The 144179-nt window shown below is 42.0% G+C and overlaps 2 protein-coding genes across 14 annotated transcripts in view; one reads left to right on the top strand and one right to left on the bottom strand.

Moving 5' to 3' along the window:
- Positions 1 to 2921: 2921 nt before the first annotated feature.
- TSC22D3 (TSC22 domain family member 3) lies at positions 2922 to 69377 on the bottom strand. 8 transcript variants are annotated; one of them, XM_081277372.1, is made up of 4 exons: positions 69216 to 69377; positions 68236 to 68647; positions 5539 to 5590; positions 2922 to 4453 (listed from the first exon to the last, which is right to left on the bottom strand). In XM_081277372.1, exons 2-4 carry the CDS (start codon positions 68553 to 68555, stop codon positions 4223 to 4225), a joined length of 603 nt encoding a protein of 200 aa, XP_081133498.1. In that variant the 5' UTR covers positions 68556 to 68647; positions 69216 to 69377; the 3' UTR covers positions 2922 to 4222. The 8 variants fall into 8 exon arrangements, with proteins under 8 accessions (XP_081133498.1, XP_081133497.1, XP_081133500.1 ...); XM_081277371.1 differs by having other exon boundaries at positions 68236 to 68661; XM_081277374.1 differs by lacking the exon at positions 69216 to 69377 and adding an exon at positions 68908 to 69141.
- A 48692-nt stretch (positions 69378 to 118069) lies between these two features.
- The window catches only part of MID2 (midline 2), a 92570-nt gene continuing 66460 nt past the window's right edge, over positions 118070 to 144179 (top strand). For 3 of the 6 annotated variants that reach the window (XM_081278382.1, XM_081278385.1, XM_081278386.1), the window contains exons 1-2: positions 118445 to 118926; positions 131244 to 131959. In XM_081278382.1, the coding sequence (XP_081134508.1) occupies positions 118923 to 118926; positions 131244 to 131959 (720 nt within the window). In that variant the 5' untranslated portion in view covers positions 118445 to 118922. The other 3 variants (XM_081278387.1, XM_081278384.1, XM_081278383.1) reach the window with 3 other exon arrangements.

Here is a 144179-nt window from a genome sequence, read left to right on the forward strand (position 1 = left end):
TTAAGTATTGTTTGTATTCCAACAAGCTTCTCTGTATGAGAAAACCTGAGGACCTGAGCTGTCTACAAAGCTCTAATTAGTCCATTAACTTCTAACCAACTAGGAGGAGAAATGAGATTTAAAACCAATATTTTCCAGATTAAGTAGGATGATGTTAAGATAACTTCCAAATACCAGAGGGTCATGCATCTTCCTTCCTATGGTCTTTCCAGAGGTCCTTCTCCTTTCACTCCTGGCCCCAATGGCCCTGTCTCTTCATCTGCTCTCTCCATGACTTCTCTCTCAGGAGCATCTTCCCCTGTGGTTGTCTCCAGCCTAAAAGTTCTTTTTTTTAAAATATTTTTTAGTTGTAGATGAACACATAACTTTATTTAGTTTATTTTTATGTGGTGCTGAGCATGGAACCCAGTGCCTCACACATGCTAGGCAAGTGCCCTGCCACTGAGCCCAGCCCTGGTCCTTTTTTTTTTTTTTTTTTTTTTTTTTACACAAGTATTCTATCCCCGGATTTCTGTTCTAGCTTTGTCTTTAAAAAAAAAAAAAAAAAAAAAACAACTATTAAAATTGTATGTATTTATTTAAAACATCATGTAATTTAAAATATCATGTATACAACATGATGTTTTGAAATTGTGTGTGTACACACACATATAGCTAATGAACGTATGCATTACTGTTTTAGTTTTCAAACCCATGTCTATATTTTTGTGACAAATGCAATCAATTCTTTTAAAAGTCCGACTGAATTCAGTCACTTTTTGTCATGATGTTCTCTCTCTCTCTCAAAAAACACTAAAAGTTCTACTATCATGGAGTTGGGGGAAGTCTGAGGATATTTTTGACATTCAAAAGAGGAACCATTGCCCCATGGGATCTGTGGGAACGATGGGATCTGGCTCTCAGTTTTCTTGTCTGTCAAATGGAAGTAAATCATAACTGCCTCATTCGAAGGGCAAGAAACAGAATGTTCCACATTGGGGGTGGGCTGCAAAGAGGTGCTCTTTCCATCCTTGTCGCTATGCTTGGAGGGCTGCCTTTGAGATCCTATGAGGCAGTAGATTAGAGGGCACAAGGTGAGGTGGCATGCCCAATGAGGGGATGATTACTGCTATAGGTCTCATTGTTCTTTTTCTTGTTCTGCGTCCAGCAGAACCAGCTGAGCCCAGAACCCCAAAGGCCACAAAAGTCCAAGAACAATATGTGTTTTTGGCCTTTCTCCATGCCTAGTCATTTTGTGTGGAAAAACAACAAGGACTTGCTTCTATACATGAACAACAAACATCTGAAGTTCCTCTTATCTAGTCATGCAACCGCTGTGGCCTCAGAAGTCACAGTGTTTGTCTCTGTTTGGTCGGGGTTGCCTAGGAAACAAAATTGTTCTCTTTACCACTATGTGACTATGGGACATGTTTTTTCCCCTTTCTTGTACAGAAAGGACTTGATGTCCAGAGAGGTTTGGAGTATCGCTGAGTTATTTTCTGGGTTTCCTTTTTTCATCTGTTCATTGTTGTTCAGCTGGAAACCAGGTGTAAACAGTGCACAGATCCCTGATCTTAGTTGGGGGGGTGGGTACTGGGAGAACCTGGGCAGATTGGGCGTGGCTGCCTGGGGGATTCCAGTGCACTAGACCAAAGTTGGTGAACTTTCAGTAGCTGTGCAATCTGCATGCCGTGATCAAATTTGCAGGTGTAGATGACAAACTTGGCATCATGAGTAGCAGCATTGGAAATGGGTAGGGAAACTGGGATTTGATAGGCCAGCAACCAAGGGTTTGCAAAATTATAAAGAAGGGTCTTGGTGATTGGAAAAGAAAAGGCCATGTGGATGAACCTGACAGGAAAAAAAAGTGCCATTTTGATTACATTTAGGCAATGACTGGTGAAAGGGAGGAGGCCAAGAAATCTTGGTTACCTTGAGGTTTATGCTTGAGGAAAATCAAGGAGTGCTGATCAGTCACAAGTGGCCAAGGGTTAGGTAGCAGGCTCATGCTACAGGAAGCTCAGATTGAAGGGAATCACTAATAGGGGTGATGGTCTCCCCTGGGAACACAGTGGACTTACAAAGCTCAGGGACCAGGGTGGGTCCATTTTGGGGCATGATAGAGGAAACACTAAATGCTCATCCATAGCCAATCATAGAAACAGCAAGAAATGGTAGAGAAGTAGGGCCAGGAAATGGTGGTGGGTGATCATGAACCCCAAAAAGAGGTGAAAGAGGGAAGCTGGGGTCAGAAGCTACTCTTCCAACACTGCCTGTGCGTTTGGTGAATGAACTTTCACAGTGGAGAATCGGGGATTGAAGGCTTCTTTCTTTGGGCAGGGTGGGAGGAGCAGGGAACAGTGATGTGGCTTTGTCACCTCCCAATTCCCTGTCTTTTTCTAAGACCCTCTAGCCAAGATCAAATGTCATGTGTGGATTGATATTAAGGAGAATGCACTGTGGTATGGTGATTTTAGAAGGAAATCCAGTCATTATTTATTTGGTTCCTCTCTCCTTGCTCTTTCACACATATATCCTGCTCTTTTCTTTGGGTCCTTCTTGGGGGATATCCTTCCTCCCAAATCACTCCCTGAAGCCGAGTTTGGGCATCAGTAGACACCTGAACACTCACTCCGAAGCTCTAATATGAAAGCTAGACCAGGACAGAGGGACAGCTGGGAGTTTGAGATAAATTTGCATAGCAGCTGTGTTAGTTAACTTTGGGCAAGTCACTTCAACTCACCAAGTCTTAGCTTGCTTACCAACAGTGAGAACATGTCCTTTATATGGAGGCTAGGTGGATGACACATGACCATGAACGTAGCATAGGCCTGGCCCTTAGGGGTGCTCAAGAAATATTTGCTTGATCAGAAAAACAGCCTCCCCCACCCCCACTGGATGAGGGCCTCCATTGCCTCGTCTCTTTATACTCAGACACCAAGTTTATTTTTAGAAAAAAAAGAGCAAAGTTTATTGAAACTTCAAGCTACATTTGAAAAATCAAAATCCAAATCCTGGAGACATACATCAGGATAAGGTGTCAGAAAGTGGAAAGTTCACTGTCACAGAACCCCCTTGGAAACAAATTTCCTGGGCACATCCCTCAGGCCCCAATGGGATCAAAGTCATTCCCTCATCCACCCCTCATCCACATCAGGATGCCATCTATCTGTTCAATTGAAAATGTTCCACCAAAATTAAAAAAAAAAAAAGTTCTCAAATGACAATGTGAAGTCCAAGCTGATCTTCTCTCAACCCCATTCTATGTAGTCAGCACCAGTGAATGGTGGGTTTGGCATTCGAAAAAGGATTTCACATGTCTTCAGTGGAGAGTTGGGGAAAGAAAGGGTACAGCAGCAAGGCATCTGTGGCCACATTCTGAGGGCTGGCCCTCCTCTCCCTGCCTTTACTCTTGAGTTTTACTTAATCTAAAGGACAAACTGGATCGACGTGGTAAATGAGCACAGTCAAAGAATTAGCTTTTAAGAGATAAGGGACCAGTCAATACTCCCAAAGCTGGTCAGGCCCTTCAACATGTAGGTGTATGTATATATGGATACATCGCTACACTAAGATATAGATCTAGCCCTATAGGTATATATACGCATTTATGGCTATATAGAAAAACTATGCCAATACTAACCAAACAGAACTTTGTAAGTGCTCATCCCAAAGCTGTAATCCCACACAGGGCTGTGCACAAAGCCATGCATTAGACCATATTAACCGACAGAAGGCTGACTTGGCTCAATCTCTCCCATCTGTGCCCCCTGCCTTGGCGAGGCAGGGGAGAAGGGAGAGGTTGCCTCTGCTTAAAACACAAGTGGCTTCTTCATAGAACAGTCATCAGGTGAAGCTGTTGAAGATGTCCATGGAAATGAAAAACAGACCCCTTTATACATTCTGGAGCAAACTGGCATCACATGTCAAACTACCTTTCTCCTTTGCCAGTTGCAGCTAAGTTGCCCAGGCCCTGGGAGCCCCCAGGGCGCAGTGGCATTAGAGGCTCACTGGCTTGGGGTTTTGAAGCCCCATGCAACTCAGCCTCCAGAGACCTGCTCTTTGTCAGGGGTCTGTCACTGGAGTGGACCCAGGTGGCCATGTCCTTGGGACATCTCTTGGCACCAGCTATGCTAGGTGTAAAGTTCTCCACGTGAGATGATGCTTGGGGAGCCAAAAACAAACCGGAAAGAACTAGGTAGAACAGGTTTCGTGGCTCTGCCCACCCTAAGGACAGAGCCACTTACACCGCAGAACCACCGGGGGCTTCAGGTGCTTGTGGGGATTGGGCAGCTGGCTCTTCAGGACTCAGCCGAGACTGGAACTTCTCCAGCTGTTCGGGGCTCGCCAGGGTCTTCAGGAGGGTATTCTCACGCTCCAGCTGGGAGTTCTTCTCCACCAGCTCTCGGATCTGCTCCTTCAGTATCTCCACCTCCTCTCTCACAGCATACATCAGGTGATTCTTCACCAGATCCTGCCAAGGAGGAACCCACACAAAGAGATTCTTAAGCTATTGAGGCCCCTCTGCAGCACCTTCACCCTGCCATGGGGCTGCCTGCCTGCCCTAGCTTTCATGTTACTGCCTTGAAGCCTTCCCTCAGCATGCCGCTCCTGAAGCCCAATTCCTCATAGCTCCTCTCTGAAGCACTTAAACCTTCACACAGGAGTACTGTAGAATTTGGGCCTTGCCAGAGTTGGGAGCCAGGTTTTGAACAAGAAAGGTCTACCTTCCTGCAAGTTCCTAAAGATTTTCAAGACTGGCTGTTGTAGGGACTTTTGGAGTGAGAATTCTACTGGTTGCTGGTTTGCCCAGCTGCTGGTCTAAATCAGGGGTCCACGGGGACCTGCAGCACACCCCATCTTGTTGGTCTCCTTTACAAATCTTCACCAAAGAAATAAAAATGGCTATTTGGGAGTCTTTTCCCCTTCACACTAGAGTCGCAGCTGGCCTGCAGCCTGGTTGGACAGGCATTTGCTGGTGGGGGGTGTAGAGATTGCTCCATCCTCTCTGAATTTGATGACTGATTACACTAGGGGTGGGGAAGTGTGTCGTTTAGGCTTCAGAGCACAATTAAGGGGCTTCTAATTGTGAGAAGCCCCGAGCCCCTATAGCCATTTTGCTTGCTCAGTGAAGTCTGACCTCTACCTGGTAAGCAGAGGGAGATGGTGTGGGGTGCTTGGCTTTCTATTTCCTCCCAACTTCTGACCCCAGCCCAGTCTCTGCAGAGGCACTGCAGTGCAGTTGCATCCAATGAGCTCTGGCCCCTGCCAACTGCAGGATACAAATACAAGAGTCTCAGCTCCCTGCCCAGGAGGGAGCCAGAGGCTGCAGCAAAGCCCTGGGATGGGGGGGGGGGGAGAGAAAGGGAGCCCAGCAAGGGTAGACTGCTGTCACTCTAACCAGACTTTACTAAATGTCTCCAGGGAGGATAGGAATCTGGCTTTGGCTTTCTCAGGCCTTTGGCTAACAGCTTTTGTGCCCACCCCCTCAGTTCTGCCCAGAGTTACATAAGCAGCAGCTAAGTCTGGGGATGGGAATGACGCAGTGATGCCACTCACCATTGCCTGCTCAATCTTGTTGTCTATGGCCACCACGCTGGCTCCGGAGGCACTGTCAAGACAAAAGCAAAGCGACCCGTTACCCTCTCGGTTCCACTCTGAGTACCTGGCAGTTGTGACCAAAGTCTTCCATCTGCCCTGGGTCTTCCTCTCCCCTGCCTCCCCGGCCTGGAGTTCCAGGCAGTTTGGCAGCGGGTCCTTCTCTGGCCCCTGCAGGAAGCTGCACCTCCCCACCCAGGCTAGCTCAGCGCTGCCGCCCTGAGCAGCCCGAGTCCTGGGGCGCATGGGCCAGCGTGGCCCAGGGATACACAAACAATGAGGGCGCCAGGTCTAGGAAGGCCCCCGCCGCAGGCCCAAAAGGTCACAGGCAAACCTACCAGGCTGAGAATCTAGCTAAGAATTTCTTCTCTGCTCAGACACTTCCGGCCTTCTCCCCGGTGGTGCACCCCTGCCCGCTGGGGATCCCTCTGCCTCTGGCTGCCTCTGCGGCTGCAGCAGCTGGTTCTCAGGGCGCAGCAGCCGCAGGGACGCTCAGACGGCGGATCCCAGCGCGGTGGTGGTGACCCCCCTTCCTGCGTCCCCTACCCCCGCCCCTTCCCAGGATGCTGCACCACAGGGAACTGGGGCCGGCAGCGCAGGGCTCGCTCAGAGATCCAGCTCCCAGCCCAGCCCCCGCCAGCGCCAGGCTGGAGCTGGGGCCAGTCGTTACCTGTTATCCAGCTTAACGGAAACCACATCCCCTCCAAGCAGGGAAGAGAAGAAGGAGATGGAGAAATTGTGCAGCTGATAGACCGCCACCTCCATGGGGGTCTGATACATTTCGGTGTTCATGGCTCGGATTGCCGGGGAGCTCGCTCGGGCAGTGCTTCGGGCCTGCCTGGGCGGGCTGGGCAGCCGCTGGCTGCTGGCAAGCTGTACGGGGCTGGGCTCCGCGCTGGAGTCTGGCCCCGGAGCTAGGAGGGGGGTGAAGGCAGCGGAGCGGACCCAAAGCCAGACAGGCGCTCCAGCTGGAGTTGAAGGGAAGTGCCTCGGGGTGTCACCTAGTGTGTCACAAACTCCACTGCCTCCAGTCCAACCCAGACTCAGAGATATTTCGGCTCCTGCTTCTTTATATAGGAGGAGCTGGCTGCGTCACATGGCGTCAGGGGCCATGCAAATAAGTCCTGTACCGGGCTTTGTGGCCCAGTAAAACCACATCCCCTTCCTGAACCTTAGACTGGGACTGTAAACAGTTCAGCACTTTCTTGTGCCAACTGGCATCTCCAAAGAGGACTCTGGAGATTGGTAAAAACCAAACTGGAGCTGTTTTGCAAAGAAATGAGAAACAACAGCCTAACAGGAGGCAGAAAGCACTCAGTAGAGGGCGGTGCTGCTTTTAAAAGCACTTCTCCAAGGTGTCAGCCAGAGTACCCTGATGGTTTTGCAATGCTCTCATTGTCACACTCCACACATGCCCACCCTCACCATCAGAAGCCTTACTTTCTCCTTCTGACTGCTCTTTCAGTCTCCCCCCAGTACATATACTGTGTCACCTGCACACTCACTCTTACTAATGCAGCTGTCCCCTGACTTGGCTACCAGCCTGCTCCAAACTCCAAAACCCATCCGTCCATTTCTTAGAATTTACAGGTGTGGGAGTATCTACCTGTGTACCGACAGGTTCACAGATTGGTGACATGCAAGGAATGTACACAGAGGTCTGCATTAATCTGTTTATGCATGTGTATGGAGGAGAGGGTGTACAAGAGTGGATGAACATGTATGGGGGAGCAGCTAGGTTGGCAATAGAGGAGGTGGAGAAGAGATAGGGTATGAGGGTGGGCACAGGAATGACCACAGATACTACCCCTTTTCTCTTCGGTTTCCCCACCTTACTCTGTAAATAAAATACATTCAACATAACCCGGGATCTCATGTCCCTATTTTTAAAAAGTAAATCTCACCATTATGTTCATCTACAAGGCACTAATTTTAAAAATTAAGTAAAGGGAACAGGGTGAGTGCATAAGGAAGGGAACAGAGAGAGGGTATAAGGGAGGGAAAAGGGAAGTACTAGGGATTGAATTGGAGCAAATTATATTCCATGCTTGTATAATTATGTCAAAATGAATCCTAATGTTATGTATAACTAAAAGGAAACAATTTTTTGTTACTTTCCTCCACCATATATCAGAATGAACCTCAATATTATGTATAACTATAATGCACAATAAAAACATAAGAAAATTTGTTACTTTCCTATGAAGAGCAAAGGATAAGAAAACTACTATATAAACCACCCAGGAAAACACCTGCTATGTGATGGATCCAGCCATGCATATAGCAGTAGAAGGTATTTCATGGAAAGAGGACTCTGGGCCACAAGGAAAATGATATGATTGTTGCCTAATAAGAGTTATATATGTTTCCATCAAAACATATTTTCATTCTTTTCAGCTTCAAACTTAAAAAAAAAAAAAAAAGGCATGGGAGACTTGAGGTGTTTCTAGCTCCTTTCGCTCCTACCTAAGTGAGGCCACCTGGTGGACAGAAGCAGAATTACATCTACAAGGGCAACCTAGGCAGGAAAAGGGATAGGTGATGCAACAGCACATGTTATTTATACAAACAGGGGACCACAAGGAGAACACTGGGTTCCACCAAATATACAATAGTTTGGATAAAGTTAAGGCCAGTACCCATAAATCAGTGTTCCACAGGCTGTGATCCAAAGAAATATCCTAATGCAATCACGCTACTGGAAAAGTACTGGGCCCTCTTATCAGCAAAGAAGGTAATTATTATTTGCTTCAGGATATTTCTCTTAACCAGGTACCTGGCACCAACACCCTAGCCAAAGCTCCAGCCAAACCCAGTCTGAAGGCCTTGATTGCATCTGGGTTTCCAGTACAGTTATGCCACCAAATAGCCAACATCTTTGGCTATTGCGTGGGGCTCCACTGGTGGATTTCAGTGGTGGTAACATGTATACAATGCCCATTATTATTTTCAAAGGGCTAGCCAATAAAACTATCCTATCCAAGCAAACCCACTCCCTTAGCCCACTTCTTCCTACTTTAGGTGGGAGATGATCCTCATCAAAGTATATTGTTAACTTTATGACACAGGCTCTCTGAACCTGGTGTTTGCACTAAGCTGTGTGCAGGAGACTGAAAAAAGGGGCTATATTTATAGGACATCAGAAAAGTTATCTGAGAAAAAAATACTTGAATAGCTTAATTGATATTGGAATTCCCTGACATATTAATCTGCTCTTTGTGCCACCCAGAGCTTTCTTGGTCCAGGAAGAGTCTGGGTTGATCTTTCATTGCCTTGTTAATTTTTCCTAAACTATTGTTACCCATCCCAAGATTCCAAGGGAGGATGAGGTAAAAAGGGGAGAGAAATAAGCTGGGTTGGCCAGGATTGGGAGGACACTGCCAGGAAAACAAGGTACAGGGCAGAAGTAAAACAGCTCTTTTGATGGGTGAGTCCCTTAGGTGAAAACAGAGGCAGAGAAATCCAGGCAGTTTGAAGAGAGATGGGGAAAAAGGGTTAAGATTACTATCAGAGCTGTGTTTGAATTGTTCACTTATTATACTTCAATTAAAAAACAAGCTGAAGCTGGGCATGATGGTACACGCCTGTAATCCCAGCAGCTTCAGAGGTTGATGCAGGAGGATCTCGAGTTCAAAACCAGCCTCAGCAACGTAGTGAGGCACTCAACTGAGCAAGATCCTGTCGCTAAATAAAATATTAAAAAGAGGCTAGGGATGTGTCCCAGTGGCTAAGTACCTCTGGGTTCAATCCCTGGTACCAAAAAAACAGAAAAAGCTGAAGCTGGGTGAAGTGGTGCAGGCCTGCAATCCCAGGGACTTGGGGAGGCTGAGGCAGGAGGATTGTAAGTTTGGGGCCAGCCTCAGCAACTTACTGAGATCCTAAGAAACTTAGAAAGACCTTGTCTCAAAATTAAAAAAAAAAATAAAAATGACTGGGGGTATAGCTTAGTAGTAAAGTACCCTTTGATTCAATCCCCAATACCAAATAAATAAGAAAAAGAAAAAAAACAAGCTTAATTTGAGACACACTGACCATAATTGCTACAATTAATGGAGCATCAGTTGTAGGCAGACACTGTGCTGGCTGTGTCATCATTTCACTTATGAAGAAACAGGGTCTGAGAGGCTACCTTGCCCAAGGTGGCAGAGCTAATAAATTGCAGACAGGTGTAGTGGTGCATGCCTATAATCTCAGTGACTCAGGAAGCTGAGACAGAAGGATCACAAGTTTGAGAATAGCCTGGGAAGCTTACCAAGACCCTATCTGAAAATAAAAAATTAAAAAAAGCTGGGATATAGCTCTCTGGTAGAGTATCTCTAGGTTCAATCCTCAGTATCTATTTCTCTCTGTCTCTCACTGTCTCTGTCTCTCTCTCTCTCTCTCTCTCTCTCTCTCTCTCTCTCTCTCTCTCTGTCTCACACACACACACACACACACACACACAGCTAATAAATTGCAGATGTGGGACTTCAGTTCAAGTCTTCCTGATCATAGTACACTGTTCATAGTACACCCACTTGTGTAGTATTTTAAACCCACTTGTGTAGTATTTTAAACATGGAATCATGCTAAGAAGCATCAAGAATTTCCCATATGGAACATCTTAAGTCAAAACATAAATTATCAGCACAGTGGAGCGGGGAATTGATTTTTTGAATGAGGGGAGACTTGAATGAATGAGTAGAGGCAGTTGGGGGATGGGTTGAGGTGTCAAAGAGTGGCATGGAGGAAGAAAGGGTGAGGGGCAGGGGAAGTGTCCCTAGGATGCTGGCTGCACTAGTATTTGAGAGGCCAGAGGTTGACTTTGAATTCTGTAAGCACAGATAGTTTTCTGACCAGTTGGGGACTGAAGAATATCTAAACTGTCCCAATGGGCTTTAGAAAAGGCACAAGTTCACTCACATTCATTCAAAAGGCAGTCAAATAGTCCTCAAAGAAAGCTCTCTCTCTAGAAAATATTCACCCAAATTCCAGAATGGATATATAGTCTTGGGGAATACCCAGTATTCCAAATAAGGTGTGCAGTCTTGGAATAACAACCACAGTGCAGTCAAACCTCAATTTCCTTAGGCCCTACTCACTGGAACCCTTAACTAATTCGTCCCTGCCTTTTTTTCTTTTTCTTTTTTTTTTTTGGTAGCAGGGATTGAACCCAGGAGCATTTTACACTGAGCCACATCCCCAGCCATTTTGATTTTTGATTTCCAGACAGAGTCTCACTAAGTTGCTTAGGGCCTCTCTAAGTCGCTGAGGCTGGCTTTGAACTTGCAATTTTCCTGCCTCAAACTCCAAATCTTCTGGGATTACAGGCATGTGTTACTGCTCCCAGATCCCACCCTCTCTTCTTGCTATGCTCAGCTTTTGGGAGAAGATCAACAAGAAAATAAGTTCATATCTGGGATTTAGTTTAAAAAAAAAAAAACTTCAAAAAGATGCCTGGTCCCAGTCCAATTAGGGCCAATCTCTAATCCACATATCTACCTTTAATTCTGTTATGTGAGAAATGATCACCCTGAGGCCTTATGATCCTCTATTACTAAAATGACTAGATCCCAGAATCCAATAGAAGATGACAATGGACTTAAATGTCTCTGTACAAAGATTTTCTAACAACAAGGACAAGGGAGATAGAGATAGTTAGTAGGGGTAGGAGGAGGAAGAGGAACCCAAAGTTTTTTTAATTTTTTTAATTTTTTTAACCCTTGGCACATCAGAAAATTCCTCTGCCCTTGGCTGTGGTGCACACCTGTAATCCTAGTGGCTGGGGAGGCTGAGGCGGGAGGATCATGGGTTCAAACCTAGCCTCAGCAAAGGCGAGGCACTAAGCAACTCAGTGAGACCCTGACTCTAAATGAAATACAAAAATAGGGCTGGGGACGTGGCTCAATGGTTGAGCACCCCCGAGTTCAATCCCCAGTACCAAAAAAAAAAAAAAAAAATTCCTCTGCCCAGAAGGATGATTCGAAGTTCAAAGCCAGCCTCAGTAGCTTAGTGAGGCCCTAAGCAACTTTGTGAGACCATGTTTCAAAATAAAAATAAAATAAAAAAGGGCTGGGGATGTGGCTCAGTGGTTAAGTGCCCTTCAGTTCAATATCTGGAACTAAAAAAAAAAAAAAAAAAAAAAAAGAAAGAAAATTCCTCTGCCCAGAACAGCTGCACTAAACCTTAGAGAGTACAGAAGTTTGTGCTATACATGATATCCATTATCCAATCTAATATTTCTGAATAATGTGCTGATCCTTGAAACTTTAAGTGTCCTTGTCCTATGAAGGTGGGCCACATACAGGAAGCAGTGGCCTAGCTTCAATAGCCCTGCAACAGCCAGGCATGGTGGTGCATGCCTGTAATCCCAACAGCTCTGGCGGCTGAGGCAGGAGGATTGCAAGTTCAAATCCAGCCTCAGCAATTTAGTGAAGCTCTAAGCAACTCGGCGAGACCCTGTTTCTAAATAAAATATAAAATAGGGCTGGAGAGGTGGCTCAGTAGTCAAATGCCCCTGAATTCAATCCCTGGTACCCTCCTGAAAAAAAGGCTCGGGATATTGCTCAGTGGTTAAATACCCCTGGGTTTAATGGCTGGTACACTCCCCCACCTGCAAAAAAAATCCAAAAATAAACAAACAAAAAATAGCTCTGCAACAGTAACATTCATAAATATTTTCAAACTCTCCTTCTTACATCCCAGAATTTACAACACAGGCTAAATCCAGAGTCAGTGCAGCAAAAAGCACCTAACTGATGAGCGAGGCCCTTCACTGTCTCTCGGTTCTAGCTTTAATGCCATGGGACTTTGTGACAAAACAGACATTGCTGACTCTCTCTCAGGGGCAACCTTCTAGCAGAGGAGAACATAATGAGGATGGAGCCAACTCCCCCCATTTCAGGAGATTCTAGAAGCCAACTTATTCTCTTTGAGCTGGAAGAAGAGTCTAAGCATCCCCGCTGGTCTCTTCTACTTCAAAAGCCACCCTCTTCAGGACAAGATCTCTTCTAACTCCCGGTTCCCACGGGACAGGGAAAGGGTGATTGGGCAAAGTCTGAGCAGCAGAAGCCTCAGGAAGACTCTCAACATGCTGACAAGGGGTGACGAGCAGGCTCAGGGAGGGTGCGGTTGGATGGGGGAGGCAGTGAGGAGGAACATCTCACTTCCCCCTTTGTCACATTTGAAGCATTGTGTACCACATAGCCAAAAGTAAATTATTTATAGGCAAGTCTTCCTTATTTTCTAGAGGGAATGTTCCACCCAAGGTTTCAGCAACATTGCCAGCAAAACACAGGGTCCTATGTCGGGAGAAGTGGAAAAAGACACCATGCAAGAGGTGTGGGACAAGCCACAAAGCAAACACTGGGTTAGGAGCTGGAAAAGGAAATACAAAAAGGATATTGAGCCCTAGAGCGCACAGTGCTGATGAGACAGGTTGAAAAACACCCCCCACACATCCTGCGGCCCCCTTCCAACTGAGGCTCTGTCTAGTTCTCATTACTTACTTGTCCCTTTTTCTGAAGAGGCTTGGGGAATAAGGAGGCTGAAATGCCATGGTTTAATTTTTCCTTCCTTCTCTCTTATCTTCTCTCTTCCCCTCTGGTTCCACTCCAATGTGGGAGACTACAGACAGGAAGGCCACTGCCACTTACATAGTTATTTTGTCTTCATGGAAAATCCCCAAAGTCCAGAAGGAGGGAAGCAAGAAGGAAAGACGATGACAGAGAAAGTGCCTTGTTCTCTGTGGATCATGTGAAGTGCCCTGCATGGACACGGCTGGGAGTCCCGACTTTGTAGGGGGCAAGAAAATGGGGAGGAGGGTATATAGAAAGTGATGGGGGATGGGAGGGAGCCCAAGGAGAATCCTCATAGAGAGATGGATACTCTCTTGGAGAAGCAGCTCTAGCAAATGATTTTGGGCACACCCTGGTACTAGATGATGGCAAGAGCAATGAATTGTGCCTTTCAGCTTCCTCCTGGACAGGGTCCCGTGTGAGCTTCACAAACAAACTCTGAGTGACACTAGGATGGCAGGCGGCAGAGCCATACCCTGTTTTAGCAAGGGATTCTATCCCCACCCGCCCGTATTCAGAGAAGCCCAAAACTACTCTTCAAATCATCTTTATCACCCCAACTTTGATGACTTACCATGGTGGGGGGCTGTCCAGGCATCTCATCTGGACTAGAAGTATTAGTGATTTATCCAAGAATTTAGTCAAAAGCTTAGTGGATCTTAAATTTCATGAACCTGTGTCAATTTTTATGCCTGTCTCCTTTCCTCTTATGCATTTCAGCTGGGAAAATTTACCTCCATAATTTTTTTAAACCTTCTCATTTTATACCCTCCCCATTATCCAGCTACAAGTACAAAACAGATATTACTAAAAAAGAGGTTTGTAAAATTAACCCTGGTAAATGGAATCACATTCCTTTCTCTTCTCCATACTCGCTGTCATTAATATTCAATTCAATTCAGTTAAGTTGACTGAATACGTATTCAAAGCCCAAGGCACATTTCAGAAAAGCATTAAAAAGCAAACCAGGAATACAAGCCCCGAATTGTGCATCCTTCCAAAATATCCTGAGTTTGTGGTGAGTTCAGAAAGATTTCCCTACTTGTTAGACCTCAGTGAAAGGCTTGCTTCAGGAAAAAAATCTGGGGCTTCGAGGTGCACAGTACAGTAGCTTGGAGTTCAGGAGGATTACACCACTCCCATCCCTGAACACTACTTCACTCCAAAAGATGGGGTGTGTTTTTCTTCTTCCCACTGTGCCCTTCGGCCAATGCCTTCCTGACTGAGAGTAAAGCAGCGGTCCTGAAGCTTAGGGTTTCTATAGGACCTACAGCCCCTCTGACACTGTGGCCTGTAGTGCCAGGAAGCGTCCCTTACCCTGATTCCCTTCCTTAACACCAAAAGTTTGTTTTAATTTTTTTTTTTTTTTTTTGGTGCTGGGGATTGAACCCAGGGGTGCTTAACCACGGAGCCATATACTCAGTCCTTTTTATTTTTATTTAGAGATAGGGTATCACTGACTTGCTTAGAGCCTTGCTAAATTGCTATGGCTGGCTTTGAACTTTTGACCCCCTACCTCAGCCTCGGAGTTACTGTGATTACAGGCATGTGCCACTGCACCTGACTCAACACCAACGGTTTGTAAAGCAAGGGAATAAGGTACAGGTGTTTGTTTTCTGAGTTGCCAGCCTGTCCTTCTGAGAAGGGGCTCTTGGCTTTCCTCCTTTGGTCAGCTATCTTACCCTTGTGCCATCTCCTTGTCCTTCCTTACAGACCAGTAAGCATTGTCAGGTATGCAAAAAGCCCCCTTCTATGGGCTGGGGGATATAGCTCAGTTGGTAGAGTGCTTGCCTCACATGCACAAGGCCCTGGGTTCAATCCCTAGCGCCACCACACACACAAAAAAAGCCCCCTTCTCACAGACCACCCTCTGCAAATCCTGGTACACTGCCTTTCTGGGGCTGGGAAAGAAAGCAGCAAAAACATGGCCACTATCCACATTAACTGTTCTGCAGAAGCCCTCAGCCAGCCTATCCCCACCAACAGGACACTGGCAGGGCCTCTTCCCATCCCCTCTGCTCTGTAGAGCCATCCCACTGGCCAAAATTCTAAGTAATTTTCTCCGGCAGTTGCCAAGGTTACTTTGAGGAAAGACTTAGGGCTATGGGCAGTGCTTGGAAAAAGCCAGGAGTCTTGTCAGGGAGGCAGAGCCAGAAGACAAGGGGCCTGTGGAGAGAGCAGGGGCCCTGAGGTGGAGCACCTGGCTCTCCACTATGGGCCCCACTGTAGAATGTGTGACCTTTGAAGTGGTACAGGTTCACTAAGGAACAAAAGGATGGTTAATAATGCTGGGCCTCTTCAGGGGCTCCAGCTCCTCAGCCACTACGGGTAAGCATTATGAGCATCCCAGGGCCCTCATATTGTGCTCTTGAGGCCTTGCTTACCTCACAGTAATGCTCTTCATTGTGGGCTCACTTGAGGTGGCTCCTTGATCCTGTGTTGCAGTACTCTATGACTTGTGAAGAGCAGCTCTGCTGATTGCAAAGGGCCTCTGGCTCTGCAGATACCTCTCCCCGCTCCCCCCCCCCCCCCCCCCCCCCCCCCGTCCCCTGGGCTTCCTTGATGAGAGAAGACCGCCCAAAACAGAAAAAAAAGGAGAGAAACAGGGTGAGCTTCTCTTTGGGCAGGGCCCTCCAACCATGGGAACAGCGCCAGGGAACTCAAAAGAGTAGTGGGCGGGGTTAAGGAAAGCCTCCCGCCTGGTTTAAGAATTGCTGACAAGGAATTACATACACCTTATCAGGAAGAAAGGGAAGCACAAAGCACTCACACATTTAGGCAAACACCTTCTCCAGCCTTTTGCACAGTCTGATTCTCAGAGATAGATAGTGAGACAGATAGGCCATCATATCTCTTTCTCTCTCTTTTTGCTGTTGCCAGCTTCCCCGTGACCCCAAAGGGGCAGTAATGCCACAAGGTGTGGCAAGATGGCAAGGCAGGATACTTTAATTTAAGCTAGAGTGTCGAAAGTCATGGCCTCTGCTTTCTCTAACATCCAGAGTTGGCTGCATGTTGTACAGGGGTCATAGGTGGCAAGGTCTTAAAGAGAAACGTGGGGGTGGCAATCAGGTGGGCACAAGGAGAACCAGCTTGAACAGTCACACTGCACCCTGTGAACAGGAAGTCCCGGAACTGCAGTTTTCAAAGATGTCAATCATACATTATAATGGACTCTTTTAAATGAGGGAGAATAAAAGACAAGCACCATTTGTACACAATCAATCACATGGATGCCTAAGGCAACCCAGAGACTCCTCCTAAGGACAGTTCTAACTAGAGCCAGTCCTGGAAAAGGTGCCCTCTGTGTCTGGCTACCTCAGAAGTATGATCTCAAGGGCAATGAGAAAAAAAAAAATCCCTCTCAGTCAGAGCTGTTTCCCAGACTTGCTACTGAGGTACCTAGAAAGGTCACCACCAGAGTCATGACTATGAGTTCCAGTGATCTGTCCTGCAATTCTATACACTAAGAGGAAGAAAAGTTTCTTTTTCAATGCAAAAGCCTTGAGAAGGTGCCACCTTCAGTCACTAACAGTTCAAGCACTTCAGTATGAACTAAATTATCATATTACTTTCAACAGGGTAGTGAGTGATGAATCAGAGTCAGAAGATAACTGGACACACAGCAAGTAAACCTTGAGAGTGGATTGGGGAGAGAAAGAAATGGATCTGGATGAGATTCTTAAAACTAGAATCACCTGAGAAGGTTTGTACAGGGCTCTAGCTCTAGCAAGTCATGCGGGATGGGTCTGGAGCTGGGGGAGGGTATTTTTCAGGTGATTTCAATATAGCTCTTTTTGCACCAGTCTACAGAACTCCTTTTAAGAATTGCTGACACGAGGGGGTGGGATATAGCTCAGTGGTAAAGCACTTGCTTAGCGTGCACAAGGGCTCAGGTTCAATATCCAACAAACCCACCCCCATCCCCTGCAAAGAAGGCCGGGCATGGCAGTGCACACCTGTAATCTCAGCAATTTGGCAGGCTGAGGTAGGATGATTGCAAGTTCGAGGCCAGCCTCAGCAACTTAGTGTAGCCCCTAACTCAAAATAAGAAAAAGGGCTGGAGATGTAGATCAGTGGTAAAGTGCCCCTGGGTTCAATTCCCAGCAGCACCCCCCCACACACACACACACACAAAGGAACTGCTGACAACAAATACACACTCCTCTTCAGGAAGAAAGAGAAGCACAGGGCACAGGGCATGGTCTTTTCATTGAACCTACTCTGATTTATATCCAAATCTTTGGCAAAATTTGTCTCTCTCTTATGAGAAACAAATTTCTTCTAAGACACTTCACAGTTATCAGTGGGAACTCTCCACCTGGGAGGTTGGGGTTTGGGGGCACATCACAGTGGGGAAGAGAAAAGAACCCAGGCCAGAGAACAGAAAGAGGCTAATATTTTTCTTGTGTTTAGTCAATGAACCAGCCCTACCTCCCTTCTACAGAAGCCAGCTTTCCTGTAGCCCAGTGACTGTCACCACCCAGTCAAATATGGGTTGATTCCCAGGTTAACTGGAGGGGTGTGACTCATTCCCCACCAGGAACCTGCTGAGGCTGACTACAAACATACCTATCACCACCCTGATCCAAGCTTGGAGCTCACCTGCCCCTGAGATCACCCCATTCCATGGCTTGTGAGCTTCTCCCTGGCAATGAGGCTGCCTCTACTGCTCACAACTCCCTTCTGCCAAGGGGGATTGAGAAGGGAATTCACTGTTCTTTGTGGTACCATCCGGCCTGTGCTTGGGTATTTTATTTTTATGTTTAAATTACACTGCCTGCTAGGTTTGGGGCTTATAAATAAACAAAGGCTATGCTTCCCTCCAAGGTGTGGACTGCCTAGCTCCCTACCAGCAGCACAGTGACACTTTTAACCTCTTCTCTCACTCCTTGAGTCAGTTCATGTTGTGGGTAGGGTTGGAAAAAAAAAAGATATTTTGAGTTGGGTCAAAAGCCTGGAAATTCTTACTACCAGCCTAAACTATCATCGCCGAACCATTCCTGATGACATGAATACTAAGCACTGAAGTAACCTTACCAAGTACAAACTTCTTTGAAAAGCCATACATGACTATGAAGATAAAGCACAAAAATGGAAAATTCCAAGTATCAGAGTTGATTATTTTTGAAAAATCTACTTACAGATGTCTTTATGCCACCAAGTAAAGACCGAAGTGCCCAGGTCTTTGTGGGTGGAAACTTTGTGGGCATGAGAGGCATTAAAGACCTATGGACAGCAGAGCATGGTGGGCCTGACCAGGAAAAGCTTCTTGCCAATGCTCATACACCTTAAAAAATAAGAGGAACACTAGCCCCTATGTCCTGGGATAGGACTCTAACAGCAAACTACCGAATCCTGGTCAACAGTTCTGACATCCTGTTATTTGCTAAAACTAATAATACTGTGGAGTTTGTTGACAGAGTTGCAAAAGAGCTAAAGTAAATATGGAAACTGAGGAACAGCCAACTGTAGACAGTTACTAGCTCAGCAGTTGGGAAGAAAGGAGTCTTAGAAATCTTCCTTGGACATCTTGGGGAACCAAGGCCTGAGCACAGTTGGGAGATAACCTAGAGGCATCTGTCATGTCACCAGGTGAGTTCTCTCCAACAATAGGCTGCTGCAATGATGAGTTTGATTCATGTGGCTGATACTGATCCTTCAGACAAATAGTTGTGATAAGGAGAACTGAGAGGGATGCTCCTGATGCATATGTGAAGGGAGGGACTCCCTGAGGACTGCCCTAGCACCATTCTAGATGAATTTGATCAAGTGAGAATTAAATTAAGTCAGGAGGCCAGAATTCTTTTTCCACATTGGCCATTAACTAGTTGGAGGACTGCACAGAAGCTTCAAAACATCCTACAGGGTTTGATCCTCATCCCTGAAATGAAAATCTTGCTCTTTCTCTCCTATAACATATACATACATGCATGGTATACATGTTTATAGATGCTCTAAGGTTTGGAAACATAGGTAATTGCATTTTACGTTTTTAACAGATTAAAGATTATTTTTATGGACCTAGTACCTTTACTTTATTTATTTATTTATTTTTATGTGACGCTGAGGATGGAACCCAGTGCCTCAAACATGCACACAAGTGCTTTACCACTGAGTCACAATCCCAGCACAGATAAAAGATGTTCTTGATGGCATTATATATATTTGGTTTATGTTTCCAAACTTATGGATATCCTGTAGGCAGCATTCTTGAGTTCTTCGGAGAGTGAAAAAGGGCCATATTAATATGATAAACTCTGTGATGAGTAAGGGTCCTGATCCCCAAATCACCCCTGGTAAAATGGCTCTCCAAATGTGTAGCACTTTCAAAGCTGTTTGAAAGTCTAACACTTCTAAACTTTTGTCCAGTTGTGATTTTTGTTCCCATAGTTTCACAAATTACCCATACTACCTATGGGGAAGGGTGGTTTGTGGAATTATTGTTAAAATGAATCAGTATTTAAATTATTCTTTTGGAGTTCATAGCAATCTTTCCAGTACAAAGGACTTCTAACTTGCACATTATTTTTCTGTACTTGGGATTGAACCCATGAGTACTCTACCCCTAAGCTATTTCCCCAGCCCTTTTTATATTTTGAGACAAGGCCTCACTAAGTTGCTGAGGCTAGCCTCAAACTTTGAGATCCTCTTGCCTCAGCCTCCTGAGTTGCTAGGATTACAGCAACTCAGGTGTGTGCCACCATTGCCTGTCCTGACTTATACAACTTTTTGACCTTGAGAGCCTCTTTGATGGCAAAGTCAGTCATCAGCAGGACCTCTATTGCTTCAGGCACAGCCAGAGAGGCCCATGATTAAAAGTGGGCAACAGTCAACAAAAAGACTCAAGTAAGCATCCATTGGCTTCCTAGATTAGAATGTATGTTCTGTGAGGGCAGGGGCTTGTCTTATCTATCATTGTACCCCCATGGCATGGACACAGGGCAAATGTGGTTAATAAATAAATAAAAGAACTGGCTAAGTGTTAGAATTTTGCTAAGGGCCCCAGTGGAGAAGAACTAGGCAAATTCATGTATTAGCGTTTTGTTAACACTTGAATTTGGGAACAGTCATTGTTTGAGAGAAATTCTGCAGTTAAAATATGAAAGACCTGTGAAAATCAAACATACTTGGAAAACCCAAACACAGTTTAATTGAATAAATGGTCACTAATGACCTGAAAGCAAGGTCCTACCTCTTAAATAAAAGGGATAATTTACCCAGCTATGTGCTCCTGATTCTCCAGTAATGCTGTGACTTTGGTCACTTTCCATCTTTAGCTAAAGGGGCTGGGTCACTTACGAACAGGTCACACACAGGGAGCAGTAGAGGGTGATAAAGCCCAGGAGCAGGGCAGCCAAGTCTCAGCTGGCACCAATATCAAAGAGGGATTTAGGGCTAGCAGGCCTGATTCTCTGAGTGACAGCCATGTAACTAGAATGATGGGACAGGGGTGGGGAATGACAAAATAATCCCAAATAAAAATATCCTGATGCTTACCAAGAGAAAGGAAATCCTAATCATTAATGTCATCCTTGGGTTTGAAATTTTGAGGTGCCCTATTAAAATGAAAGGTCTTTCTCAGAGGGGGAACTACTTAGTTTTTCTCAGGGAAGGAACATGATGACCTCTTCAGCTTGGTCTGAACAGTAGGGGGCTCCTGGGAGAAGTGACTCAGACTTGCTAAATATAAATTGGTGGTGTGCTGGGGGCTTATCACAATGGGTACTTGTTACCTGGCGGCCTTGGGCTTTCTGGTGACATGCAAATGCTCCCAAACAGCTGTCAAAAAAACCAAATTGCTTGTGAATGGGCAGCTTTAAGAGTAATAGAGTTTATGGGGCTGTGGTTGTAGCTCAGTGGTAGAGCGCTTGCCTAGCATGTGTGAAGCACTGGGTTCGATTCTCAGCACCACATAAAAATAAATAAATAAATAAATAAATAAAAGGTATTAAAAAAGAGTAATAGAGTTTATGGCTCCTGAGCACAGTTGGGAGATAACCTAGAGACATCTGTCATGTCACCAGGTGAGTTCTCTCCAACAATAGGCTGCTGCAATGATGGGTCTCACCCATGTGGCTGATGTTGATCCTTCAGACAAATAGTTGTGATAAGGAGAATTGAGAGGGACTCTCCTGATGCATATGTGAAGGGAGGGACTCCCTGAGGACTGCCCTAGCACCATTCTAGATGAACTTGATCAAGTGAGAATTAAATTAAGTCAGGAGGCCAGAATTCTTTTTCCACATTGGCCATTAGCTAGCTGGAAGACTGCATAGAAGGCTTCCAGATCCTCATGACTGAAATGGCAATCATACTATTCCTCTCCTATAACATATACACCATGCAAGGTGATTGCTTTTTTCTTCTCTTCTTGGTAAATAAAAACAAACTGTTATTGCTGGGCACAGAGATGGGCAACTATAATCCTGGTAACTTGGGAGGCTGAGGCAGGAGGATCATTTAAGTTTGAGGCTACCCTCAGCAACTTAATGAGACACTATCTCAAATATTCAAAAGGACTCAGGGTCTGAGGTTGTGCTCAGTGGTAAAGTGCTTGTCTACCATGTGTGAGGCACTGGGTTTGAGCCTCAGCACCACATAAAAAATAAATACCTAAAATAAATTTTAAAAAAAGGGCTCAGGATGTAGCTCAGTGGTAAAGCACCCCTGAGTTCAAACTCAAGTACTAAAAAAGATTAAAATAAAAAGAGCAAGTTGTTATGAAGATGCTGTGCAAAGCAGCAATGCTGCCTTGGCCACGTTGGGGACATTTATCTGCCTGGGAGACCCCATTTGCTTGCTCACCAAAACATCCTTCCTGGATGAGTCCTCCTCAAACTCTACTACCTCATTTATAAGGTGGCATAGCTGAGAAATTGACCCTGGGAAAGTCTGTGGCTGAGAGGTTAGATGGATTCTCCTTCCCTGGGGCAATTTCCTTCTACCAAGAGCCTCAGGATAACCTAAAGGAATGAGTCCAGTGAGGGAAATTCCAAGCAGAAGGGCAGGGGAGCTTTGTTTGGCCATTTTCTGCCATTCTCTGTTAGCTGTGGTCTTCTATACCTGTGCACCAGGTGGCCCTGGAAGGAGACATACTCACAATACAGCTGGTGAGGGCAGCCCTTGTCCCTCATTATCTCTCCTTCTTGCTCTTGTAAAACTCTGGAAAATCCTCAGCCCTGGGGCTCCCTCTAGCTTGACCAGGTGACAGCCAACTGCCTGACACCAGGCAGAGCCTGCCTCAAGAGGGTGAGGGGAGTAGGACTGGGCATCCCCCCACCCCTGTGGCCCTGTTGTGAGGTGCTGACAGCTGGGAGAGGACCTGAAACCAGTTAGCCTGGGGCTTCCAGCCAGCAGTGTATTTTCATCTTGTTTTGACTGGGACTGACCTCCCCTGTGTAAACACATCCACATCAGGAGGGAGAAAATGTAGAACAGCTTAAAATAGGTGCGTGGAATGAATCCCACCCATGAATCACCAGAGCAGGGAATGCCCGGCAGGTGGGCCTCGCTTTAAGGAAAACTGACATATGAAAATCTCCATTTAACAAGAGGGCAAGGATGGATAACTGTGAGGTCTTGACCTTCCACTGGGAGATCTCAAAGCCTCATCTGGTACAAATAACAGCAGCAGCTCCCGAGTACTGAATGTTTAGAGGGCACTTGGCTAAGAATAATATATACATTAGCTTTTTAAATTTTGTCCACAGTCTTAGGAATTAGATATTGGGTTTGAAAGGAAAGTGACCACAACACTCGGAGCAACCAAAAGATCTTTATTGCAACAGTGCAACAAAGAGAAAGGAAAGAGGGAGAGGGAGAGGGAGAGAAAAGGGAAGAGGGGAGATGAAGAGGGAGAGAGCAAGAGCAAGAGAGAGAGCGCACGCAAGAAAGATAAAGAGCAAGAGAGAGAGCAAGAGAGAGAGCAAGAGAGAGGGGGGCCTGGCAGGAGGGAGTTTTTATAGCCCAAATCTAATGGGGCCTCTGGGTCTGCAAGCTGCCTTGTTGGCCCAAGGGGGGGGGGGGTTAAGTGTTCAGCCTTGAGCGGGGTTGAATGTTCAGATTTGAGGCAAACAGGTGATAAAGGACTAGATAGAGGGGGGTTTGAGTGTGTGGGCTATCTGCAGCCAACATCTGTTCAGCCTGCCCTGCAGACAACACAGTTCAGCCTGCTCTGCACCCAACAGGGTTATCATCAGGCCATAGTATGGATGAGGAAACTGAGGCACAGAGATGTTCAATGACTTACCTGGGGCTGCACAACTAGTAAGGAGCAGAGGCCAGATGAGAATCCCTGGTCTATGACTCCAAAGTGCTGGGCTGTCTCTAGCTGGGTATTGCACTTTGTTTTGAGTTCCAGGCACAACTGCATTCTAGGCAATGACTGGAACTTGCATCATTGTGACTTCTCACTGAATGCCCCTTCACAGCAGCTGCAGCTGAATCTGATGAGTCCTTAAAGGAGCAGGGTCATGGTAGGGAAGACCTTGGTTGGAAGCTGGCCCTTTCCATTGACTAAAGCAACAACAAGTCAGATAATTTCCCTGAAGAGTGAGCACCCTCTAGAATTCTAAGATGGGATGAATCTGCATTTCAATTTAGGGATTGGCAGATTTTTGAAGGGCAGCTTCTTGCCCATTCTTAGGGATGGGCCCTTCAGAAAGGGCAAATAGGTACAAACTACCCAGACATCAGGCTGGAGAAGGGACAAAAGACTCAGTATAATCCAGTATAAGGAAAGACCAAATGTAAACATGTATTTTGAAACAAAATGTCACCCATCACTGTGTCTGTGCAGGACAGGCCCCCAGGCTAAACTGTGAAGTAGGAGCCTGTCTTCAGAACCTTCCTGCTTCCGTTTGGTGCCTTCCTCCTACCTGTCCCCTTAGGCAACCAGTGCCCTCCTGTTGTCTGGAGTTTCGGGGGCCCACCAATGCAGAGGTAGGGGGGTTACTTGCCTCTCCAGCAATGCCCTCTTTAAGTGACACTCCCAGCTTCCCTCCCACAAATCAAATGTATCTGGGCCAGCCCTGAAGCACAGATGGAAGAAATTTGTGTAAATGGCAGGTAATGGCTTAACAGGTTTTCCTTAGTCAGATTACAGGGGCTTTAATCTAAAGGATTCAGTCAATGATATAATTTTAGTCATAGGTGGGGGGTGGCAATTGTTGGGGGAGATTGCTTATCAATGCTCTTCAAAGCTTGCCAAGAAGATCACCCTCTACTCTATTGGTATGTCTGATTCTATGTATGGGGTAAATACTACCCTCTTTCACCCATGCTGTATTCTTTTAAGAACACAGAGGAGCCTGGAGTGGTGGTGCACACCTGTAATCCTAGTGGCTCAGGAAGCTGAGGCAGGAGGATCGTGAGTTTAAAGCCAGCTTCAGCAACTTAATGAATCCCTAAGCAACTCAGTGAGACCCTGTCTCTAAGTAAAATATAAAAAAGGGCTGGGGATGTGGCTTAGTGGTTAAGTGCTCCTGGGTTCAATTCCCTGTACCAAAACCAAAAACAAAAATACAGTCAAGCCAGGTACAGTGGCACATGCCTGTAATCTCAGCTACTTAGGAAGCTGAGGCAGAAGGATTACAAGATCAAGGCCAGTCTGGGCAACTTAGTAAGACCCTGCCTCAAAATAAAAAATAAAAAGGGCTGGGGTGTCACTTAGTAGTAGAGTGCTTGCCTAGCATGTGTGAAGCCCTGGGGTTCAATCCCCAGAACTAAAATAAAGGAAAAAAAGAACACAGTGGAAAGAACACTGGAATAGTAATTAGGAAGCCTGGGTTCTGGCCTGCTTTTGTCACTGGCTACCAGAACAACCTTGAAAAGCCCCATAAGCATTCTGTCCCCAGTTCCCCCTAATTGTGAGATGAGAAGATTGTGGATGGAAATATATATTTATTTGGGTGCTTCTTTGAAGAAAGATACAGTTATTCAAACTGAGAGCTTCATGAAGCCAGGAACATGTCTCAAGTGTCTGGCACAGGTATGTTGAATAGCTGAATTGAATGAATGGACAGCAAAAGTGACTTCTAAAGTTGATGCCAGTTTTAATAGGCTCTGCCATGATCTTCTGAGACCCAGCTATTTGCAGCTCTATCTCAGAGTCAAGAGGCCTAGGCCAAGGGATAAGTGAGAACTTCAGGCCCTTGTCCTCAGGTCCAGGATGCATCTGCACCACCAGGTGCAGGGGCACCCTGCAATGGGGAGGGGCAGATTTGAGACCAAAGGCAGAAAGCAAGCTTCCATGAGACCCAGGAGGTTTGCAGGATGCTGGATTGGGGTGGGGGCAAGAGGTTTGTAGGAAGGGCAGGATTGGTCAGGAGGAGGAGCCAGTAACGTTTACACAGTTTTCTGTAAAACGGGAAGCCCAGATAACAGAGACCTGATGGGTGTCTGGGCTGAGGTAGGAAAAGTGCCGAGTTGCATGGTGACTCAAGGTCAGGAGCTGGAATGGGGCCCAGAGCTCTCAAGCCTCCCCTCACCCCCTTGGGACTGGCCCCTGGCTCCAGGCCAGCTCCATGAATAGCTTCCCCCACCCCCACTCCACCCCTCCACAAGTCCAGCTTCCTTCTCCAGCCACCACCATGGCCCTCCCCCTCCCTGTTCTTCCAAGGCTACATGGAATTCCTTCCCTAACCTCCCTCCAAGGACTTAGCTGGTGTAGTCACCCATTAGAGTTGTCCAACTTCACTTCTGGGTAGAGCCGCCCCCCTTACCAGGGTTGCCCACATTCGCCCTGACATCACTCCTTTCCTCCTTATGCAAAAGGGTGGAGGTTTGCCAGCTTTGGGTCCCTCCCCCTCTTACATACCCCCTGCCCTGCTCCATTGCCCAGGCCTTCTCCTAGGAACACTCCCAGATTGTATTCTGAGTTACTGAGACATTCTCTCCTGCCCTCTCTACTCTTGCCTTAAGTAGCACCTTTTGTTTGTTTGGTACCAGGGATTGAACCCAGGGGTACTTAACCACTGAGCCACATCCCCAGCCCTTGTTTTATATATATATGAATTTTGAGACAGGGTCTCTATAAGTTGCTTAGAGCCTTGCTAAGTTGCTGAGGCTGGTTTTGAATTTGAGATCCTCCTGCCTCAACTTCCTTGGGTTTCTGGGCAGCAGCACCCTTTCACATTATAAGAGGGGCCACAGTTTCAGTCCCCCCCCCCCCGCCAAAAAATGTCTTAAGAGTAAAAGTTGTAGACATTAGTGAGTAGGGAGAGAGAGATTTTTGAGGGCAATGGGCTTTCTTAGCATTCCTGAAATAATGCCATGGAGGAGGTTACCTACTCTGGACATTCATTAGGCCAATTCAGGCCTTCATCTGACCAAAATTCTGGTCCCATCTCAGCCATTAAAACAGTCTGTAAAACTCTGGGTAAATTAATCTCTCTGTGTCTAAGTTTCTTCATCAGTCAAATGGAGGTAATTATACCTCCCCTACCATGCCAGGGCTGTTAGGAAAATTAGAGACTCTGTGTGTGTGTGTGTGTGTGTGTGTGTGTGTGTGTGAGAGAGAGAGAGAGAGAGAGAGAGAGAGAGAGAGAGAGAGAGAGATGTGGGTGCTTTCCAAATGGCAGAGAGGAGGCTTTCCAAATGGCAATCAGGAATTATGATGCCTCTCCCTGCCCTGCTGTACTTGAAGGACTCATTCAGGTTCTATGGCAGTATATTTACCAAAAATGTCCACATACCCTAGGCCTGCCCCTTTCCTCTCCCCTAACTTGTCTCTTCTCCAGGGCTTGGCCATTAGCCACATTCGATCTCCTGTGCATCTCCACCCTTCTTTAAGAACATCCCCACCCTTGTCCCCCCACCACCGCCCATCCTGCCACCCTCAGGCCTTCCTTCACCATGCAAGGGCCTCCTGCCATGCTCTCTCCCTCTCCAGCTTGTCCATGACCCTCTCCCAGCCCTGACTTCATTCAGGCTCTCCCCATCAAAGCAGTAAAGAGGAAGGGACTCCGGAGGTAATACTGGACTTGACAATTTTCTCCAAAGGCTAAAAGACATTGCAGAATACTCAACATGTGTTCAAGAGACACACCATTGTTTGGTTACATGTTCTGGAGGAGATGTTTGGGGTGGAGTCTGCTTTGGGGGCCCTGAACTCTTGCCAGGTAGACAATTGCCTGCTTCACCTCTAGGTTCTGCAGGCCCTGCCTGTCTATTCTTCCTTCCCATCTTCTCCTTCACCTCTCAACCCAGAAAATGGGCTAGGCCATTTGATCTCTAGGACCTGCATGCTACAGTGTGATTTCAATTCTCCCTGGCCTAGTGCCATTGAGTTTCTCTGATGCCCCCACTTTTCCCTCAGGGAAGAGAGGCTGGGAAGCAGTTTGGGAAACCTTCTAAATATCCCAGCACTGACAATCAGCTCCCTCTGCAGGGCCACACCTGAGTATTCACATCTGAAGAAACCTGGTATTCTACCCCAGAATTAAGAGCACTGGGGCTTTGGCCTAGGGGTGGGAGAATGAGGCCCACCATAGCATAGCATGGACCTTTTAGTTCCGCCCTCTGTGCAAGGTGACACCATTCCTCTTGTCTGGAACATCTCTTGGTCTAGAAAATATTAGAGAGGGAGTTTCTCCCAAATTGTGAAGACAAAGCTCTTGCTTTTATCTAAATGCTCCCTCCAGGGCTAGGGATGTAACTCAGTGGTAAAGCATTTGCCTAGCATGCACAAGGCCCTGGGTTTAATCCCCAATACCACAAAAAATAAAAATGTTCCCTCGTGTTGTGTCTCAACCCTCCTCTCTCCAAAGGAGGAAATTAGAAGCAAAAGGTGACCTTGGGTAGGCCTTGCCAGGGAACTGGTGACAAAGTGGTAATGCATGGCTTCGTTTTGTTGGCCCCTGCCACCTGTCTCCCTCTTTCTGCCTGCTGCTGGGGCCCTTTATTGGCAGACAGATTGGGGAAAGCTGGGACTTCATGGAGAGGCCATCTTAGAAAGCTGTTCTTATAATGGAGCTAAGGAAGGTGATCTTGGAGGTTCAAGGCTCCACAGATGTACTTTTGGCATGGCAGGACTCTGAAGTCAAAGAGGGAACAGGGAAATGGGAAGCTGGCAAGAAAAGTGGCAAACTGTCATATTTATTACCAGTAGTGGTAATAGTAATAACAATCACAATAATAATGATAGCTACCATTTACTGAGAGTTTATTATGTACCAGGAACTGTGCCAAGTATTCTTCATGCATTATTTCACTTATTCTTCATAACAATGTTATGTTTTTAAAAAATGACATGCCAGATGCCAGACAAGGAAGGAGAAACCCAGGGAAGTTGTGATCAGTTCAAGGTCACACAGTAGAAACTGGGATTTGAGGATTCAGATGACTCTCAGATCATACTCTTCCCCCCTCACCCAGCCCGCACTGCCTGTGCCTTAAGCATGGGCCCTACCATCAAAGGTCCCATAAGATACCAGAAAGTAGGGTTTGGCCTCCTAAGCCCTTAGAGCTCAGTTATATGGGATTGTTTTTCCCCTCTAAGGGGCCAATATTACAACTAGGGATTTGTTTAAGATCATCCAGAGGCAGAGGTCACGTAGCAGACAGACCAACCTTTGCTCTTGGCCCTGACAAGAAATTGTCATGTCACTTCTGGCAAGATGACTCTACGCCTGCATGGACTCTATCTCTGGTCCTGGGCAAGGATCAATAATGTGTCAAATCCAAGAGTATCAAACACTTAGTGGTGGGCCCTTGACCACACTTCCCAATGGAAGAATATCTGATAGTTTGAAGGTGTTCTAGTGGGGGCCATTGTTTGGCCAGTCTGTTGGAGCTCTCACCACCTTCCTCAAAATCTTATTTTGAAACCTGCTTAAGATCTCCATGCTGCAGGGTGCAGTAATGCACACCTGTAATTCCAGTGACTTGGGGAGGTTAAGGCAGGAGGATCACAAGTTCAAGACCGAACTTGGCAAGACTCTGTCTCAAAATAAAAAAATAAAAAAGGACTGGGAGCCAGGCATGGTGGCACATGGCTGTAATCCCAGCGGCTCAGGAGGCTGAGGCAGGAGGACGGCAAGTTCAAAGCCAGCCTCAGCAATGGTGAGTGATCCTGTCTCAAAAATAAAAAAAAAAACAACCCACAAAATAGGGGTGGGGGTGGGGATATAGCTCATTAGTTGAGTGCCCCTGAGTTCAATCCCTGGTATCCCCCCCTAAAATAAAAGGACCGGGGATGTGGCTCAGTGGCAAAATACAAAAATTTCCATTCCATGGTGGCTCCTCACCAGCATGCCCTCCAGCCAAGCCTTCTCTCACCAAATATTCATGAATGCCCTTTCTAATCACTCCTTTGAAATGACCTTGCCTTGCCTTTTCCTTTTCCTCCTTCCTCGATGTCCCCATAATTGCTCTGAGCATGCCATCCTTCTTTGCTTCTGTCATAAATGCCCGATCCACACTGACTGGCTTCTTCCCTGAACACATAGTTCTCCCCTTTGGTTGATTTAGCATCTTCTAACTTCTTTTTCATTGTGCTTTGTTTTCTCACATATTCAAAGAGATGAAAGGAACCTTAACCTGCCAACCACCATTACCTTCCCCATCTCCAGATGTATCTATTATCCATGTCACACCACTACTTGTTTGCCATGTTTATATCTAGTTTCTCCAAATACAAAGTAGTCCAGGTGGCAGGGGGCTAAATCCTTCCTCCCACTTGAATGACGTACACAGGGGAGAAGTTACCTGCCTTTTGTCATATAGCTTATTAGTGATAGAATTGGGAATAAGATCTAGGCCACAAAGTCTCCAATCAAGGCCTCACTTGACCAAGATGCAACACACTTCTTTCCCAGTATTCCTCTTCTGTACTGCCTGTAATTTTTCATTTTTGTCCCTTCTTCTCTTTTTCATATTCTTCTCCTTCCTAATGTCTGCATTTTCATAAGTCTGATGGATTTTATTTATTTATTTATTTATTTAGGTACCAGGGATTGAACCCAGGTGCACTTAACTACTTAGTCACATCCCTAGTCCTTCTTTTAAATATTTTAGAGATAGGGTCTCACTGAGTTGCTTAGGGTCTTGCTAAATTGCTGAGGCTTGGTTTGAACTTATGATCCTCCTGCCTCAGCCTCCTGAGCCACTGGGAATATAGGTGTGCACCACCTTTCCTGGTCATAGGTCTGCTGGATTTTCAAACCTCTCTACCTATCATTTAACAGATGAGAAAACTGAGGCCCAGAGAGGAGAAATTGATGGCCTGAATTCAGATGATGTCAGAGCTGGGATGCAAGCCCAAAGTCACCAACTCCTAGTTCAGTGCTCTTTCCACCACTTTCTTCCTACCTGTGTTTTATTTCTCTGGTCATTCTTGATTGAAAAGCCTCCTTCCTCTAACAACTAGGTCCTGGAAAACCTGAGAGTGTATGAGCTCAGGGTCATATAATGTCCCTGGGGAAAGGTAGAAGTTGCTGAGAGGCCTGGAACCACCCACATCCTCCTGCATCCCACATCGGGAGGCCCAGCTTGGCCTTCCAGAGAGTGGTGACTATCAAGTATGTGTTGAGATAAAGCCATAGCCTCTCAGATTCTCAGTTCATGGCCTAGACAGTGGCGTCAGAGTCCAAGCCTGCTGCAAAACGAGGTCAGTTCACTGTCCTCTTGGTGGAAATATTTTGTACAATCAATAGCACTTATAACGTCAACAGACCCTGGGACCTTTCCTCTGTTTGTTTTTCCCTCCTGGGCCACTCTTTCTTACCCACCCTGCTGTGAAGGCACAGACAACACAGTAATCCAGCAAGGGAAGCTGCAAAGTCCAGACTTTTAGAGTTCCTGAACCAACCGGAGACAGGAGGCATACTGAAGTGAGTGATTTGTGAAGACCCTGGCCAAGGCCCTCCCAGTTCCCTCTGGCAATGCTCTTCAGATTCAAGGTGCTCCCTGGCAACTGGCACCTAGCTGGTAATAACCAGGAGCTGCCCAAAGTTCACTAGACATTCTAGAAGCTCAGTCCTGACCCTGCTTTGCCACACAGGTTCTTTTCATTCAGAGAGCAACCCAAAAGCCAATTAGACACCACCATGGGGCCTTCCTGTGCTAGGAAGTGTCTGAGGCTCTCAGACTGGAGTGGATATTGGCCCTTTGCCCAGACATTCTCCCCCTTTACACATCATGGGTGTATCCCACCTTCCCTCCATGCACACAGAGGGTGACTACCCCCATGCTGTTTCTTGGATGGTCTCAAACAGGCTTCTTCTTCCTGCCCCTGAACTGGTCCTACCACAGACCTTGGAATCCGCTGTTAAATGTAGTCCTTTATATAAGAATATTATGAGTTCAGTCAAGCCTGGATTCATTTGACAAATATATATTGAGCATCAACTCAGAGTCAGACACTGGTGGCTTCTATTAACGGTGTTTTGTGTGATTGAATGCTACTATGCCCCATGAGTTCCCATTGAGCACACAGGGCCAGATAAATAGGAGATTTGTTGCTACCAGGCAGAGGAAGTCCAGGGATGATAAGTGAGATGGGTCCTGAGAGTAAGCATGTGTCATAGTGTGGATCCCTGAACATCAGGGTATTGAGGCATGGGTACCTCATGTTGTAAGCCTAGAGAGGTTTCTTCTATAAAAACTCCTAGGACTAGGGACAAACTTCACATTCCCAGAGAAGTTGTGCTGGGTGGCTGCAAGGGGCATAAGTGAGAACAATCCCATAGACTTTTATAGCTAATGGTCAACTTTGCTCTCTGCTCTCAGTCTTGGCAGCAGGGATTCCCTGCCTGTTGGTCTCCCAAGCAAATCAAAGGAAAGGCATTTTGGAAGAGGCCACCTTCTTTCTTCTCATATGTCCTCTGGGCACCTAAGCTTGGTTCCATTACTGGTCAAAATGCATACAAGGCATTTAAAGGCAGTGAGGTGGGTGTTTGGTGAAAAGTTTCCTGGTTAAACACCCCACCCCCAACTCCCAAGTGTATGAGCAAGATTTTGCAGCTCATCTTCTAGGCAAGGTCTTGGCCCTGTGCCTGCTCCCCCAACCCTGCCCTCTGGGTGATCTTGCTCAAGGACGCCAAGGGAGTTGGTGGCAGAGGCTGGGAGCAGAGCCCAGGTTTCCTGGATCCTGGCCTGGCACTCTTGCCACCAGACCCTGCTGCCACTCCCTCTGTTTCCTTGCCCTTTGTGCTCAGTCTGCACCCCCTGGAGGCACACGTCCCATACCCCACTAACATTCACTGGGCTAGATGTTTCTGTCCAACACCCGTCAGAGGTCTAGCCATATGGGACATAGGGAGTCTGGCTGGCTGCTGCCCATGGGGCCAGGACTAGGGCAGGAGAGGAGGATAGCCAGCAGCTTTGCTGGGCTGAGACCAGCAAATCTGGATCCCTGAGGCTGTCATTTTACCCAGGGGTCCTAAGGGTGGCCCTTGAGCTTGGCTTACCGGAGCTAGGACTGGGTCACTGTGGGGGCCCCCACCCCCAGTCTTGTTGCTATGACACATGGCTCTACAAGTGCTGAGCGGCATTGTCGGGGCCGGATGCAAACGGCACGCAGCAGGGTCTAGCTGTGAGCCAGTTGGCCGGCTGACATTTCAGGGCCCAAAGAGCTTGTGTGTACTGGACAAGCTGTTTATTGTGGTGTTGGCACTGCCCAGCCCTTCAAACAGCAACAAATGCTCCCAAACTGGGAAAGGAGAGGAAATAAGGAATCAGTCATAGCCAAAGAAGACCTGGAATCTCTTCCCTCTCACCATTTGCTCCCTGCAGCTGACGTGCTGCTGGTGCCAACCATCGGAAGTACCCCTGTGAGGGAACTGAAGGGGGCAAACCCTACAAACCTCCATTCGTGAAGACCTAAATCACAGATCGTGTCGATACCCATGTCAGCCTCCTTCTGACTGCCAGTGTTCAGAGGCCACTGCTGATGGCAGGTTGAACAATCTGTATTTGGACTAGGAATGAGAAATCTTGATGCCACAAAGTTTAACATACAGAGGAACTGGCACCCTAAGGCTGCAGGTTCTACATTAACACACACACACACACACACACATCCTCAGGGAGAAGAAGATCATAAACAGGCCATGATAGAAGCAGTCCTTTCAAGTTCTAGCCTGGTCTTTTAAGATACACTGAGGGTTGACCACACACTAAGAAAAATGTGGCAAGAACATGTGTGTTAGAGCATGGGATAGGGAAGAGAGGTGGGACAAAGAAGACCCCAAATAAGGGAAGTCAGAAAATCAGAGTCCAGAGAAGTTGGGGAAGGTGGAACTTTCCAGAAGACATTTGGCCTATGCCCAGGAGCCAGTCTGGTGTGTACTATGGTCTGAGAGGAAGCTCTGCTTGGGAAGGATAGATGTAGGAATAAAGGGTTGAGTTGTGCCTGTCTCTTGACTTCTACACCTTGTTCTACTCAGCATTGTGGCTGTTAGGGCTAGACAACCAGAATTACTAAGAGGTTTTCTGAGAGTCCCGGTCAGGATCTCTAGTCTTTCTATGGTTTATCACATAGTCACTCTTATCAGCTCAGTTGTATGTGACAGATACCCTTAATTATCACACAGACACAGGGCTACAGTAATGGACACTAGCATCTAACAGTCATTGTGTGCCTACTTTGTGCCAAACAGTGCTCAAAGCACTTCACATACAATAGGTATGTTATCTCAACTAACCTTCCTCAAATCATGGGATTCATATTATCCGTATCATTATCAAGTTTACAGAGGGGAAATCTGAGGCTCAGAGAAGTGGAACAATTTAAGTATACCATCAGTGATAGGAAGAGGCTGACTAGGGATTCAAATTGAGGTCTCTCTGGCTCCAAAGCCTGTACTCATTATACTTCAGTGCCACCCACGCGTGACAAAGTGCATGAGTGCACCCATTTGTACAAGAAGCCTCAGGGAAGGAAGGAAGAGAGTGCTAAGTGGGAAGATCCAAGAGCTCAGCAAGGAGAGAAGAACCACCTGGTAAGAGAGTGGGAGTGAAAGAGAATGAGGGTGGGTAGCAGGGTGCCCACCAGATGCCAGAAGCTAAGATAGATCTAAGTTTTTGGTCTCACCCCTCTTGGAAATCCCCATAGCAACCAGCATGGTGCCTGCCATCTCATCAGTAGAACTCTGTTAAAGAAGAAATAAGTACTGGGCATGGTGGCACACACCTATAATCCCAGTGACTCAGGAGGCACCATAGTGACAGGAGGACCACAAGTTTGAGGCCAGCCTTGGCAACTTAGTGAGACCCTATCACAAAATAAAAAAATTAAAAAGTGGTAAAGCACCCTGGGTTCAATCTCCAGTACACAAAACAAACAAACAAAAGCAAAATAAGCTCAACATGGCAACTTTGGGGAATACACATGGCCAAATTTTGCCTCCCATTCATTGAGACCCAAAGTTCAAAGTTTCTCCAAGTCCAGATCAGCAGATAATACTTAAGCCCCTGGAACAAGGCAACCCTTGGGGATATAGAGATGAACATAGTAAGGATCCTGCCCTTGACATATGGCCAGGCTCTTAAGGGAAATGTTAGCTTTGCCTAGGCCATCCCCAGGGGCTGGCTGAGGCAAGGGGCTAAGGTTATTTGTTCAGGGGATAGAAAGAAGCCCTTGGATCTCTTCAGGGATGGGACTGTTGCCTTCAGCTCCTTGAGTCCAGTCCACTGACCTGGGCAGCCTCTGCTGGCCCCATTCTCCATTCCATTGGGTTGCTTCTACAAACACGGCTCAGGGCAGCCTTACAGGGCTGTGCTGGCCACTTTAGCTGGAAAACCAGGAGTCTTAAGTGGATGCAGGCTGGAAGAAGGAATGAAGCCACAGGAGGTCCCCCTTGCCCTTTCTCTCCTCAGTGTCTGGCGGTAGACCTGCCATCCCCAGGAAAGAGAGAACACTTTTCTTCAGAGCTCTCCACTGTCCCCACATTGTCTCCTCCCCCATTGGGAAGCCCAAGGCTTAGGGAAATGAATCCAAGTAATTAACTAATTAATGAATATGGATGGCAAAGTTGCTGAGGTTGCTGGAAAACACCCTGCTGCTGCCAACACACTGCCCAGCCAGGTACCCGCCTCCCATGGTGGGTGACAGGGAGGCTAAGGAGAGACTCTTGGACTGTATCTCCCCAATGATCCAATTGCAGCAGAAGTGCCTGAGACCCAGCACCCCTCACTCAATGCCTAGAGCCCAGATTTTGGGCAACATATCCCCTCACAAGGCAGCCTCCCCCAACCAGCTGGGACAGCAATTGACTCAACTTATTTAGCATCAAGGGTATTCTCTGTGGTCCAAGGAAGTCTGTCTGTGGGCTCAAGAGATGGATGGATAGAGATAGGAGAAGGGGAGAGAAAAGGAGAAGGAGAGACTGAGAGGCACACACAGCTGGCAAGAGCCCATCTCCAGCTGTTGGGCGGGCTGTTTCCTTTGATAAAGCACTTGGCAGTACTCCCAGTTCTGTAGTTTCTGGCCTGCGAAAGCACACCCGGAGCACGAGCCTGCCTGTGGGAGGACTTCAGCCTGTCTTTTCTTTTCTTTTCTTTTCTTTTCTTTTCTTTTTTCTTTTCTTTTTTCTTTTCTTTTCTTTCTTTCTCTCTTTCTTTCTCTCTTTCTTTTTCTTTTTCTTTCTCTCCTTCCTTCCTTCCTTCCTTCCTTCCTTCCTTCCTTCCTTCCTTCCTTCCTTCCAGCTTTCAAAAATGCTCCTCCCCTTCTAAGGAACCCTGTCCCTCCCCCACACCTGAACAAAGTGAAGTTGTACCTGCAGGTGGTATGGGCTGGGCCACTGGCATCGCCACAGAAAGTCAGTGTCACAGAGCTATGTTTGAGGGCCTGGGATGAGTATGCAGTGAGGCCTCTGTGTTTGTGAGGCCTCTGTGTTTGAGAGCACATGTATGTAAGTGTGTGTGTGTGTGTGTGTGTGTGTGTGTGTATGTGCATGTGCACATGCACACATGCATGCACATACACACGGATGGGAGAGAGAAAGACAGAATGCGTTCTCAATACTGTGTTCATTTGTCTGAGGTTGTGCTTGTTTGTTGTAGCCGACACTGCCTTCTGTGTGGCACATCATCACTGTTCTGCCTGCTTAGGCTGTTTCCAACTCACTAATGCTTCCCTGGAAAAGGCTGGAAATAGGGGGAGTCCCAGGATCACATAATCAGATAGAACAACAAGCTCTCCCTTCTTCTAACCCCTTGTCCCATGTATTTATGAAGGCCTTTCTCCCCTCCTTTACTCCCCACCCCCAGAAAAAGAAGAGTCAGGCCTGTGGAAGAACCTGAGTGTATAATGTCTGGGGTCCCCTGCCCAGTCCTATTTACAGTTTAATGAAAAGACCCTCCAATCCCACAGTTTGACCAGCTCCCACGGGGCCTCCATGTGAGTTTCCCAGATTCCTGAGGAGAACCTGATCCTACCCTGGGATCAACACTGGCTCTTCGCATCATCCCCGAGAAATCCCCACTCATCAGGAGCCCCAAGAACAGTGTCTGTTCCCACATGGAATCAGCCCCACAACACTGTCTGCCTGCCTGCGAGGGGCTCCACATGACCTCTTGGGGTCAGTGGCAATGTTATTGAAGTAGGGGGCTCCAGCAGCTGAGCTGAGCTAAAGCAATAGTATTCCCCTGCTAGCCCAGGCTTCCAGGGCCTTGAACCACTGACCCAATGGACATTCTGCCCTGCCACACCCACCCACAGCCCAAACCAGAGTGGCCCTTAGCCCTAAGCAATGCAAGAAGCCAGTTGGGAAGAAGCAGACACGACGGAAAAACAAACACAGCCTGGGAACTTTGCCCCAGCTTCCAAACTGGAAGTCCTCAAATGTCCCTTACTCCCCCCAAAATGTTTACCTCATAAAAAAGGGAGGGCACTTAGACCCAGAACAGACATCGGAGCCAGAAGAACACCTTAGGGATTATCTAGTCCAACCCTTTTATCTTACAGATGACAAAACTGAGGCTCATGGTGAAGAAGAGATTTCTAGATAGCAGAAGAATTGACACTAGAAGTCAGGGCCCTGCCTCAAACACTTCTACGTCCTGACCATGGTTGGAAGAAGAAATGCTGACCCAAGGCCCAAGCCAGAATTTCAGGAACCAGAAGCAGTAGACCCAGCTCCAGAGTTGAGGTGCATGGCATATCCTGGCAAGCTGAGACTGACCAAGATGTCAGGGTGGGGCTGGGGATACTCTAGACCACTTCATTTGTAAACCAACATGTCTGTTGACACTACTAGGCCAGGTGAGCAGCACACTCTGGGCTTGACGTCAAGCCTGAGTGGAAATGTGGACCCTTGCCCTTTCTTGCCTTGACCCTTTCTAGACAATTCCTACTCAGGGGTCAAGCTCTGGAATAAGGGAGAAGCTCAGCCCTAGTTTTCCACTGGATGGCAGTGGGAGCAATGTGGGGGCAAACCCAGGAATGCAGCCCTTAGCACTCCTTTGGGATTCAGAGCCCACCTTTCTCCTTCCCATGTATTGCTCCAGTTGACGACTATATATGTAGCTGAAAATTACACAGAAAAGGAAGTGGGTGGGTGGGAGTGTCTACCAGCTTTGAAAAGGTGGTAAGCCATAGAGAACTTCTTCAACTTTGAGCAAACTCTGGAGTCAGATTATAGGCAGATGGCAAAGTCCACAAGGCTGACCCCAGTATTCCCAGGCCAAAATTAAATCAATTAGGTTTGTGCTCAAGTCAGGGACTGGGCTGCATCAGAGGTCAATGGTACCATTGCCCTGCTCTCTCTGATATGGCCAACCTTCCATTATTGTAAGCTGCCAACCCTTCACTTTCGCCAGTGGGGAAATTTTGCATACTGTTTTCTGAGATATGGTGACCTGGATATCTGGGAGACATTCCATTGAAATAAAGAGCTCAGCATGAAAGAAAACCATGCCAACTTCATGACTATTTCAGTTTAAACACATGCTATGGAACCCACCCTAGCCACTTCCATTCTCCTTGTTCTTGCTTGGGACTGTGGTGCACACATAAGAGTTAGAACAAGGTCTTCCTTAACCTTCCACTAATGAAGTTCTGTACTGGGATCCTAGACAGCTGTAACTAGCACCTAATTTCACCTAACACAAAAGCCCATCATTTTGGCTCGTACTATTTTGCATCTGCAGACATATAACTTTGTAATTGTCCTTGAGTGACTTTTCTGCATGTATCCCATCTCCCCAACATGACCCACAGCTTCAGAAAGGTGGGGAGCAGGCCTTTGCATTTTTTTCTCCCCCCTCCTCCTGTAGCAACCAGTACAGTGGTGCGGGCAAGAGGATGGTTTCAATAGTGCTTGTTCAACTCACTAACAACAATTGGGGAGGCCAGTATAATTTCTGAATTCATCTGCAAGTGTGGCCAGTGATGACGGAAATCTGCAGCTGGATGTATCCGTTGCAGCAAAGAAAGAGCTATTCTTGCAGGGAGGGCCACCCAAAGCCAGCATGTCAGTTGACTTAACCAACTCCTCCCTGTCCCATCTTGATGAAATAACAAATAAGCAGTTGGGACAAGGATGGGTGCCTCACACCAAGCAATGATTAAGCCCAGGAGCTGGACATTCCATTTTCCAGCACTCTGCTTTATTCATCTCTTTGGCAATAGAGCTTTAGGTCGCTCTTTAGGTTTCTTTCCAGAAGTGGCAGTCTATCTGAATTTAGTCATGTGACTACACTGGATCCACAGTGTATTTTTGATAAGAAATAATTTGAAATTAGATGCCTAGTCATTAAAGTGCATTAACATATACCTTGTTTGTGAGTTTACCTATGAGAGGTTATAAAGGGACTGTTTTGTTTTAGTATGGGGGATTGAACCTAGAGGTACTTTAGCATTGAGCCACATCCCTAGCCCTTTATTTTTATTCTACTTTTTAAAATTTTGAGACAGGGTCTCACTAAGTTGCTATGGCTGGCCTCAAGTTTGTGATCCTCCTGTCTCATCCTCCTGAGTCATTGGGATTACAGGTGTGCACCACTGTGCCTAGCAAGGGACTGGTTTTGATAATGGCATACATTTATGGATAGGGACCCTGAGTATTTAGGAATCCTTTTCCTAAAATATACTTCAAATCAGAACTGTCTCTAGGTTTTACTTCTTGCCTGCTTCTCCAGCTAATCACAGACTGAATAGCTAAAATTTTTAAATTTCTTAACAGAATCCAAAGGTAGCCTGGAGACACAAATAATAGCTAAAGGCTGAGAATTTAGCTAATATCTCTAAAGGCTGAACAACTTATTATTAACCAAGACATTAATTAAGGGTCATGTTTGCACTTCAATTGTCAGTTCCAAACATCTGTTTGTTTAAACGAGGTCACTCTAGTTTATTACAGTTATAGCCACTGGTGAGATAATCTGCTTAGATTTCACAAGTACATGTGAATTGCCTACCTCAGCTCTTATTTTCACAGAATAAAAGTTCCTTGAAGGCACAGGGTCAGACTAAAGATAACAAATGATTTTCCTTCTGAACAGAACTAAAAACAAGGCTTTAATTAATTCACCAAAATTCAAGGATTGAATATCTATATTACATTTCTTGATGATGTTAATCTGTCCAAGGGTGACCCGCAGGATTCCCACTGATCCAAGAACAATCTTTAAGCAGACATTTCATTGGCTTGGAGATTGTTTCCCCATTGTTGAGTGCCGCCTTTCCCCCTGGTGTAGCTACCCCCACTTTGTTGGAAGACTGCGAAGAGGCCTGGAAGAAAGGGTGCTAAGGGGGATGATAGAGATCATGAAACAGAGAAATGGGGAAACGTGGTAGAAAATATCTCCCTAAGAAGGAGAAAGAAGAAGCAAAGAACTAAGAGGTCTGGGAGTGCAGAAAAGACAAGATGGTTCTCTCAGGTAGGCCTATAATTTGAAGATAGTCCAGACACATACACCCTCATAGATGGACAGGCAGGCAGGCAGGCAGGCAGACAGACAGACACATGCTCACACATAGACTCAGGCAGGCAAGCACATATACCTCCTTCACATATACCCTCGCCATCCTGGCTGTCAAGTCTCATACAGGAGTAGACTCAGATGGAGTTACATGCATATGTCACTCACACGAGAACACCAACCCTCCCAGATGCTGTCCTTCTAGCTGTCCCTTCATGAATACAGGTAACCTCCAACATAAATATGTTTACCATACATTTTTCTAACCTTTTGCATATAATATAAACAGATGTTGCTTTTTACATCCATCCTTATTCCTCAAGTCCTGACACAGTATATAGTTACAAATACATTCTTTCCCCAAAAAGGCAAAAATAGTCCATGCTTAATAAAATTCTTAGTGCTTTCTTCTTTGATAGACTAGATTTGAAGAAACAACGGGATAGCTAGGTGAATTGGATAAGTACTTTTACTAATGTTACTTAGCATGGCGGAAAAGTCCATCAAGGACATTTGAAATCCCTTGCAGAGTTCACTCCCTTGGCCTATAGACAAGACACCAGTGGTAACCTTTAGTGGCTGCCAAAAGCTTCTACAATTCTCTTAGTCTTGCTATGTTAGCTGACCTTTGCAAGGAATCCTGGGTATTTTGAACTAGGAACATTTAGTATAAGAAACAAAGCAAAACAAAAACAAAAATCTTTCCCTGACATTTAAGAACAATATGAAAGTGCCTATCCAAATGAACCTGGCAGGTGTGTGCTCTGGCAAGATGGTGAAGAAGAAAAAATTGATTTTAAAGCCCACTTTCCCCCCAAAAAGCCACTAGAACTGGAAAAAAAGGCTTTTAGATTCAACTATGGAAGTCATGGGCAAGCTCAGAGGGAGCAGTGAGTCTCCTCCACCCAAGCAGAAAGTAATGCAACATCTAAGCAGTGGGTGCTGTGATCTGCACAGTGTAGTCTGCATAGGAAATCTAGACTCTGGTGAGTTTTTCCCTATGTCCCGCCAGCCTGCCCATTAAAAAGTTCAAATGTGGCTCAGCTGAAAAGCAATCAGATCTGTTATTGACACTGTTTCATTCTGAATAGCACAGAGGACTAAAGGCTTTCTTTACTTAGTTCATTAGTTAGCTAACAAGCATTTTTCAAGCACCTACTGTGCATGAAGCACTGTCCCAGACACTCGGCTCTTGCCGTTGCTGCTCCTGCTATTGAATTTCTGAATACAGACTGTTGCCAGACATCCAATTTTCTGAGTGCTTGCTCTGACAGGGAACAATGACTAATGAACCAAACATCAGGGAGGGCCCTCTGATCTCCAGCACAGAACATGCCCATAAAGGCAGAGTCTAATTTGTTCAGCAAGCAGCTGCCAATTCTTCTGGGATCTTAATTACCTGGAGCAGTTTATATGGGTGAATCCCCTTGGGAGAGAAACCCTGAACCCTGTCTTTCTCACACCCTATCATACCCCAGGCCCTATAAATGGCTTTAACCCCTAGTCACTGCATATGTATGCAAGGTCCAGGCCACATCAGCTTACCAGACAGGCATCCTGGGCACTGCCCATGGGTCTTCTTCACACCCCTCCCTGCACATATAGCGCCCCCCCCCACACACACATGCACACATACAAACACAAACACAGAGCAGTGTGTTATAGAGGAAAACTCTCTAGAATGCCAAGTTAGGAGTTGCCTCTGCTTTTCTATGTGACATTGGGCAAGCTTTTTTTGATGTCTCTGGCTTTCTGTTTCCTCTCCTAAAAAGTGAAGGGCTAGACTAGATGGTCTCTGTTGGCCTTTCCAGTTCTAGAACTTGAAATTCTGCCCCACAAGCTGCTAGAGAGCTATGTGACAAGATCAGGTTTGTGGAGTGGGGATGAGACAAGGTGGGTTAGTGGCCTGTTCCAGAGCCCCATCAACCACTGTCATGAAGAAGAAATTTTTGCCTCCTCCAGTTGGTTCCTTACTGCTTCTGAAATGATTTGCAAATAGGATTGATGGATCCAGGGCACTGTAGGCTCTTCCTCCCTTCTGCCTCATCTCCCCCCTTGTCATTCCTTTCATAACCCTTGTTCCAACTCTTGTTCCTTTTAACCAGCCCTTTAGCTCCCCCAACTAGTCCCCTTTAGCGAGCTCTTCAGAGAAGCCAATGATTAAATGGTCTCAAGAGTCTCTGTGTCTGTAAAATGTAAATAACAGTCCCTGCCCTGGCGGCCTTCACAGGCTTTCCAGAGGATCAAATATGATAAAGTCTGTGAAAGTGCTTTGGAAATTGTCAAGTGCTATGCAAATGTGAGGAATTATTATTAATGATGGGTGGGGAGGCAGCCACATGATGTGAGAAGCAGAGTGCCAATCTGCCTGCTCTCCTCACCATCTTAACTGGATGAAAGTATTGGCATTGTCAGCCAACCTCAGCCAGAGAGCCCATTGGCGGAGATTGTTATTTGATTAGCATTACCCCCACTGTCTGCTAGCAGAGTTCAAAGCCAGAGGGGAAACAAGAGGTAGGTTAATTTTGATAAGGAGGGAGAAAGGCCAAGAGTAGTGGCTTTAGAAAATTAAGAGACACCTTCTTTTGAACAGAATCTCACATGGAAAATTAAAATTATAAGAGACCAAAGCAGGGCTACTTAGGTTGACATTGGGGGAAAGGGCCTAGGTCCCTCTGGCTAGGCTCTCTACTTGCCCTTGAGATCAATCCAGTGGCTCCCTAAGGCTCCAAAGGAGCATACCTGTCAATTGGGAGTACAGAGCAGAGCCCTTGCTTAGTACCTGATGCTCTTGGGCATCCAGGGGCAGCCTCAGCCTAGGCACTGGAGGAGGTGGAAGACAGGGCATGGAGAAGAGGGGTGAGAGAATGTTGCAGAAGACAAAAGAGTTGGGTACAACACTTTTTGTCTACTCAGATGCTTTGTAGCTTTGTATGGAGTACAGTCCTGCATTCTCAGTCACTGTAGAATGGGGCTGCAGCTTTGGCAATTCAAGTCAGAGGCTTATTAGAAATGTAGACCCAGGTCTGGTGCTGTGGCGCACACCTGTAATCCCAGTGGCTCAGGAGGCTGAGGCAAGAGGATAATGAGTTCAAAGTCAGCCTCAGCAAATTATTGCGGCCCTAAGCAACTTAGCAAGACCTCTTATTAAATAAAATATTTTTTAAAAGGCTGGGGATGTGGCTCAGTGGTTAAGCACCTCTGGGTTCAATCCCTGGTATAAATAAATAACAGATAAATAAACAATTACATAAATAAAAAGAAAGAAAAAAAAGAAATATAGGCCCAGAAATGGGTTTTAAAAAGCTGTGGACCAAGTGAATGTGAGCAGTATCACTGATTTTACACGTATATTTCAGAAGGAAGCAATTATTCCCTAAGGTCTCCTAAAGCAATGCCTTCCAACCATGGTCCCACCATGAATGAACATCCCTGTCATGGTGAGGAGAAAAAGCCAAGAGGAACTGGCCAAACATCTTTAGGTGGGCTCAGTGGCCAGGCAGGCAGAAACCTGCTACCAGCCCAGAGGCTAAGCCAAGTGGTGAAAGTGGCGGAGGAGATGGCAGACTGAGTATGGCAAGGAAAACTGCAAACCCAGCATTACAGGCAAGGGGGATTGGGCCTGACCAGGATGGAAGCCCAGAAACAGGAGACACATAACAAGAAGAAAGAGCTGGACAATCAGGGGTGGGGAAACAGAATCTCTCTCTCCTGGAGTACCTGCCCCATTTTCCCATCCTCCCCAACCAAACAGGCTCAGCAACAGGGCACATCTGACTGACTAGGCATAAACTGATCAGATACTGCAGGGACAAGCTGGAGGCTCCAAGACAGATAGGGGTATGTGTGCCCAAAGACTTTCACGAAGCCAAGAGATGGGTGGTAGCTGACTCTTTGAGGCAGATGGAATAGTGTCAGGGATTTTGTTAAAATCCCTAAAACTGGGAGAATATAATAATCATTTAAAAATCACCTTAGAGTAAATTATGCTGGCATCCTAGAAACATCCGGTGCTGGTATTTCTATATTATTAGAGCTACTGACAAAAGCCCAGCATCTTTCTCTAGGAGATTCTTATTCCACATGTGTCTTCCCCTGATTCCTTTTCCACATGTGGTAGCCTAGAACTGCTTCTCAAATTACCCCGAGGTAGCTGCTACAGAGACATGTTTGCTGTGCCAGGGCTGAGCAGGAAATGGGTAACCCAGAGCAGAGGATCAGCAGCAAAAGTCATTTGTGCTAGAAGGAAACAAGAGCATTTGGAATTCCGGTGTGCTTGGGCGGAGGGGAAGAGGTCGTTATGTCGGCCCAGACAGTCTTTGTCCCTGCTCTTCTGGAAGGAGCAGTGGGACCATCTCGGAAAATGTGTTGGATGAGAGAATCACTTGGCTAGGGGTTACTTCCCCTGCGTAAGCTGTGTGAGCACAGACACTGGGAAGGAGGTGGAGAGAGAGGCTCCTGAGGGGCCTAGAAGGGAACAGAACTCAAGGAGGAAAGAAGAGCAAATGAGCCAAAAATAGATTCAGAGCAGACCCTTCAGAAGGAGTGTAACCCTTGCTCTCTGTATGTGGTCAGAGCTCCTCCCTACAAGCAAGAATGTTTTTGCTATCACAAGTAATTGACTTACTCTTGTGTTTTCAGATATTTAAAAAGTCAACGGAGTCAGGTATGCATGAGGGAGAATTTCTGGTCTCTTTCCTGTGTCTTCTAAAAGTGTCTACCTGGCTGGCCAGAGGAGCGACCAGAGGCCTAAGCAAGATCCAGCTACCCCCTTCACTGGTTAAACTGGGAACTTCACCTAGTCAGGTTTTCCCAGTTCCTTCTATTAAGGTCAACTGCAATATCTCTGTTTAAGCCCATCAGGGATGGCCTTATGCACAGATGGTAAAGGTGGCTGCCCACATGGTCTGATTTGAGGAGACAAAGGTCGGAGAGACTATGACCCAAAAGCTCAATTCACTTGCCCTCCACTGAACATATGACTCACTCTGCTTACTCTTTCTGAAGGTCCACACTTAAGCAGAATTGTGATCTGGGAGGGAAAGCATATTCAGCTACTGTCAGCTGTTCACACCTTACCTGGTGTCATTGTGTCAAGTAGCATTAGCAGAAAGCAAGCCGGGAAGGCCCTGGTTAACAGGACAGGGGATGAGGGAATTTTGGTACCATCAGCTATATTTCATTCCAGAGTTGACAGCTCTGAGTAGCATAGGGTTGTTTGAGTGAAGGTAGAACAGAGCAGAAGGGAGAATGGGGGTAGAAGGGAGAAAAGACAGTATCAAAAACAAATACTATGCAGTTCAATGTTTTCTGAGGGATGGGCCTGCTTCTTCTACCTGGGCTGGAAATGATTGTAATTTAGCAACCAAGTTTATAGTAAGGGAGATAAAATCTCTTCTCGACACTGAGACATTTCTCCAGTATTTACACTCAAATCTTCCCATGTCATATAGGGGCCATGTGCTGGTAAGGAGAAACTAAATCTGGAGCCTGGGTAGCATTGACTTTCTCTACTGAGCTTCAAGGCCTGGAATGGCCCACCCCTTGCTTCTGTGAAGAGGAGAGGTAAAAATAGTCATTAGAATAAAGAATAGGCAAGGATTGCACAAAAGCTGTGCCTGAAATCCTGGGCTTTTTCTTGTCTATCTCTATCAGTACAGGTCACAGACCTAAACAGAGTGGGTGCTCCCCAAGACAGCTGGATGCAACTTTTCAGGTGGGGGTACCTTTGCATTAAAGAGATTAGAAGCCACCAAAGAATGATAAAGTCCTGAAGATGAGTGCTGCTGCCCAGCTTAGATTCCCAGAGACACCACTGGAGTCTAATGAGGTTGCCAAAAGGGCAGGTCCGGTAACCTCACAACAGGGGGAAAGGAACTGGAGCAAAGATTCAGTTCCTGGCACAGCAGAGGGCCCATAGCCATGATATGCATGGCAGGCAGAAATGCAAAAATCAATTCACAAAGAGGGCAAGAATTAAGACTAGATAGAGCCCAACTAAGTGAGCTGAATGGTCGCTGTGGACTCTAGGAATGTAGGAACCCCATCCACTCAAGATGCCATTAGTGCCAGCCCTGGTGACATGGCATCAGCCACAAGCCTGCTGTGGCTGGCTCAAGGGTCTGGGGTCTGTTCCCTTGGACTCTAACTGCCAGGCAAAAAGCAGCAAAAGCCCTTGCTGTCCTTTCTTCACTGTCCTTCCTTCACCTACTGCTTGGCTGCTGGCAGAATACACCTGGCCAATTCTGCTGTTTTTTTTTTTTTTTTTTTTTTAAGTGAGTGCTGAGCCAGAGAGGAGAGATGGAGGGAGGAAGGGAAAGAGAAGGGAGCAAGGACTCAAGGAAGGGAGGAAGGGCCAGGATGCTGGTCTCCTGAGGTACCATGGATTCCCAATGAATACACCACTGACTGTGAAAGGTAGCAGTGCTGCCTCTTCCAATTCTAGCACTTCTGGGAGTCATTTCTCAGCTCACACTTCCCTCCTGTGACAGATACATAAATCCTTGGCTGAAGAGGCTTCCTTGCCCCTTCCTGTCTCAGACATGATTTTCCTCAGACAAATTGCACCACCTCCTGCAGACTCACACAAGCCAGTTGATCAGACCAGGCATAGTGATACAGCCATTGGGCTGTGGTGAGGAGGGCAAAGGGAACTACTGATTTCCTGGGAACTCCTTGGCTCTGCCTCCTCAAGTCAAACTAGGTCCCAGTGGGCAGGCCCCTTAGACTTTTGTGTACAAATCCATGGTGTAAACAACCATATGACACATTCCAAAGATGCACAGAAATGGCTTCTTGGTGTTGGAAAATCAACTCCCAAGTGTTTCTGGGTGGCTTTTCTACTTTGCGAAATACCCTTGGCAATGCTTGATGTCAGTTTAGCTTCTCCTCACATCCAGTTTCTCCTCCTAGTTTCTCTATACTCCAGGTATAAAAGCTCATTTTTCTATCAGCCAAAAAAGGAGGAAGGCAAAACTGCTGAAAGAAATAGGTAGCTATACATGATATCCCCCATATTAATCTTATACTTTGGATTATCTATGACATATATCCTACATTACTGCAGCCACATGAAACTCAAACATACTTGGGTTTGGAATCCATATGTGAGTGGGTAATTGAATTTCACCAGATCTTTCTTTATTTGTGTTTTGCTTAGACTGGTGTTAAAGTGATCTTGTACCCCTGAGTTCCAAGAAACTAGCTAGAAAGTATGGGGGGATTTTGTGATTGCCATGGATGATCCACAAAGTAGATAATGAATATAGGGATAATCCAAATGTGATTCTACTCAGATATAAGAAGGGAATCTGAAATCTGACATAACTTTCCTATATTTATATATGAATACACAACCAGTGAAACTCCACAGCATGTACAACCACAAGAATGGGATCCTGATTAGAATAAGTTATACTCCATCTATGTATAATATGTCAAAATATGTTCTACTATCATGTCTATCTAAAGGAACAACAACAAAAAGAATGAGACCCCATGGATGGGCAGCTAAAAGGCAGAAGCTGCAATGAATTACTAGCACACAATTTAATATCATTAAGGAATAATCATTATCTTGGATGCTCTAAATAGAAAAAAAGCATGTAGAAACCATGAGGTCATCTTCCTTCTCTATTCCATGATCATCAGCCAGTAATGAAACCCTACACAGCTCCAGTTTCCTATAGTATAGCTTGCTGAGGGTGTTAGGACAGGTGACCAGGTCCTCCACTATCCAGTTACTCTTGCTCCTTTCTTAACCTGCTGTCTTGCAAATGTGTGTCACTGATCAGAGGTGGGATTGGGATGACTGGCTAAAGGCAAAGCTGTTGATGCTATGCTCTCAGCTTTTATAGAAGATGGAATGAAATCTCTGATGGGGAATTTGGAGAATATTTAAAGGATGAGGAAACAAAACCTGGTTCAAAGTTTTCTTTAAAAAATAGATTTAGCTAATTTTTAAAAAAAAAGGTCAATGAGGTAATTAATGACTAAGCATATATGGGAGAGCTGGAAGACTCTAGAACTAGAAGGAACAATCTCAGGGAACAGCGGTTGTCAACCATTGGAATGTATGGCCAAAGGACACTGTGCTATTTCCTTTCTTAGAAATGTTTGAAGATTAAACTGTGTGCTAAAGCCAGTTCAAGGGAGTGGACCATATAGGAAAATCACACAATATGTGCTGAAAAATACAACCAAGCCAGAAGGCAGGAGACCAGTCCCATGATGTTCATCACCTGCCGCTTCCCCTCAGAGTTCTCCCTCCTAATTCACTAGCTGAGTCCCAAGAGGAGGCAGGACTAAGAATCATGTTTTCTACTGTAGGCAACAGAAGGAGGAAGTGGACCAAACTGATTGACACTAGCTCATCAAAAACTCTAAGCAGAATTGGGAAGCCTCTTTTACAGTTTGATGTTATGCACATTTCCCATGAAATCTTGTCCCAGTCTGTCTGGAAATGGGTGCACATCCATGCAAAATTGGTGCAGTGACGTATTTCCTATCCTTCTCCTCTAGTTTTGTTCATTTAGAGAAAGATTGGAACTTCTTGCCTTGCTTCCCAGAAACATCTCTTTAAATTTGAGTTGAATATGCCCATGAACAATGCTGAGAAGAAATCAGTGGAGGCTGGTAGGGACAGCCCCACTGATTCCCCATGTCTGACCAAGTGTGGTAGAGACAGTGCCCTCGACCAAGAGAAGGGCCTGCTGCTAATCTGGAGTGTTGAGTGTCAAGGGGCAGAGCAGGACACCAGGGATATAAAAATAGCAGGTTGTTCTTACACTTGGAATAAGGCTGTCAGAGGAGGACTTCAAGCTAGGTACACATGAAAAAGACAATCTCAAACCATACTGTATGACTCCTGTCACTTATCCTCTGGCTCTTCTTGCCCCACCCCTGCTTACACACAATGCAATGGCATGTCCCTAACTCCAGTTATTTGTCTACCATGGTCAAGATATTTTCTCTAAGTTAACTTTAAGTAGAGTCACCTTTTAAAAATGCCTCATCCTTAGAAATAATATTTTTAAAATCATAGGGTGTATGTGCTAGCCACATTTTCCCCTAATACATGTTAAATAAATAAGTAGCTATAAAAATAGAAAAACAAAGTTAGTCCACATGCCACCTAAAATCATCTTGCACACCACCAGTGTATGTTTACCACACTCAGGGAAACAGTGCTCTCTGTATAACATGTGCAGATGGTTCCTGCCACCAACAAGCCCAGCTTTATTTTCTTCTCTAATGTAAAGCTGTCAGAGCTTTAGACTGCCCCAAATGGCCAGGATACCATCCTGAGCCTAGCTCCCTCCCTCTTTCCTTCCAGGGACAGGGTCCTGGCTGTTATTATTTTTCTCCTTTCAGGTGACAGCCCCAGCCAAAGCTGGATTCGGCAATAGAACACTGGGCCCTTATTCCTGGTCAAGTGTTCCTTCCCTCGAGCTATTTCCCAGGCCCAGAATTCCACACTAGACTTCACTTAACTCAGCCAGTGCCCTTGGTGGAGTGGACTTCCTCCACCTTGGCCCCAGGGGCTGCATCGGCTGGAGTGCTGCAAGCCCACATCAGTAGCCTGCCTGTCTGGCCCTGCGCACAGAGGCCACACAGAGCACGTGGTACCCTTAGCAGGGAACACAGTATTCCCCCAGGCAGCCAGGGCCACCCCTCCCCTAAGTCTGCTCCCCGGGTGGTCAAAAGACAAAGGAGGCCCCGCAGCAGGAACATGAGAGGAGGGGCCAAAGCATTTTGCAAGCAAGAAGATGTGTGCTGATTTGGTCTGGACTAAACAGATGGACTGTGGATCAACCAGGGAACCAGTTCATACTAGATGCCTTTAAGCCCAGGCAGTATGTCTACTTCCTGGGGATGTTTCAGAAAAAATTCCTGTTCAGCTGGGGGGCTGGGGAGTTAAGGTCCTTCAGTGGTTTACAACATTTGTTGTTGTTGTTAAACAATAATCTTCTCCATCCTTACTTCCCTGCCCTGTCCCCACCAATCTAACCTAAAAGCTCTTGTGGTCTTTGGACACAAAGTTTAAGAAGGAGCAGGACTGCTCTAAGGGAGGCTGAAGTGAGGCTGTGAGCTCTGCCTCCCTAGCTCCCTTGGGGGTCCATTCACCTCCTAATATGTACCATCTATGTGGAGACACCTTCTAGTTTAGTGGAACTCAGCTTCAAAACCTTTTGGTGAAGAAATGCAAGTAGATTGAGGACTAAAACCCTAAAAACTTTAAAACAACACTTGTAGATTCTTATTTGTGACCTTTTTTTTTGGGGGGGGGCGTACTGGGGATTAAACCCAGGGCACTTAACCACTGAGCAATATTCCAGCCCTTTTAATATTTTATTTAGAGACAGGGTCTCACTAAATTGCTTAGGGTCTCCCTATGTTGCTGAGGCTGACTTTGAACTTTTGATCCTCCTACCTCAGCCTCCCTGCCGCTGGGATCACAGGCATACACCACTGTACCCAGCTATGACCTTATTTTGAAGTGTAATCTCTATTTGGTGAGAGTGGTGGTATAATCTACCTCTCCCCTTTCTTTTTGTCCTCCTCCAGTCTCTTCCTCTTCTTTGCTCCCTCAAAGTCACCTCTGCCCTTACCTCTCTTTTCCTCCCCTCTCCACAGTCTCTAAGGTGCAAGAAAGACTCTATATCTTGCAGTAATCTTTGAAAACGATTATCCTGTGGAAATATTAAGATCCCTTCCAATCTCAGGAATCTATGATTGATTACGATTACCTATGTGGCCAGAAATCTGTCAGGAAATTATTGTTGAACAAATAAATGAAGCCAAGAAGGGGGGTGGGCAGCAGCAAGGGCACAGTCTGTGTGATAATAAGGGCACTAGGACTGTGGGCAGGTGTCTGAACAGGTGGAGAGAGGCTCCTCTTCTACTCACTGTCTCCACTGTAGTTTCTCTTGCAGTGGAGACACTGGTGGAGATTGGCAGAGGACATCTTAGATGATCTGCCATTTAGGGAGCCCAAGTATCATGGCTGGCCTGGCAAGAGCTCTTTGGTTAGTGAAACTCCACCTGCTATGGCTTACAGGCATTCATCCTATAACCCAGGGAGGGATAAACACAAAGTTAAAGGAATGTGAATGCAATGTTATGTATCAAACACTAACACCCACCAAGCATATTGAAAGCATATCTGCACACTATTGGTGGGGGTAGCCATATATATTGGCCTTCAGATTTCCAAAAGGATCTGAAATGAGTCATGCAGCAGTGTGTCTCATTTCAAGAAAGTAGGTTTTTAAGACAAGTGGTCAGTTTCATCTCTCTTCTTAGGCTTTTAGATCTGGCTGTGAACATCTGAAAATCACCCACATCCCCAGAATTCAATTGAGAATTTATGCAAAGACACACATGAAGAACTCAAGAAATGCAGTTTGGTTCAGCAACTGCATTTGGGGACTGATGGGGTCACTGGGAGACATTTGGTTGAGGGGTTCATTAGCAACTGCATATTAATGAAATCCCCAAACACTCTAGTTCTCATCACTAACCTGCTTAAAGTGTATCATCCTTGAATTCTAGAAATCAAAACTAATACTCTGTTCATTAATACTCTGCCTGGATCCCCATTTGAAGCTCATGAGTCTTACATATTTATTGCCTTCTTCTTTTTGTTTTTTGTTTGTTTGATCTTGTTTACGTGAACCCTTTGCCCCCGTAAAACTATTCTGACATTCAGGTGTTCAACAGCTAATTCCAAATTTCTGTGCATCCCATTCCCACACATCAAGATTTTTAAAAAAATATATTTTTAGTTGTAAATGGACACAATACCTTTATTTTGTTTATTTAGTTTTTATTTTATGTGGTGCTGGGGATCGAACCCAGTGCCGCATGCATGCTAGGCAAGCACTCTATCATTGAGCCACAACCCCAGCCCACACATTAAGATTTTAGAGGCATAGTGTTCCCAAATGAATATCTGAGTTGGAAGAAACCCTACAGACCATCTTGCCTCTCCCTCCCCCATTTTTAAGGAGGAAAATCAGCCCACAGAAGGGCAGGGAATTACTTACTCAAGCTCATGCATCAGATTGGTGGCAAAGTCTGGACTCGAACCCAGATCTTCTGGATCCAAATCTGACCCACTCTCTACCACCTCGAGCTGTAACTCCTCCAGGAACTGTGCCTCCTCCCCGGGCTCTGGGTCTTCCCCGAGCTGGGGCTCCTCAAGGAGCTGGGGCTCCTCCAGCCTTTCCACCTTCATCTCACCGCTGCAGAGGGACACCTGGATTGCCTGGCTGGCTGGGGTTGGTTCTTTCCTCTCTCTTACTTGAATGATCTCTCTCTCTCTCTCTCTCTCTCTCTCTCTCTCTCTCTCTCTTTCTCTCCCTCCCTCCCTCCCTCTTTCCCTTCTTCCCTCCCTCTTTCCCTTCTTCCCTCCCTCTTTCCCTTCTTTCCTCCCTCCCTCCCTCTTTCCCTCCCTCCCTTCTTGTAGCTGCCAGGCTAGGGCGGGAGCAATTGAAAACTCTTTCCCAGGCTCTAAAGAAAAAGTGCTCAGGGAACCTCAGGGCCAGCCTGGGCTGGCTCGCCAGTGGAGGCGGGAGGAAGTTCCCGGCCCTTAGTGCCTTGGGGGCTCCCAGGCTCTGAGCGAAAGCTGGAGCTCCTGGGGCGAGTGCTGCCCTGGGGATCTTCTGCGGAGGCCGGGCCAGCTTCCTAAACTAACTCCCAGACTGAAGGGGAGGGCCGGATCCTCTGGGGGAGCCCAGACAGCAGCTCTGCCAGCCAGCCCCTGTGGTTGGAACTTTCAAAAAGACCAATGTTTCAGCAACTGATTTCTTTTCCAACCCGAACAGCAGGCCTTTCTATCCCCCTAGCATGACTGTGGCTGTGGCATGCAGCCCCAGCCTGAGCAGAAGCAGGATTCCAGGGCTGGGGCTCCACAACACCAAAACCACTGGTCAATTCTATTAAATAAAATCAAATAAAACACTGTTTTTGGCATCAGGTGGGCCTGAAGCTGGTCTCCTGGCATGGAGATGTTGTGTACCTACTGGGATGGGATGTGCACAGCCATGGGAAGTTGGAACACCATTGGATCAGAGAATCGGGAGACATGGTTTCTCTTTTTAGCTGCTCACTAATTGGCTGTTTGGTTTGGGCAGATACAAACCCCACTTTGAGCCTCAGTTTCCTCATCTGTAGTAGGAAGGGTTCAGACCAGATGACTAAGAAAGTTTCTACCAGTTCGGAGCCTCCATGTCTCTGTCAAGGTGCATGCCCAGGCAGCCAACTTTGGGAGGAGAGAAGCTCAGGTCTTGAAGAGGCCTTCCTCACCCGCATTGCCCTCAGAAATCCTTTCCCATTTGCCAGCAATACCAGTAGGACACCCTTATGTGTACATAGGTTTTGATCTTTGGTAAGAACGTAAAAGCTCTTTCCAGTTCACCTCCTTCCCCAGCAGGAGGGAAACACAAAGTGTTCTCAGTCATTTATAACTGAGTATGAACACAGAAGGTTCAGAGTGCAAGCACTGATAGGGGAAAGTCTTGCCAAATGGGTTTTCATGCCTGGGCTGGCTTGAGGCTGGAGAGGGTATGCGACTGACACAAAAGGGAAGGTGTCAGAGGAGTAAGGATTTAGGGAGAGAGGCAGAGGCAAGGCAAGCCAGATAAGGTGTTCTGGCACTAAATGTGACTTGCCTAATGATAATCTAAGGATGCTGTATACTTTCTAGAAGTATCCTCTCACTTAACTTTCCCAGCCACATTGCCATCAATTTCTGGATGAGGAGACTGAGATGCAGAAATGCTATCACTTGCCAGGGCCACTGAATCTATCAATGGTTGTCCAACAGATGTGAAGCCCCCGTGCTTCATGCTAATGCCCTATGAGCCACTTTGTGGCCCCTCCAGGTCCTTTCAAGGGCAGAGAAGCCCATCACAGATCCTCACAAGTACCAGAACCCTTCATCCCTCTGAGAGAGGGAAAGGGAAAAACAGCTGGGCCCTACCTCTCTAAGATCCTGACTTGCCAGGACCAGGCTCAACAGCACCAGATACAACTTGTAGTTAAAATTAGAAGATACCAGCAAAACCTCCCATATTTAAAGAGGAGACTTGAGGACACAGCATTTTGGAGACATGGTCATTTCTAAGGGCCAATTTCAAATGTAATTTTCTGCACATTAGTTCTTTATTCTCTTCATTGACCTCCATCCTGTTCATCTGGCAGGTGATAAGCTCTTCAAAGTCTTCCTGATCTGGACTTTCAGATGATAGGCCATTATGGCCCTTAGAGAATCACTCTGCCTAAATTGAGGCTGCCTGATTTTGGCAGTAAGAAAATTTCCTTGGGGGTTTGCTCCTATCTGACAGGGCTTCAGACAGCCGGAAGAGTTTCAAAATCTACATATGAGGGCATTAGTAGTTACTGGGCTCAGGTTGCCTTTTCTTGCTACTGATTTTGGGCAAGACTCACTCACAGTGGGTCACATGTAGTGCCCAAGGTATCAATAAAGTGAGTTTTCTTTCACAGATTCTTTAATCCCAGGTGAAGCCCCTTAGCCTATGTTCTCCCAGCTTCTTGCACTTTTCCTTCACTACAATCAATTATCATGATATTGTTATTTGTGAAATTATTATTTGACATCTATCTGTTTATGCCATTGAATTGTAAGTTTCCGGTGGCAGGGATTGCCCATGGTTTGTGTTTCCCACTGTATCCTGTGTCTAATCTTTGTTGTGTGCATTAAAGAGAAATGTTTTTCCCCACAAGTAGCTGGGGTGAGCAGTCTTACTCTACTGTTTCCAGCATAGGGGTGCTCCCCAAAAATGTTAGAGTAGGGCATGAGATGCCCTGTTGAGACAAAGTCTATGGATTCTGGGGAAGACCTAATGAGTTTACTCCATTCCCCCACACCATTCAGAGAAGAGTGCATGCTAGCTTTAATGACTTGCCTCCCAAGGAAATTTCATTGACATTTTTATTATGAAAGTATTTTCAACATCTTTCACACATGCACTTGCCTTTTCCTTATAAGTACTTGTTCCTGACCCTTTTGTTTTCCCAACTGCCTGCCCCTTTCTGTCCATGGTCCTTATAAAACCAGTCCCCTTACTCTTTTATCCAATTATTAATGGCTACTGTCACCATCTTTCCCATATTTTAAAATTATATATAACATTCCTTGATAATTTTGTCTAGTTTCTCTGAACGCTTGAGTCAGGAAGTTCTTTCTGCTATCTAATCTCAGTTCTTCATGCTACTGTGTAGACCCATTTCCTCTTGTTCTGTTCCTAGTGTGGCTGGGAAATAGCTAGTCACCCTCTCTGAGTCGTGACTTTTTAATATTTGAAAATCAACCTCTCTTCTCTCTCTACACCATCCCCATTCCCCACCACGCCCCAGGAACCCTAAATTTCTCTATAATCTTAGTTTCTTTAGCTTTGCTCAACATGTCCCTCAAGCCCAGGCTTACCTCCAGTTGGCTAAACAAGTCTCATTTCCTTTATCTGCACCCATCACAATTAGATTCACTTGCATCATGCTGAGATCTCAGCTCTCACCTGCTTTGCCTGTGTGGGGGTTCCTCAATCAATTTCTCTGCTCTTCTCAGAGTGTAGTCTCCCTTCCCTTCCATATTCAGGCTATTTTTCAGCCTGGCCAAATATCTGACATGTGCAGCCCAGAGAAGTTGCACATTGGGCCCCAGAAAGGAGTGCAGCCTGAAGTTCTGTGCCCTTGCTTCTGTCCAATGAGAAACAGTCATTGCTCAGAAGGGAACCCCGAAGGGGAAAGAAAACCCAGCCCACCTCCCCCTTTCTTTTATTCTGAACAGAAAATAATTTACAAAAACAAACTTTCCTCCCCACAGGCTATACCTACTTTATCACTGATCCCCAGGGCCAGCCTTTACACATTTCCATACTGTCACAGACTATTTTTAGCATAGAATGACATTGAATACAAGTTGCCCCATGGGCTTCAAACTTATCTCTTGTCAGAATGTTTTTAGTCCTTTCCCTTTGGACCTGCTGGTTACTTCGGTCCTAGAGATATTTCCAGAGGAGAGAGAGCTACCTACTTGGCATGACTTGATGGATCCCTTAGAAAGTCCTCTGTTTGAAAATGTCTTCTGTAGTCTGGGTTTGATGATCAAAATTTCAGCATTAGAGATTCATTTCTTTAGTTCAGATATCACTTCCTTAGGAAATCTCTTTGCTATATTCTTTGACAAAGATTATTCCTTTTCCCTCTTGGCACTTAGTTTGTGACTATACATTCATTAATGGGACCATTTGGTTAGTGACTGTTTCCTCCATTCCACTACCATTCTAAGATGGCTTAAACCACGCCTTTTGTACACTTCCTATTGTATCCCCAGTGCCTGGCACATGGAAAATGTGTAATGAATATCTGTTGTTGATTGAAACTGATATTGAACCTGAATATGAATTCTGTAGACCACTTGTAAGAAAGGATTATGGGCACGTGAATCCAAGACACTAACCGAGGGAGAGGATACCAGACAGCAAAGATGGAACACTTTAACCTTAGACAGCACACTCTTTCCCTAATTTACCTGAAGTAGTCCCTTTTGCTACCCTAGCTCCCTCCCACTCCCTGCCAGCTTGAGTTTTCCCACTTTTCTTAGCCCTACCTCAGGAACTTCACTTAGAGGGCATCAGGGAATAAGGGTTTGACCAAGTTGCAATCAAGACAAAAGGACATCCTATGGGGCCACCAGCACCCCCGCCCCCCAAGCATCCTGACACTGCCATACTTCTGTTACCCACCTCAGAAGGGGCCTTGCAGAAACTGAGGACAGAGATGCACAGACATGAAGCCACAGTATCTTCTGGAGTGTCCACCTTTAACTATACCCCCAAGCTCATCTCTCCTGGTTCCAAGGAACTTTCTTCCTGTTCCCAGGCCCTGAAGACCTCCATTTATGCAGGAATAGCCCAGGTTCCTGAGGAGAGGATATAGAGTAAATCTGCCCCAAGGCAGAGAGGACATCGAGGAAGAGGACTGGTTCTCTCGTTCCTGAAGCTTGGTGACATTGGGTTCATCCCAGAAAGAATCAAAAAGTGTTCCTACCAGGAATCCTGCTGGACTGGAAAGGTTCTTCTCCCCTCTCCCAATCAGAAAGTCTCTCAGCCAGCTAGTCAGCCAGCCAGCTGCTTCCCACCTGCCAAAGCCAACCCATTCTTTAAGGCTCTGCTGGAAGCCGCCGCCATAAAGAGACTCTCCCTTCTTAGTTTGCTTTGGCACCGTCCAAGTTCCACTAAGCTTAAGGTCTTTCCCTCAAGGAGAAGGAGCCCCAACTTGGCTCTCAGAGACCTGTGGCTGCTCCAGTGCTCTGTTCCCCATGGGCCTTGGGTGCAGCTGCTCCACTCCCCTCAGCTACACCCTCGGCTCCTCACACCCTCATCTAGCCTCTGATGTCCCCAGGGTCCTCTAGAGTGCTTAGCACGGTAGGTAGGTATTCAATAGATCCACAGTCAGTGCTCAATAAATAGCAGACCCTTGGTCAATAAATGATGGATTGATTAATTGAAGTGTTTGGTGGCTCAGTACAAGGCCGAATGAGGTGCTGCCATCATTCATTTCTCTGTGCATCTGGCCAGGCAGATTAAGTTGCCTAAAAACTGAGCAGTTCTTTTTCTTATTCTTTCTTTTCTCTCATTTTTTTTTCCTCCTCCTTCTCCTTTTTTCCCTGCAAATTGACTATGATGAACCAAAAGGGCAAAAGGGACAGGGAGAAGTAAGGTGCTAGAGCCTAGGAGGATTCCCCAAAGGGAAAATTCTGTACCTCTATCTCAGAGACTTGGGGTGCCCATCTCTCTTAAGCCCTGGGATGGTGATCTTGAGCTTGTTCAAGGACTCAGGAGTTGGGCTACAAACTATATCTACTGATAATTCCCAAATCACTTTTTTTTTTGCTTTTTACTATCTTCTTCTTTTTCTCTCTCTTTCTCAGACTACAGAGCAGTGTCCCCACCTACCCTCATGGTGTTAGCCGCTTATGGAAACATAGCAGAACAGGCTAGGGCAAAGACAAGAGCTTAGTCACAAGCTTTGAGCCCAGTGGGATATTTGATGGGAATATTGTGTGTTGTAGATAGTCAGATTAGTTTATTAGAGAAATATGTCAGAGACTCCAGTAATCCTGGCTTCATGGGGGCCTCAGTTGCATCAAGCTGGTGACGTAACTGTGAATAGGAAAAGCTAAGAATCATTGTGAATTCCAATTGGCCTTGGGACTTTGAGATTCATGACGAATGGATTTGGAATTGGCTGCTGGTGCAGAATTGAACCCAAGGCCTCACACATACTAGGCAAGTACTCTACCACTGACCTTTATCCCCAGCCCCTTGAAGTGCCTTCCTTTAAACAGGCTGTTCTAACTTCCAGTAAACCCTTCCACCTGCTATCAGTCAGCCTGGGGTCCCTAAAACAGTACCTGAATCAACAAACAAAAGGAAGAGGGACTCCACAAACCTGTTCTGGGGCCCCTCCATGCACTAGGCTGGCTCTTTAGTGGTGCACTATCGGGTTAAAGAAGAGCACCCACCAACCCCACAACAAAAATGCCTCAAGCCAAACTAAGTCCACTCTAGTTCACCAGTATGCTTATATTTGTTGCTCAATGGGGGCTGAGGAGGCTCACCTTTGCTGTCTGGCACTTATTCTGAGCAGACTGTTTGCCTGACAATGGGGATAGTAGGCTTTTCCTTGGAAAGTATGAGCTCCACATAGACCCTCAGCAGGCTTCTGACTGCCTGGCCTCAGGGAAGCCAGCCACTGAGCAAGCAGAAGCTTGATGCCTCAGTAACCTGGCTGTTACATAAGGCACTGCCTGTGAGATATGAGTCAGGGCCCTCAGGCTGATATAGGCTAGGAGCAAGGCTAAATGGCAGCCTTGAAGGAGGGGTTTCTGGGGGAGGGTGAGCCAGGAAGGAGCTACTCGAGCCACTTCCCTTCCTCTCATTTCTCACTCCCTCCTTCTTCAGGGCTAGCTGGAGCCAATCACACGCCTAGATAGCACTGAACAGTGGCAATACAGGCAGACCCCTAAACTGTGAGCAGCTGCTCTCCATCTCTCCTGAAGAGAAGACATGAGGAAGTGGATTAAATACTAAGGCTGTTTTGTGAGAATATTCTTCCTTCAAGGAAGGATGGGGAACGTCCCTGTCATACTTTGTCTATAGGCTGGGGCCTGATTTCAAGCTGGACCTATTTGAGGAAAGCAGCTCCCAGGAGAGGAAGGCTGATAGCATGCCTGGGTCATCACTGACCAAGCCTGCTTCTAGCTTTTTTTTTTCCCCCTTGGGCTGGCATCTGCACAATGGGAAGCTTCCCATTCATTCTCCTATGTTGGGTGGGATCTTATACCTCCTAGATGGATTCCGGAATTTCGACAGCTAGTTGGGGGCAGGGATTTCTAGCTGGAAGGTCCAAGCAAACTTGCCTTGTCTACTGATAAGATTTACTCCTTCCTGAAAAGTTTGCTTTCTGCTCTCAAAGACCACACTTTATTCCCACTCCAACTCCTTAGCTAAGCCGGATTTCGGCATGGGAGACAGTGGCATCCAGAAGCCATTTTCTCCATGCTGAGTCATCATCAACCTAGGTTGCTCTAAAGCTAGGCTCTCTCCTTCTGGCTTTCCCAGGGCTCCTGTTAGCCCATGGGGTTCTTTGGAGGGTTTGTCTGAGAAAGTTGTGGCATTACAGTGAAGCCCTAACCTTGTCCCATAACTGTAGGCAATGGGACAGCACAGTATGTCCTGGGCCATTATTGCTCTCTTTATCTAAAAGGGACATCTTTCATCTTTCTGACCCTTATGGTCATGAAATGCTCTCCTCCCTCGAGTACACTGAGCACACAAAGTGCCCCACCAAATGAGCCCAAGCTTTAGTCTCATTTGGCACATTGGTTTCTTCAGGGCTCAAGAGGCTATTGCACGACACAAACCAATTTGTTATGTAAACCCAGCCAACCATGGCAGATTATGGCTTTGCAGTTATCTTGAGAGACACCTTACATAAGAGGAGAAAGTTCAGGTAGAAGCAGAATCACGATGAGCAAATAATGCAACTGCCACTACCAGGTGCAAACACAGTGGCCTTGGTTCTCTCAACCAACCCAGCAGGTGGGGTCAAGAATTCTGCTGGGCTCCATCACTCAGGGGGCCTGGAGACCCTGGCAGCCTTGGCCAGACACATCAATCTCCATTTACCCAGACTCTTCAGGGCCAGGTCTGGAAAGAAGCCAACACTCCACCTGGAATTGAGAGCTTGTCAGTTTATCTGGAAGTGTAAATATAAGCAGGAGTGTTAACCTTCTCTTCAGTCAGGGAAGAAAAATAAGGTCACCGGGGAAAGAGTTATTTTCTAAGTTTTGGACTCACAGGGTCCACTCTGGGCGAAACTGAGGAGTAGATGAAGTTCATGTTCTGTTCTTACCACCTTTCTTTAAGAGCATGAACCTTCTAGCCAGGCCTCTTGAGCTCTTGTACTGCCCAGGGCCCCATGCTGCAGCCTACCCAAGCTAGGCCTTTCATGGTCTCCAGCTGTCGCCCTACCTCTCTTCTCTAAATTTTACTTTCCCGTGTTCCATTCCCAAAGAACCCTACTCCCAGTGAGCTGGTACCCTATCTGAAGTTCTGGAAAAAAAATCACACAAAGTAGTTAATGGCCAGTCATGGTGTTCCATGTTACCCTTTTAAAATGTATATCAGATCCTGGCCATTCATGAGAGATGCACACTAAAACTTTTTACCAGTCCATGACTCATGAATATTCTGAAAGATTATCATTTCCCCAGCTGGCACCATCACTTCATGAAACTTGTAGGTTCCTTTTCATTGTCATCACTAGTACCAGCAGATGACTCAGGGTGGGGGTATTCTTCCCAAGGAAACAGACATTTCTTCATTTCACTGAGAGTTATTATATATGTGTAGGCCGACTATGAGCAGAGGACCAAAAGTTGTATCAAAAGTGACATTGCTGGGCAATGTCACTCTATACCTAAAAGAATTGAAAACGGTGACTGGAACACATACTTGTACACCAGTGTTCATATCAGCATTCTTTTTTTGGAGGGGACATGGTGGATTGAACCCAGGGGTGCTTTGCCAATATGCTACATCCCCAGATCTTTTTATTTTGCGTTTTTGACAGGGTCTCACTAAGTTGCTGAGGTTGGCCTTAAACTTGCTATCTTCCTGCCTTAGCTTCCTGAGTTGCTAGGATTACAGACCTGTGCCACTGTGGCTGGCCATAGTAGCAATCTTCACAATAGCCAAAAGGTAAAAACAACCAAAAAGTGTTCACTGATGGATAAATGGATAAACAAAACGTGTTATATCCACACAATGGAATATTAGTTGGTCTTAAAAAGCATGTTACATGCTACAACATGGCAGAACCTTGAAAACATTATGGTGAGTCAAAGAAGCAAGACACAAAGGCCATATATTGTATTACTCCACTTTGTGAAATATCTAGAATAGGAAAATTCATACAGACTGAAGGTAAAATAGAGGTTTCCAGGGACTGGGAGGAAAGGGGAATAGGTTTTCATTTTAATGGGTACAGAGGTATGTTGGATGATAAGAAGATTCTGGAAATGGTGATGGTTGTACAACACTGTGGATGTACCTGATGCCACTGAACTATAAAATTAAACATTATTAAAATGGCAAATTTTATATTATATATGTACATATACATATATATATAAATTATTGTCTATAATATGTATATAGTAGTAATGTATATATATATTAAAGACAATACATACATATATAACACACACCCAGATATAACAGTAGGTGCTATAGGGTATCAGACTCATCAACAACAAAAGGACTGCCCCCCCACATCCTAGCCTCCTAGCATATGCACTTCCACGTTGCCTTAGGAAAAGAATTTCTTAGACATTGGGGTTCACATGAGGAATCCAAATCATGAATGTTAAGTTTGTTAAGTTTGCAAAAGCTTTTGTGTTTTCAAAAGAAACTGTCCCTTAATCCAAGAGTGCCTATTCTTTGTCAGACCACTAGACCTCAGGAAATAGTTATTTTAAATTACCTTGGGTTAAGAGGACTTTTGAAGCTTGATACCAAAACTAAAAATCACAAAGGCAAAGAATGACAGGCTTAACCACATAGAAACTCAAAACCTCTCTATGGCAAAGAATTCCATCCTCGAAATCAAATGGTAAATTAGTTGACAAAGGGTTGCAATCTCTAATTCAGGGTTTCTCACGGTGTGGTCCACATACAACTGACGCTATGGGAGAGAAGTTTTAGATAGTGTGGGTACAGAGAACTGAATCTTAAATAGTATGAATGTATGCACTATAGCAAGTAGACCCTCATATCACACCACATAAGTGGCTACTTTCTCAGAATCCAGGTCCGGGAATATGTGTTATGAAATTATTAGTATCTGTGGAGATAGTGGGGATGGAACCTAGGGACACTCTAGCACTGAGCTACACCTCCAGCCTTTTAAAAATATTTTGAGCTGGGCACAGTGTTACATGCCTGTAATCCCAGAAATTGGGAAGCTGAGGCAGAAAGATTGCAAATTCAAGGCCAGCCTTAATGAGACCCTGTCTCAAAATAAAAAATAAAAAGGGTTTGGGATGTAGCTCAGTGATACAGCACCCCTGAGTTCAATCCCTAGAAACACACACACACACACACACACACACACACACACACAAATATTTTGAGACAGGGTCTCACTAAGTTGCTTAGACTGGCCTCAAATTTACAAACCTCCTGCATCAGCCTCTTAAATTGCCAGGATTACAGGCATGCAACAATGTGTCCAGCTTCAAATCATTAATTTTAAGACTCAATTAAAGCACAAATATTCTTATGTAAAATTTTCTTGAAAGCCTAATCTCTAAATTTATTTCTTTCCCCATGCTACTATATATTAGTATTATAGGGAATATTAAATAAATTAGCACACATAAAGCAACCAGAAAGATATGCTACCTTTTAAAAAATATTTTTAGCAGTAGATGGACACAATAACTTTATTTTTGTGTGGTGCTGAGGATCAAACCCAGTGTCCCCCATGTGTTAGGCAAGCACTCTACCACTGAGCCACAACCCCAGCTCAAGATATGCTATTATTATTATTATTATTATTATTATTATTATTATTATTATTATTTTAGCATCTATGTGTGAGAACCAGTTGGTGCCAGGTCAGAAGCTTAAAGATAGAATACTAAGACTTCAGGAACTGAAGGGAAATTCATGTACAGAATAGTTTAGATTACACTGGGGAAGGATTCTCTGGGATTGAAGGCAGAATGGAGTTGATTTTAAAGTTTTGGGTAAAATCCTAGAAATAAATTTGAGGTTACAATAACAACAATCACAACAGCAGACTATTGCCAAACCTCTCATTCTAGCTTGGTATATCACATTGGTGGAAGAATTAAAGTTCTTGAAATTTCAAATTAGCAAGGCTTTTCATGTGTTTATGCTACATTTAAACTGGAATTTACAGCTAGGCCTCGGGGGCACATATCTGTAATCCTGGTGGCTCTGGAGGCTGAGGCAGGAGGATCACAGATTTAAGGCCAGCCTTAGTAATTTATGGAGACCTTGTCTCAAAATAAAATAAAATAAGCCAGGCACGATGTCACATACCTGTAATCCCAGCAACTCTGGAGGCTGAGGCAGGAGGATTACAAGTTCAAAGCCAGATTCAGCAATTTAGTGAGACCCTCAGAAACACAGTCAGCCCCTTTCTCAAAATAAAAAATAGAAAGGTCTGGAGTATGGGTTAGTGGTTAAGCATTTCTGGTACCAAAAAAAAAAAAAAAGAATAAATAAGGAATGCATTAGTTGAAAACTTCAGTTGTTCCCAGCTTATTTTGTCTCCCTCCTAAGTTTTCCAGCCGTAGAAGCATACTCAAATCACAAGGTAAAATCCCCTAACAATAGGGTAACTAACTGTCCTAGTTTTCCTAGATTTGTCCCAGTGGGATCAATAAAGTCCTGTGTTCCAGGACCAAGACTGTTGGTCCCCTTACCTAACAAGGACATATTGCCCATTTGGAAAAGTTGTGTGCTCACATTTACCTCTTCTTCATAGACCCATCTTTAGTGTTTTAACAAAGTCTCTAGTGTTAGTTTATTCTTTAAGTTTTTTTTTTAAATTGTACACAATACCTTTATTTCACTTATTTATTTTTATGTGGTACTGAGGATCAAACCCAGGATCTTGCACATGTGAGGCAAGCGCTCTACCGCTGAGCCACAACCCCAGCCTGAGTTTATTCTTCTTTAGTGTTTTTTGTACTGGAGATTGAACTCAGGGCCACTTGACCACTGAGCCACATCCCCAGCCCTATTATGTATTTTATTTAGAGATAGGGTCTCACTTGGCACCTCGATTTACTTGGCACCTCGATTTTGCTGAGGCTGGCTTTGAACTCATGATCCTCCTGCCTCAGCCTCCAAAGCTGCTGGGATTACAGGCATGTGCACCCAGCTTCTTTAGTGTTCTTAACAATTCTTTCTTCATAGGCAGAACATAGACCCTAGAATTCATGCTCTCAGTCACAGTCTAGGTTCTACTCTTCATTGTGAAGCACTGGGCACGTTACTTAATTTTTCTGAGTCTCAATTTTGTTCTTTTTAAAAATATTTTGTTTTAGTTGTAGTTGGACACAATACCTTACTTTATTTTTATGTGGTGCTGAGGATCAAACCCAGCACCCTGCACATGCTAGGCAAGCATTCTACCGCTGAGCCACAACCCCAGCCTTCATTTTGTTCTTTATAGAATGAAATAATAGTGACCATTTCATTGGGTTGGTATAAATATTAACTGAAATTATGCAGATATGATATTTAGTATACATTATAAAATATGAAATAAACATTAGCTATTAAACCTTTATAGTTGTTAGTTACATAACAAAAGACTGAGGGGATGGTGTTTAAAACACACATCTTCCACCCAATAGTATAGAGGCACCATTTACAGACCAAAAGGCTACATACCCCATTACCACAGATTTATATGTGTATACACAGAAGTGTCTATCAGGACTTCTACCAGGGTACTAGAAGCATTGCATGTGGTGTTAAAAAATGGGGAAAAAAAAGAACAACCATATTTAAACTTTAATAAGGATTTTCCAGGACAAATTTAAAGTTGTAAAATCTTTACATGGGACTGCACCAACAATTAAGTAGTCACTCCTCCACAAAAAAAAAAAAAAAAACTGTATTAAGTACTGGCTGTATAAGTAGAAGCTAAGGGAAACCAAGTGAGTCAAATACAGCCCTACCTGCAAATTTCTTACACTCTTTTGTTCCAAGGAAACCAAGGGCTAAGCTGGGAAGCAGGGACAGGTCAAAGCAGGCAAACAAGATATAAATCAGGAGTGTGCCCTGCCCTCTTCCTAAGAATGCGGGAGCCCTCATAGCAAGGGAATAGGCTACGGGATGAGGGATATGGAGCATACTTTCTCCAGCAGGACAGGCAGTCTTGAAAGTTGGCTAAGGAAAAAGACACTGAAACAGGAACCTGAAATGTCTAATCATGAAAAGGAACAGGAGTGAAAATGGCAGCTGAAGTATGGTGATAGAAACCCAGGAATTAAATGAAGTAATAAAGTAAATGTTCACTTAGGAGAAGACTGTCCAATCCAGACACTGGAAAAGCCTCATGACTAGAAATAATGGTCTCCTGGTTTGCTAATGAGCATGTCATTCTGGGCAAAGCCTAAACTGAATTCAGTCCTCACCCCACCCCCATTTCTTTCCAGTGCTGGGGATGGAACTCAGGGTCTCTTGAATGCTAGGCATGTGTTCTACCACTAAGCTATACCCCCAGCCCAGTATCTGTGCTCTTTAAGGTCCTAGTTGTCAAGAAAAATGAGAGAGAGACTATAAGATTGTTACCACAGGACCCTGCCATTCACTCCTCAAACTCAGGGAAGCCTGACAACTTGCTGGTTTGCTCCTCATCAGTTTAGGCCACTGAGTTGCTCTGTTTCCAGGAGACAGGGTGCTCAGGTGCACCTTCCTAATAGTTCACTCTCCTTTCTCAACGAGCGCCATCAACACCTCCCCTCTTCCCCAACTTGTAGCATTTCCAGGTTTTAACAAGAATCAAACATCAATAATGTGGATAACAAAGGAGGTCTTTTCATTCAAGAAACCCAAACCAGGACACACTGAGGTGTGGCACAGGTGAAAATTTTGATCCTCAGGCTCCCAACTTCACACCTTGCTCACTTAAGTTCAATCCTCCTAGGCCCAGAACCAGAGGAAGTTCCCCCTTTCACGCTTTACCAAAGCCCTGGAGGGGCAGTTTCTCTCCCAGCTGAAAGAACACAAATGCTACAGACACAATTCCAGGTTTCTGCACCACCCCTCCCCCTCTGCCACTCTCCAATAGAGATGAGTGGATCCTTAGGAGCCAGTTAGGGATTTTGCTCTGCAGGGTTTCAACGTCTGTGGAATGAATACACTTGTAGTAATCTTTCACCAGAAATGAAGATTCTCTCAAAACCTGTTCCATCCATGGCCTGGTTTATTTTAGAAAATGAGATAATTTGACACCTAAAGTGAAATAATAGATGACAAAGGGCTTGAATGGCATCACAAATGCCTGAGAAATACAACTTGTTACAGTGATACTAACGAAGTTGGCAGCCTTGCTTGTCCCCCTCTGGAACCACTGGGAATAGAGTGAGGGAGAGGCAATGGTGGATTTGTCTTGGGACAAGGGAGGCAAAACTGATCTTAGCATTAAGTGAGGGTCGCTCCTGCCTTTCTCTATTGTTTTTTAAAATTTCTCCTTTCAGCCTCACAGGCACCCAAGCATTTTGTGAGTGCTCAGTATTTCTTATCACTTTGTCTGTTCACACCACCTACCCATGACCTAGAAACTCAGAGCTAGAAGGAGCCTTAGAGACCAGAGAGGTAAGGCAACTTGCTCAGGCTCATACAGAAAGGTAGAACCATAACTTGTACTACCATCCAGTCTCGCACAACAGGGATGGCTTTCACTTACATAACCTGTGTCATTGAGCAAGAATAAAATCCATCCCTGTACATACACACGCAGCCTGCCACTAAGAATGCCAGACCCATGGCAAGGTTTCCTAAAGTTGCCTTCCTTGTCTTTAAATTAGCTTAGTTGTATTGGGAGTGGGGACAGGAACAGGAAAGACAGTGGAATGAACCTCACATAACTTTCCTAAGTATATATATGAATACAGCATAGTGAATCTCAACATTGTGTACGTCCACAAGACTGGAATCATAATTAGAATACCATATACTCCATGTTCATATAAATATGTCAAAATAGACCCTCCTGTCATGTATAACTAAAAAGAACAAATACAAATTTTAAAAAATGACCTCAGTTGTTAAGTCATTGTTACCAGATCATCTCACATTGGGGGACAACAGCTGCCTTGGGTATGCCCACTGTGTTTCTCTCCTCTCTCTTCCTTTCCTCCCCAACAGGATTTCTAGAAAGTCTAACCTACGCTCTCAAACACTGCTTGCATGGATATGGATTCATCCACCTTACAGTTCTTGAGGCACTCAAGGAGATGTCCTAGGGTGCTCTCTGGGGTTCCTTTTGCCTACATTTGAAATCAAAGGCTGTGATCCATGGAGGGGGTGGAGTCCCCCCATCCAGAGTCTCAAGAAAACCTAACCTGTCTCTGGTTTTTCTTATTCCCAACCGTCCACCTTCTGCCACCAGCTGCAGCCTAATTTGTCTTGACATTTTGCTTGTCCTCACTGTCAGTTGGGGCCACTCAGTAATTTAAAAGCCCTTGCAGTTTCAATCCGAGCTTGTACATTTAGAAATGGGCTTTTGGATAGAGTAGAACTCAGATTCCAAGAGGACCTCACGGCAGAATGTCCTAAGGGGTCTGTGGAAATGTATGCATTTGTGAAAATGGGTACTGAGAGCTCTCTCCATACCTATGGGGTCTGCCGACCTTCTGGGCCCCAGAGTTGTCCTGGTGAGCCTTTGTAGGCCCCTTCAAAATATTCGCACCTGCCAATCCTCCCCTGAGTTCTGTGGGATTCCAAATAACCTCAAAGTCCAGTTACCAAAGCCAGAGAGCCTGATCTCCCCCCTGCCCCTAATGAACTTCCTGATTGCCCCTTTTGTCAGAGGTGAAGGTCCAGCAGAGGCTGGTGTGAACCTGGACTCGCACCCACCCGTGTGCCCAGCCACCCACCTGTGGAAGAAGAGCAGGATGGAGAGCATGGTTTGGTCGATGTTGCGGTTGCAGATGCCCTCGTTAATCAGGTAGCAGGGGTCCCGCAGCACTGGCTCTAGCGAATCCTGCCGCATTATGCTGTTGAGCTTGTCAGTGTTGAGGTTCTCAAAGATTAGCTTCTCCTGCAACTGCCGAAAGTTGCTCACTGTAGGGCTGCCCGGGTTGTTGTTCTCCCCGCTACTGTCGCGCTGGAGCCCGCTCCGGTGGGCCAGGTCCAGGCAGCAGTTGCAGCAATCGAGGCCGACAGGTGAGCGGCAGTCGGTCTTGGACTGGGCCATCTTCTCAGGCTCGGGGGCCGCCTGGCCTTCGAGGTCAGGGGCGGCTGGCAGGTGCGCGCCCTCCGGGCTGGCCTTAGGGGACTCCAGGGTGCCTGGAAAAGACAAGCTGTGAGGAGAAGAGTTGGAAATTAGCGCCCAAAGCCAGCCACCCTAAGCTCAGCCCCCTTCTGGTTGTAACTGCTCGGGGTGCGAATAGAAACAGCTGGACAAACAGCTCTGAGCGGATCCTTCGGGCTCACTTCCTCCTCCTCCTCCCCCTCCTCTAGTGGCCGGGGCCGCCCCCTCTGAGGTGCCACACACGGCCCCAGCGCAGTCCCAAGTTTCCCAAGTGTGAGCAGGGCTCGGGGCGGACCTGTGGCGGCAGGAAGGGCGGGCAACAGGGCAAGAGGGAGAACCGGGGCGCGCCCTCGCTCCCTCCCTCCTATGCTCCCTCCCACCCTGGCTCACAGTCTCTCTTGGGCTGTGCCGGCTGAGCGGTGGCAGGAGCGGAGAGAGAGCAAGCAAGCGAGCCTGCCGCACGCCTCGGAGTCAGCGCCCGGCTATGACAGCATGTAAATAACCCCAGCTGGGCCGGCGGAGCACGCTCCGCCGTCGCTTCCCTGGCAGGCGCGGGCCCCAGGTCGGGCTCAGTCTGGCCCCCTCGCCCCGCCCCGCCCTCACCCTAGCGCCCACGCAGCCGCTCGCACTCCTATGGAACACGTTCCGGCTCTCCCTTTCTCCGAGCGCCTAACGCCACGATTCGGGCTCCCTCAACACTCATGGCGCATCCTCTGCCAGAAATCTGCCAGCACGCCGTCTGGAGCGCCGCGCCTCCCCTGTCACCCCGCCTAGCGGGTCTGGAGCTTGGCGGGAGGGCAAATGTTTCTAGTCCCACCGCGGAGGAGTCCCCCTACAGGAGAAACGCCGCGTTTGGGTGCCCCCGCGTGTCGTGGCTTTCAACCGTCGCTCTCCACAAACCCTATTTGGGGGGTGCGGAGAACAGGTCGTCTCTGCAGAGTCAAGAGAGTGCCAGATACACGTCAGGGATACTCAATAAATGTCTTAAGCCAAACTCAAAGAAGCACGGTCAAACTCGTCCTCAGTTTCTGTCCCTTTCTTCTCACTTCACTTGTCTTCTCCCCCACCCCCCTTACTCTCTCCCCTCTTTCCTGAATCCTATTTGAATAACCTCTCCTGTTTTTCTGGAACGCCAGCTGGCTAGCGGACTTACCTCAGCTCTAACCCTTCTCCCTCTCCACAGTCACCTACTTTCTTTGAACCTTCCACGCTTTCCAGTTTTTCGCTAATTTTTCTCTTTTAGTTTTTCTTTATCTGTCTGTTTCCTCTATCTCCCTTCCAACCGCAGTTCCTCTCTTTCCCCTCTCTCTCTCTCTCTCATTTCTTTTTCTCCACTTTTCTCCACTCCTACATTTCCCCTTTCCTCTTTTTTCTCTTTCTGAATTCTTTCAGCTCCCTTAATTTCCCTCATTTAATTTCCCCCTCACTTCCTTCACTTCAGCACCCCCTCTTTCCTCTCATTTATCTCCCTCTGTTTTGTAAACTTGCTCTCCTCAACCTTTTCTCACTCCTACCTGCCACCTTGGGAAATCTCCGGCCTTCTTACCCTTTTCAGAGATGTGGTGATTAAATGTTCACGGACCTGAGGGGCACTGGGGAAGCAATGCGTTCGGAAACTGCCGGCGGAGGGATCTGAGAGGATGAATCCGGTGCTGAGGTACAGTGAAAGGGCAGATATGTGGAGAGGGGGCAGTCTGGTGCCCTGGGTCATACCCCAGCTTTGTGAGATGTAGGGATGTGCTGGGTGGGCAAGTGGTAGGCTTCTAAGATGTCTCAGGACTTGGAGACTTGGAATATATTGAACGTGTAAGATTCAAAAATTACTGGTTCCTGGAAAAATTAAAAATATTTGCAATGTTCAGTTTCCACATAAAACTCAAATAGATTTCAATTTCAGTCCCACTCCCCACCCCCTTTTCACTCGATTCATTCACAAGCCCATGACTTTTGAAATAAAGCAGTATATACTGCCATCTTGTGTTCTAGACATGAAACAGTCTATGTCTGCGTCACCAAGTTAGATGTTTGGCAGACGCCAGGGGTGCCTCCTGGTGGAATCCACAGTGCTTTGGTTCTCAGTAACAGACACTGGAGGAGGAGGAAGAGGTAGAGGAGGAAGCAGAGCTCCTGCACCAAGAGAGTGCCCAGCCCAGCCCGCCATTGCAAAGCTGTAGACAGGGACCCCAGTCAGGGCCAGAACCACACCTTTTTGTAGTAGCTGCAGATTGGATTTCATGGTTTGAATTTTCTTCCAGGTGCCATAACCTACACCTGTGATTAAGAGCAAACGGTAGTCAATAAATTAATTCCTGTTCCTAAAGCCCTGTGGGTCTTATTTGGAGTCCCCAAATTTAGGGGAATAAGAATGGGGAAGGTGTACTCTCTGCTATAGTGGCCAGAAAACCAAAAACAATCTATACCTCTGCTCCTGATAGGATTCTAAGGTCAGGGATGATTGATGGTCACTGACAAGACCAGCAGAACTGAGTATGATCCCTGTGTTCTTCTCACAGACTGCTAAGAAGTCTCCATTTCTTCCCTCAAAAGCCAATCCTTTAGATGAATTATTTTCCCTTTTTCTTCTTCCTTGTCTTTTTTTTTTTCAATGTTCTTGGGTAAAAGCCAGAGGAGGTAGTAGAATATGAAATTTCATCTGCATTGTGTAAACTTTTAGCCTACTGAATTAAAAAAGTATTTATTTTCTAGTTATAGGTGGACACAATATCTTTATTTTATTTTTATGTGGTGCTGAGGATCAAACATGCTTCACACATGCTAAGCGAGTGCTCTACCTCTGAGCCACACCCCAGCCCCTTGAATTTTTTATTATTGTTTTTCAGTTGTAGTTGGACACAATACCTTTATTTTATTTATTTATTTTTATGTGGTGCTGAGGATTGAACCCAGGGCCTTGAAAGTGCTAGGTGAGTGCTCTACCACTGAGCCACAACCCCAGCCCCCTGAATTGTTTTTTTTAATTACAGTGTTTATTATTTTTCTTCTTGTTTATAATTATTTTATGTTAAATGTTATAACAAAATATATTAGATCCATAAATGTTTACTTAAATTGTGTTTTGAGAACTGCTAGACCTTTTGCTTCTAATATTTGCCTGAGTCCTCTTATCTTTGTGCATAGCCTTGGGAAGAGGCCCCAGTGGAAGTATTTCCTTCTTGGTATTTGGCACCATTAAATTCAAGATTTTGTCCCCTTGACATTTTCCTCGTTGTGGTCCTTGTTCTCAAGCAGTATTATTAATAATTCAGTACAGCTTTGCATACCATATCTAGGCTGATCAAGAAAAAATATAATAGAGATATAGAAAAATCTAGATAGTTCAGAGATAAAGTTCAGAGAACTGTCACATGTTTGCATACAAGTCCAGCTCATATTGACATACTGCATACCTCTGCAAGGGAAGGCTGACTGGGCAGGGCCACCTGGCTCCCCTCTGTGGAACCTTGCTTTGCTGACATATATTGTGTTAAATGGAAAAACTCCAAGCAGAAAAATGTTATTGCATAAATTCAGAAAGCAGAGAGAGAACTCACTTCTAGAAAGAGCTAGTGGCTTTCTGAGTGGAACAGAGAGGGACTAGCAGGAGTACCTCCTTTTCACGCTTGCCCTGTGACAGGTACTATATTAGTGGGAATTCAGAGGTAAATAAGACACAGCCTTAGACCCCAAAGAATTTGTGGTATAACTGAAAGAACAGATTCATAGAAAAAAAATTCATAGGCAAAAAGAATAAGAACTGGGAGCCAGGCGTAGTGGCACATACCTGTAATCCCAGAGACTTGGGAGGCCGAAGCAGGAGGATCTTGAGTTCAAAGTCTCAAGAAACTTAGTGAGGCTCTGTCTCTAAAAAAAAAAAAATACAAAAAAGAGGCTGGGGAGGGCTGGGGCTGTAGCTCAGTGGCACTTGCCTAGCATGCGTGAGGCACTGGGTTTGATCCTCAGCACCACATAAAAATAAACAAATAAAATAAAGGCATGCTGTCCATCTACAACTACCAAAAAAATTAAAGGTGGGGACTGGGGCTGGGATTGTGGCTCAGCGGTAGAATGCTCGTCTAGCACGGGCGGGGCCCAAGTTCGATCCTCAGCACCACATAAAAATAAAGGCATTGTGTTGTGTCCATCTACACCAAAAAAAAAAATTAATTAAAGAAAATTTAAAGGGGGGGATGGGGATGTGGCTCAGTGTTTAAGTGCCCCTGTTTTCAATCCCCTATTCAAAAAAAAAAAAAAAAAAGGCTAACAAAATTGAGGATCAGTGATATAGAAACAAACTTGCCTAAAAATCACTTGTGTGCCTTGTTTTAAACCTAACTATTGGTAAATGCTTAAAGGGCAGCTACATATCCTCTAGACATGCTATATGCCCTCTCTGAATCTCAGTTTCCTTGTCTATTAATGGGGATGATGATAGTATCTAACTCACAGGGCTGCTGAGATAATTTAATGGCACGATGTCGTGCAAACCACTTAGCACAGTGCCTGGCACATGGTAGGTCAACAAAAATTCAGCTATTATGCTTGTGCTGTCAATTTCCTTCTTGGTTCTCTACAGTACAAATGAAAATCTTTAAACATATTAGTAAATCATTGATTACATGGATTTTTTGAATATGCGATCTTGTTAAAATAGATGCTACACTTTGTAAATGTTTGATAAATTCATCATTTAAAATGTCACCTAAAGGGTAAAGGCACAAGCTCCAAAGACAGAAAGTTGTGGGTTGAAATCCAGACTCCACCACTTACTCTTTATGTTACCTGAGAGCTTCTTTATGTTTCCCAAGCCCTTGTCATCCCTGGAATCATAATACCTAATTCATAGGATTGTTGTGAAGAGTAAATGAGACTTGCTAAATTGCTCAGGCTGGCTTTAAATTTGCAATCCTCCTGCTGTAGCCTCTCAAGCCACTGAGATTACAGGTATGAACCACCATACCCAGCTATTAGGCATTCTTAACTGGGTGAATGAGATTAACTTTCTCAAACACTTTCAAAAGTGCTCATCACAAATTTGTAGACTGTTAAAGCTGGCAAAGTTATAAAATCTAGATGAGTGGTTCATAATCCTTCTTTTGTGCCTTGGGCCTTTTTGACATATAGGGAAGTTTATGGATCCTTTCTCAGAATAATAGTTTTAGATAACACAAAATAAAATATTTAGGGTTACAGAAGAAAGCGATTATATTGAAGTGTAGTTATCAAAATATAGAAACAAGAAAATTGTGGCATAGTTACATAAGTGCTTATTATTAATGCAGTAAATAGCAAGATTTAGAGGCAGCTTTGATAACCATGGTAACTTCAAAGTAACAAGTGTAAATATATTTTAAAATACTGGTATTAACGATATTATGACATAAAACTGTTAGTGATTTCTATTGATGGCAAAGTCACAGATACTGTTAATATTATTGTGATCTGTTATCTGCATTTTTAATTGAAGGAAAATAAATTTCACTTACAGTATGGTGAAAATAATGATGTAATATTTTTCCATATAAGTTCATTTGTTCCCTGAATTTTTAAGAGTCCCCATTTTAGACCAATCCCTTAAAATATTAATAATAATAGCTCACATGAATACATCTTTGCTATATGCCAAGTATTGTGCTAAAGCCTTTACAATGATTTTCCATTTATTCCTAAGGAAGCTGTCTGTGAGGCAGCCTTGTTTTATAGCTTTCAGAGATATGAAATTGTCTTCCAAGGTTACAGCTGGCAAATTGAAGAGATGAGACTTGACCCTAAGTCAGTGTGATTTTAAGCCCCACCCTTGCTCTTAACCAAACTTCAGACATTTGGATTGGCACTGGGATGGTTATATTAGAACCACCTGGGAAGGTTATTTTGAAAACCCAGGTATTTTGGATCCTGTGTTAGTTTATTAGGACTGCCATAACAAACTACCACAAACTGGATTATGTAAAAAATTTATGTTTTCATAGTTCCAGAAGCTAAAAGTCCAAGATCAAGATGTCAGTAGAGCAAGTTTCTATTGAGGCCTCTCTCTTTGGCTTGTAGATGTCTGTCTTTTGTGTTTTCACATGGTCTCCTGTCTGTAGGTCTATGTCCATTCTTCTTCTTGTAAGGACACTAATCATATTCACTAGGGCCCCACCCTAATCAGCTCATTTTAACTGAATTGACTCTTTAAAGACCATCTCTAAATATAGTCACATTCTGAGGTACTTGGGGGGTTAGGATTTCAAAATATTAATTTTGGGGGTGAGGACACCATTTATAAGTTATCCCATATTAGACCCCAACCACAAGAATTCTGAGTTAGTATGATTGGGGTAGGGATCAAGGAACTATATTTTTAAACACTCCCCCAGGTGATTCTGACAGATAGCCAGGTTTGGGAGCTATAACATCCCCAACCACAAGTTTATTTCTTTTTTTTTAAAAATATACATATTTAAAGCATACAGTGTGAAGTTTTGATGTACAAATACATAGAATAGAATTATGCTAACACATCCATCTCTTCACATAGTTACCTTCCTTTGTGTGCATGGTGAGAAGTATACAATACAGTTTTATTAACTATAGTCACCATTCTACAAAACTGAAGTTTTTTACACTTTGACCAACATCTCCCCTTTCCCCTACTCCACTTTCCACTGGTAACCACCATGCTACTCTTTGCTTCTACGAATTCACCTTTTTTTAGATTCAACATATAAGCAAGATTGTGTGGTATTTTTATTGTTGTATCTGGATTATTTTACTTAGCATAGTATTATTGGGGTTCATCCATGTTGTCTTAAGTGGCAGGATTTCCTCATTTTAAAAGGCTGGATGATATTCCATTTTGTGTATACACAAAGCACATTTTTTCTATCCATTAATGGACATTCAGATAATTTTTGCAAGCTTTCTTAGCCCAGTGCTTGAGCAAGATGAATGTTCAATAATTTTTTTGTAATAGTGGGTATTGAACCCAGGGTGCTCTAACACTGAGTTATATCCCTAGACCCTTCCTTCCTTCCTTCCTTCCTTCCTTCCTTCCTTCCTTCCTTCCTTCCTTCCTTCCTTCCTTCCTTTCTTTTTTAAAAATATTGAGACAAGGTCTTGCTAAATTGCTGAGGCTGGCATTGAACTTGTGATCTTCCTGTCTCAGCTCCCAAGTAGTTGGGATTATAGATAGGCAAGTGCCATCACACCCAGCAGTAAATGTTTGTTGAGTGGTTGACCAAAGAAAAATAAAATGTGGAGATGGGCAAGTGGAGGAAAATTTTTAAGTTGTCCATGGGGGCCATCAAATAAAAAATAAGTCAAAGATCTCAAATAGAATAAACACCTCTGCAGATGGAAGCCTGAACCAGATGGTCTCAATGTCCATCCTTCTTCTTTTCATGTTTTCTTAATACAGTTCTTTTTAAAATTTTTTTATTTGTTCTAATTAGTTGTACTTAACAGTAGAATGCACTTTGATACACTTTTATACATAAATGGAGTATAACTTCTCATTCTTCTGGTTGTACATGATATATATAGAGTTACACCAGTCATGTAGTCATATATGCATATAGGGTAATAATGTCTGATTCATTTTACTCTCCTTCCTACCCCTATGCTCCCTCCCCTCCCTTCACCCTCTATACCTAATCTAAAGTAACTCTATTCTTCCCTATGAACCACCACCCCTTATTGTGGATTAACATCTGCATATCAGAGAAAACATTTGGCCTTTGACTTTTCTTTAGATACAAAAATGACAGGGGGGCAGGGTTGTGGCTCAGAGGTAGAGCGCTTGCCTAGCATGTGTGAGGCACTGGGTTTGATCCCCCAGCACCACATAAAAATAAATAAATAAAAGAAAGGTATTGTGTCCATCTACAACTAAAAACATATATTAAAAAATGACAGGGTACAAACTTACTTACTAGGAACTGATTTAAATGGGATAGAGTTAATGAGAAAACAAGGGTAAAATTTTTGTACATAAAGGATATATACATTTTTGTCATTGTGAATTTATTTCTATGTGGAGCTTTGGCTGAGAGTGGATATTGTATATGTGGGGGATGGTTTGAGGGGTAATTGTATGGAGGACATGTAAATGAGCAGTTGTAGTAGGTTTCTTCATCTCTGTCGAGGCCCACTTTCTCTTCATTTTCCTAATGGGGATCAATAAATGGTTACCATTATGATATTTAAAAAATGACAAATGTAACAGTAGTAGTAGGAGCAGTATTAATCATGTTCTTATCTTTAAGAATCTCTACATTTTCTAGATCTTCCTTTTTTCTTCTCATTTTCTCCCTCTTCCTCCTGTTCTCAAGGAAAAGTAGACTCTGGAGAAGTCACAAAGTCTCAAGAGAGGTCAGTCCTCATATAGCCCACAAGCCTAGATCTTCTATAAACACGATTTTATTTTAACTAAAGTTGGGGGTTTCATTCTTCTATCACATCTGAGATTTTAGCCAGGCATGATGGAGCACACCTGTAATCCCATTTCTGGAGGCTGAGGCAGGAGGATTACAAATTCAAAGCCAGCCTCAGCATTGTGGTGAGGTCCTAAGCAACTCACAAAGACCCTGTGTCTAAATAAAATACAAAAAGGGCTGGGGGGCTGGGGATATGGCTTAAGCGGTAGCGCACTCACCTGGCATGCTTTCGGCCTGCGTTCAATCCTCAGCACCACATACAAACAAAGATGTTGTGTCTGCCAAAAACTAAAAAATAAATATTAAAATTCTCTCTCTCTCTCTCTAAAAAAAAAAAAAGGGCTGGGGATGTGGCTCAGTGGTTAAGCATCCCTGGATTCAATCCCTGGTACACAAAACAAAAACCAAACAACAACAACAGCAGCAAAAAACCCTGAGATTTTACTTCAGAATTCACACATTTTTCTGTTGCTTAAATTAAAATAGATCTTCCTGGGCTGGGGTTGTGGTTCAGTGGTAGAACACTTGCCTGGCATGTGTGAGGCCCTGAATTCAATCCTCAGCACCACATGTAAATAAATAAAACAAAAGATCCATTAACAAATAGAAAAAAAAATAAATACATAAAAAATAAAATAGATCCCCCTGTAGAGGGATTCCACTTAAAGTGTTGATAGTGCTTACCTCCAGGGAAGGGAGGGATGAGGTGTTGAAGGAAAAGAGTGAAGGAGGGGGCCTTTCTAGTTTTCACATTTGCTAAAAAATTAACATATTTTACTGTAAAAAAAATTAAAAAAAATATTTTTTAGTGAAGATGGACACAATACCTTTACTTGTTTATTTTTATGTGGTGCTCGGGATCAAACCCAGTGCCTCATGCATGCTAGGCATGCACTGAGCCCCCAACCCCAGCACAAATATATATATATATATATATATATATATATATATATATATATATATATATATATATATATATTATACAAGTAACAAAGATTGAGACTGGGGCTGTAGCTCAGTGGCAGAGCACTTGCCTAGCATGAGTGGAGGCACTGGGTTCGATCCTTAGCATCACATAGAAATAAACAAATAAAGGCACTCTGTCCATCTACAACTACCAATTTTTTTTTCAAAAAGTAACAAAGATCATTTTAAAAAATTGATGATGCGGGAAGATGTGATGAAGTTTTATGACTTACCCACAATTCTGCCACCCAAGAGCAGGTTTCATCTCAGTTTTCCCCTTTTTATATGTGCCTATTCATGGTACAGACATAAGAGCACAGAGAACATTACTTACCCCTCTGCTTCAGGTAATCATTGTTGACATCCTGGTGCCTATAGTTCCAGCTCTCTTTCTCTTCTCCGTAGATTATGTAGAAGCCACTCCTTTGGTGACAAAGTGCTGAGACTCCTCCAGTAGGTTAGCATAACTCAAGTCACCTCAGAGCTTCAACTCCAATGCCTGGGGCTGGTGCAAGAGACCATACAATATCTGCCTTTTGTTAAGTACAGGATGAGTTCTGGGACTGCGCACTCCCTTTGATAGATACTGCAAGGGGAGGAGACAGGCTGTTAGAATAAGCTGCTTGAAGAAGCAGCCTACACATTTGAAGACTTGGGATAGCTGGGTCCCTAAAGGCTCAGAGCTCATATCCCCACAGAGACTTCCAAGGACAGGGTTCAGCAAAAGTTTTCTTTTGTGTTTTTCTTATTTTAGTTCTCCTTTTATTTATTTATTTCCTCTAGCTTTATTTTGGTATAATTGACGAATAAAAATTGGTGGCAGTTGATAGTGTTGTCACTGCTATTATTATTTTTAGGTTCTATGGGACTGAGATGAAATCTTGTCTCTGACCTTCTGGGTTGTCTGACTCTGCAGTTGATTATATTACATTATTTCAGATATTATATCTCCAAGCATGCATATATTTGGAGCTTTTCCTCATGATGATCTCTGTCCCTGACCACCAGTTCCACCAATACTAGACACATGGTATGCTCAAGTTCTAGTCTCCAAAATCATATGGAAAATAAAGCAGGTGATAATAGAAGAAGTGGAGCAGAACTCTGGTTGCCTCCAAAAATATCTTTGGTACAGACTGCTTTGCTCATCAGTGCAGTCTCTATATTGCAAAGCTGAAGAAAGTTGGTAGAAGTGAATCAGGAGCTATCTCCATTTTTCTTGGGCAGTTTAACTATTCTGATCAAAGGGTAGAGTTCTATGTAGACCATAAGTATGCTCCTAAATCTAACCCCATCTCCCATGATGGTTGGCCCAAATTCCTTCCCCACTAGCAAATGGTGGTTATTCCCCCCTCCAAGTTCCCTAAGCTAGTGCAAATTTTAATGTTTTTGCAGGTCTCTGTGGATATTTTAATGAGAATTTATAATGTTGCCATGATAACCCAGAGTTCCCTTGGACACAGTTGATCCTCTTGCTAATGACTTCCATAAGAAGGCACAAAATCCTTTTCTTTTTCCTCCTCCTCCTCTTCCTCTTCTTCTTCTTCCTCCTCCTCCTCTTCCTCCTCCTCCTCCTCTTCTTCTTCCTCCTCCTCCTCCTCCTCCTCCTCCTCCTCCTCCCTCTCCTCCTCCTCCTCCTCCTTCTTCTTCCTCTTTTTTTTTTTTTTGTACCAAGATTGAACCCAGAGGTGCTTAACTAATGAGCCATATCCCCAGGCCCCTTTTTATTTTTCATTTTGAGACAGGGTCTCACTAAATTGTTTACAGACCTGCTAAGTTGCTGAGGCTGGCCTTAAACTTATGATCCTCCGGAATCACTGGGTTACAGGCATGCACTACTGTCCTGGCCATCCTTTGCTTTTTCGTGGTCTTTTGTTTCTAACTTTCCATATCTCTCCATCCTGGGGACCTTGTCTTCACTGGTCATCTTATTTTATCTTCCCTTTTGTGTACAAAAACTATGTTGTACTTTTTGACACCATGATTCCTTTAGGAAAAGGGAGGAGGTTATTATGTTTGGGATCTGGAATGATTTACAAAGTCTCATGTTTTGAAGACTTGGTCCTTAATGCAGCAATGTTCAGAGGTTGGGATTTTAGGAAATGATTGAATCACGAGGGTTCTAATCTCATCAGTGGATTAATCCTTTTGATAGGTTAATAATTTGAATGGAGTGCTGGGAGGTGGTAGAAATTATAGGTAGCTGGGGCATGGTTGGAGGAAGTCTGTCACTGGGAGTGTGTCCTGGAATGTTATTTCTTGTCTCTGGTCCCTTTCTTCCCCTCTCTCTGCTTCCCATCTGCCACGAACTGAGTAATTTTCCTTTGCCATGCCCTTCCACCACAATATTCTGCCTCACCTTAGGCCCAAAGGAATAGAGTCAGCTTATCAGGATCTGAAATCATGAGCAAATATAAGCCTTTCCTTCTTTAAGTTGCACTTATTTTAGTCAATGCAGTGGAAAGCTAACAGAGAGGTTAAAGGCACAGGGAAGTTGGCTGAACTTAGGGATGGGGTGTCAGTGTGTGTGGATAAATAGGATGGGAATACTTCTTACTATCTTCCTTTCTGAGCGAGAATCAAGGCAAACTGCAGAGAGTGGGGCAGGAGGAGGGTGACCATCTTGGAGAGTTAGCTTGTAAAGGCCATGATATTGCTCGTAGATCCCAAGATACTGATTAGTAGCTCCTGACATAATATAGTAGAAAAATGGTTTGTGTTGTCATTGTTGCTGTTTTTTAATATCCTTCCCAAGGTATATCTCCTTTCCTGTATTAGCTTTCTAAATCTTGATACTGTGCACTCAGATTGATCTTTTTGCACTGCTTTCCACTTCTTGTACTATTTCTCATTTGCCTTTCAGCCACCTCTGGAATTCTGGACTTGGTTTATCTAGTCTTTTGTGACCACTCCATATGTTGTCATACAGGCAGTCTCCAACCTTAGAGACAGGCTGAGTTTTCAAAGTTCATTCTGAAGTCAATTGTTTGGAAGGTGAATGCATTTTTCCATAGGAGAAAAAAAAATGTTATAAGTGGAATTACATTTCCAGGCCAACCCACAGACGATTATCTTTTAGTTTTAATGTACTAGAAGCATGGGTCATTTGCAATGAAAAAGTAGGAAATCTTGTAATTCAGCAGAAACCAGAAGCAAATCCAATGGAATAAGAAATATTTTAGCTTGAATCCTGGCACTGTCATCAAGGAGGTAGAATCAGATGAAGTAGAAAGGGATTTCTGGAAGCTCTTCAGAAAAAAAAAAACTTATAGGAATTTTGGAAGACTGTAGAGGATCATAACATAGTTCTTCAGTATTTCTAATTTCACATCAAAACTATTTTTTTTTGGTTTTGTTTTGTTTGTTACCAGGGATTGAACCCAGGGGCATTCAACCACTGAATCCCATCCCCAGGCCATTTTGTTTTTATATTTTATTAGAGACAGGGTCTCAATGAGTTTTTGAAGGCCTCACTAAGTTGCTGAGGCTGGCTTTGAACTCTCAATCCTCCTGCCTAAGCCTCCTGAGCTTCTGGGATTACAGGTGTGCATCACCATGCCCAGAAAAACTAATGTTTTTTTTTTTTTTTTAATAATAATCACTATCAGGGCTGGGGTTGTGGCTCAGTGGTAGAGTGCTTGCCTGGCATGTGTGAGGCACTGGGTTTGATTCTCAGCACCGCATATAAATAAATAAAGCTCCATCAACAACTAATAAAATAATTTTAAAAAATCAGTACCATATACTGAGTACCTACATTGTGACAGGCACCGTGCTAGGCAGTTTGCATAACTTTTCCTCATTTTATCTTTAACAATAGTATTATGAAGAAAATCTTATAATGGCCTTCATTTTTCAGATGAGGAGACTAAGGTTCAGAAAAGTCAAAAAGATTGAAAAAAGCATCAGAGATGGCACACAAATAATACATCAGATCAAGTCAATGATTTCCTATTACTCAAACCCGTGCTTTAGAATATGTATGTGGCCACCCTTTTCTTTACCTGAGTATTTTAGGAGCCCTACTGTTAGGGTTATTATCTGTGATTAGAGTTGTTTGCTAGCTCAGTAGGGAAAAAATCAGAAAACAAGAGAGGTGGAGCAAAGGGAAAGAAAGAGGAGGAAGTTAGAGTTTTGCTAGGCAAAAGCTCAAGTAAGAAACCACATATGACAGTGCTTCTCGAACTGAACTGTGCATACAAATCACCCAATGCTTGTTAAAAGGCAGATTATCAGTGAGCAGGTCTGGGGAAGGGCCTGAGATCCTATATTTCTAATAAGCTCTCTGGTGATGTTACTCCTATTAGTACAAAGACAACACTTTGAATGGCAGGGCCATGTAGTGCAAATAATAAATATCCATGAATACCTGCTTCTTAATTCAACTGAAATCAGCTTCTACACAAAACAGTCACTTATTCTCTTTTCCTCGGCAGGCTACTCCAGGTCACTGTCTCTGCTTTGGATCTGCTAGTCTGTTTCAGTTTATGTTCAACTGCTCACTTAAATACAGCTGTTAAATATGTATGAGCATCTTCTCCCACTCTGAGCTCCAAGAAGTCTCAAATAGGCATTAATTTCTCTTGGCACAAGCTAGATCTCTAGCCAAGGGGTTCCAGGCTGCAACAGCTGCTTTTAGCTCTCTCTCTACTACTAGGATCCCTCTGACAAAAGTATAATGCATGTAACACTACTATCCCAGCTCTTTCTAATTTCCTTCCTCAGAAGAGGAAGAACTACTGGCTCCCTATTAAGCAAGCAACAGTCTGGCTTTTTAGAGTCCAAAATCTTATTCCCTCCACATAGTTGAAACAATACAGGCATTAGTTTAAGGCAGACATTGAAAAGGTTCTTTGCAGAAACCTCTGGCCAATTCCAGAAGCCCAGTAAAATTTGTTTCCTGGAAAGCTATTTGCTTTTTCTTGCCACCTTCTCTCCTTCCTCCCCTTAGGATTTTGATTGTGATCATTTTGAGCTACTTTTCATTTTTTTTCCTATTTTTAGAGTCTATGACTAATTCTTGCCCAATAGCAATAGTCAGGAAGGACCTTCTATTTCAGCCAAGCTCTACTTTTTTTGGGTAGGAAATTGTCTTTCACAATATCTACAAATTTGCTTGATGATCTGTGGGTCCTGACAACTGGACTGCTTTTCCATTTTCTCTTTAACCATTGGGGTGGTTAGCTTGGGGGGCAGCCTTTCTGACACCATTAGTGGATAGGTGTTTAATCAGCCTTGAATAGATTAGGTAAGTTCACATTTCATCACTGGATGAATTAAAAACTGTTCTGAAAAAAAATTGCAATCTTCTCCTATAACTTCTATCCATTAATCTTACTTTTATCACATGGGGCAGAAATAGCCCATCAAATGTTTCATAAAATCTGTCATATCCTCCTTTAGTCATCTCTTAGCTAGACTAAACATACCCAATTCCTAATCAGTTCTTGGTTATTCCTTCATTCCTTCTATATTTTTCAGGATCTTATACATGCTAGGCAAGCATTTTACCATTGAGCTATTCCCTCACCCTTTGGTGATTTCGTGACTCTTCTCTAGATGCACTATGGCTTATAAATATTCACTTTCAAATATGTCCCCTAGAAATGGACACACTTCCCCCTATTATGACTTGACAAGTACTGAGTAATTTGGGGACTGTTACTTCCTATGATCTTCTTAAGCAATTTCATAATTGTTACAGCTTAAAAAAGAGTAAGTCTCTTCTTCATATTTATTGAACACTTGCTTTGGGTCAGGTACCTAATATCTACCAAATAACCAACCTATCAAAAATTTCAATGGTAGAGGTTCTCTGTTCTTTCTTATCATGTGGGGCCAGGGAACGGCACAGCCACTCTCTTCTGATCCTTTCCACTGCCCTCTGCTGCTCTCTAGTTCTGTTACATGTTGAGTACCTCACTACCTCATTTATAGTTTCCCTCTGTACTCCAATTCTGACCACCATTTTAAGTGAATTTACTTTTCTTTAGATGACCCAGGCATAAGCTATATCTTTTCAATCATTTTCACCTCTACTCCACTTTATCATCATCTTTCCATTTTCCACTTTATTCTAAGCAGATGACCTTACCTTTTATTTCATTATAAAAATATAAGCCATCAGATGCTAATGCTAATTTTTCTGCTCTCACCTTGCCCTGCCACATAGCTTCATCCCTAAATGTCCTAGCCTCTTTTTGTTGTCTTGAAGGAATAAACATAGCTCTTTAGTTCAAAGCTAATCCATCTACGTGTGCTTTGGAGCTCATGATCTCCCACCTCCTTGGGGAACTTTCTTTATCAGCAATCCCATTTCTCATCTGTCTTTCAACCACTTGTCCTTTTTCTGGTTACTTCCCATCAGTATTTAGACATATTCAAATTTCCTTTCTTTAAAAACAAGCAAACAAACACAACTTTCCTTCAAGTGTATCTCCAACTGGCACTTGCCCTATTTCTCTTCTTCCATGACCATGGAAGATTTTCTAAAGTGTAGATATATGTTTCATCTCCTCACCTCTTCTTCAAAACTCAGCCCAACTCCAGTTTTTCTGACCCACTGTTATAAATGAGAAAAAGCAATGACATCCTATTTGCCAAATCCAATGAACAATTTTAAGTCTTTATATTACTGGCAGTCTCTCTGCTGTGTGGAACATAATTGATTGCTCTCATTCTACTTCTGTCCTCATGCCTCTCTTAAAACTGTCTACTCCTTGGCTTTGGTGATTCTGTACCTTTCCTGATTTTCCTCATTCCTCTATGATTACTCCTTCTCATGCTCCTTTGTGGACCCTTCCTTTGCCACCCCTTAAATGGCAGTCTTTTCCAGGATTTTTTAAATCATTCTATACATTTCCCCTAGATCAACTCATCCATCCCTATGGTTTTGTCAACCATGCTATTAATCTCTAGATCTTTATCTGTAGCCTGAGATCTCCCTTGGAGCTTTAGGGCCTGTATACTAAATTAGTACTAGACATGTAAAATATGATACATCCCATAAGTAACTTCAGACCAAACTCAGTATGTCCCAAATTCATCTTCTTTACTCAAACCCAGCCCTTCACCCCTATCTATCTCACTGCCAACATTTTGGTGACTTAATCTCTATCCACACAGTTGTCCAGGCCTGAAACTTGCAAGTTCTCCTAATTTTTTCATTCAATCAAACATTGAGACCTATTAAGTCTGTCTTCTTAATATCTACGTGATATGTCTCTTCCTGAAGTTATTACAACATATTAGTCCTGGCTTTCCATTATTTCTTTTTTGAACAATTCAAATAATTTCTTAACTGGTCTCCCTGCCTCTTGGCCTACTTCACTTTAGTTCTTCCTCCATATTGGTGCTAGAATGAGTTTAATCTAATGTGAATCCAGTCACACCACTCCTGCTTAAAGCCCTATCATGGTTCCCCACTTCTTATTAGTAGAGTTCAAACTGCTCACTGGGACTAACAAGGCCCCTCCAACCTAACTCTGCCTACACTTTCAATCTTATCTCCTGCTATCCTTTCTTATTTTCATGCCCAAATGATATCAAGCTGAACACCCCATAGTGCCTCTGTCCTTCAAACATACTCTTGTCTATGCTGATAATGATCCCTTGTCCTATAGCCATACCCTTTCTTGGCTTTCAAACTTGGATTCAATATGTCTGGATAGATTCCCAAGAAACTAACATAGTGATTTGCCTCTGTAGAGAACTGAGTATCTGGGGAACAGGAGTGGAAGAGTTAATTTGGTTACCATTTTGTACTTTGTACCAAAAATCTGAATTAACTTCTTAGTATGTACAAGGCCCTCTGTATTCAGATACAAGCACAACGGGGGGAAAAAGAAATAAAAAGAAAAAAAGTATGAGTTACCTATCCAAAAATAAATATTTTTTTAAAAAAAGTTCAAGGATCACATCCTATAGAAAGTTCTCTTCTCCTTAATCTCTTCCTCTATAGTTTTGCATTCCCTTCTGTGTACTCTTTTTGGGTCCATTATATGCTTTTATGATTAGAATAATCACATTTTGTTATAATTGATCTTTTAAGTTGTCTTTGTTCTGATATTGTGGTGAATTATTTGATGGAATGGGTTGGATCTTATACTTATTGCCTCAGAATATACCACAGTGCCCCATACATGTTTATGGAATGAATGAAGAAATGAGTGAAGAAATGTTAATATATAGGATGCCCCAATTGTAAAATAGAGCTCCCAAGCTTGACTCTTTTCATATCTACCTCACTCCATCCTTTTTGCATGCATTTAGCCTAAAACAATAATTAAACTTATAATTGTTGAGTATTATCACATTGTCATTTTGGGCTCAGCCTCCTCCATGACTACATAGATCAGTTCAAAGTCCCTCCTACCTTTGTGTCGTTGGTAGATTTGAGATATATTTATATTTCCTATTCTGAGTCACTGAATCAGAACAATTGGTATAAGATCTACCATTTATTGAACACCTACAGTGTGTCAAGCTTTTACATTTGATTTTGTCATGGCATTTGCTTCAAGGTAGGTATTTTGATCCCCAGTTTATAGAGGAGGAAATTGAAAAAAGTATAAGTGCCTTGCCCAGGATCACATTGCTAGCAAGTGGTGACACTGAAATTTGAACCAAGGTTTTTTGACTTCAAAATTCATGCTTGAATCAGGCATGGTGGCACAGGCCTATTGTCCCAGGAGGCTAAGGCAGGAGGATCACAAGTTTGAGGTCAGCCTCAGCAACTAAGCAAGACTCTGTCTCAAATAAAAAAAAAAATTAGGGCTGGGATGTGGCTCATTGGAAGGTGCTTCTGGTTCAAACTCAAGTACAAAAAAAAAAAAAAGTGCTGGCAATGAAACTCAGTGACCAAGTTCTGCTGCATTCAATCCCCAGTATGCACCCCCTAAATTCATCATTGATTCATATTACCACACTGATTGTAAGGGGCCTGCCTACTGCTTGACTGCCATTCAAGAGGTTCTCCAAGGTTGGCATGCATCCCTTGGTGCCTAGTGCTCACTGCTCTTCAAAGAAGCCATTTCCATCTTTGGACTGCACAGACCATTTAGAAAACTCTTATTTGTATTATGTAAAAGTTATAAATGAACCAAACAAGATATGACCAGGAACAGGGCCTTTTGGCTGTCTTCTATAACTTCCCTTCCAGTCTGACCAAAACATTCTTTTACTCCTTTGGCTACAGTGATTCAACTAGTTACAGGCTCATCTCAACAAACAGTGTAAGTGTCCAGTTTATATTTTTCTATCTCATCTACAAGGAAATTATAAGAAACTTTGTCCAATGCATGGATGAAATGAAATACCCTATAACTATCACATTCTCTGATCTGCCAATCTAGCAACCAGATCAAAAAAAGGAAATGAAGTCTGGGAGGGATATTTGTTTTTTAGCAGGGCAATTTGTCAATGACTCAAAGTAATGAGTTTCCAGTGACATATTTTCAGGCATCATTGAAAGGCTGTCAGGAAGATGATTTTGGGGGGGGGCAGTGGGCTTCCTACTGTTCTTCAAATGACATGTAAATAGACAGGGCCTCCCACTTTTATTGTTTTGAATTGTACATCACTCTTTGCTCCTGTTTATTTATTTTAGGTTTCCATTTCAATTTTCTTTGCTTGTATTAGTCTCTGTGTTTTGCCCTACCACATCTTTTCTCTCCCTAATTTATTTCCTAAACTCCTATATTTCCTGCCCCAAAAATGTACATGCATATGTGCACATACACCCCACATCCTCTGCTAAGCAGTGTCTGAACCCTTCCTCTACAAGCATTCTCTGTTGTTCCCAACTTGGGCTAACTATTACTCCTCCTGTGTGATGTAGTGGGAAGTGTAGACAATGTCTGTCACAAAGCAGATACTCAATAAATATTAGTTTCCTTCTCTCCTACCTCCACAAATAGCTCTCAAATAGTACTAATCACACTATGTTGTATTTTATTGTCTGATACCACTCAGTTATGAATTCATTCATTCATTTGTTTGTTCATTCAACAGATATTTGTTGCTTATCTACTGTGTTTACAAGTCATATCATGTTGGTATCTGGGATTCTATGATTTCCAAACTATTGCTTTTCACTCTTTCTTTGTATTTCTGTATTCACAGCACCTAGCATAATGTTTGGTAAATAGAGTACTCATTAAATGTGTGTTAAGGGAATGCACTTCCTCAGCAGTTTCTTTAATTGTGGTCCTTATATTACTTGCGGCTGCATCACTGAGGGTTGTAGGTTAATTCCCAGGTCCCTCTCCAAATCTACTGAATCAGAATCTCTTAAGGGTGGGCTGAACGAATCTGCATTTAAACTTAGTTCTGTAAGTGTTTCTTTCACCCTAAAATTTGGGAGCCACTGCAAAATAGGAGAGGGAAAGGAAACTAATGTCTATTTTTGAAAAGTGTTGCAAAACCAATTGAATAATTTTTAGTGCTTCTGTCTTCTGTAAGAAAAATTAGTAAAGGGAGAAAATGGCATTAGTTGAAATTCTCTAAAAAGATTTTAAAAATAGACTTGGAATAGTCAACTAATTAAATGCAAGACTTTCTAAAATTGAAGATGAGTAAGTGGAATTATTGATAATAAAATCTAATCTTAATTTAGGCCAAATTTATTTATGATACCAGAGAGTTTTCATTTTTACAGAGCTGTATAACAGTAATATATATATATATATATATATATATATATATATATATATATATATATATATAAAACAGTATTATATAACAGCATTATATTTTGATTTCCATATTGTGGACTTAGATTACAAATTATCACTATATGTCCCAACAGTATTTGTGCTTTGACACTGATCATAAATGTGATTTACCTAATGCCTAGTCCTTATTCAAGGATAGTAATGCTCATTTTCCATGAAAATTTGATCCATTTTCCTGTTTTATGCCATAATTTCCAAGAGCTCACTTTTATTTAAAGTGCTCTTTGGTAACAGATTAAGTATATAAGATTTAAATCAACCAAAGATAAACAGACTCTATGTAGACTCTTTCAGGAAGATTTTAAAAGTGGGATTTCATGATCATCTTCTTGGGTCTGGAACTGCTCATTTTTAGTTTGCCTTGACATGGTCAAGAGCTGAGGTATCCTTGCATTTGGATATGAATTAAATATCCACAAATTTGTACTTTCATTTCCCTTCTTATAATTTCCTTTTTGTTTTTAATTTTAAACAAACTCAGGCTGCAGTGGTGGTATCACTGTTTCCAAGGGGAACTGAAAACTGCTATTTACACTCTGTCCACTCAATACCATGTCCAGTGACTTGAGATTTCTGAATAATGTCTCCTTTCTGGAACTGAGTGATTACCAGGACCAGCAGTTCAGTGTTGATAATGTTGAGTATGAAAAATTACTGAAAGAGAACTCTACACTGTATGTGGGGAATCTTTCATTTCATACAGAGCCAATATATGAGCTCTTTAATAGATATAATGATATCAAGAATGTATTTATGGGGCTGGGGTTGTACCCCAGTGGTACAGCGCTTGCCTGACTTGTGTGAGGCACTGGGTTTGATCCTCAACACCACATAAAAATAAATAAAATAAAGGTATTGTGTCCCTCTACAACTAAATTTTTTTTTAAGAAAAGTATATTTATGGGACTGGGTAGAACTGGATAGATGTGGTTTCTGTTTTGTACAATACCATAACAGAGCTGATGTTGAAAATGCCATGCAATTCCTAAATGGAACTTGCCTAAATGACCATATCATTGGAACAGATTGGGATCTCAGTTATTTAGAGGGTAGACAGTGTAGCAAGGGCCAATCTGGGGGCCAGGTAATAGATGATTTTCTTGAAGACTTTGATGTTGGTGGGGGACGCTTTAGAAAAAAGGTTCAGGCCCACAACAGGAGAGGAATACACTAGAGAAAACTTTGCAGCTCATTTTTTTAAAATCAATTAAATAACAATATCAGCTCTATAAATAGCCCATTCCACAACAAGTTTAAATCACTTTACTTGCTGAGCAGAAACCCTTGTGATGTAGTTTTCTCTCTGAAAATTTATTAAATGACACAAAATAAACAGAATCCTTTTGTTCCCACCTTTTGTGTGTGTGTGTGCGTGTGTGTATTTGTGCGCTGTGCTGGGGATTAAACCCATGGGCACTTTACTCTTGAGTTACATTCTCAGACCTTTTTTAAATTTTTTTTCTTTTTTGAGACAGGATCTCACTAAGTTGCTGAGGCTGGCCTTGAACTTGTGGTCCTCATATCTCAGCCTCCAAAGTTGTTGAGATTACAAACAAGCACCACCATGGCCTGCCCATCTTAATTTTGTAGGTGGTTGACAAATTGCCAGTTTACCAGTTTGACTACTAAACTGGTCAAAAGTGAAGTATTCTTCAGGAACGAATTAGGTATATTAGATCTGTGTCCTATAAAGTCCAACTTCTCTTCTAGGAAGACTGCAGTTGAATTTTATGAACACATTCCAGGGGCCCCAAATCATCATTTTAAAAGTGCATATAAAATAAAGTCAAGTAAATGGAAAATTTAAAAAATTATCAAAGTAACACAAGAATATTACTTTAAACCATAAAACATCTAGAAGAGTTTATGATTAAATGAGACTCCTCCTGCTCTTCTCTTTCATATCTTAGGCCTATTAACTTTTTTTTGGTACCAGGGATTGAACCTAGGAGCACTCAAGCACTGAGCCACACCCCTAGCCCTTTTTGTATTTTATTTAGAGACAGAGTCTTTCTAAGTTGCTTAGGGCCTTGCTAAATTGCTGAGGGTGGCTTTGAACTCACAATCCTCCTGCCTCAGCCTCCCTAGCTGCTGGAATTAGAGGCATGTTCTAGGAACTTAGGCCTGTTCCTTATGCAACAAGTTAATTTTTAAGCAGTTTTTTTTTTTTTTGGTTTTTCATCCATATCGCTAAATAGCATGACTGCTTATTTATTTTCATTTGAAACATTATCTATTGAATTCCTGCCTTCATAATGGGGATTTAGGTCACTTCTTACTTCAGTTTGCACTTTTCTAATCTGCATCCTCTCAGTATAGTTTACAATACTTTACTTATGTTTTCTATTATTAATTAGTGTAGGCTAGATTATACTGCAGTAACAAATAACCCCTCAAATCTTACTGGTATAACATCACTAAGAGCTATTCCTCCCACTACATTTCCATTGTTAAATACGTGAGGTCTTTGTATCATGTCATGATCATCCTTCCTTTTGGGTCCCAGGATGATATTATAATCACTAAGGGGATGGTGGTAGAAGGAAATTCAGTGGCAAAGCATGAGCTGGCTCTTTGAGCTTCCTCCCAGAAATGATATATGTCGCTTTTTACTCACATTTCAGTTCTCAAAATATATTACCAAAACTGACTTTGAGGGAGTGAGGGGGTGGGGAAGTTTCTGCTGGGAGAGGCCCCAAATACAATAGACATTCTTATATTTTAACGTAGGTACACCTCCATTTTTGTTCTACCACATAGTACTCTCCACTTTGTAAGATGAAGATGTTAATTCCCCTTAGCCTGTATATCATCTTTCCTCTACCCTTTCTACTTCCCAGCTTCTTTCATTGTACTTTTGATTTTACTTTTAATAATTAAGTTGTCCATGCTCTGTCTTTAATTCCAAATGGTTAAAATTAGTAAGGAATATTTTATTATTGTGACTATGTAAATACTATTCTTTAAAAAGCCAAGGAAAATCCAACAATTGTATTTTTCTTGAAATTGTTCATCTTTTTCTATTTTTTAAGGGTGGTGGTTGTTTACTTATTTATTTTCATAGTCATAGTTGGACATAACACCTTTATTTATTTCTATGAGGTGCTGAGGATCGAACCAAGTGCCTTGCATGTGCTAGGCAAGTGCTGTAGCACTGAGCTACAACCCCAGCCCTTTTGTCCATTTTTTACACTATTAGTCTTTATTGCATCCCCTAATTTTCTGCAAATTTCTGTTAAAATCAAGTCTTCTATTCCCCTACTCTTTTCCTGTAATCTGTCTGTCCTTATGCTCCAATCTGGGTTTTTTACACTATTGATATTAAGATCAGATAGTTCTTTGTTGTGAGGGGCTGTCCTGTGCTTTATAAGATATTTAGTGGCATTCTTGACCTTGTATATCCATTAAATATAGTATCACACATGCACACAAATGTATGCACAAGAATGCACATGCACACACACACTCCAACTCTGACAACCAAAAATGTCTTTAGACATTACCAATTGTTCTTGGTGGCAAAACCACCACTGGTTGAGAACTCCTATTCTAAGACAATAGTTGCCATCCAGGGACTTTTTTTCACTATTTTCCTGGGTCTGATTGACCATATCATAGATTTTGTATTTCTCTCTTCTGTGGTTTACTACTTTGCTTGCTGGAACACATTATCAAGGAACCAAGGCAAAACATGTGGCAAATTGATTTTTATGAGTCATCTTTATTCTTCCCAACACTTTCTTGATAGTTTGAATTGATGTATAATTCTAGATGACAATAATTTCCATCAGGAGTGTTAAGTCCCTTGTGCTCTAACATCCAATACCTGTCAGGTTTTTAAGTCTTGCTTTTTCTCTGTCAGAAATCTTGGTTTTCTCTTTATTATTGGTGTCCTGATGTTTCACAACAATGTTTATACAGTTGTATTTTGTTTTGTTTTAATTTACTATGATGGGCTTTCAAGGGGAACTTTCAATCTAGAGATTTGTACCTATTTTTAGAAATTCATTTGTATTATTTATTTGTTTCCTCACCCTCTATTTCCTCTGTTATTTTGTAATCCCCATTAGCTGGATATTGGGCCTCCTGGATTAATTCTCTAGTTTTCATGGGTTTAGCTATGTAAAGCATTATGGTAATCCTCTCCCTCTTGCTGGTGATTGGTTTAGTAGTAAAGACTTAAACCAATCAGAGATTGGCAATCCTGTGATGATAGTTATTATGCTCAGGGATAGATAACAAGCAATGGGAATCCAAGTGAGACTGAAATAAAAGATTTTTTACTTTATGCTTGAAGGAGAGGCATGTGATGTGAACAGGTATACATACAGTGATTACTATAAGCAGCTTTCTTATAATCATAGGAGAAACTAGCCCTAAGATGAATGGGACACTTCAAATGGTGAAAAGAGGGATCAAATATCCCCATGTCCTTCATGAGATAATTCAACTGCTGACTAACTGTATAGCACACATAATGTCTGGATGTCTTATTATGTAAGGAAATACATTATATTTTATTGTTTAAGCCATCTTGTGGCAGAATATTCTGTTGACATGGTAGCTAAAAGCAATCTGATCCCAAAGTTCACACATTTTTGCCTTTAGTTTCATCCTTGTTGTAAAGGAATTGAATCAATGCCTCATAAATTCAAGCATGTATTTCCAGGGTTTGTGATCTTCTGGAAAATTGGGTAAAATCACCTTCTTATTTTTGACTCCTTTACCTTGTAACCTGATGTCATCCTCTCTGGTCAGTAACTTTATTTCCTGAATCAGGAAGGAAAGGGAATGTCCATTTTTATGGAGTGATTATGTGCTAGGCACTTGTGATAATTAATCTGGGTTGTCAATCTGATTGGAGGGAGATACTTTAAGATTCAGAGACTTCTGGGTGTTCATTGAGAGTGTTTCCAGAGATGATTTAGCTTGTGGGACAGCAAACTGAAGGGGGAAGATGTGCACTGAACCTTGGTGTCTCAGTTCCACAGGCCTGGGCCCTGGATGAAAAACACCTGGAAGAAGAAAGAAGCCAAGTGCAGACATAGCTCAGTTCTTGAGTGGGTACTTGGATTCCTCCTGTGATCACCAGAGGATATTGAACTTTAGGTCCTTCACTCTGCCGAAGTGGATTGTGACCATCAATTCTCCAGGGAGTTTCTAGGCCTTCAGTCCTGGACTGAAACTGCATTATTGTTCCTTCTTCTGAAGCTCCAACTTCTTGGACTGAGCAACCCCCTTGGTTTCTCCAGTCCTCCAGGCTTCAGACAGCCATTGTGGGACTATCTGACTTCAGGTCCTATAAACTAATCTAATAAGTACCCTTTTCATAATCATATAATCATTCTCATATATATATATATATGAATGTGTGTGTATATTATATATATATGAATGTATGTATATTTTATATATATATGAATGTGTCTGTAATATATATATATATATATATCTCCTGTTGGTTCTGTTCCTCTAGAGAACTCTGACATACAGAATTTGGTAGCAGGAGTGACTTCTGGAGTTGTTAGGATTCAAGATGCTTCTCCAGCTGGTAGTATGGAGAATACAGATTGCCCATGCTGTGAACTATTTAAAGAGATATGCCAAGTAAATGTTTTTGATGATCCCAATTCACCATTTGAGAGAGGCACAGGAGTTTAGTGACTCTAAACATTATACTTTTGAACATTTCAGGAAAATAATGATGTTGGCCAGTTTCTTCTGGTTTCACAGGACAAAGGAACAAAGGAGAAGGATGAACTTAGAGATTCACCTTCTAGCTCCATATTGTCACAACCAATCTTAAATCTTCTCATTGTCCTCTAAAGGAGAACCTTTTCTCCTGCAGCCATAAGGCTCAGGTTTTTGAAAACCAGACACAAACCCTCATCCTGTGATTGGCTGAACTGGGAGGCAAGTTTAACTCTCAGCCTCAAGGGCTGTCTGTAGTTAATGTGAGGATATTGCTTGGGAAATAATGGGATCCTGTAAATTGGGATGGAGACATGTGGCAGGAGGACACTGAAGAAGCTGGAGACATTGAACACCTATGTTCCAATGTTTCTTTTTCCTTGCCCAAGGAAGTAGCCTCCCCACTGTTACTAACAGAAGAAACATCCCCATCCATATCCTCTGTGGTATTGAACTCTCCACCTCTCCATGAGGGAAGGAATCCTACATTGCCTGTGGAAACAGTAATGACCTCCTATGAATGAAGGGGAGGTTAGGTCCCCTTGAGGATGGACCGTGGTACAATACCAAAGGCTTTCACTGTTAATCTTCCCCCCCATGCTTCCCAAACAGAGGATATGGATGGGGATGTTTCTTCTGTTAGTAACAGTGGGGAGGCTACTTCCTTGGGCAAGGAAAAAAAAACATTGGAACATAGGTGTTCAATGTCTCCAGCTTCTTCAGTGTCCTCCTGCCACATGTCTCCATCCCAATTTACAGGATCCCATTCTTTCCCAAGCAATATCCTCACATTAACTACAGACAGCCCTTGAGGCTGAGAGTTAAACTTGCCTCCCAGTTCAGCCAATCACAGGATGAGGGTTTGTGTCTGGTTTTCAAAAACCTGAGCCTTATGGCTGCAGGAGAAAAGGTTCCCAAATGTGCTGGTTGTACATTTCACATGGAAGGAAAAATGGCCAGATGTGTGACTGTATACTTATTCATGGGCTGTAACCAGTAGTTTGACAGGATGGTTAGGAGCCTGGAAAGAACATGATTGGAAAATTGATGGAAAAAAAATTGGGGAAGAGGTGTGTGGATGGACCTCTCCAAATGGGCAAAGAATGCGAAGATATTTTTGTCCCATGTAGATGTTCACCAAAAGATGACCTTAGCAGAAGAGGACTTTAATAATGATGTAGATAGGACGAATTGGTCTGTGGATAACAGTCAACCTCTTTTTTTAGCCACCCCTGTCATTGCCCAATGGGCTCATGAACAATATGACCATGATGGCAGGAATGTATTTTATGCCTGGGCTCGGCAACATGGACTTCCACTCAGCAAGATTGATCTGCAGCCATTCCTGGGTGTCCAGTATGCCAGCATCAGAGTCTAGCCCAAAGCCCCAAATATGGTATCCTTGCCTGGGGTAATGAGCCAGTGACTTGGTGGCAGTTTGATCCATCTTGTAAGGGGCAGTAGTTCACCCTTACTGAAATAGATACTTGTTTTGTATATAAACTTGTCTTCCTTGCATGTGATGCTTCTGCCAAAACTACCATCCATGGATTTACAGAATGCCTTATTTGTTGTCATGGTATGCCATGCAGCATTGTTCCTGACCAAGAAACTTACTTCACAGCCAAAGAAGTGTGGTATTGGGCTCATGCTCACAGAATTCACTGGTCTTATCATGTTTCTGAAGCAGCTGGGTTGATAGTACAGTGGAATGACCTTTTGAAGATGCAGTTACAGTGCCAGCTAGGTGGCAATTTCTGGCAGGGCTGGGGCAAGGTTCTCCAGAAGGCTGAATGTGCCTTGAACCTATATGATACTGCTATATGATACTGTTTCTCCTGTAGCCAGGATTCATGGGTTCAGAAATTAAGGAGTGGAAAGGGGAACAGTATCACTCACCATTACTCCTAGTGTCCCACTATCAAAATTTTTGCTTCTTGTTTTTGCAGATTTATGCTATGCTGGCCTAGAAGTCTTGTTTCTAAATGGGACAATGCCCCTACCAGGAGGCACAATGATTCCAAGGAATTTGAAGTTAAGATTTCCCTCTGGCTACTTAGGGCTTCTCATGCCTCTTAAGTCAACAGGCTAAAAAAGGAATTATGGTGTTGGCAGGGGTGAGTGATGCAGATTACTAGGGGCAAATTGGACTGTGATTCCACAATGGAACTAAGGAAAAGTATGTGTATATTGCTGGAACTCCCTTAGGGTGTCTCTTAGCATTACCTCCTAGCATTAAGGTCAGTGAGAAACTATAGCAACCAAATGTCTCAGATCCTTCAGGAATGAAGGTGTGGGTTACCCCTCCAGGTAGATAACCAAGACTTGCTGAAGTGCTTCTTGAAGGCAGAAAGAATACAGAATGGGTAGTTGAAGAAGGTAGTTATAAATAACAACTATAGCCACATGACCAGTTATGGAAATGAGGATTATAATTGTCATGAGTTCTTTCTTTCCTATTTTGTTAAGAATATGTTTGTGCATATATGCATATGTATTATAAGCAGCCATGTCTGTTTCCTCTCCTCTCTTATTCCTTTATCTTGTAATAATATTAATTGACTTAATGTCAATGATAAAAGTCATGTTAAATCTACTTTATAGTATTTAAGTTGTGGGATGTCAGAAGAGTAAACACCACCCAAAACTTTGCTGCATATTCTGGGGAAGAAATTAGTGCATTTTTGGTTCTACAAAGGATAGTTATATCATGTTAGGTGAAATCATGACCTTGTTGTTGTGTTTATTTGGAGACTAAGTATGATTTAAAAAGATATTTGGGTGTCAGGTTAACATGGGTGGATTTGTGATGGTTAATCTGCATTATCAACCTGATTGAATTAAGAGATGCTTTAACATTCAGAGACTTCTGGGTATGTCAATGAGGGTGCTTCCAGAGATGACTGGCATGTGTGATAACAAACTGAGTGGAGAGACATACCCAGAATATGGGTGGCACAGTCAAATAAGCTGAAGTCTGGATGGAAAAATGGCGGAAGATGGAAGAAACCAGTGCAGATGAAGCTCAATTCTTCTTGAGTGGGTGTTTGGATTGCTGCTGCAGTTGCCCAAGGATGATTCTTCTGAGGCTCCAGTTTCTTGGACTGAGTAGCTCACTGGTTCCTACAGCTCTTATCTACAGATGGCCATTGTAGTATTCTCTGGCTTCAGATCCTGTAAGCCAATCTAATAAATCCCCCTTTTATAATTATATATATATATATATATATATATATATATATATATATATATATATATCACAACACATATATGTGTACACACACACACACACACACACACACACACACACACCCTATTGGTTCTGTTCCTCTAGAGAACCCTGACAAATACAGCACTTTATATTTAGAACACATTTATTCCTGTGTCCATTACCTAGGTGAGGAAACTGAGGATCAAAGAGGTAAAATAATTTGCTCAAGGGCATCAACTAGTAAGTGACAGAGCTGGGATTCAAACCAAGAGAGTCATTAAGCTGATGCCCTTAATTAGAGTACTTTATTATCTCTTTCCCTTTCTCTCAGGCCACTAACTCTAAAACCTTCTGCAAGTTTCTTTTTTCTCAGGGAATAATTCGACTACATCACATTGGAGCTCTCTCTTTCTCCAGTAATCTTTCTGGCTTGACTTGCAGGATCTCTTAGATCTCACATCTACTGCCACCTAGCCATAGCTATTTTTACATTTAGGGAGAAGGAAGACCATCTGACAGTATTTCTGGCCAATTTAGCTTACTCTGCATACAGCAATAGAGTTTACCAAATTTTCATCATCTCCCTTTTGCAACTTCCCTAAAATAGAAAAAGAAAATTTAAAGTCATTGGAGTAAAATTTGTTTTCATTACAGGGTGCTTTTGGAAGGAAATTTTGAAGTATAACTCAGCTATTCCTTCTAGTGGCTTCCCACTTGGATTGGTCCCAAAGATGTCTTCCTAGACTCAGAAAATGCTTTTAAGAATTTCTTCTGAATGATACTTTTGGTTAAGTAAAAGATTTATTTTTTTACTGTGTGGTTGGAAAACTCCTCCAGTAGCTCTTACAATATGTTCCTCAATATCATGCTGAATGCATCAATAGATAAAGGATAAAACCTACACAATAATCTTAATAGACTCGGAAAAAAGCATTTGAAAAAATGCACTACCCCTTTCCTTAGTAAAAGAAAAATCTCAGAAAACTAGGAATAGAAGAGAATGTCCTCACCCTAATAAAGGGTATCTATGAAAACCCCATAGCTAACATCATCAGTGATGAAATATAAAAAACTTTCCCTTGATGTCAGGAACAAGACATTTCTATTCAACATTGTCCTACAGGTTCTAGCTAGAGCAATTAGGTAAGATAATGAAATAAAAGGCATTCAGATTGGAAAAGAATAAATAAAATTTTAAATTATCTTTATTTTCAGGTGACATGATTATTTATAGATAAAACCCTAAGGAATCCCCCCAAAAGAACTATTGGGATTAATAGTTCCACAAAAATTGCAGTATGCAAGATAAATATACCCAAATCAATTGTGTTCTAAATACAATTAATAAAAAAAATTCCAAAGGGAAATTCAGAAGGCAATTCCATTTACAATAGCATCAAAAAGAATGAACTACTTAGGAATGAATTTACCAAAAGAAGTGCTAAACTTATACTCTGAAAACTATAAAACCTTGTTGACAGAAACAAAAGAAGACTTAAATAAATGGAAATATATTCCATATTCATAGATTGAAAGATTTAATGATTTAATATTCATCGATTTAATTATTTAATGATTTAATAAGAAGATTTAATAAGAGGGTAATACCTCCCATATTGATCTATAGATTCAATGCAATTCCTATAAAAATTCCAGCTGACTTTTTTTGTAGACAAGATGATCTCAAAATTCATATGGAAGTGCAGCAGTTAGAATAGCCAAAACAATCATGAAAGAGAAGAACAAAGTTGGAGGACACAAACTTCCTGATTTCAAAACTTACTACAAAGTTACAATATACAAGACAGCATGGTACTGGCATAATCATAGACATGGAAATCAATGGGATATAATTAATAATCCAGAATAACCTTTCCATTTATAGTCAACTAAGTTTTTTAGTTGTAGATGGACATAATAACTTTGTTTTTTAAATTTATTTTTATGTGGTGCTGAGGATTGAACCAAAAACCTCACACATGCTAAGCAAGTGCTCTACTACTGAGCTACAACCCTAGCCACAGTCACTTAATTTTTGACAAGGCCATTCAATGGGTAAAAGAATAGCTTTTGATAGAAATATGCACAATTGGATGTATCCATGATGGGTGAAAGGACATATATATGTGAAAGAATGAAATTGGACCCCCTACTTCATACCATATACTTAATTGAAAATGGATCAAAGATCTAAATGTAAGAGCCAGCACTATGAGACTCTTGGAAGAAAATAATAGGCATACATTTTTAGATATGGATTTTTAGCAATGGATTTTTAGATATGACACCAAAAGCAAGTCAACCAAAGGAAAAAGAAATAACTTAGATATTATCAAAATTAAAAATCATATCTGATAAGAAACTGTATATATCCATATCTATGATATTTAAATAACTCCTATAATTCAATAATAAAAAGATAAACCAATTTAGAAAGTGAGCATCCAGGCACAGTGGTACACACCTATACTCTCAGGTACTCAGGAGGCTGAGGCAGGAGGATCACATGTTTGAGGCTAGCCTGGGCAAAATAAAAAATAAAGAGGATTGGGAGATGTACTTAAGTGATAGAGTGCCTCTAAGTTAAATCTCCAGTATCAATCAATCAATCAAAATATATATATATATATTGGGTAAAATATCTGAATGGGTGTTCCTTCAAAGAAGAGATACCCATGATGAATGAATACATGTTTCAGCCAGCTTTTTCGCTGCTGTAACTAAAGGACCTGATCAGCACAATTATAGAGGAGGACTCATGGTGTCAGAGGTCTTAGTCCATAGAAGGCTGGCTCCATTTCTCAGGGCTCAGGATGAGGCTGAACATTATGGCGGAGTGTGTAGCAGAGGGAATCAACGGACATCATGGTGATCAAGAAGCAGAGTGTCTCCACTCGTCACATACAAATATATACCCCAAAGCCACACCCCAATTCCCACCTCCCCCAGCCACACCCTACCACTTCCCCTACTACTCAGTTAATCCCTATCAGGGGATTAATTCACTGATTAGATTAAACTCTTACAACTCAACCATTTCTCCTCTGAATCTTCTTGCATTGTTTCAGATCCAAACCATAACAGCACATAAAAAGATGTTCAACATTGTTAACCATTCAGGGAAACTGAAATCAAACCCAAAATGAGGTACAGTCAGGATGACTGTAACCAAAATGTCAGATAACAAATGTTAGTGTAGATGTAGAGAAATTGTAACTTTCATACATTGCTGATGGGAATGTAAACTAATGCAACCACTTTGAAAACACTCTAAATGGTCCTTGAGAAGTCAAACATGGAGGACCATATGACCTAACAATTCTACTATCAGGATACATTCATGAGAAATGAAAACATGTTCATACAAAAACTTGTACTCCAATGTTCACAGTGCCATAATTCATTATAGCCCCAAAGTAGGAACAACCCAAATGTCCATATATTGATTATGGATAAACAAATTATGGTATACCCATACAATAAAATATTATTCAGTTAAAAAGAAATTAAATACTGATACATGCTACTAAATGAGTGAATTTTTTATTAGTTATTTTTAGTTATTCATGACAGTAGAATTTTGAAAACACAATGCTAAGTGAATGAACCCAAACGCAAAGGGCCATAGGTGGTACGATTTCACATATATGAAATATTCAGAGTAAGTAAATTCATATAGACAAAAAGAAGATTAATAATTTACAGGAGCAGGTGGTGGGATGGGGATTTGGGGAAAAGTGACCACTGATGAGTATGAAGTTTCTTTTTGGAATGGTGGAAATGGCATTTAAATCCATGCAAATAAGTTCACCCACTGAGAGAACATAGAGTGAAGACAGAGTATGGGGTGGTTCATCGAACAATGCATTTTTTTTAAAAGGTAAAGGAAGGATGGCAGCATTTAGTAAAGGTGAATGAGAAATAGCTAAGAAGTTAGGAGGAAAACCATGGGATTATAGCATCAAGACAGACAACTAGGAAGTGTATTTCAAAATGGAAGGCATGCTGAATGCTATTGAGAGCATGAGTAAAATGAGGACAGATAAGTGCTCATTAGATTTAGCAAAATGTAGGTCATTGACAACAACAGTTGTTTGGATGAAATGGTTGGGGTGGTGGGCTGATTATAATGGATTGGGAACTGAATGGGAAGGCAGGAATTCCAGACAGCATATTTACACAACTCTGTATATGAGAAGTTGGCTATAAAGGGGATAGGATAAGTGGGATGGAAGTTGGAGGTTTGTATATGATCAAGGGAGAGTGTTTATTTTTTAAGATGAGCAGTATTAGGACATGCTTGAACTCTGAAGGAAACTGCCCAAGGTGAGTAGGGGAGTGGGAGGGAGAGGGAGAGGCAGAGGACTGCAAAAAGAGAAAGGAGCTAATTAAAGGTGCATATTCCTCAAAGAGAATAAATGGAATGGGATTCATAGCATAATGGAGAGACTATTTACTTTCTTGTGGTATAATTGTATGAACTTAAAGTGAAAGTAATCAGCTAAATTGTGTAATATCCCCCTGAACTATTCAGTATCTTGGGTGCATGCCCCAAGAAGGCAGATGGCAGAGGATTAGAGTTTTGCCAGGAGAATAAAGTGAAGGAGAGATGGGCAAGGTAGCTGAGTGTACTTGCAAAGATGAAACATGCATTCAAGTTAGAGATGAAGTGAGGAGGGAGGCTGATGGACAGTGAGAAAAGTAAATTACAATAGATTTGAGGTCTTAGGAAGGCTTATTACATATAAATTTATCTACATACACATAGTTTCTTGGTTTTTTTTTTCTTATCCTAAGTGGGAAATCTATACATTCTACTAAGGCTAATGTTCCATCAATGTTCCTACTGCCAAAAATGACTCCTATATCTTTAGCCCTCTTTCTACTTGATAGTTCCCTTGAGACTATAAACAAGCCCAAATGTCTCCCACCTATACAATAGGCAACTTCTGCAACAACTACCACAACTGGACTTCTTTTCAGTCAAACTTGTTGAAAGAATTTGAAAAGTAAACCAAAACTGATTGAGAAGTTGCTGTTTTCACTTCAAATCATTTGTTTGCTCTTTTATTTTTGCATAATTTTAGATTCACAGAAAAGTTACAAGAAGAGTAGAAGAAAGATACCATTTACCCTTCTCCCAGATTCCCCAAATGCTAATATTTATTACATTTTTACCACATTTGTCTCTTCCTTCCTCTCCCTACACACACACACACACACACACACACACACACGCACACGTACGTATTTTCTCATTACTTCTCAGACTTTAATGTACTAGTTTAAGTATTCACTGATGATTCTTGCCTGATTCAGCTATTATTCTGATGGAGGCCAAATGGTGTTTTATTTTTATTCCATCATTTCTCCTACGTTGATTATTACTGTAAAGATGAACTTTCCCTTCTTTCTCATTTGTTTATAGCAGTGTGGACTCATAGATTCTTATATTATTCAACGAGTTAGCATCTTTTATCATGATTATTTTAATGCTTCAGATTTCCAGATTTGGTCAGTGGAAGTCTCTTCATGCTGGCGTTGTGTCTATTTGTCCACTTGACATTCCCTCATTATTTCTGAATGCAGTATTACTTTCTTACATAAAAACAATATTCTAGGCTTATATTGTATTTCTCTTACCCCAGCCATGAAACCATCCATTTCTTTAATAAGTACTATTTCTTTCAGTTGAGAATAGCACTTAGCAACCAAGGTCTGGATACCTGCTTATTATTATTATTTTTTAATCAGGCGTTGGATCCAAGGGTGCTTAACTACTAAGCCACTTCCCCAGCCTTCTTTACTTTTTATTTAGAGACAGGGTCTTGCTAAGTTGCTTAGGGTCTTACTAATTTGCTGAGGCTGGTTTTGAACTCACGATCCTTTTGCCTCACCCTCCTGAGCCACTGGGATTACAGGTGTGCACCACAGCACCCAGCTTGCCTGCTGTTCTTGTTGCATGCAGAACCTCTCAGTGGATAGAACTAACATCTCTAATCAGCAGCTTGGGTACAGGTTCCAAGAAGGTAGATGGCAGAGTTTATCTAGGATTGAAGTTTTGTCAGTAGCGTACAAGTGAAGGAGAGATGGGCAAGAGAGCTGAGTATAGTTGCAATGATGGAATGTACAGTCAAGTTAGGAGTGAAGTCAGTAGGGAGGCTGATGGGCAGTAGGAAAAGTAATAGGGAATTTCTTTTTGTAATTTCTAGATCCAAATGCCACTCTTTGGTCTTGATCTTCCTCAACTTTTCCTCTGTGTTTGACTCTATGGACACTCTTCCCATTATTATTATTATTATTATTATTATTATTATTATTATTATTATTGTTTGGGGATTAAACCCAACATCACTCTACCATGGAGATACACTCTCAGTACTTTTAATTTTTTCCACATTTTTATTGGTGCATTATAGTTGTACATAATTGTACATACAATTGTACATAATTAACCCCAATAATATGGATTTGTTGTTCCATAATAATATATGCACACAATATAACAATATAAGTTAGCCAATATCATTGCCTAGTATTTCCCTTTTCCCTTACCTCCTCCTTCCCCCTGGTCTGTTTCCTCTATTCTGATGATCTCCCTTCAATTTTTATGAAATCATATCCACCTTTCTTTTCCTTTTCCAAAATGCTAGATTATCCAGGTTGTCCTCAAACTTGTTGATCCTCCTCCTGTCTCAGCCTCCCAAGTAGTTGGGATTACAGGTAGATGCCACCACACCATACCTGATTCTCCTTCTTGAAACATTCTACTTATTGAGGCAGACATAATAATTCCCCCCCCAACAAGATGTCCATATTTGAATTCCTGAAATTTGTGAATATATTGCTTTATGTGGAAGAACAGACTTTGTAGATCTGATTGAGTTAAGGATCTTGAGATGGGGAAATCATCCTGGATTATTTGGGTGGACTTAATGTAATCACAAGGATCTTTATAAGAGGGAGGCAGAAGAACAGTCAGAGAAGGGGATGTGATGGCAGAAGCAGAGAGAGTGAAGGAGATATAAGTATAATATGCTGCTGGTTTTGATGAAGGAGGAAGGGTCCAAGGAGCTAGAAGCTGGCAAAGGCAAGAAAACAAATTATTCCCTAGATGGCAGAAAGGGTCAGTCCTGTTGAAACCTTGACTTTCACTCAGTGAGACTAGTTTTAGATTCCCTATCTTCAGGAGTGTGAGCTAATAAATTTGTGTTGTTTTAAGCTTCTAAATTTGTGGTGATTGGATACAGCAGCAATAAGAAACTAATATGCTTCACTCCATGATACTCTACCATCCTGCTTTTCCTACCTTTCTGGCTGCTCATTGTCTACCTCCTTCTGGGGCCCCTCTTCATCCACCATTCCTTAAATGTTAATGTTCCCCAGGCCTCTGTCTTTAGCCCTACCCTCAACTTTCCTTGGAGCCCTTATCTGCTCTCTCAATTCCAATTCACATGCTCATGATATCTACATCTGGGTATTCAGTGCTCATCTCTCTCCTGAGCAATCCACACACATATCCATTTATCTACTCAACAATTTCACTGGATTGTTTCATAGACTCTTTCAATTCTGCAAGTCCAAAACTAATCTCATTATCCTTCTCCCATTTCCCCATTCCCATTTCCCTTCAAAGTTTCCTTCTTCTTCTGCATTCCCTACCACCATCCCCTTTACCCAAACAGAATTCTGAATAATGTCTATATCCCTTGGAATGTCATGAAGCGTGTTTGTGATCTAGCCTCTGACTACTTGATCAACTTCTCTTCATTTCACTCCACACTCAGCCTATATGTCTAGAATATTATCACATCATGGAAGCTGCTACATTTCCTCTGGCCTTTTTGCAATTTTGTGCTATCTTTCTGAAATGCCTTCTTGCCCCCAGATAACTTCTAGACTGCTTTCAAGACTCCTCTTTCCCTGACTATCCTCTTGCCACTTCCACTGCTGATTATGACCTTATTGTACATGTTCTGTAGCAGTTTGTATTTATCATATCTCAGGACTTTATCAAATTTTTGAATTTGTGTATTTAGCCCCTACTAGATTTTGGGTTCCTTGAGGAAAGGGACTCAATTCATATTGAAAAATTAAATTCTAGAATAATGAGTTTGGTTTATATAAGGTACCCATGGAAATCCATCGAATTGCTTTCTAGTCACAAGTTTTTATCTTATTGTATTATATGTTGTACATTGAAAATTATTTGAAATAAAATATAAAGTTGATGTATTAATTGTCATATAGTTTTTAGATATTTTTAATCATCTAATTCTGTACATCTGGACTGCATTTTCATTACTTAAAGTTTGTATTTCCTAAAAATTTTGTATTTCCTTAGAATGAAAGTTGAAGTCTCACCTAAAAGACTGTCTTCAGTGAACAGGTAAGCAATTTTCTATAGAGCTGCACATAACTGAGTTTTCATTCTTTCCTGCAAATAAATCAGGAATTAGAGACTCTAAGGGTTGAGAAAGACCTTTATATATCTCATTTTCCAGTGATTCTCAACCTGGATATCTCATCTCAGGGATCCTGTAAATATGCAGATTCTAAGACCTTGCCCCAGAGATACAATACAGTAAATCTTAGGTCAGTATTTCTAAAGTTCTCCTCAGTAAATTCAGATGAACAATCAATTTTTAGAACCCTTAATCTGGTCTACTGATCCTTCCAGGGCTTAAATACTCTGGATACCAGTAAACAGCATATACATTTTTTTTCAAAATTGATTATGTAGACTAATTTATAGGAAGTGTCTTTACAATACTGCCTTCCATGTATCTATTTTTTATTTAGGTCTTCTTACATGCTATAATTAAATTAGATGAGATAATGCTTTAAAAAATCTCAAACATCAGGGGGCAGTGGCATACTCCTCAGGAGGCTAAGGCAGGAGGATCAAGAGTTCAAAGCCAGCCTCAGTAACTTAGTAAGGTGCTGCTTTAAGCAGCTCAGTGAGACCCTGTATCTAAATAAAATACAAAATAGGGCTGGGATGTGGCTCAGTGGTCGAGTGCCCCTGAGTTCAATCCTTAGTATCCACCCCCCCCCCAAATCTCAAACATACACAGAAAGGATGTTATAAATGTATTTCCACATATCCATCATTCCTGTTTCAACAATAACCAACATGTGGACAATCTTCTTTTATCTGCAAACCAACTCATCTCTTCTTCCTCTAAATTATTTTAAAACAAATCCTAGGCATCCATATGATTTTCTCCAGGAATACTGAAGTGGTAATTCTAAAAGATAAGTTGTCTCTTCCTCTGCCTTTTTCTGTCCCTCGCTCATTATAATCAATAGACTATTCTTTTCACCTAAAAATTAGCATGAAATCATTAATATAATCAAAATCCAATCAGCTTTCAAAATACCCAATTGTGTCATAAGCATCTTTTAGAAGTTGGTTTGTTCAGATTAGGATGAGGTTTTTAGTTGTACTGTTAATACTAGTATTATCATTACATTCTCTGCCAAACAAACCTCTATCCTATACATTGACCTTCAGTGATGGGGAGCTTGCTGACTTCCATGGCAGCTCATTTTAATCTTTGGATAGCCTGACTATGAAGTTCCCATTTGATTTAAAGTATTTCTGTCTCCCTATGTCTCCCATCTATTGGGTCTTACACAAAACCAATCTGCTCTCCCTGCTCCATGACAGGCTGTATTGGTTTCCTGTGGCTGCCATAACAAAGTATCACAAACTGTGTGGTTGAAAACAACAGAAATGTATTGTCTCACAGTTCTGGAGTTTGCAAATCTGCAATTAAGGTTTTGACAAGACTATGTTCCTCCTGAAGGTTCTAGGGGAGAATCTTTCCTTTTCTCTTCCAGATTTTTTTGGTGGGGGCTCCTTGTTCCTTGGCTTGTGGCAGTGTAATCCAATCTTTGACTATCTTCACATGACTGTCTTCCTTCTATGTTTGTGCTCAAATTTCCCTGTTCTCATAAAAATACCAGTTTTATCAGAGTAAGGGCTCACTTTATTACAATGTGACTTCATCTTAATCAATCACATCTTCAAAGAGATCTTTCTCAAATGAGGTCACATTCTGAGGTTCTGGGGGTTAGGACTTCAACAATCTTTTGGGGGCACACAATTCAAACAGTAATATAGCTATTCAAAACTTGAAGAGAACCATCAAATCCCTCAGTCTTCCCTTATCCTGATTAAACTTTCTCTAACCCTTCAACCATTTCTCAAACTTGGATTTATTTTTTCAAAACCTCTAGTATTTATTGGATAATCCAACTTACCTTGCCAGTCGAAAAGTTGTTTATGTGTAGTTTGACCATGCAGAATAGATCCACAGTATCTCTTTGCTGGTTCCTCATACACTATTTCTATTTCTGCAGTCCAAATTTGAATCACTACACTTCTATATCTTTTTTCCTCTATCTCCCTCACCTTACCCCAAGTTATGTGTCCTTCTTCTGTTTGATTATTTATTTATTTGTTTGTTCAGTTATTTATTTATTCATTTTTGGTACTGCAATTTGAACGCAGGGGTGCTTTAACTACTGAGCTACATCCCAAGCCATTTTTATTTTTTATTTTGACATAGACTCTCACTAAGCTGATCAGTGCCTCACTCAGTTTTTGAGGAACTTGTGATCCTCCTGCCTCATCCTCTCAGGCCACTGAGATTACCAGTGTGTGCCACCATGCCCAGCTCTTTTATTTTTCCTCCTTTATAATCACACTTACTACACTATGTAATAATTGTGTAAAAATAATTAAGGATGTCATAAGTCAACTTAATGAGACAATAGTGTGTTGTGGCCATAAAATAGGTGATTTATCAAGCAGTCATTTAATTCTTAGTATGTGCCAGGCACTGTAAATGGTGCCATGGGTACAACTTTGGATAAGCCATAGTCCCTGCCTTTGAGTAGCTCATAATCTAATGAGGGATGTGAGCAGACAGGACAAATACAGTCAAATGAGAGCTGTGATAAAGGCCAGTTCAGGATGCCTTGAAAGTATAGAAGAAAGCCATCTAACCCAGCCCAGTATGGAACCTATTAAAGGAAGCCTTGTTTGAGGAGATGATGTCTAGGCTGAGTCTGAGAGGATGACAAAAAGTCAGCCAGGCAAAAGGGGAATCAGTAGTGGGGGAGTGGGGGAGCTGGGGATGTGGCTCAAGTGGTAGCGTGCTCACCTAGCATGCATGAGGCACTGGGTTCGATTCTCAGCACCACATAAAAATAAAATAAAGATGTTATTTCCACCTAAAACTAAAAAAATAAATATTTAAAAAGAATAGTGGGGGAGTGGGCACAAAAACAGAGGCCACAGTATGAAGGAATACATAAAATGGAGAATTGTAATGTTGCAAGCAGTTTGGAATTGTTGAAACATTAGCTGTGAGACAGCAGTTGGCAAGTTTCAGGAGATTGGTATGGTCTTTGACGTAACTTAAACTCCATTGTGGTAGGCAATGGGGTGTTACATGATCAGATTTTCACTTTAAAAGACTAATTCTGGTGACTGTGTAGGGAACTAAATAGGGGAAGAACTGGAGGCAGAGAGAGTGGCTAACAGTTGGTTATAACTAATAGGTGTATGATGAGTTGAGAAATATTTGAGAAGTAGAATCACTAAGATTGGGTCAATTGGGGCTGGGGATGTGGCTCAAGGGGTAGCGCACTCACCTGGCATGCGTGCGGCCCGGGTTCAATCCTCAGCACCACATACAAACAAAGATGTTGTGTCCGCCGAGAACTAAAAAAAAAAAAAAATAAAATAAAATAAAAATAAATCTCTCTCTCTCTCTCTCTCTCTCTCTCTCTCTCTCTCTCTCTCTCTCTAAAAGAAAAAAAGATTGGGTCAATGTTTACTAATGGGTGGAATGAGAGTAGTAAGAAGGCAAAAATGACTTTCAAATTTCTAGCACGGGATGAGAGGATGATGCTGTTAATTGAGGCAGGGGACATAGGAAAAGGAATAAATTTGGTGAAAAGATATTGAGTTTGGTTTTGGACATGTTAAATTTGAGGTGCCTGTGCAATATTTTAGGCCTGCAATACACTTTTGGCCTGGAGATGGAGATTGTGGTGTCATCAGGATGAAGGTAAAAGTGGAAACAATGACAGAAGATGGAACCACCTAAGATAATTTGAAAAGTGGGAAGAGCCAAGGGCTGAGGACAGAATTCTTCTCAATACCCACATTTTAGGGGCTGTCAGAGAAGGGAAAAGAGGAGGATCACATAAGGGACAAAGTAAGAATAGTAAGGTGTGCAGGGAACTAGGAAACCAAAAAATGTCATGGAAACAACAACAAAAAAAGTAAACTAGCTGGGGCTGGGGCTCAGTGGTAGTGCACTTGCCTGGCATGTGTGAGGCACTGGGTTCGATTCTCAGCACCACATAAAAATAAGTAAAAATAAATAAATAAAGGTCTATCAACAACTAATATATATTTTTTAAAAAGTAAACTACCATTAAATGGTATGGGAAGTTCCAGTAAAATAAGGGTTTCTGAAAAGATTTTGTGTGATGCTTTGCTAAAATCCAAAGAAATGCAAAACTTTATTCCCCTTTCTTTGTTCTAAATATTAGCTTCACCATTCTTTGTTCTCTTAGCCTAATCAAAGAAGGAAATAAGGTTGATCTGACTTACTCTTAGTGAATACTGTGTTACTAATCAGTGTTTTAGAATTTTTATTAAATTGACAAATGTGTATTGATCACTTATTTTGAGCCAAACATTGTTCTAGGCTCTGTTCTAGTGTCCTCAGTAAGCAACACTGACAGGATTTTTGCTGTTATGGAGCTTGTCATTGAGATATAACATTTCATAATGCTTATGAGCCTTGAACTAAATTCTGGAAAATCACTGGCTAAGCTATGTGACCATTGATAAATTAATTAATCTCTCAGCCTTCATTTCCTCATCTATAAAATTAAGAGATTATGGATTATTGTCATGAGGTTATTAGTGACATTTAAAGAGTTAATTTATATAAAGTGCTTAGAACAATGCTAAGTACACAAAAAGATCTTAGTAAATGTTATTGTGTTTTGTGTGTGTGTGCATGCGTGTGCGCGCGCGTGTGTAGAAGTGGGGATAAGCCAATGAGTAAGAAAATACCAGTTGGTGATAGGTGCAGTGGAGATCATTAAAATGGGAATATTTCAAAGCAAGTAAAGCAAATGTGTAGTTACTTTAGATTGGGTAATCCAAAACAATGCTGTTTGAGTTGAATTCTGAACAAAAAAGAATCCTGGCAGTGCTTACTCCAAATTCAACAACTTTAGCCCTTGAGCTAAATCTGGCTCACAACCTAATTTTGAAAATAAAGTTTTATTGTTTATGTATTGTCTATGACTGTTTCTATACTCAACGACAGAGCTGAATAATTGGGACAGAGATCATATGGCCCAAAAAGTCTGAAATATTTATCACTGGTTTCTTACAGAAAAAGTTCAGCAGTCTCTGCTCCAGTAGAGGGAACATAAAATGCAAAGCCCATAAGCATGGGCAAGTATGACTAGTACAAGGAACAGAAAGAAATACTCAAATGAATAAGAGGACTAGTGGTGTGAATCTTGTCTCAAAACAAGTCTATTGATCCTTACTTTGCAGAATCCACCTTCCTCCTTTTGAAACCTGCCCGTCTGTAGTTTTTGAATCTTTTATTGATATTTCTCTCATTTGTTTGCTTTCTCAAGGAGCATTGACAGTGGTTCATTGATCTTGTTTGCAGGTTCTTAGTAGCCTCAAGGTAATTCATTCAGGCTAGAATATTTGAACTAATTTAGTACTCTCCCTCCACTGTAGGCCAGTACCCTCCTAACAGATCAATATCAACAGTATGCAATATATCCATTCGTTGCTTTATTTTAAACTTGCATCATACTGTATTTCCTCACATAAATGTCTTTGAATTGGAATTTATTGTCATGGACCTAAAGTTAACTCTAATTAATATCTGTGATACAGACATACACATATGTACACACACCTCTATCTCTATCACACATGTACACACATGTGTGATATCTATGGCAGTGTTTCCAAAACAATTTTGAGAGATGCTTGAACCCTGTGAGACATTAATAAGTGAATAGAATATAAATATTCCATGGCCAACTGTGTTTGAGAAATGCTAAATGCAGTTAAAATAGGTTTCATTTCTGGAAGGACTTCTTAGAGCCTTTATATGCTAATGTGTACTGTGAGTCTCTGAGAGAGAGAGAGAGAGAGAGAGAGAGAGAGAGAGAGAAGGAGAGAGCTTCAGTCTGCAGCATTTCCTAAGCATGTTTGATCAAATTTTTTTTCTCAGAATATTAGTTAATATCTTGAGGGATGCTAGTGCTTCTTTAGCCAGTTTAAGAATTGCTGGCATATAGGCAATTGAGGTACTAAGTTATGCATCTGTCCTTCCACCATGAAACTGCTGTGAATGCACTGATCTTCTAAGATCTCCTTTCCATGCAATGTTCTCATTGCAGATTGAAGGTGGGGGTAAGTTCATGTCAGACTTACTCAGATCATCTTTGCACCAAACTCTTTCCTGTTTATTGCTATTCATTCAGAAAATGTTAGTATCTACTGTGATCTAGGTACTGTTCTAGGTGTTGGAGATGTACCTGTGATAGATACAGACAAGTGTCTTGCTCTCATGCAATGTGTATTCATGTGTGTGCATTCATGCATGTATGGGGGCATATAGTAAACATGTTTATGTATGTTTACATTAATTTTAGCTAGTGATAAATTCCCTGGAGAAACAGAATGGGATATTATACTAGAGAATATAGACAGGGTACATTAGATATGATGGTAAGAGGAGGCTTCTCAATGAAGTGACGTATAATCTGAGAGAAGGCACTAGGCAGTCATGTGAATAGTAGAAGGAAGAGCATTTGAGCAGAAGGAAAAGAGCATGCAAATATTATGGGATGGCTAAGGGCATTGTGTAGTTTCAGAGGTATCAGAAGGCCAGTGTATTTGGATTGCAGTGAGCAAGGGTAAGAGTAGAACAGAATGAGGTTGAAAAGATAGGCAGGGCTAGCTAATGCCAGGTCCTGTAGACCATCTTAAGTATTTTGAATTTTATTCTAATGACAAAGAACATTGAAGAGTTTGAAGCTGGGAACAGGTGTCAAATGATCATTTTGAAAAGATAACACTGGCTGCATTACTGATTGTAATTAGAAGTGGGGACGCCAAAATACGGCTTGGTCATAGATTGAATGAATGTTGGGCATTGCAGCAAGGGAGGTGTAAGGTTGACATCCCAGTGTCTGGCTTAAGTAGTTGGATGGTGCCATTAACTGAGATGAGGAGGAGTAGAAACTAAGAGCTCTCTTGTGTCCACATTAAGTTAGTGATGGCTATGAGACAGCCAGGTGGAGATGTAAAATATTTAGGTGGATATGCAAGTCTGGATCTAGGGGCGAGATCAGAGATGGAAAGATAAAATGGAGATCCATCAGCATATGTATTGTACTTAAAATTTTGAGATTAGAGGAGGTCAACTAGGGAGTGAGTGTCGATGGAGAAGGGCGCCAAGGTCTGAGCCCTGGGGCATGGCAACCTTCAGAGGTAGAAAAGCAGGAGGAGGAAGCCACAGAACCTGAGGAACAAGCAGTGAGATGGGAGGAAAACCAGGAAGACGTGGTTTCATGGAAGGCAGGTGTGACTCTGGTTAGAAAGCATGGCCTTAGTTCTAAAGTCACATTAAAACTCCAGAAAAATATTTACCAATGCAACGTAGTTATCAAACATACAACATATATATTGTAGCAAGCACAATTTGGGTAAGTTACAAAATTGATAATAGCAATAGCAGAATATAAATCAAAGGAGAATAAAGAGTACCAGGGGCATGTCATTTCTCCATACTGGGAACATATTTATTTTAAACCACTCTCTCTTAAGCTGCCTGCATAGGCTATTCACAACCAGAGTTTTAGAACAATGTCCTATTGATGAGTCCATGCCAAAAGTGCTTTTCTTCTTACCATTTATTAAGAGTCCCCTGGTTAGAAAAGCCTTTCTTTGGTCAACCTCTGGATTTCAGACAACTAGCTGCTTCTTTTGAGAGCAGTATGAAGGTCCCCTTCTGCAGAAGCATGGATTCTATTGCACAACAGAATCACCCTTCTGTGAATTTTCCTCCTAGAACAGACTGGGCTCTGTGCTTCTCTCAGTAGAAAGTATCTGGAGCCATTCCTCCCTGCTCCACATTCTTAGCTGGAAAAAAGTAGCCCATAAGCTATCCCTTTCATACTGTGGGCCTGTGGTGTGGTAAGTCTGCCTCAGATTAATTCAATTAAACACCTCAAGCTGAATCTGTCAAATGTCCTTTTTTTTCATGGGCCAGATTTATTTTGTTAATAGGATCAACATATGTTATATACAAAGGTAACCATTAAATAATTATAAACAAATAATTTCATCACATACTCCCAGCCAATTTTGCATCTCCTGCCAGATACAAAACATTTACTTTAATAAATTTACAGTGAGTAATTTACATAAAACCACTGAAAGTGAGGATATTTTCAAAGCAGCTGCTTATGTGCTGTGATTAGCAAAAATCTCCCCACCCCCCATTCCCACCCACACACACTATTAGTCATTCCTTTGAATTAATACATTGAAGGCCTCTGTTAAAATTAAAATATTATCTACTAATAGAGAGACAAGTGAAGCTATTAACATTTAGCTCAAATTAGTTGGTTGAATTCTTAATCATTAGCAAGATTCTTTGTGAACAGAACCCAGAAGTGGTTAAGTTTTGAGGAGGAAAAGGAAAAGTCCAGAACATGGGCTGCTGCTGGGGAGGGAAGATGGAGTTGGGGAGCTGTTAACAAAGCTCTGGTGAGCCAGGGGCTATTTTAAAAGCCCTGGAAGCTCAGGTGGAAGGGAGATTGCTAAAACGTGAAGGATAGGATAGTTTCTAAAGGATGAGAAATTCCATTAAAAACAAATATCCTTTATTGTCAGTTCTGTCAAGAGCTAGTTACCTTTTACTGGGAATGTCACTGATGAAAGTGGTCACTTCTTCACATTTTAGAAAATTATCTAGCTCTCTGTGGAGAGCATAGCAGGTGAGATTGAAGGATTCTCAAGGAACTTCTGACTCAATTGGGGGTTCAATTTGGTTTTTGGAGACATACCTTAAAATTTTGTTTGAAAATGACTAAAGACAATCTCACTGCACAATATCTAATTATGAAATGAGTAAAATCAAACACCCACCTCAGTTCCAGGATCACACTGTTTGCAAGGTGCTCCCATCTCCTGAAATGTACAGATATTTGTTTTTTTATGCAGATAGAATAGTCTGTACTTGTTCTGTGAGCTTCCTCTTTCTTTTTATTTTTTATTTATTTTATTGTGATAAAATATACATAACACACAATTTACCATTCTAATCATTTTTCAGTGTGCAATTTAGTGGCATTAAATCCACTCACAATGCTGTGTAACATACTATTTCCAGAATTTTGCATCATCCCAGACAGAAACTCTATGCTTTAAACAATAATTCCTTAGTTCCCCTTCCCATTAACCCCTGGTAACCTCCATTCTGCTTTCTATCTCTTTGCTCCTTGCTCTTTTAAATGGCTTTTGAAAAGGCAATTCATGACCATTACAAAAAATTAAAACAGTACAAAACAGCATATACAATGTTAACTCTTTTGGGTTTGATTTTCCAACCTATGCTTCACCTCCAGACTATCAGCGTAATCAGTTTCTTGGGTAGCTTTACAGAAGAGTGTCAATGTATGCGTACACAGACATATACCTCTTCCTTTTTTACACGAGTACTAACAAATCATGCATAGTTGTTGTTATTGTTGTTGTTGTTGTTCTTCTTCTTCTTTTTTTTTTTTGGTACCGGAGATTAAATTTAGGGATACTCAACCACTGAGCCACATCCCCAGCCCCTACCCGCTTTTGGTACTGGGGATTGAACTCAGGGATACTTGACCACTGAGCCACATCCTCAGCCCTATTTTGTATTTTATTTAGAGACAGGGTCTCACTGAGTTGTTTAGCACCTTGCTAAGTTTCTAAGGCTGGCTTTGGACTCTCCATCCTCCTGCCTCAGCCTCCCAAGCTGCTGGGATTATAAGTGTGCCATTGTGTCTGGCAATGCATGCATAGTTCTTTGCTGTTTTTATTTAACAATACCATATATACTCTAATATATACACACATCCAATGTATGCATATGCATATATGTGATTGTTTTTAGCAACTACATAATTTATTTATCTGCTCTGTTATGGTGAGATCAACAGACTTCTCACCCATTAACATTTTTTTTTGTAGTACTAGGAATTGAGCCCAGGGTATTGCATGTGCTAGGCAAATGTTCTACTATTGAACTATTTTGAGATACCCTCACCAAGTTGCCCAGGCTGGCCTCCATCTTGGGATGCTCCTGCCTTGGTCACCTGAGTAGCTGGGATACAGGTGTGCACCACCATATCCAGCCTGACTCATTAACTTTTTAAAAAGCAATTAACTTTTTTATTGAGGCAAAAAAACACATAACATAAAATTACCCTTTGAACAATTTCCAAGTACACAGTACAATATTGTCAAGTGCATGCATATTGTGCAACAAATCCCCAGAACTGCCCCCATCCTGCATGACTGAAACTCTACACTCATCAAACAACAATTTTCATGCCCCCACGCCCTAGCCTCTGGCAACCACCATTCTAATTTCTGTTTCTATGAATCTGATTTATTTTATCTTTTTAGACTCCTCATATGAGTAGAATTATTCAATATTTGTCTTTTTGATTGGCTTATTTAATGTAGCATAAAGTTCATCTATATTGTATCATGTGACAGGATTTCCTTCTTTTTAAAGGCTGAATAGTATTCCGTGGCATGTATATATCAGATTTTCCTTATGCATTAATCTGTTGATGAACACTTAGATGATTTTCATTTCTTCGATATTTTGAATAGTACTGAAATAAACATGGGAGTGAAGTTGTTGCTTCTATTTTAGAGAAGGATCCATGTGCTGCTGAGAAGAAAGTGTATTCAGTCAAGATGTCTCTTCTATATACAGATTTCATTTCTTTTGGGTACATACTCAGAAGTGGATTTGCTGGATCATATGGTAATTTTATTTTTAACTTTTTGAGGAGACTCCATATTGTTTTCTATAGTGGCTACACCAATTTAAAATCCCTTACATAGTGACTGCACCATTTTTCAACAGTGTGCAAAGGTTCCAATTTCTCTACAACCTTGTCAGCATTTATTATTTTCACTTTTTAATATAATGGCCATCCTAATAGGAGTGAGATGACATCTCATTGTGATTAGTGATGTTGAATATCTTATCACATACTTGTTGGCCATTCATTTCTCTTCTTTAGAAAAAATGTCTATCCTTTGCCAATTTTTAGTGTTTTTGATTGAGTTCTAGAAGTTCTTTATATATTCTGAATACTAATTCCTTATCAAATATATGGTTTGCAAATATTTTCTGCCATTTTGTAGGTTGCCTTTTCACTCTGTTGATTGTGTTCTTTGTTGTACAGATGTTTTTAAGTTGCATGTAGTCCCATTGTTTATTTTTTGCCTTTGTTGCCTGTGTTTTTGGTGTGACTCATTAACTTTTACTTCTCCTAGGGCTGGACTTTCATCAGGGTAGCTTGGTTGTGATTTTTGCCTTTGTTTCCACCTCAGTGCTCTCCAGCACATTGTTTAACAGGGGTGTTGGCTGAATACTATTGGTTCCCTGACAGGATACACCCAGAGCTACCTTAATTTTTCTGGACTTGTTCCCATACACAATAATGGAAGGCTTAACTGAGAGGAATTGTTTCCTCCCATTTTATGGCTTCTTTTCCCTTCTCACCTTTTGCTCCTTATTAGAAATAGTCTTTTCTGGGGCTTCCTCCTGCTTTCCTCTCTCATTCACCTTGTGAGTGGGGCGGTGGTCTCTGAGCCAATGAAAGGTCAGCAGACAGGCCGACTCCAGACCAATGGGAGGCTCCGGGGTTCCAAATGGACCAATCAGCTTTTTAGGGATATTGTATACCTGGATAGCTAGCATCTGCCCCATTGTCCTCCTTGTAATGACCCTCTTGTTTTGCTCATCAAGGATTTGAAGATGCAAAAAACTCCCCTACCCACACACAAACTCTCTGATAGCTTTAATACATCTGCATAACTTCTGCCTAAGGCCAATGTTACAGAGCCATTCTCCCTTTGTAAAAAGAAAGAGGGGTTGGGTTTCCTTCAATTGTCTGCCCTTTTCTGTCTCCTCCACTATTTTTGTTTTACTCTGTAGTTAACTTTGCATAGAGGAGCTTCGTCGGGAGGACCTGTTCCATGGACCCAGATACTCTCTTCTCATTGGCGGGTGCAACAGCCTTTTCCTTGTTCTAACCTGGGGGTTTGTGGGGCTAGGGGGTTGGTGGGTGGGAGAAGAGTTTGGCCATAGTCTTCCTTCTTCATTTCACACACATTCTGCGCTCTTCCCCTCTGTCTCTGTTTCTCTCTCTCTCTCTCTCTCTCTCTCTCTCTCTCTCTCTCTCTCTCACACACACACACACACACACACACACACACACACACACGCCCGCTCGGGCCCCTCTCCGTGTGTCTTCGTTCAAGATGACAGGGCGCTGGAGAAAAGGCTGCTGGAATCAGCTGGTAGGTACAGTAGTAACCCGAACCCCACCCACCCTCTGTCTTTGCTTGCTCAGGTTTCTCCGGTCACTCCTGCCAGGGGAGAAAACATGTAAACGCGTCTCAAGAGGAGGGGCTGGGGGAGCTGGGAGTGGCGGTGGCGGTGGAAGGTGAGCCCAGGAAGGTGGCCCAGCGCCCCTTCTGCCGGGGCCCCTCCCAGTGCTCCCTTGGGGTGTCAGCCTCAGCCCTGTATGCTCCCACTCCACCCCCCTTTTCGAAGGGATTGCCTTTTTTTTTTCCCCTCTGCGGCGGCGGAAATGACAGTGGTGCTGCTGTAGTGTCATGGTGCTGCCCCTGGACTGAGGGGCGAAAACTCTTAAGTTTAGCCCGGGAGATCCAGCCGCGGTAGCGTCACTGTTGCCGTGCAGTCCCCTGCGGGGCGGACAGGCTGGCGGATTCTGCTGGCTGCGCGGCGGCGGCAGCTGAGCGGAGGCAGCGAAGGCGAAGGCGGGCGGCGGCCTAGAGCGGTGGTGGCGGCGGCAGCGACGGCGGCCCGGGAGCTCGCGCCAGAGCCCGAGCCAGCTTGCTGCGGAGGCAGGCGGGCGCCCAGCGCTCTTGAGCGCGCGTAGGAGATGGCTGGCACACGGGAACGCTATGGGTAAAATGCGCCCCCTCGCCGCGGCCCTGGGGGTCCAGTGTAGCCGTCCGCGCAGGGCTCGGCCCCGGTTCCGGCTACTTCTCAGGTGCCACTGGGGCCCGGAGCTGGGCAAGGTCTCCCGGGTCAGCAGAAAGGGGTGACGGGGCCCGTGAAGCCCGGGCCGGCAGCAACAGGGACCCTGGCCTGTCTCTGGCTCCTGCCGCTGCCCTCCTGGGACGGTGTTAGCACTCCTGGGTGCCGGGCGGGGGTGGCTGGAGGCCTCCCCGGGGCCGGGTGGTGCGGGGCAGAGCAGTTAAGCTGCTCTCCCCGGCTCCTGGGCGTGAGTCTGGGAAAGGACACTGCTGCCTTCCCACGCTCTCGCGGCCAGTAGCCTCTTCAGCCCGGGCGGCGCCCCTGGGTCGGCCGTCTGACCAGCGGTGCTGGCGCAGCAGCCTGTGATGCTGCGGACACCCTCTCGGCGGGGAGGCCTGGCGAAACTTAATCGTTTTCCAGCCAGGGGAGCGATCCTCGAGTCTCCGTCTGGGTGGTTCCTTATTTCTGGCCTAGCTGTGAAACCAGCTCTGTGGGGGAGAGGGAAAACTTACATATGTCCACAGGACAGACTGCGACTGAACCGGGGGAAGGTGGGGATTTCCATTTCTGGCTCGTGAGAATTAAGTAAATAACGGCAGAGTAGATTTACAGAAACATTACTGGTGATAGTCCGGTTTAGCATTTAGTGTGCAACACACTATTTTCAGAGGCATTTCTTCTTAGAGCAACAAATTGGGGGTCCTGGGTTATTGGGCTTTCCTCTCTCTTTCTCTCTCTCCCCCCTCTCCCCTCTCCTCTCCTCTTCTTCCTCCCCACTCTCTCCTCTTCCTATCTCTCCTTCTTCCGCTTCTTCTTCCTATCCCTCTGTCTCCCCCACCCATTTTCAAGATCACTCACTTTATTCCTGCCTTGCAACACCTACTTACTCACTCAAACCTCCCACCAGAGCCCCTCATCCCCAGCCTTTCTCCATCACCCTGTGCACTCCCAGCCATACGGCTTCTTGTTTCTCAACCACGTTGCCTTTTTTGAGGATTTCTGATTGTGGGATGGGTGGATGGTTATGGTTGCATGTCTTTGAAGAGGAACCCTTATGAAAGAATATCTTGAAAGCAGCAAATAGATAAGTACACTATGGGGATTAATACATGTGATTCTTAAGTTGGGCCTTTAACCTCATTCTTTTACATTCCTGTACTCCAATCAGTCTCTCTGGCAATGTTCCAATAAAAGGGGGTTGCCAATTTTGGAGTCCCCCTCCTCTACTTCTCTTCTGTTTGGGAGTAGTTTTGCTTTATCCCAGATTATTACCCCCATACACCCCTCTATCGCTTGTACACTCACACTGCCCTGAGGAAGGAAGAGTCTTTGCTATTTTTATATATTCCTGCCCAATTAACTTAATACAGATATATAATGTGAATTAGATTTCTCCTGATTGTTCCTCACAACTTGATTTATGTGGTTGAAATACAGGTCTAGGAGCCAAGAAGATCAGAGAGTTCATCCCAAATCTGATGTTGCATTGGCTTTATGGCCTTAGGACTTTCCTATGACCTTTCTTTCGTAGTTGGTTATTTGTATAAAAGGCACAATATTGTGTACTGGGTATTGTGAGTCTTGGCTTGGTCCTTTGAAGATGAAAGGATTCTATAAATCCTCAGTATTCTACTTCTTAAAGAAAGCACTTCATTTACCTTTTATGGGGTTAGTGGACTGACTGGGTATAAGTAGGGACCCTAGTTTACCAAAATATTAATTTGCCATTATTAGTTCCCTGGGATTCAAGTCTATCATTGTACTTAGGTACTAAGTCTGTTTTTCCCCAGTGAATGTACAACTGTATGAAAACATACCTACAAGTAGGCATACAGAGTAATGGTGATGATTTTAAGTCGAGTCTTGCATCACATATAATGTACTCTAAACAACAATCTGAGTCAGACTCATTCAAAAACAACCTCACCCATTTTTAGCCCATATGGGGGCAGTTAGCTAATTTCTAATGAAAAGTGGCATAAATAATTTTAGGCTTTGCTATATTAACATGATTAGCATCTGGCAGTAGTGAGTCAACAATATTTATTAAGCACCTATAATGTGCAGGGTCCTCTGTTGACTGGACTAAGTATTTGGCCCAGTATTTTGCTCTCAGCTCATTCCAGGCTAGATTTCATACTTGTAGCTCCAGCATTAGGACGGGGAAGTGCTGTGCAGGGTAGGGGCAGAGGGCTAGGTATGTAAAGGGCTTGTCATGTTTCTTCTGTTTACTCTCAAGACTGCTAAAATTCTCATTTAGCATGTTGTACCTTGTAAGGCCACCTCCAGGAAATACTGTTGCAAATCAGTGACTTGGTTGCTTCATAAGCATATCATCTGAACAGTGCAAATTGATTTAAATGAAATTGGTTTAGTTAATCCCTTGTCTAAGAACAGGGCAACTTGCTTCAACTTGCAGAACTTAAAGTAGTGCCAGTGGAGTCTCATAATTGCATCCAAATATTGCTCTGGGTAGTGAGCCTGTCCATTCCCCCATCCCTCCTCCCATAAAATCTGCTGACATCACAGCAATTGAGAAGGAAACTATAGAAGGAATATGTCTTTATCACTCAGAAAAACTCATTGGCTTGATGAAGAGGAGAGAATTCTGTGTGTTCATTTAGTCCCTTAAAACTCAAGTTTTCTCTTATTGAATAGTGACATAGATATGCCCTAAAAAGGGTGAAAACAGGGCTGAGGTGCAGTCTCTGTCTCAAATGGCTGTTCTTGGAAGTACCTGCTTGGTCTTGTGTGTGTCTGTCATCTAATCTTTATGGATCTTGGTAACTCCCTAGCTGTTATGCCCTGGAACTGGGCTCTTGGGTTCTGAGTCTTAGGTCCTTTGCTGCTAAGGAGCTGTAAGAGGCATAAGGGTGCTCCATTTCCATTTAGCATTAAATTTTTGTCCTCTCTTCTGTGCAAAAGAGAAAAAATGAGGCTTTGTGTTCATGAAGTGCCTCCTTACTTAAGCTGGGTTTCTTGACTTGGAGAATTGCATCATCTAAATATGAAGTGTAACATGTTCATACTAGATATCCCATAGTTCAGGAGAGTTTGAAACGCTTCACTTTTTCGTGATTGAAAATTTGATATGAAGGTTGTATTGCACAAAGATTGATATTTCAGGTCTCTCAAAAATCATTGTGTTCTTTGCTGAGCAGTTTAAAAAAGAGACTAGAGAAGTGTTTCTCAACCAGTGTGTTAGGTCACATTAACAAGTCAGAAGATCAGACAAGTGGCATTGATACAAGAAATTCCAACTTTAGTTATCCCCCTGTGCAGATAGCTATTCCCCTTTCAGTTTCCTCTTCCTCTGATAATTGGTATTAGCATCCACTTTCATTTATTAAAAATCTTCTTAGAGTTTTTTATGGGCTCTAGAGGATTGTGGCTCTTCCTGACTGTTACTGTTTTCATATTCCCCTTCTTTGTAACCATAGGCAGATATAATGTTTTTGTTAGTCAATCTTCCAGATTCTGTATTTTTCCTTATAAATTATATATGCTGATAAGACTACTAGATGATATAAGCTGTTTAAAGTATGAGTGATGGAGGGATTTTGAATAATGTGTCAACACCCAATCACTCCCTTCTTCATGTAGAGTTCACCTGAATACACACTAGGAAGTTGGTTCAGGCTAACTGGATTGGCAAAGTATCATTTGTAAAGAGTTATCCTACTTGGGTTCTTGTCTCCTTGCAATGCTCTGACTGCCTGACCTTGGCCTTTGTTTTAGCCTCTTTCCTGCAGGTCAGCCTCTTCTGTCTCTGGAGTATCTTGAAACCAGATGATCTAATAACAAACACATTATATAATCTAAAATCCTCCAGAAATATAAAAATCCCAGTATTTGCAATTTGTCCTGATAGGATCATAATGCAGAGGCAGGGTAAACAATGTTAATTCAGGACAGTGAAATGTCTGAATATATACAACCCAGAGGTAGAAAAATGGTTTATGGTCCAGAATCCTCTATCACTTTGTCTATAGCCCTTTGTTTGTTAAGTGTTGCTAGGATCCATGTGGTTCCCAGGAGAATAGAAGCTTGATTTCAAGTAGGCCTCTGTTCTCTGTCCCTTGTTTCTGACCTGAACTTGGGGTCCTCGCAGCCTAACATTCAACAGCAGGTCTTACATTCATATATATTGCAGAATTTATTCTGTAAAAATAGAGATGACTGGCCCATCCAGGTGGACTGCTGAACTTAAAAAAAAAATCACAAATATTTCATTGGGAAACAGGCTGAGAAAAATAGTCCTGGAATAGATGAAAAGCTGTACTGATAGCAGTAGGTAAATTAAATTTGTTCTCCATTTGTTCTCCAACCTTCAAACCTTGCCAGTGTAATCTGCATTAAGATAAAGGCGTTATGAATTGTACTTAGGATTCCTGTCAATTATCGTGTTACCTTGGCAAATCCGTTTCTTGGTTACTTAGATTAATCTTTTGCATTTGCAGCAGATTCAGGACTATTAGTTCTGCTACTTCCATATTATTTTAATGTTTATGGTGACTATATTATATAAAATACCCAATGGTTGGATTTAATTATTGAAAGGAAAATATCATTAAATCCATATACTATAAAATATTAAGTAGGCTTTAATAACCTATTAGACAGGAACTGGCTGTGGTTTTCTCTGCCAGTCAGTAATCAACCTCCAGTCCTGAGCTCTCCCTGTGTGTCGTGAGAGCTTAAGAGAACAGAGACAGTGTTTTTTCCTTGGGGGGGGGGATCCTAGCCTAAAGGGGGATACATAGGAGAATAAGAAATACCACAGACCCATGCCTTCCAACAATCTTGTGGGGAAGTATGATTATCCTCCATTATGACAATCATGTGTTTGGGATGAATTTCCAAACATTTTCAGCTTGTAAAAATATAACATGTTTTATGTGTATCCTCTATGAAGTGTATGATGAGAATATTTATATTTGTCAAACAGGTTAATTATTTTCTTTTATTCTCATCTGATCCTCACAAGAGCCTGTGAGATGCATAGGACAAGTATTTTTAATCCAATATATATGGAAACTGTGGCCCAAAGAGATGAAATGACTTCCTTTGGATGGTTCTGCTAATTTGGTTTAGATCCTGGACTACAACCAGACTCTATTTGGATGATCAAATAAGATAATGGCTTTGAAATTTGAAAACTATAAAATACTATACAAATGTAAGGTAACTATTCTTATGAATTACAATTACTTAATACCTAGCCCTCTTTTTTGGGGTTTCTTTTTTCTTTGTCTTTTTTTTGTCCTTATCCTCTATGGTAAGAATTCTACACATTTTTTTTGCATAGAATTTGAACTTCAAAGGGTCCTTTGCTAATCATAGTGTCCTGGGATTTGGTTGTCTTCTTTTTTCAGTTGAAAAAGGTGTCCTCCTTAGTTTATACTCACCCGTGACTCCTCTCTTCTTCAGTTGTCTGCTGGAACATTCATTGTAACTTCCTTGAGATACAACAGGCAAAACCATCCACTGTAATTCAGCACCTTGACTTAGCCAAGGGAAAGTCATGCATTTTGTTCATTTTTAGTTCCCTTGATGATGATGTCCATCACTTGTTAGCCATTCTAGTTAAAACTAGAAATAATAAGATTTGTTTCATATTAGCTAATTTACAATAATCTAAGTCATCTTTCCTATTCATCAACAAATAGCAGGAGCTCTATGATAATAAGATGTCAGAGATGGAAAGCATCTTAAAGATATTATCTGATGATTCTAGTACAACTTAATATTTTACCATGGAGGAAACATTAGACTAAGCCATGACTCATCTTCTCATTCCCCTACAGTTTCTAATATTTTAAGGAAGATCTCATGGGAGATTAATGTTGATATTCTGAACAACATTTATTTCATATTAATTTATTTTTAAATAAAACCTTATAACTCAGGTCAATTCTTAATCTACAGCCCAGAGGTCAGGCTTGGTTTGATACTCATGGATTTTCTGTGAAGGAAAAAAGATTGTGGCTCCTCAGGTAGGTTGGTAGGTAGGTAGGTAGGTAGGTAGTGAGAGCCCAGAACCATGCTCTGCAGAATAGAAGATGAAAACTAGATGACATATTAGCTGCTAGAATAAGTGGACATTTAAGTATGTTCAGATAACATTTTAAGTAATAGAACTCTGCCAAGTGCAGATCAGAGTTATCTAGATGCTGTATTTAGAGGGCTATGCTAAAATCAATCTTTCATCTTGTAAGGGTAGAATGCATTGTTTTTTTCTGAAATTTTAAATTTTATATTGAGAAGAATCAAATAATTCAAATTGCCTTAAGGAATAACCAAAAAATATGAATGATAAATTGGCAACTTCAGATTACCCAATTAATAATAGATACATATGTATATATTGCATTTACAATAAATTACAATATACATACATACACACAGACTCATGTGCTGTGTAATGATGCTTCAGGCAATGACAAACTGCTAATATTACAGTGGTCCCATAAGATATCTGTCACCTAGTGATGTCCTGCTCATCAAAACTCCTCTTTTGTGTTTCTACCCAGGCACAGAACTTTCTGATAACTCACTGATGAGTTTATTCTCATTAGTTTTTTTTCATGGATTTTAGCCTAAAGAAGAGAGCAGGATAAAGATAAACCATACAGAAACAATTTTATAATAGAGCAAGGGAAAATACATAAACATATATATTTGACTACACAGCAGTAACTCAATGATTTGGAAGCAAATTAATCCAGTTATATGCACATGGGCATTTGCTTCTTAACCCACTATGCATTTGCATTCTGTATATAGGATACTATAAAAACTTAAATTGAGTTAAAGTTTGTTGCTCAATTTAAGTTTTTATGGATATACTACATACAGGACACCAGGACATATACCAAATGGTCCTACCCTCCCAGGCATTTCCTTAATTTTTATGACAAACCATTGCGTTTTCTGGAATAAGTTTCATGATTACTTGTCATCAGGTTGCACTCTATTAGGTCTTGTCTTTGTCCTTAGCATACCCTTTAATTCCTCATGGATCACTGATGTGAAATCTGTTTGAAGTTGCAACACTATGTTATTGTTTTGTTTTTGTCATACCACTTCCTTCTTCTAAAATTATGTTGTGATGATAGGAGTAAAATATTTTTCAGGAGCTACTTGAATATTTTTAGCTGAATAAAAATTGTGAGTTGAGAATTTTCTGACACCTGTTGATCATTAACAATATCTCAGGGCATTGCAAAACTTAGATAGGGAATCACTGACCTAGAAAAACAATCAAAAGAAGTAAGCAATCCAGTAGAGTTCATAAATACTATGTAATTACACAGTTGGCAGTGTAGTACAGTGGTTAATTATTTCCACTCTGGAGTCAGACAGATTTGGATTTGAATCTCTCTTTTTAAAAAATTGAGCTACAATTCACACACCAAAATATTCACCATTTTAAGGTGTTTAATTCACTGATTTTTAGTATACTAAAAATGTGCAACTATCACCACTATATAATTAATTACAGAACATTTTCCTCATCCCAGAAAGAAATTGTACCTGTTATCATTCCCCCTCCCCCTTTCCTGACCCTTAACAACCACTAATCCACTTTCTATTCCTGTGGGTTTACCTATTCTGGTCATTTCACATCAACAGAATCATACAATACACATGGCCTTTGTGTCTGGCTTCTTTCACTCTGAATAATGTTTTCAAGGGTCATCCATGTTGTAGCAAGTATCAGTACTTCATTCCTTTCACAGTCAAATAATATTCTATTATATGTATAACCATATTTTCTTTATATTTTCATCTCTTAATGGACTTTTGGGTTGTTTTCATTTTGGCTACCATGAATACTGCTACTATGTACATTTTGTGTACAAATTTTTCAATGAGTACATTACATTTCCAATTCTTTTAGGTATATTCCTTGGAGTGTAATTTCTGGGTCTTATGATAACTGTTTAACATTTTGAGGAACTGCTGAACTATTTTCCAAAGCAGCTGCACCATTTTACATCCTTACCAGCAATGTATAATGTCTCTAATTTCTTCACATTCTGACTGACACTTGCTATTTTATGATTTTGGCTTGTTTGTTGACAGCCTTCTTGGTGTATGTGAAGTAGTATTACAGTGTGGCATTGATTTGCATTTCTCTAATGGCTAATGATGTTGCGCTTGTCTTCATGTGTGTTTTGGCTATTTGTATTTCATCTTTGAAGAAATGTGTATTCAAACCCTTTGCCTATTTTTAAATTGGGCCATTTGTCTTTTTTTATTGTTGAGTTATAAGTTTTCTGTGTTTCTAGATGCCAGATTCCTATCAGATATGATTTGCAAATATTTTCTCCTATTCTGTGAGTTGTCTTTTCACTATGTTGATGGCTCTGTTGGCTGCCCTAGAGTTTTAAATTATGATGAAATACCATTTATTTATATTTTATTTGGTTGTTTGTGCTTTTGGTATCATTTAAGAAGCTGTTGTGGCTCAGAGGTAGATCACTCTCCTGGCATGTGCAAGGTCCTGGGTTTGATCCTCAGCACCACATAAAAAATAAATAAAATAAAGATATTTTAAAAAAAGCTGTTACCTAATCTAAGTTCATGAAAATGTATACTTTCCTTCCAAAAATTTTATTGTTTCAGCCTTTACTTTTCCATTTTTGAATTAATTTTATATATGTTATGAGGTAGGGCTCCAGCTTCATCCTTTTGCTTGTGGAGATCCAATTGTCCAAGGACACATTTGTTGAGAAGATTCTTCTTTGTGTATTGAATGACCTTGAACCTCTTATTAAAAATAAGTTGGCCATAAATATATAGGTTTATTTCTGGAGTTTTCTCCATAAGTTTGAATATTAGCATTACTATTTGCAAACAAGTATGACCTTGGACAAATTATTTTCTTGTAATAATATTACCACCTTTTAGAAAATTGAGGAAGCTAATTGAGATAATGTATGTAAAAGTGTTTTGATATTCATGGAGGTATAGAAAAATAGAACAGTTAGGAGGATGCTGAATCACTAAGAGTAACCAGAACCTCATAAATGAGAGTTTATGCATATAAATAAATGTTTGAAGAAGTTAATAAAAGTATCCAGTTCCCCACCATTGGCTAAAGTAATTACTATATGATAATAAAATAGAACAGAATAGAAAAATTACTTACAATAAGCAACAGATTGTAACCATTTTACATTGTTCTTCATAGAGCTGAAATCAGTTAAGTTTGGTTACTTTGAGCCCTGTGCTGCTTGAGTTTTCTGTCAAGGACTCTTAAGAATCCTTTGAAAGTTATGGACAAGGGGCTGGGGATGTGGCTCAGTGGTAAAGTGCCTTTGGGTTCAAACTCCAGTATGAAGGAAAAAAAAAAAAGAACAAGTATTTTTGACCTTACTCAAGGTAATCCTGACCCATTGCACATTTTCCCATGCTCAGTTTCATAGTGAGTTTCAATGGTCACGCTGATTTGGGAACACGTTTTAGGGCTTCAGCAAAATAGGAGAACTTTCCCTCTGTGTAGAATAACTCTTCTAAGACAGGAAAACTGTGGCACTCTGGTAGATTTTATATAGGTTTCAGCCATAAATGTGCTTTCCCCAATGCTTCTGATCAACCCAGGTAGCTTCCAACATAGACGCTGAGGAATGCAGACATGCAGCCTTGGAAGATAGTAGAAGTGTAGTGTGGAGTGGAGATGGCCCTAGAGCAAAGAGATATGATTCTGGAAGTGATCCGAATGAAGGAGACAGATTTGGAGGGACAGAGAGTCAAAAATAGAAGTAGAAACATGCTCTTTAGAATACTCTTATAAATAGTCAAGATAAGGAAGTGAGATGATTGAAATTAAAGTGTAAAGAGCACAGGTATTGGCATTAGATTTACCTGTGACTGAGTATTATGTTCCCAATTGATTTACTTAATAACCCTGAGTCCCACTTTCCTAACTATATGATGAAGATAATAATAATACCTTCCTCACAGGTATTGTGAAAGAATTCAATGAAATAATGTGTGTAAAGTGCTTAACATTGTACTCAGAATACAGGAGGTACTCAATAAATGCTAAACCCTTCTTACTGCTACTTTAAGGAATACTTTATTAACAACTATTGAATACCTAGTTTGTGGAGGTGTCATGCTGTGAATAAAAATATGAAATAATTGATGTCCTGAAAGAGCAGAGAGAGTTCACTAGAGATACAGATATGTAAATGAAATGAAACAGAATGTTCTGGACGTCACCAGTAGTTGAAGTTATAAATGTAAATGAGAGAACTCCTAGGTTTATAGGCTTGATATTTACCAGGCAGAGATAATTGGAAAAGGAGCTGATATTTTTTTCAAGGATAGTGGGGGAATACAAGTTCATTTATGGACATGTTGAATTTGAGCATCTAAATGAAATAAGGTGGAGCTATCTTAGCAATATTTCTGCCTTGAGCGGAAATTGGAATCTTTCTTTTCTGAAACCTTTTCCAATTCTAAGATTCTGATATATATGTGCATATTTTAATTTTTCATCTCTGTAAATGCATGCTGATAGGTTTTATAAGCTATAAAATACTGACCAACAATTTTCAAGTACTTACAGATTGTAAAATAAAAATACATGTCTCAGGTTTTAGTTTTCAGTTTTCTTTAGCACACATGTGCTAGGCATGCACTCTAATACTGAGCTACATCCCTAGATCCACATCTCACATTTCCTTTGAAAAGTGGTTACACACACCTTTGAACCTATTAAACTAACTGAGAGTGGTTGCTTTACAAAGGGTCTTCCATTTTATACCCCACTTTCCTATTTTTAACTAGATTTTCATTAAGTATCTAGCTAGTTCAGTGCACTTAAAAGATCTGATTTAGAAACAGCCTTTGGGTGTACATCTATTGTACATATGCACTAGGCTTAATTGTACTCAGTATTTATGCATCCTGTGAGAGGTATGCAGATATCACTGATAAATATCTGAGTGGAATAAAAAATTCAAGCCCCCATGAGGTTTTGAATGATAATAGTGTGATGATGAACAAAAGCTCAAAATCAAAAGATGCCTTTTTCTTTCCTATACTAATAGAATTAACAATTTCACTCAATTAAAGATGTTTTATATTTTTCCTTATTTAAAGCTAACTTTAAATATTTATGTGTGTGGATTTTAATTAATGGAAGATACATTACAGTAAGATCTGTATAGCTCAGAAATACCTGTAGGAGAATGGCGAGACTGAGAGGCTAACCAGGTTGTTAGTTTCATGTCAATTGGGTGATTTCTTTTACTCTCTGATGCACACTAAAATGAAAGTCCCCAGATCTTAAAATTTCTGGCTGCTCATCTGGCTAAGTTCTATCTTGATCTTGATTTGCATCTGGTTATGTTTTAGGAAGTATTAAAAGACATATGGGAGATAAGCTTCATAACACACTTTTGCTAGTTCAGTGGTGTTTAAAAATAAAATCAAACTGAAGCCACAAGGTAGTATGACTACCATTGATCAGCAACTATTGCTGAATATGTCAAAATTTAAAGTTCATTCCCATTTGACTTGATGGGTTTTCTGAAGGTGAGGAAAGAAAGCAAAAGTGAGAATTCTCATTTTTTTTTTGTTTCTATCAACTCAGTTTACTAGAAATGGGATGTAACAGACATTTCCATGTGGGATAATAGGAAGTAATTCAAGTTCACACTCTGAAGAAGAACTTATTATCCTGCACTGAGAACCACATTTTTCTAAAGTTATCTCTCCTTTTTCATGCAGGCTCTCAGAATGGAATCATTTCAGGAAGTAGAGAGTTAGCTTGAAATATGGGCTTGTTTTCTTTCCACTGGATGTGAAATAGGAGTAGCCCTTATATCTTTCCTTGAAGTGAAATAGAGAACAATATTGGAGAATAGAGATTAAGAATTTTGCAGGGCCTTCAACTCATCATAGCCCTGGAGAAGAGATGTCAGTGGAGAATACGTGAGAGAATGATCATGCCAATATTTTGAGCTGGAATGGTAATGTTAATCAGAAAACCAGAGGTGGCCACTTGGCTCATTTATTAGTGCAAGAGGATAAATGCAGGCATTTGTCAAAAACAAGGTTTGAAGAGGGAAGAAAGGTTTCCCGATTAATTCCCAAATTACTTTCCTATTGCTCAAGCATCCCTGGGTAGTCCAGCATGTAAAGTCTCGATTGGTTAGAATATAATTTTGCAATATCCACTTTTCCTTTGGAAATACTTAATGACTCTTGCTTTGTATTCCTTACAGGTGAAAGCCCAGCCTCTGTGGTTCTTAATGCCTCAGCAGGATTATTTTCACTAAAGATGGAAACACTGGAGTCTGAATTGACCTGTCCAATCTGCCTTGAGTTGTTTGAAGACCCCCTCCTGCTCCCTTGTGCTCACAGTCTGTGCTTCAGCTGTGCCCATCGCATCTTGGTCTCAAGCTGCAGCTCTGGTGAATCCATTGAACCCATTACTGCTTTCCAGTGTCCCACGTGCAGGTATGTTATCTCGCTGAACCACCGGGGCCTGGATGGCCTCAAGAGGAATGTGACCCTGCAGAACATTATTGATCGCTTCCAGAAGGCTTCAGTCAGTGGGCCCAATTCCCCAAGTGAGAGCCGCCGGGAAAGGACATATCAGCCCAGTTCCGCCATGTCTAGTGAGCGAATTGCTTGCCAATTCTGTGAGCAGGACCCGCCAAGGGATGCAGTGAAAACATGTATCACCTGTGAGGTCTCCTACTGTGACCGTTGCCTAAGGGCCACACACCCCAACAAGAAACCTTTCACTAGCCATCGCCTGGTGGAACCAGTGCCAGACACACATCTTCGAGGGATCACCTGCCTGGACCATGAGAATGAGAAAGTGAATATGTACTGTGTATCTGATGACCAATTGATCTGTGCCTTATGCAAACTGGTGGGTCGTCACCGAGACCATCAGGTCGCCTCACTGAATGATCGATTTGAGAAGCTCAAGGTAAGGGATCTGGAAAATATTCCTTACATGACTTTGACTCTTAACACATTGTTATACAGTTAGCAAGTTCCCTAATAAAATGGGTCACTTTTCCTATAGACAACTGAGTGATCTCCAAGTTGTTCTCATGAGCAATAACCTCACCTGCACGCTTTCATATACTTCTGGATAATTCCAGGGGAGTTAGCCCATGGCTCACTCCACCAGTAGTCCATCCAGGGAACCAGCACCCTCTCTCCTCTGTCAGTGGCATATTGCACATTGCATATCTTTGCTATGATCTTTCTACCTCTTCTTTTAAGTATGTGAGTGCCTGTGTAGGTGTACTACAATAAGCATATGCACTGATTTGCATGTTTGGGTGTGTCTCTGTGTAGGTGTGGGTGGAGGTGTCTGAGTGTATCTATATAGATGAGAGATTTTTGTGGAGGAAGTTAGCACATGTTTGTGTTTGCATGTTCAGTGCAGTAAAGAAACAAAAGTATTAGGGCTGGGGATGTGGCTCAAGCAGTAGTGTGCTCGCCTGGCATGTGTGCTGCCCGGGTTCGATCCTCAGCATCACATACAAACAAAGATGTTGTGTCCGCTGAAAACTAAAAAGTAAATATTAAAAATTCTCTCTCTCTCTCTCTCTCTCTTTAAAAAAAAAGAAACAAAATATGCTATTGGCCATTACAAATTGTCATTAAGCACTTAACACTGGTAATTCTAAACCTGCCTTAAGAATAATAAAAAAAAACTCAAAACAAACAACAAAAAAAATTTTAATGTACCACAAAATTAGGAGGGATAATCAAAGACCTGTACTAGCAATTTCAACTAGATGCAATAAATATTTAATTGAGTATTGAATTTTGTGCCAGTGCTTGTTATTGTGGGCTACAGACTGAAGCATTTGTTTGCAGTACCCACCTGGGAAGTTCCAAGTCTTTCATTTGTGTTCAGTGGACAGTGAACAGTTTTCTGAAGTTGTAGCATCTGAAGTTTATGTGCAAGTCAAAGTTCCTATTTTTCTTAAGTCCTCCTACCTCACATTGATGCTAACAAATGTCAGATGTATTGTTTTATTCCCATTGCCTGCTATGTGGTATAATTTTTCTTAAGAAGGAAGCTACAAAACAAAGATTCCATAAAAATAAAATCTTTAAATGGATAGTACTATTATTACCTCAAAATAGGACCTGAGTACAGAGGCCAAGCTAGAATAAAGAGCTAGATAGGGGCTGGGTGGGGTGGCGCATGCCTGTAATCCCAGTTGCTTGGGAGACTGAGGCAGGAGGATCTTGAATTCAAAGCCAGTCTCAACAATTTATCGAGGCACTAAACAATTCAGTGAGACCCTGTCTCTAAATAAAATACAGAAAAGGGGTGGGAGTGTGGCTCAGTGGTTAAGTACATCTGAGTTCAATCCCCAGTACCAAGAAAGAAAGAAAGAAGAAAGAAAGAAAGAAAGAAAGAAAGAAAGAAAGAAAGAAAGAAAGAAAGAAAGAAAGAAAGAAAGAAAGAAAGAACTACATAGCATGTAAGGAGAGCAAGAAGGGAGTGAATATTTTCTTGCTTCCATGTTCTGGGAAATTCTTTCAAACTTATGTAAAATATATAATGTTGATGAGGGTAGCAGAACAGGACACTTTTTCCCTTCTGTAATTTGTTGTAATTAATATTGAGAGTGGTCACATTGATAATGGTTTGTGCCAATTCAGGTTATTATTTATATCTAATGTATATAAAATTCAATGTTTATCATTTGATTTCACTCAAGGTGATACTCTCATTCATATCAAGGCAACAGAGGGGGATTATCTCATTGACTTCAATCCTTAGAATCATAAAATTTTAGTCCTTATATCTGGTCTAGCCGAAATCTTACACTTTAAAGCTGCATAAACTGAGTCTTTGAAAGTTTAAGGGATTTGGCCAAAGTCACAGAATTGTTTAGTAGTAGGAGAGCTGCAACTAAATCTCAGTGTCTAGATCAAATTGACAATTTTTTCCATTGTAGCCTTCTGCCACTTTGTTTTGGATGTATGTTCATGAAATGTGATTTGAAACTTAACTTTATGCTCTAGCAACTGCACATTTCATGGGTCATAGATAAATGATTAGCAGCATCAAAGAAAGGGCATATTATATAAACTTACAACTTCATAGTGGTGATAGATGGCAGTGGGATTGTAGGAAGAATGGGGGATTTGGAGAGGATGGAACAATCTCTGCCAAATATTTGCAGGTGTTAGGACTATAATAAGGCATTGGCCTTGAGAAATTTTCCAAACAAATATCCGTATCCATATGTGCTGTTGAGATAACAAAAAGACTGGAGAGAGTAAGCCTGTATCTACTGAACACCAACTATTTGAAAACATATGAAAACATTGGATGATTGATTAGACATTTGGCATCATACAGCTATATAACTCTTGTCTCAAGGGATAGAGGAAACATGAAAGTATTTATCAAAAGATGCTTCAGTCTGTGACTAGTCAGTAATTTTTAGAGAAAGAAAGAGCAGATTTTTAATAGTTCCCCTTTCGTTTTTTAGGAAATGTGCAGAAAATTTTGATTATAAATTAAGTGGAAACTATTTTTGCTCATTTTTGGACAGAGAGTGGAAACATATGAATCATTCCCAACTGTGTGGTTTGTTATGTTGTCTGGAACATCTTGGACTTTGGGGAGGAGAAGGAGGTGCTGCTTTGTGTGTGTGTGTGTGTGTGTGTGTGTGTGTGTGTATGTGCACGCGCGCGTGCTCATGAGTATGGTGGGGTCATTTTTGTTTGGTGCCAAGTGGAAAATGATATTAGTTCCCCACATTAAGCAGAGAGCAGTTCTGATTTTTAGTGTCATATATACTCACTTCTTTGGGTTAAGTTTAAATTAGAGAAGCATTTAGGATTATCCTCTTAATCTGCTTGATTCCTCCCCAAGGAGAAAAAAAGAAAGCTGGCTAGCAGAAGCTGTGGGGGGAGACTGTCTGAGCATATTCCCCTGGCCCTGAGAGGGGCAGGGAAGTCCTGTAAGAGGAGAGAAGGAGAAAACTGATTTTATTTATGTATATCTCAAAGAGGTTGACTTTCTGTCCTGTAACTAATACAGTATTTATTTTTACTTTTCAACTCTGGAGCTTCGTTTTTAGTGTTTATAACTAACTTTTATGTACTAACCTCTCTGATTAAGATTAGTTGTTTCTAATATTTGCTTGTTCAGCAAAGTACAAACAAACCATTATGTTATAGATGAAAGGTTAGAATAACCAGAAGCTGGCTTGTCTTCTTAATATATACTCAAAATGAATTAGAAAGCTTGGGGATACTTACATAGTATCAGGATCTTATTTAGTTGTCTAGTCTGCCTAAAAGATTGAGATGCAGGACACACATCCTTCAAAAGGCTACCAGTGGTTCAATTAATTCTTCAATTTCAAAGGATACTTGTGTTCTTGATAGTTAGTACAGTTGTAAGGCCTATAAGAGTAATTGTTTTGTTCATTGCTTCTCCTGCTTCTCTTGCTTCTTACTTACTAGTCCCAATATATATCTTAGTTCATGATATGCACTGCATTTGTATAAAACTATTTTACATTCCAGAATTTTCATCATCCCATGAGTTTCTCCCCTTATCAAAGATTGATATTATAACAATGATTGTTGACTTTATAAAAAGTGGTCAAATGTTGGTGGCTCTCTATTGCTGATAGACCTCAACTTGATACTCTGTCCTATACAACTTGGTTTCCATGCTGCTCATTTATCATTTCCCATCAGTACTCTGAAACATTCTACCTTCATTTACCCTCTTGTCTCTTAAACATCCCATTATCTTTTCTCGCTCTTAACTTTTGCTAGTGCTATTCCCTTGGCCTGCTTAGGAATTATACCTATTTTTAGTGCTCAATTAAAACTATGAAAGTCCACTCCAACATACCACAGGTACATCCATAAATTCATTGAGATCAGTTTCTTTAGTATCCTCCTTAGTGCTTAGCACACATAGTATGCTTTTGAAATACAAATGAATTGTCACCTTAATGGATTTGCAGGAAGTATACCATTTTCTGTAGCTTGCTTTGGTTCTCATCTTAGTGGATATAAATTGGTCTTGCCACTATGAATACTTTTGAGGTCTGAAAAGTCTCCTGTGAACTACTGACAATCTTCAAAACCAGAGTGTTAGCAAAAGTATGGCATGTCCTTAATTTTAAATGCCTATTTATTTTGATTGCTGGATTTTCCAACAGCCTAACCCTATGGTGACATCTGTATAAATCAGATGTGATTATTATAATTCTCTTTGCGAATGATGTCTTCACATTTCCATGCCCACAGCCTGCCAAAACTATAGCTGATGAAAACCAGGGGGAATAGAGGAATTTCCTGAAAGGAATAAACAAGCACATTTTCTTTTTCTCATTACATTTCCATAAACTCATTACTACAAATAATTCTTAAATGAAGTTACATTTACATATGAGGGATCTTGTTGTTATAAAATATTACCTGGCACTGGAGTAAGCATTTTGCCAGTGGGAAATACACACACACACACACACACACACACACACACACACCACACATAAAGAGATTCCAAAACAGAGAGAACCAAAGATTGCCAGACAAAGAAAAAGGAGATATGAGACTTGGAGAATGTTCAAAGGAAAGCCACAACAGGAGTTAAAAGGTTGGAAAATATGATATTCTAGAATCTTATCACAGTTGATTACTTGTCCTTCTTCCTACTCAGTTGCTCTGTCATCCACTTATCCATTCTCACTCAGCTGCCACCTTCTCCCAGTTGTCCACTCACCCATTTGACACTCACTTCTGTTGACAAAGACAGATACCCTCTCAACTTATATATCAGTGGGCATTTGACTATTTCTGAACCAGTATGAGTAGAAGATAAAAGTAAGGAAGAAAAATATCTTTATGAGAGATCAGCTTGAAAGAGGATATATTTCTATACATACATATACATCATTTTATATGAATGTGTGTATTCTTGCATGAATGAGTGCCTGAGAATGACTCTGTGGCTGTGTATCCTTGTTTCTTTAGGGGGTGTGTGGCCCATAGTGGTCATGGCACACATGTGTGGATGGGAATAGGCCCAATAATTGTCAAGGGGTTTCTCAGTTAAACCAACTAATGGTCATAAAGTCATTATTTCTTGTAGATTTGGCTTCTTTGCTGTCTCTAACTATTCAAGATTTGCTCCCCATTACATATAATATGTATAAATCTGTACATGTTCCCTGTAACTATATGGGTAAAAATGCATTTTATTTTATCTCTACTCAAAGAGTGTTCTAAGACTACTTTGATTCTTTGTTCTTTTTCCTCCATGATTTATATTGATTTATCTGGCTTTATACTAACTTAATATTAATAGAATCCTGTGTTGAAAGATGTTTTCTGGTTTTTTTTTTGGGGGATCAAGTTTAACAAGTACAATACTCCTATCATTTGTGCTCCTATCTTTCTGTTTTTGTTATTTGTTTTGTACTAAGTCTTCTCTTCATCAACATCTGAAAGGTGCTAATGATCATTAGTTTGAGAATAATTTTCAAATGTTGACTCAGATTGTTTTGGGGTTGATAAAAATCCTGTTTTTTTTTGGGAGGGGAAAGAAACATATTACAGAAACATAATACAGGTAAGGAAAGATTAAAGAAACAAGAATTATTAAACTCAAAGCAATGGGGTTTGAAGGGAAAATGTGATAGTGACCTTTAAGTTCATGAAAGGTTGAAATAATGAAGTAACACCTTGTTCTTTGTCATTCCTAGATAGAACAGCTCCGAGTGCTTGCCTAGTGTGCACAAGGTCATAGGTTAAATCCCCAGTATCTAATAAAAGATGGAATAGTTAATAACCTAAATTATTAGTTTGAGAATAATTTTCAAATTTAGGATTTAGGATAGGGATTTAGGCTAGGGATTCATTCACTCTTTTAACAATTAATGAATACTTGAAATTTACTGAATGCTTTGGACATTGTGGTAGGAGCTGGGGACACAGAAAGACACAGTCCCTACCAAGAAGGGTCTTTGAGTTTAGTAGGGGAAACAGACAAGTAAATGGAAAGTTCTAATTCAGAAAGGTGAATGCCATGACAGAGATTTTCTTTCACAAAATGCTCTGAGGCACAGAGGATAAGTCAAGGCAAGAATGTCATCAAGTCAAAAACAGAGAATCATGAATGAATTTATCAAGAGTAGAAGTCCTGGGCTGGGGTTGTGGCTCAGTGGTAGAGTGCTCACCTAGCATGTACAAGGCACTAGGTTCAATCCTTATCACCATATAAAAATAAGTAAATTAAAAAGGCATTGTGTCCAACTAAAACTAAAAAATATTTTTAAAAGAGTAGAAGTCTCAAACTAGAGAGAGTCTGTGAAGAAAGAATTGACAGGACTTGGCATATAACTCTAGTGGTTATAGATGATGGGGAGAAAGAAATTTAAAAAGATTTTTTGAGTTGCAAATATCTTGAATAATTATATTATTCAAGGCATTGTCCTGGCATTGAGAACAGAAATGGGAAAATTAGGAAAAGGCAACAGTTTGGGTTGAATGTTTTAACTTTAGGTTTGAATTTAATGTGATTGTGAGTCATTCACCTTTAACTTATTCATCAGAATTTACTGGACATCTACTAGATTCCAGTCACTAGGAGAGGTTTTGGGGTTGCAGTGATTAACGACAGGATAGTCTCATCCCTGGTGGAGCTCTCAGTTTAGTGTGGGAGACAGACAAGTAAGGTCATAGTTATAAGACCGTGTAGACATAGGGAGTTGTGAGGGAGCATAGGAGGGGCACTAAGAGATTTGGGGTAAGTTTTTACATCCCCTCCAATCAGGGGATGGGGTGGACTCAGGGAACGGAATGTTCTAGTACAGAGAAAAGAATGTGTTCAAACATCTGGAAATAGAGAAGCATGGAGTAAATATGGAGTGCTCTTAGAAAGGAAAAGGTAAGTATCCTAGACGGAATTGAAATTCAGGCCTTTCCAGTGGCAGAAAAGTCCAGGCTAGAGAAATAGATTGGAGTGGCTTCAGCATGGAGGTAGATTTGTGTAGTGGTGAACCAAGTGGGGGCCAAGAATTTAGCCTTACAGCATACTCATGTTCTAGAAATGAAGGAAAAACAAATGAAAGATACAGGAAAGGATGTGCATGAGAGGCTGGCACAAAAGAGAAAGAGTGCAAGTGGAATACAATCCTGAGGGCTTTAGGAAAGTAGAGTGGCTTTGGCTAACTATTCTGAGTGGTAGCAAACTAAACACTGGATTTAGATTTTTAGTTTATATTTTCTTTTAGAAGGTCCTAATAAGGGGCTGTGGTTGTAGCTCAGTGGTACAGCACTCACCTAGCATGTGTGAGGACTGGGGTTCAGTCCTCAGGACCACATAAAATAAATAAATAAAATAAAGGTATTGTGTCCATCTACAACTAAAATAAATGAAAAAAAGAAGGTCCAAATAATAATTTAATCATTTAAGTTAGATAATTAATTATGCTCTGTGCCTGATGATGGGAAAAATGCAGATGGTTAGGGTAGCATTCCTGATGAGGGGAAATGAGTAGGTGTGTGTCTTTGTTTGGTAGTTACAGAGACTTCTGTACAGAAGAGGAATGCAACCTGCTTCACCTGGCTTGAGGGTCTAGTTATTCTCTAACAAGCCTCAAGTAGAGTAGGCCTATGTGATATACATCCAGTATATCACCTGCATTTCATTCTGGGATGTAGCCTGTGTCTATACAACAGCAAATAAATGTTTGGGGAAAGAATAAACTCTGGCATAAGGGTGTGGGCTTCAGTTTGTGGACCAGATGGTGTGTTCTGTTGTTGAAAGGCCATATGTAATTCATACATAAAGTGACAGACTGAAGCGAAAGCAAAGTAAGTACTTTAAGACAAGCAATTTAAAAAAGAAGGCAGAATGTGACCCCCAAAGCATGTGAAGATTCTGGCTTCTGGCTTTTGGAAGAGCTAGGAATATCTGTGTGTAGACAGGATGTCTAAAAAGAACATGTCAACAATAGTAATGGGGTCACTGGCTCAGATTATTTTTAAAGATGAGATTGTCTTCTGTCAATTGGGAAGAGTCAGGCTTGGATGTATTATCCTTTCTTCCCCTCTTCACTTCTCCCTCTCCTACTCACCTCAAGGTTCAATTTCCACATCAAAACTCCAAGATTGGAATCTTGCCTAGGTTTAGATAATGTTCCCCTTGTACCTGTTAGAAAGCCAGATAGATACAGATATTCAATGGCAATACTAGATGTTTCAGTAGAACAAACAGAAAGGCTGCATCCCATTTTAGTCTTTAGAATTTACTGTGTCAGGTTGGTGCATGTAAGCGTGCTCATAAACGTGTGAATACATCTGCCTTCATAGAGTATGACAGATGGAGATCAGAGTCCAGTTTGTCCTGTAACAATAATCTCTTGCTTTAATGAAGAGCTGGTGTTTTGATGCATGGCCAGGTTTTTTGAGGGAGCACGTAAGAAAGTTACCTGAAATAACCTGTGACTAGAGAAGCTAAAAAAAAAAAGTAATTGTTTTTATAGGGTTAGACAAGTCATTTTTTAAAATTGGATGGATGCTTTCTGGAAGAATAACCTGTGCCCACCTTTCTCAGATGGCAAAACATGTTCATCTTTGGGAAAGGTACTATGGAGCACAAAGAGGCTGTCTATATAACACAAATGAAGTGGAACATGGGTAAAAATGGAATCAGTGTAGACTGCCAATTTAGCTAACTTGGGCCGTTTGAATCTCAATTATGCAAGCCAGCCAAATCTTCTCCTTGCTTTGTGTTGTTTAGACACATGTACAGTTTTGTAAGAGCTAGAATGATATAGACATCTGGAGGGAAAGAGGGTCTCCCAGTTTCATAAACAAATTGGTTTCTCTAACCCTCACAAAGGGGAAGCACAGAGGACCCAGAGGTAACCTCCTGCAGCAGGAAATGGGAGCTTCATCCTGCTCTCCCTGCCAACCTCCTGTCCCCATTTCCTCCCAGCAGATATCTCCATTCCAATCTCCTCTGCCACTTTGGCTCTCTTGCTGTCATGGTTCAACTATTCTGAGAAAGTTGTACTAACTGAGTTTAGACAGAGGGAACCTGGCCCAGTCATTAACAGGACTGCACAAGAAAAGAACAAAACAAACCAATTCTTCAAACTAAATGACAACAAAGCATGTTTATTTTTACCTAAAGAGAATTTATACACTCATGTGCACATACACACATGTATACACACACACACACACACACACACACACACACACACACACACACTTTGTTTACTCAGCCAGAGTACAGACAAGATAATCTGTTGGCCAAATCAATCAAATCATTCAAACCTAGAATGGCCCAGAATTTTTAGTTCTAAATCATTTGTCAGTGCTAGGCTTGATAAGGAAAGGGTGAGGAAACAGGCTGCATAATTGCTTCAATTCTCTGCTTCCCTTTGCATATGTTCATTATTGAGAATCAATTCCAATTTGAGAGGAGGCTTTAATTCTTTGTAAATGAATAGGAAGTGAGTAAGTAAATGTTCAGTGTTTTCCTCAAATTATGTCTCATAATGTAAGAAAACAGTGGCAAAAAGCCATCAACAGATGGTGTTTTCATTAGCCAAAGATTTATTTTTCAAAGCATTTTCATATTAATGAAGCAAGGTTGAAATTAGAATCATCTTGTCATTTCTAGTTTGGTGTTGTTAAAATGCACTAGCATTCTGCAAATTGCTAGGGGGCCAGAGCAAACTAACCATTTACCATAATTTTGTGATGGTAACCCAAGGCCCATAGCCTAACCAGACCCAAAATTATGTGTTCATTTCTAATTTTTGTTTTCAGTGGCTTTATAGAGAAGGCGTGATCTCAGTTTGGGGCCATAAATGAGGAACACACAGCAGGAATCTTAGTCCTGCTCTGCACTATGAATTATTTATGAGTTATCAATTTCAGGACCAGTGTTGCAACAGGTCACTTATGATTGTTAAAAAAAAAATTCCCCATGGAATCCTATGTTTGAATGGAAATATTTCACAGTTGGAAACAGATTTCTAATACTGTTTCTGCTCTGCATTTATCAATACATATTATATTTACCTAATAGGTTGATATATTCATTTGTTGATACATGGAATTTCCATTGATTTAAGAATTTAGACCACTTGTAGAGGAAATTGTTGACCAATTGGATGTATTACCAATTCCCACTCTCTAATTTAAGTTAGATCTTTTGACCAAACTGAGCTCTGTCACAGTGACCTTACAACAAAACTTTTGAAGAGGAGTCTAGACTTGTAGCCTCTACTATGTCACTAATGACGTACTCTTTAACCCTATGATTTGGCATCTGTTTAAAAAACCCTACTGAAATTCCTTTTTCAAAGGCTATCTGTGATCTCTAATTAGCGAATCTAGCTGCCTTTTACCAATGCTCATATTTCTTGTACTCTCTGCATATTTGACAGTGACAAATCTTTTCCTCAAATGTGTTTCTATTCATTATCCTCTTAGCTTGGCTCAGACCTGCATTAGCAACTGCCTAATATTTCAGTCTTCTAACTAGTGTCTCTTTCCCCCAGGCTTTCCTGTTTCAGTCTGCCCCACATACTGCTGCTAGGTAAATGTCTTAAATGAAACCCTGATTCCATTAGCTTGCTCAACAGCCTTTGGTAAGCACTTTATACTGGAAAAAAATGTATGTACAAATTCATCTACACACTTCATAACAGGACTTTGATCTCCATTTCCAACCTTGTCCCCTACTAATCTCTTTGTACCCTCTGTTCTAGCCATCTAAACTACCATTCTCTGAACAGTATCTCTATCCCTTCCTCCTACCTTTCTTTTCTTTCCTTTACCTCCCCCTCCCTCCCTCCCTTCCTTCCTCTCTATATCTCTGTTTCTTCCTCCTTTCCTCCCTCTTCACTGCCTTCCTTTCCTTTCTTTTTGAGATGAGATCTTACTTATATTGTCCAGGCTTTCCTGGAATTTCTGGGCTCAGGTGATCATACTGCCTCAGCCTTTCAAGTAGCTAGGACTAGAGACATGCACCACAGTGCCTAGCTACTTTATTCATTTTTGCTTTTGCTCATGCTATTCCTTGTGCCTGGAACACCCTGCCCTCTCCCATCTGTCTGATAAAATCCAACATATACTTCAAAATCCATCTTAATTTCATGTCCTATCTGTGAAGTCACTGTACTGAACAGAGTAGATGCTCAATATATTTTTGTTATATTAAAAATCCAAACTGGGGCTGGGGTTATAGCTCAGCGGTAGAGCGCTTGTCTCGCACTTGTGAGGTACTGGGTTCGATCCTCAGCACCACATAAAAAATAAATAGATATTTTTAAAGTTACCATTTAAAAAAATCCAAACTGTGTTTTTCCCCTATCTGGTATCTATTTAGCTTAGAGATCATGCCCAAATCAATTGTCAATACTCTGCCTTTTTCCTTCTTCCCTTTCCTTGTGCTTACTAAGGAGACCACAGATGGAGATGTTAGTAGGATTAAATAAGGTCAGGGAGGAAACCCTCAAGCCAAGAAAAGTGTAATAAATGTTGAAAAACCACTTTTATGGAAATAAAGCTGAAGAAAATGAGGCACTTGGCAAGAAGGGAAGCAATGGTTAAGGTGGTCTTCAAAATCCAGTTTGAGGGCTAGGGTTGTGGCTCAGCGGTAGAGTGCTCACCTAGCACGTGCGAGGCCCTGGGTTCAATCCTCATCACCACATAAAAATATATAAATAAAGGTATTGTGTCAAACTACAACTAAAAAAATAAATATATATTTTTTTAAAAATCCAGCTTTAGAACAAGTGAAATCAGAATATCCAGCCTAGAAATACATGTGTCTGTGTGAATATATCCTCTGAGATATATTCGTAGGGACAGTGCCCACTTAATGAGCTATGATACTTAGTAGATAGGAAAGGGCCAAGAACACAAGCCCCCTCTCTTCCTCCATGTCTGCTCACTGCCCACTGTTATTCTTATCCTCTCTTTCAAAAGTGCGAACTTTGAACAATTAGAAACCATTAATAACCACAGAGACAGCAATGAAGCAGTTAATAAGACTGACAGAAGGAATAATATCATGACAAAGGCCAACAAGTTGGGGTATTACATTTGGAACAGACTTTGCGGTATGTTGGTATGTTGGATGAGAAGGTATTGGGACAGGTCCTAGAGGAAAA

This window comes from Spermophilus citellus (assembly GCF_964194105.1).
Source record: "Spermophilus citellus genome assembly, chromosome: X".
NCBI classification, from domain to species: Eukaryota; Metazoa; Chordata; class Mammalia; order Rodentia; family Sciuridae; genus Spermophilus; species Spermophilus citellus.

Coding starts and splice junctions, on each gene's coding strand:
- TSC22D3 (XM_081277372.1), bottom strand. CDS start 68,555: ATGGCCCAGTCCAAGACCGACTGCCGCTCACCTGTCGGCCTCGATTGC. Junction 5,591..68,235: donor ATCCTGCTCTTCTTCCACAG/GTGGGTGGCTGG, acceptor TTGTCTTGACAG/TGCCTCCGGAGCCAGCGTGG. Junction 4,454..5,538: donor ACAAGATTGAGCAGGCAATG/GTGAGTGGCATC, acceptor CCTCCTTGGCAG/GATCTGGTGAAGAATCACCT.